The 106,780-nt window shown below is 36.1% G+C and overlaps 2 pseudogenes; one reads left to right on the top strand and one right to left on the bottom strand.

Annotated features, from left to right (window-relative positions):
- Positions 1 to 36,600: 36,600 nt before the first annotated feature.
- LOC122213189 lies at positions 36,601 to 104,481 on the bottom strand (annotated as a pseudogene).
- On the top strand, positions 104,480 to 105,345 carry LOC122213188 (annotated as a pseudogene).
- Positions 105,346 to 106,780: the final 1,435 nt, after the last annotated feature.

The raw sequence follows: 106,780 nt of genomic DNA, 5'->3' as shown, positions 1-106,780 counted from the left end.
CTGCTCAAATTGGCTTAATTTCTTAAGGATCTCAGGAAAAGATAGGTTGTATTAGTTTCTTTTTTTTTCATCTCTTTTTAAAACAAAATATTTGCAGAATTTTTTACTTGAGTTACAGCTTTTTTTTTTTAGTGGTACATTTTATTTTTTTAATTTTTATTTTGTTAATATAATTTATTGTCAAATTAGCTAACATACAGTGTATACAGTGTGCTCTTGGCTTCGGGAGTAGATTCCCATGATTCATCTCTTACATACAACACCCATTGCTCATCCCAACAAGTGCCCTCCTCAATGCTCATTACCCATTTCCCTTCTCCCCCAGCCAACCCCATCAACCCTCAGTTTGTTTTCTGTATTTAAGAGTCTCTCATGGTTTGCCTCCCTCTCTGAAACTATTTTTTCTCCTTCCCTTCCCTGATGGTCTTCTGTTTAGTTTCTCAAATTCCACATGTGAGTGAAAACATATGATATCTGTCTTTCTCTGACTTATGGAAAGAGCCCAAATGTCCATCAACTGATAAATGCATAACGAAGATGTGGTTTATATATACAATGGAATACTACTTGGCAATGAGAAAGAATGAAATCTTGCCATTTGCAACAACGTGGATGGAACTGGAGGGTATTACACTAAGTAAATGCTGTATTCTTAATAAAATAAAACCTCGGTAATTTAACTGGTGTTTGGATATTGTTTAAACCAAACTTAAAATCTTATTATTAATTTTTTCCAGAATCATGGAGTCTTGGAAACCTTATATTACCTTTTCAAGTAATTGTTAAAAATATTCACTGCATTAAAAAAAGCAAATACTATTCTTACATATTTAATTATATTAACCTTATGGCAAACTACTGACATTAAGATTTTTTTTTAGTTAATTGCCAGGGTGCCTGGGTGGCTCAGTAGGTTAAGCATCTGACTCCGGCTCAGGTCCTGATCTCAACGTTTGTGAGTTCGAGCCCTGCATTGGGCTCTGTACTGACAGCTTAGAGCCTGGAGCCTGCTTTGGATTCTGTGTCTGTCTCTCTCTCTTCCCCCCAGCACCTGCCTCCCCAGCTCATGCTCTGTCTCTCTCTCAAAAATAAACGTTAAAAAAATTTTTTTTAAGAAAACAACAAAAAAAACCAAAAAACAAAAAAATTTATTGCCAAATATTAGCACTTCGTATATATCTAGCAAGTTTTGCAAAATTATGAGAAAAGGAAATGAGCATATGAAAATATAAAATTATAAAAAATGAGCAAAAACATACCTAAGGTTTCACAAATGTTACAAAAAGAATAAAAACGTTCTAACTTATTACCTAAAACTCTATTCTGGACTACAAAACTTTTAATAAAATAATATATAAAACAATTAAATAAAGGAGGTAAAATACCTAACAGCAGATAGTTCAAATCTAATTCTGTCATTAATAGGTATGTACTTTGGACAAATTCATTAACATCACTGAATTTCCAGTCACTTCATCTGAAACACAATGAAATAATAATTCTTATCTGTCATCATGATGGGAATTAAATGTGAAAGTATATATGAAGTATATAGAACAGTAAACTGATGCACATGAATCACTGGTATTTTTATTGTCAATAAGATCAATGAGATTTTGAAACAAAATGACCTAGAACTGGGGTTGACTTCTAACACTTCAGATTTCCCTGTAGGATATTTTTACATACTTTCTTAAACTCATTGTTCAGCTCTGTATGCTTATACTGTACCCTACAAGAATCATGAGTACTATTTTTTTTTTTTAATTTTTTTTTTCAACGTTTTTTTTTATTTATTTTTGGGACAGAGAGAGACAGAGCATGAACGGGGGAGGGGCAGAGAGAGAGGGAGACACAGAATCGGAAACAGGCTCCAGGCTCCGAGCCATCAGCCCAGAGCCTGACGCGGGGCTCGAACTCACGGACCGCGAGATCGTGACCTGGCTGAAGTCGGACGCTTAACCGACTGCGCCACCCAGGCGCCCCAAGTACTATTTTTTTTAAGTTCATTTATTTTGAGAGAGAGGGAGAGCACCCGTGCAAGCAGGGGAGGAGGAGACAGAGAGGAGGAGAGAGAGAATCCCAAGCAGGTTCCATCTGGCAGTGTGGAGCCTGATATGGAGCTCTAACTCTCCAACCTTGAAATCATGACCTGAGCCAAAACCAAGAGGCAGACACTTAACCAACTGAGACATGCAGGAGCCCCTCAGGAGTATTATTTCTATGTGGCAAGAACATGGCCTCTATTTCCAGGCTATTCTTCACTTGCCTAAGTAGACCTCCTTGCTTATTAGTATGGTTTCCTCACCCACTATGTCCTTATCAGGTTCTGGGTTCCTCAGTCCTCAGTACTTAACTCTCCTGTATCCTCAAACTGCTTGTCTGCATTTGTTTTCTCACCAGTATGATAACGCATCTTTCAGGAACCCCACTTGGGACCATTAGAATAGGAAGCCAACTTGACCTTTACCCATACAATGCTACCAGGTGCATATTATTATTATATGCACCACAATTTAACTCCTTTTAAATGACCAATCAAATATAATTTAAAACTCCTTTCCTCTTATCTTCCATGGCATGGCTGCAGAGATTAACAGGCAAAAGAAGAGTAACCAGAAAGTTATCTGTAGGTATCCAGAAAGTTATTCATCTCTGAGACATATGATCATTCTGATCTCTGTGCTACTTAAAACAAAACCAATAATCACTTCTATAAGAAACATTGTTTTAATGACAAAAAAATAGATAAAATAACCTAAGCAATATCACACCTAGGAAGATTTATAAAATGTATCTACTTGATCCCAGCCCAAAACAGTTAAATAAAAATCATTTGGGGGCACCCGGGTGGCTCAGTCGGTGAGTGCCCAACTCTTGATTTCAGCTCAGGTCGTGATCCAAGGGTCAGGAGATTGTGTCCCACATCTGGCTCTGTGCTGATGGTAGAACCTGCTTAACATTCTCTCCCTCTCTCTCCGTCTCCCTCTCTCTCTGTCTCTTTCTCTCTCTCCCCCTCTGCCCCTCTCTCCTACTCATGTGCTCTCTCTCTCTTAAATTAAAAAAAAAAAAAAAAAAAAAAAAAAAAACTCATTTGAAAACCAGTGCCCTGAAAGAAGGTAAACATGTGCATAACTGCTTACCGAGGCTTTCAAGCATTCTTCCTGACGTGGCCACCAGCCTGGCTTCCATCTGAGCAGACAAAGGTTTCAGGTTCTTCATATCCAAACAGACTTCACAGTTCCTGGGCAATGCCATCATGAATGTGTGTTTTCTGGGCTCTGAGGGGGAACTCCTTGGCGGTGGCTGTGGCAGATGCTAAGACAACAGGTAATATAAAACTCTGCAAGGTTGATTGACTTTTATTTTAAGACAAAGTGACTCAAGAAAATGCATTTTGGAAGATTAATTTAATCCACGTTTTGTTCTTTGTGATAATAAAACTTTATCTGAGAGTTGCTGTGAAACTTTTGTGAGTCCCTTTGACCAATGTGAAACTTCAGTCAAGTAGAAACGAAACCATTTATTTACCAGAGTGATAAAACATGCAAGCGTCACATGTAGTCTCTATATAGTTTTTCTTTAAAGAGCCTAATGGTTTCTTTAAGGTACAATTTAAGGACATGATATCAATTCATGTTACTTGAGCTGTGTTTACATTAAGACTTAGTTTCCTTTAAGTACTGTAAACATAGTAGCTTCAATGGTGCTTAGCGCATCCAGACACTCAATAAATGTTTTTTGATGATGATAATGACGAAGATGATTTTAACTCGTGCGTTCTTTCTCTTTACTTCCACTGAATGTCTTACTGAAGATCAGACCACGGGTTGTCTTATCAGTTTTATTTTTTCTCAAAATTATATAGTGGGGCTGTTATATAAGTCTATTTCTTTGTTGTCTTCATTTTCACAAAGTCAAATTTTAAAAAGGAGGGAGCAGTACATTTTCTTAATCCAAGCTGCAATCTTCTATCAGTAAGCAGGTAATATGCCCTTTTATGCTCTGTGTCTTGTTTTTCTTTTCCTCACTCCCCTGATCTTCCTCAATAGCCGCTCTTCTGGTTACAGGCAATGTTCCCACAGGTAGTGCCATGAAGGGAGGGCAGGGGTCAGAGGTCAGTGGACTTGCTTTCATGTATGTAGCGCTTACTGTAACCCAATGCATCCCCCTCCCCTGAGCAAAGCATTTGTCTTCTCAGCATGAATTGTCTACATGCAGAACAGAGTAGGACCCCACATAATGCTTGAAGATCCACATTTGGAAAGTCAAAACCCACACTTGAGACTTAACTGCATTCCAGTCGATGAGAAAACAAGTATCAAACCACGCCAGCACCTCATTATACTTTGAAAATTTGAAAATATTAATTGCCTGGAGTTCCAAAGAGTAGTTCTCAAACATCTTACTCGACTACAGAGTACATGCAAAGCGAGTTATGCACAGTTAGTTGTTGCAGTGGCTTCCCTATAAAACAAAGAATAGCCAAAAACACTACACAGACCCCTTCCAATCAAAGAGCCTGAGCTTTAAAAGTTAACTTTACTGCCTGATTCTGAAGTTTTCATTTTCTTTGCCAGACAGGTTCAAAAAGAATGTCTGTTTTCATTTCATCAAGCTTAATCCATACATAACATCCTTTCCCACTATTTACTAGACTACAGCTATCAAATGAAGATATGATGTCTGTGTTTGGGTTAGTTGCTTTAAATTCTAATGACCATGATGTAATCACTGTAATCAAGAAAAGCTTGTCTGTCTTTAGATTTAGGTCCTTTGCTATTGGCCTGGCACACTTTTGAGACTTTTCATTAAGCTAACCACAATTTTGCCTGATTTGTAATTATCAGTGAGCCTGCTTTACACAGTCTTGTAGCCCCAAATTAAAGCTTGTTCCATTGGTTTTTGTTGTGGTGGTTGTTGTTCTGACAAAACAATTTACAAATATTTGGATAAGAAAACTTTATCAGCAGTACATTTTTTACTATACTGATGTGTTTGTGCAATTTAGCATTTTTTTTTCAAATTATGTGATTTTTTTTTTTACAATCACATCACAAGTAGAGGTTCTCCTCTTCCCTAGTAAATGTTTAGAGAAACTTGTACGTTTAGAAAGAATTAAGTTGAAAAAAAAAGATGAAAATCATCTTTTGTGTATATTCATGAGTGTATATTGTGAGTGTATATTCATGAGAATATATTTGTGTATATTCATGAGTATATACATGAATGTAAAATGTTCTCAAAATCTTCATTTGTTTCATAATCATCTTCATAAATAAAATGGAAATCATATACATTTTCCTAGTGTAAGGTAAGTTAATTTTTGTAAAGAAAACCCCATGATGTCCCTCTTCTAGGCACCAACCTTAAGAGTTACAAGATAATTCTTTTGGTTATTCACTAAAAAGGAAACTTAAGACCCTCTTTCTCTTTTTTCCAGGGAAAAATACTTGCTAATGAATTTGGAAATCAAGGGCCATTAAATGATTTTGGTAAAAATAACTACGCCAGTTGATAAAATTTTGCTACTCAAATCCACTTAAAACACCTTTCATCAGAGATGCCCTAGAAAACATTTGCATTTAGCTACTTTCCTGACATGTCCGTAAACCTACAAAAATCTGAATGTAGATGTCCCTGTATTTATTTTGCACATATGGGATAGATTTTTTCAGTCTTTTAGGTTGCAAGGTGAGTTGACCAAAAGGGGAAGGAGAGAATGATCTAGTTGCTAAGCAACAGATTGGCAAGGACCAGGGATTTTTCAAGGAAGGCCTGATAAGCTTTCAGTAGTGTCCTGGGAATGTGATAGAGAGAGGGAGTATTCTCAAACTCCCTTGTTCCTTTTTTGCCACTTCTTTTAAACTGAAGGCTGTGGGGCTATTCAAATAGGAACATGAACAGTTGTTGGGTTTTTTTTCACAGTACGTAAATATGACTGTGGAAGACTTTAAACCTTCTGTGATGCCTTTACTCCTTTGCCTCATCAATGGCAGAATTATAGATGGATGGTCATCACTTAACCCCCACGGGATACCATCCAGCAAGGTTAATTAATTAACCCACATTAATTAATCACTAGGTTGGTTGAAATAAATGGATTGTCATGTACACTCTAGTACAATAACACTTTGGTAGATGCTGCTTCATTTTCCCCAATTAAAGTAATTCATGAAAGCCAAGAAAAAGAAAGAGACAGCAGCATTAATTCAGCTTATTTAAACTAAGCTCTCTTTAGAACTTATTTCATACTGGTTTTAATAAAGTAATACTTTAAATGCCTGATGTGAATGTCACCAATAGAAAGAACTAATTTCAGAATGGCAATAGTGACTTAGTTCCAGGAATGTAAGGGGAACAAAAATTTTCCTAGGTGGGAATGGTGGAAACTGTAATAAAATACAACCCAATATGACAAATATAATAGGGTGTTTAGGTTAATAGGTGTGGTACATGTATATTATAAAAAGTTGTTGTTGAAGCCATGCCTATTAACCTTTAACCCTAGAGCCTTATTTAGCAGTCAACTTGCTTACCAGCAGGATAGCTTTGTGATTTCTTAACTAGGTCTAAGCATAAGTAAGTCCTGACAGTGTGACAGGAAAGAGAAAAAAACAATTTCTCATGTTTCCTAGAACATAGTCTAGGAAACAAAAACTAAAACTAGAACTAAAATTTTTCTAGGAGAATTTTAGTAAACTGAAAAAAAATAGGTTTTTAATTTGTATTATGTGATAAGAAAACAACTATATCTATTTCAACATTATCAAGTTTTAAAATGCAAAATTTTGAAGAACCACTGACCAAGAAATTCAAAGAACCATGCAATTTCAGTGTGTGCTTTTAATCTGTATTAACTTCTAGTAAATGTTCATTGCGTGTTTTTATGTGTGTATATATGCATGAAATTGAGGTGTAAATTGATATAAATTGCATTTGTGCTTAGATTTTGTTTTCAATTTAAATGAATAAATTTTTTTAATTGACATTTTAGCGATACCCTTGAAAGAAACGGAGCTACTCTTGCACAGCACAAAACCAGGATTCTGATTCTCTAGCCTAAGGAGATGCAGATGATGCACAGATCTCTGTGGCGCCACTGGTTACACTGCTTCATCATATCTTCTCCATCATTCTAGTGATGTCATTTAATGCCCCATATGTTTAATTTAATTTTTATGTGTTTACTCCTCCAGATACTCTTATATCCTTATGGGAATGGATCCCAGAAGCATCAAACACAATGCCTCCTGAATAGTGGCATCTTAAGGGAGTATCTGTGGTCTTGGTTTGACTTAACTCTTATACGCTAAGGGTTTTGTGAGGCTAAGAAAATACTAGTAGAGTATGCGTGTGTTGTTTGCAGGGAAAGGACATCAAACATCATGAGGAAAGGAATGGGGTCAAACAAACACAAGTGAAGAAAGTGGAGCTGTGTTTGAAGAGGGGGAAACTCATAAGGAGATAATGAAAGGCAAAGCAGAAAACATAGATTCAGTGGTCACTGGTGGGGGGGAGGGGCGTGGGTATAGGATTGAAGCATTTATTTATCCTTTGGATGCAGAAGTCACAAATCCAATGCTAAAGAGTACCAGGGAGCTGAAGGTTATGAATGAAGCCAGTCAGGGGGAGACAGCAGTATTGCAGTGTCAAAGTGGAGTACATCATCCATGAAATGGGCACCAATACTCAGCTCTAGCCATCAGTGACATTCAGGAATTCAGGCACCATACTGCCAGACCTTCAAATCTTTTCAAGAGTAGCCAGACTCTATTATTTTGTAAAATATTCTAATTTTTAAAGATAACCTTTATTTAAAAACAACCACAGTGTACAGGTCAAATAAAACATATCTATAAGCTTGATACGATTCATGGACTATCAGTTTGTGACTTCTAGTGTCTATAAAGAAGAGTTGTGGAAATATTTTATCATTTTGTTTTCTAAAAGCATAAGGAATGAATTTTTTACTGCCATATAGGAAAGGACACAATATGACATCACATGACACATTTGGACACTCTCATATAGTGATGCTGCTCAAGAGACAACCAGCAATTTCAGCAACCGGTCCAGAGCATTGCTCAAAGTATAGGTGGGTCAGTAGTCCCGAAATATGCTGAGAAAATGGAGCTCCTTTATGCAGCTACTCTTCCACCTACTGGTTGGGGGCAACTGTGGGGAACTAACCTCTGGCTTTTTCCAGTCTAAAACTCAATTTGATGCACAGATATAACTCACAGTCTCTTTGAGTAGTAGTTGCTATCTTAGATGATTCCTGGGCACCTCCCCTCCCAAACCCTATACACGGGCTTCATCCACTTGTGCCCAGCAGAATTTTCTCTGTCCATCTGGTTTCTGGGCACTCTGTTTCTAAACTGTTCCTAAACTTCACAGCTGACTATTCTTGTGCATTCTTTGGGACAAAGGAAATCCCCCTGGGAACAGGGGCCACTTGACCTTTGCTAAGTTTTCTCCTCAGTTAAAACAGGTTCTCTTCTCAGGTGTCTACAGTCTCCAGCTGGACCTTGGACTGATGGCCCATTTCGGCCTCTGCCATGGCTCACCACACCCCTCCTAAAAGGCCCAGTGGATCCCACTTCATCAACCACACCCATCTCCTTCCTTCTCAAATTTCCCTGAAGCCAGAGAGAGGAGGTATTCTTTATATCTGTTTTCTACAATGAAAGTGCTTTGTTGGCAAGCAGAAGGGGCATCCTATCTATACTAAAGTCCAACTCTAAGTATGGATCTTCCATGGTGGATTTTTGATATCTAAATGTGAGCTAAAGAAGTATGGACAATTCTTTCTCTAATCCCCAAACCTCGTTTCAAGCCTACTACCATCTTGCAAAAACATAGTTAAATATTGTCTAAGCCTCTCTCTCTCTAGAAGTGGGGTGGTTCAGTCAGTTGAGCACCTAACTCTTGATTTCAGCTCAGGTTACGATCCCAACTTTGTGGGATCGAGCCCCGCGGAGGGCTCTGCACTGGGTGTGGAGCCTGCTTGGGATTCTCTCTTTCTCTTCCCCTCTGTCCCTTTCTCCTGCTCACTCTCTCTCTCTCTCTTAAAAAAAGAAAGAAAAAAAAGAAATGTATCTAATCCACACATCACCCCTCACACCAAGCCCAACCTCCAGAGACAGGGAAATGTGCAAGCAGCATAAGCACGAAAGTCATGCATTTAGAAATGCAAAAGGGGAAATCATACCACAAATTCCAAAAATTTACCTGTGTTACCTAAGTTTTGCAGGGAGCTACAGAAATCAAAATCAAATGAAGCCATATTCCCTTCATCCCAAATTTGCCAAACTCCTTTTGCAAATCCTGTTTCTCCAGTTCCAACGCAAGGCAACTTTTAAACACTCAAGGCTTGTGCATCGCAGGTCTGATATAAATATGCCATGAACTTTTTCTGATAACAGGAACATGGATTCTGAGGCTTTTAGACATATTGAATGACTTATCTTTTTACTCCAACTAATTTCTACTCTCTGACTCTAGAAGGCACTCAAAACACAAAATGATTTAATACAAATGATGTAATGCCATGGATATAGTTTAGGCTTTTCCTTGCCAAAGTTCCATTAAAAAAAAAAAAGGAGAAGGAGAAGAAAGAAAGAAAAAGAAATTATTCTCAGAAGACACTGCACGCGATGAAACCTATTTTTATCTCTCCACCACTCCCCCTTCGCTCAAAACGAAAACCTCCTCTTAAAAGCTTGTCAACGAATGTTTCAGAGTGGTACAGTAAAGAATCCTTGTTTTTAATGTGTCACAGTTAATAACAATGCTTGCATTTATTGCCTCCATAAAAAGCAAATATTCTGATTATATAAACAAAATCAACATTTGAAACCCCAGTGTTTTTATGTTGTTTCAGGAATATGCCAGCAAATCAGGATTATGTGTTGAAGGATTTGAAGTTAATGTAGCTAATTCAAGTCCAGTCACCTACAGTTGTAATTAGGTGGAGAAATTAGTGTATAATCTATACTAACTTAAGGATAGGGATACATCTTCACAGCAGTGTGTGACATTAGTTTTATTTTAAAGGAAAAAAAGAAAACCTACACAATTTGTTTCAATATTCATCCTCCCCCCCCCCAAAATTAACAGACTGTTACTGAAATGAAAACTGTGATATTACGAAGAATTGTAACTAATGAATGAGCGTAAAAATAGCAAACAGCAAGGTTTAAGACGTTTGCTGTTCTTATTTTAGAAGATGACTACACAAAGCCAGCCTAAAGAGGAGGATAAGATTTCACATTTTATTGGCGTTTAGGGAAACTTTATACCCTGTCTCTGGAAAATCAGAAAGGGAAGTGGTTATAAGGAATCCACATAATAATGTATGGGAAAGCCAACTAGAATTTACAAGGGAGGGGATTCTGCTGGTGAATCAAAGAGCTGCCAAGTCACATGTTGCACAATTTATTAATCGTGGGCTGCTCCACCAGCCAGCAGTTTCTCCATTTTCTCCTCATTTATGACTCTATTCCCACTAAGCCAGTAAATTATTTTTGGTGCAAAATATGTGTTATGAGTAAAAACACAACACAGAACAAAATGAGAAGAAAGTAAACATTTGGCAGCTTTCAAAAGCAGGTGGAACAGGTCCAGCTTGTACACTGTCTACATTTTGAGATTGCGATTTTGGCCGGGGAATGGCATTTTGTTGTTAAATGCTACACAAGTCTCAGTTTGGTCTTCAAGGAACAGAGACACAGCATCGTTTTGAAGCCCAATTATTGGGGATCCACTGGCACTAAGAAATGGTATGTGCCCTTGACCTGCTCTAGCTTCCCACTGTGACTGCAAGTAAAAGACGTTTATAGACAACTACTGACAGAAAAGATTTTTCCAGCAGTTCTCTTGAAAGATTCTCTTTAATCACTAATATATATTGCCACTATTATCTTCTAACTGTGCATGAATATCTATATAATCTCTTTCTTTGAGAAAAAAAAAGATATTTATACTTGGCCAAAATTTTAAGGTAGTGCGTGCCTAAATGCATGAGATTTCTTTCTTTTCTTTTCTTTTCTTTCTTTCTTTCTTTCTTTCTTTCTTTCTTTCTTTCTTTCTTTCTTCCTTTTTTTCATGCACAAAATTTTCTAAACCTGGATAATATCCGACAGAGGTTTGCCTCAGGGCTTCTCACTCTGCATGCTTCTTCACCCTCAATCCAAAGCTAAGACACTTCCGACTATGGTAATTTGGGCTAAGCGAATGGAAAAGAGGAAAATCCTAAGAATTTTGTAAGCCTCTTCCTCTAAATGAAATGCAATGGCTCAAAGAAACAGTATCTCCCTTCCAAACGATATCAGATGCCTTTTCCCCAGACCAGCCTGTGTGCCACTGAGCTTCACAGCCTCAATTAATCTCACTGAAACAGGACGATAGAAAAAGGTATGTCCATCTATCCCTACATTTCCCAGAAAAACAGTATTTTTTAAACATTCTGAATGATCACTGTCTGCCTAAACAAATAATACAGAGTTTGAGCAGGCAGAGCCACAAAGCAGCACAGAGCCTCACAGGTGTTTGGTAATTTTCGTTGCATCCCCTCTTCTCTGTTGCGCTCTTTGTAGCAAGTATTCGCAGATGTTCCCAGGACTCCTCCCACTCCCCAAAGAGGAGGAGTTTGATACACCTTCTCAAATCCCTTCTATATCCCTCCTCTATCTTTATCCACCTTCTCTGTCCTCGTGGCCGCTGTGGACTCGTGCCAACTTGCCACAGTGACTGTCCTCCTCTTCGCCTTAGCTCTCATCCCTTCCTCCTCGAGGACTCTGCCTCACCACTTCTCTTGTGCTTCTTCACTATCTCTACTCCTGTGGACCGCTGCCTTTTATTTACAAATGTAATCAAACCATCCTTACACACAATACCTCTATTTACCCACTTCCCAATCTCTCCAAAATTTCTAATATTCGCAGAATCTTTGACTTCCAGAATATTACAGCAAGAAAGAAACTTGCAAATCTTTAATCTAATTAAATAATGTTGCAAATAAAGGGAAAATTCCATGCCTTTGTTAGTCTTTCCTCTATGCCCACAATTTTAAGAAATCCATTCAAAGGTAAGGAATGACATATTTATTTTTTCTTAGTCTTTATCTTTTCTGGCTTTGCTATTTTTGGTAATTGTTTCTTCTCAGAGAATTATTTCCTCCAGTTACCCAGAACCCTACATTTATTCCAACATATAGTCATCTGGGATCATCCCAGATCCACACAGCTATCACCAGCCTTCCCATCAGATCTTTGCCCCCAATTCTTAGAACCATCCATGATTCCCTCTTTTCATTTTTACTTTAAAAATAATAAGAAATTGGGGCACCTGGGTGGTTCAGTCTTGTAAGTGTCCAACTTTGATTTCAGCTCAGGTCATGATCTTGCAGTTCATGGGATCAAGCCCTGCATCAGGTTCTGTGCTGAAACTGTGGAGCCTGCTTGGGATCCTCTCTCTCTCTCTGTCCCTTCCCTGCTCATGCTCTCTCTCTCTCTCTCAAAATAAATAAACGTTAATAAAATAGTAAAAAGAAATTGCATCCACATTCTCTCTTTTCTATTGCCCTTTATGGTTCTTACTTTTTCTTTATGAGCCCTTATAACAAGCTCCTAAACAGGATCCTCACATTCTCTATCCTCCCCAGTAAAATTGCATGTTGGTCACTCTACCCTTAAAACCATTCTTAAGCTTAAAGCTCCAACCCCAAATGCAGTTGCCAGCTAAATAAACTACAACATCTAGCACTCAAAGCCATTCTGAATCTGGTCCCAATTTTTATTTCAAGCTCATCATTCACTAGTGCTTTTTGAACCTTAAATTATAGTCAAATTGAGGGACTGGATGCTCTATAAATTTATTCCATGATTCGCACCTGTATACCATGCCACTCTCTGTTACATTCATTTCCAGTTTCCTATACTTCTTTCCTTCACCACCACTTCTATTAACTAAAAGACTCATGCAAGGTAAACCTCAAGGAACATCTCACTCATGTAGCCCATCCTGATCATTCAAAGAGAATAGAGCTTTCTCTCTTTGGGAAATCACAGCACCACACATTCCATTTGATGCCACCTAGGATATTCTGTCTTATCTTTGAAACACTTGGGTCCTTATATCATTCCTTGCCTGAGAGTATAACTGAGAGGCTTGAAATTGTTTGATTTTGTTCCTTCCAGAAATCTTTGCACATTGTCTTGCGTTTAGATAATCAGCTATCAGCTATAAGTTTAGGTCTTGTCTTACAGATTTTAGAAAACTCAACATCATTTAGACTAAACACTCTACCCACACCCCAACTTGATCCCTTACTAAAATTTCTCTTTACAGAAAAGCCCTAGACTGGGCTAAGGGTCCACCAGTGATTTGGTACTCCAGTCCAAAAAGCTCAAAGTCTTCTTAAATTTCTCATCTTTCAGCATAATTCCCACCAATCATTCACACTGGTAAATAAGTCTTGTTGATGTGCTATTCAAACTCCTTATTAATCTCTCACTCTTTTCCATCAACACTCCTCCATCTTAGATCAATTCCTCAATATTTCTTACTTTGACCATTGCCATAGTCTGGAAACCATATCTGACTTCTCCTTGTGACCTGCCTTCCACACTGCAACTAGGGTGATTTCTCTCAATAAGATAACTGATCATTTTAACCTTCTTTAAATCTTTCCAGGCTCCCTATAACTTAGAGGTGTGTCCAAACTCTTTGTATGGCTTGCAAAGTCTTTCACAATTTGTCCTCTGCCTTCCTTTCCAGACTCATTTTATGTTACCAGTTTACATAAATCATGCAAACATAGAAAAATTTTATAATGCCACTCTCCCTTAAGTAAATTCTATTTATTCTTCAAGACCCAACTTGATCTTCCTTCTGGTACACAACATAAAGGTATATAGCATATCTTTTGTCTGTCAAATCACGTAGTAACTGTAAATTTACTTACCTATTTTCACCAGAAACAGAGAATCTCTCCAGAATGGAACAGTGTAAAATTTTAGTTCATATTCATAGGGTTTAACAAAATACCTCGAATATATCTGTAGAATTTTAAAAAATGTATAAATTAATTACAAACACACAGTAATTCACCTCTGATTTATATCAAACTACATGTACTTATAGTAGCCTTTTCATAAGTTCAAAAACAAAGAAAACTAAGTAAGGTTTTGTTTAGACATGCATATTTAAGTTAAAAGTAAAAAAATAAACAAGAATACAATAAAAACAAATTTTAAAATAATTGTTTATTCTGGTGGGAAGGTGAGGAAAGACAGGATAGTGGAACACAGAAGTAGATACAAAATACTGTTAACCTACTTCTTTAACTGGACAGTAAATTCACTGTTGCTCATTCTATGTTGATTAATTATGTTTTTAAAAATGTGGCCATTCATGTACCAACAATAATAAAGTGTCATGAACCAAAGGATGCACTTAATCTAATTTAAGGGGGTGTTTGGAAACCACATTGGGCATCAGATTTCTTTGGCTACTAATTAACAAAAACTGCAATATTTTATTACTTACATCATAATAATCAAATGTTTATTAAAAAGTGATGTTTTTATAAGAGGATGTGCCTTTTGAGAGAGAGAGAGAGTGCAAGCAAGGGAGAGAGGTAAAGGGAGGGAGGGAGGGAGAAAGAGATAGAGACAGAGAGAAAGAGAGAGGGAAAGAGACATCTTAAGCAGGCTCCACACTTAGCACAGAGCCCAACACAAAGCTCAATCCCACGACCCTGGAATTGCGACCTGAGCTGAATCAAGAATCAGGCACTTAACCAACTGAGCCACCCAGGTGTCCCTCACTATACTCTTTCTGATCTGTTGTGTCATTGGGAAAAATATGAAAATATGACAGAACAGATAGGACTCCACAAATGTGAACGTGCAGACAAATATATCTACACTAATGTTCAGATTTGTATGTGGAAATTTACTTACAAAACGGATCTCTTCTCTGAGGAAAATTAACTACAATAAAAATAATACTCACAATTGAGTGTTCTCTTGAATACACTAATTAGATTAATTCAGTCTGTCATCAAGCATTTATTGAGGAATGGCTATATTCCAGAATACAACAGATACCGGGGGCACAAAAATAAATACAACAGGATTTCTGACAACAAAGAGCACACACAAACCAAAGCTTCCTCTTATGTCACATTTGTATCTTGGAAAATAGGCTTAGCAGCAACTTGATAGAGTGCAATTCATAGAAATGATTTCTCCTCTGTCTAATTCAAGTGAAATTCTGAAAATTTTGTGAAAGGTTTCTTTATATAAATGTAACAGAATGAACTGTTTATGGTACCTTAATTCCCACTATACACGAGTGCTTTTTTTATTTCTCTAACAAATTCTCTAGCAAAAATCTCTAACAAGATGAATGTGACATTTTAAAAGTATCATTATAGGCTGGTTTCTCGGAAAATTAATATTAAATGCAGTAATAGTTATCAAATCTTCATATTATACTTTTAAAGCCTTATTATTCAGTAATTTATAAAGGGAGTTTTATATAATTTTATTTAAAATGGAATAATAGCTTCGGCCCATTTCATAGTGACTTTGGAAACACTGTTTAAAATAATGTGAATCAAATTATAAATTCTCACTTCTTGCCTTTGGAATTTTATAGTAATTATTTATAGACCTTTTTGATATATACACAGTATCTACCCACTTATTGGTGATATCATACGTAAGAAACAAAAGTGATACAAAACTTCATTCAAATGAGAATGGAATAAGATATATGTACATCAGAAGACCACAAATGTGAAAAAGTATAAATAAAACTCACTACAGACTTTATACAGAGTAACATTACCTGTGAGTAACAGGCATGGGGGAAATGTTATAAGTTGTGTGTAGTATTGTGAATAGCATACATGAGTTAAAGATTCAGCTCAACACTGTTTTATGGTAAGTAAAGAAAGTGAAGGATACAGTGACAAAGTAGAAAGGTGAGATTAAGGTAAATGATAATCGTCTGATTCTTTTTACTTTTATTTTACTGTTATTTAACATGCATTTCACAATTACCATATGATTCACAGGTGATATGCTTGGAGGGGGAATCCATACTTGAAGAAAAGTATTTGTACAACACTCTTAGAAGTGGCATGTGTAGTCTAAGTCATCTAAGTCATCAAAACTTCATAAAAGGAAAAGAAAAAGAAAAAGAGGGAAGAAAGGAATGATAGTTTTGTTGTAGGGATAAGCCTATGAGATTTCAGTGATTTATCATAATGGAAAGGCAGTAAGTAAAGAGAGAAAAATGAGAGCTTTAGCAGAAAGTACTTAGCATAAAACTTCAAAGAGACTTTCCATAATGTCTGTGATCCTAGTTATAAAGAAAAAAGAAAAGAAAATATCCATCTACTTAAATCTAAAACAAATGGTCATTTATATGGCATAAGTACCCTTGGTCCAGACAGGAGGGTCAAACCTGAGAAAAGAAAGAAGGTAACAATTCCTTCTTTGGAACACAAAGAGAACTCAATTTCATGGCTACACTTTCTAATGTTAGGAATGGAAAATCTGAGCTTCCTTATTCTAAATTCTCTGCATTCTCAATTTTGAGAACTGAATAAGCCAAATCTAAACACATCTTTATGATTTACATGTATACATTTGTTTCTATTCCCAATCATAATCTATCACTAAATCTTAAGACATCGGGAAGTAAGAGAGAATAGTTTTGTTTTTTCTCAATATCTTGATGGGTTTATAGCCACAAAAAATGACATCTGATGATTTATAAGGAGTTGAATATTATTTTAAATGTGAACTGGTAATTTCATGAATTGTTATTGCACTTTATTTTTTCAAAACACATGTATCAACTCATTTGATCATCTTGGCAGTGTGGTGACATACTTTGTCATGTTACAAATAAAAACACAATGACAAAAACATTAAACAGCTGACCTAAGAACTCAAACATGTCAAAGATAGATGTGCGAAGGAAGCCAGGCTCCATATGACCCAAGAGTACATTCTGAAAAGACAAAAAAAAACTCCTCCTATTACAATCAGGAGGAATTCAGATGACCATTCAGACTCTCAACACTATTTTAGGAGACCTGTCTTGGGAGGTGATCACCTGTACCTTCACCTTGTGAGTCAGTGTCATGTAACATTCAGGTGTACCTCTTAGTATTTGTGTTCTCCCTCATGCCAGCATCAGATGATCACACAACTACGAAAATTACACAAATAGTACACGTTGACTATGGAAAGATGAAAGGCAGAACAGATTGAGTCATGATTCCTAAAATATACCTTGAAATACCTCAACATAAGCAATGTGATATAATGTATACCACATTATATGTATAGTATGCATGTACATATTGTATACATATACATATAAGTAATAATACATATTACTTAAGTTAAGGCAACACCCAAGTGCCCACCAAGAAAGCATATTTGCAAAGTGGTCAACTGACATGCGAATCAAGAATACCAAGTTTTAACGCAGAAAGATACAGCATAATTTGAGAATGGGCCACACTTGAGAGGTGGCTACCTATTCCTACTAAAATTTCTGCCTTTGATCAACAGCCAACATTTTGTTAATTAGGTTACTGGATATCCAAAATGGGTTTTTATTGGTGAAACTAGTGACATATCTTGTTAATTTGAGTGATGAAATGAGCATTCATTAGCAAAATTAGAGGTAATTAAGATATATGGATTGCCTAAGATAATTTACAACTTTGCTACTGAAAGCAGGTCCAGTGTCCAACAGCATAAACATCACGTGGGAGCTTATCATAAATGTAAAAAATCTCAGGCTCCACTCCCACTGGCTATATCAGAACGTGCATTTTAACATCATCCCCAAGTGATTCACAGATACTAGTTTAAAAGGATTCCTAGGCAGGTTAAAAATGAACTCTAGCAAGACCTGTAACTTATACCCTAAGGATACTGCCTTGGGCTCAACCCTAGAGTGACTCTTCAATCATAACTTGGCTTCTGTTGACCAAAAGAATAACATAAAGCTGCTCTGGAATTCCGCGCCTGCTTAAGTAAATCTTTTATTCACAGTGCTAAACAGGGTAGATGATAGGACAAAGAGCTTTGATTCATCAAATCTACAGATGAGGTAACTATACATCCAGGACAGACTTACTTTATGCCTACTGTCTCAGTGTAATTACATCTAACACTTGAACAACAAGAGCTTGAACTGTACTGGGTTCACTCATACATGGATTCTTTTAATAAATATAGTAGAATGCTATAAATATATTTTCTTTACTTGGGATTTCCTTAATAACATTTTCTTTTCTCTAGATTAGATTATTGAAAGAATATAGTATATAATACACTTAATATGCAAAATGTGTGTTAATTGACTATTTAGGTTATTGGTAACGCTTCCAGTCAATACTAGGTTATTAGTAGTTAAGTTTTCTGAGAGAGTCAAAGTTATATGTGGATTTTTAACTGTGCCCTTAACCCTGTGTTGTTCAAGAGTCAAGTGTACTAATAATGACCCATTTCACTTTCAAAAGTTTGAGTTTACATTATAAATTATGTGATCAATCTAATTATCAAGTCATATGAATTTTCACTTTTGGGCTTGCTTATTAATAGTAGTCTCCCACATTGATAGTTTTTACGGGGATAAGAGATGCAGAGCTTTTCCTTTTGGACCTCTAGCATTTATGAGGTCTTAAGATTATCAGTTTATTCTGCCATCCCTACAGTTCATCCTATCTAAAAGAATTACCAACTATGATGAAGGAGGTCTCGGTGGATTGAGAATTACAAAAGAAATCAAATGTACTTTCAAACTTATAGTCTGCTACCCATAACTCTGTAAGTCAGCTCTTCTACAAAACGTTTTATAATTTTAACAATAAGATGGGCTGGAAGATGCTCCAGTTCTAAAATAAACATATTGATGTGGAAGTAAATCAAGATTAAAATTTAAAATGTCTTAATCCAGGGGCGACTGGGTGGCTCTGTCTGTTGAGCGTCCAACTTCGGCTCAAGTCATGATCTCGCAGTTCATGAGTTTGAGCTCTGTGTCGGTCTCTGTGCTGACAGTTCAGAGCCTGCTTCGGATTCTGGGTCTCCCTCTGTCTCTGCCCCTCCCTCCTCTGCTCACTCTCTGTCTGTCCGTCTGTCTGTCTCTTTCTCAAAAATAAACATTAAAAAAATAAAAAATAAATAAAATGTCTGAATCCAAAAACTTAGTCCAAAAAAAAAATCTAAAATGTTTATTATTTATCCAGCCACATCTTTGCTAGCATTAATACAACCACTAAAATCATATGCATTTTAGCCAGTATTAAATCTTAATCAATGTTTTGAATCCCTATCATAATATCTTACAATTAATAGGTAAATTGATGGAATTTTCAGGCTTTTTAAGTTCAAAAATCGAAGCACATCATCTAAACCAAACCACATTTGTAACAATGCAATTCAAGGCCATCATTCTAAGTTTTTGTTTTCTGAAAGTAAATAAAATGGTTTGGAGCTCTCATTTAAATAGATTCTAGATCTGTGGTATAGTTTTGGCAACGATAAGTTTTCTTGGTACATCAATGTTACCATAATGGTTAAGGAACTTACGAACATAGCATTTGTGGTAGTCAGTTTACAATTGAGAATCGAAAGATGCATTTTGGGGATCATAAATAAAACTAAATACCCTCTTATTCAAGAGAAGGAATATCCAAAACCTGACCAATTGTACAAGGATCCCAATTAACGAAGACATTTCTTTCTAGCGTGCAGGCCAGTATGTGATTACCGTACAATTGTGGAAGAAGATCTCTGTGGACTTACTGTCTTAGACAATTCCCTTTTAATCTCAGCGACTTTCAACTATTCTTACATTAAACGTGGCAAATTAACTTGAACGTTAAGAAATAACAATAAATGCATTTATCAGACAGATTTATCAAGAACAAAATGGTAAATTGAAATACTGTATTGATTGGTCATAGAATTTTGTCAAAAAGATAGTTTTTGAGAGTACTGATAAATCAGGAGGAAAAGCTCGCAACACACTCAGTTACAATGTTGCGACTGAATGAAATGCCAATAACCATTAATTTTTCATTCCAACTCATGTCATACTCCTCTCTCAATGGTTCTATATTAGTTTCTATTGGAAATTTATAAAGCACTGCTTTCAGAATTTGACAGAATACAGATAATTGTTTATAACTGACGAAAAATGGCCATTCAACACCACAAAACAAATCCATCCAGACAACTTAGCAGTCACACCAAAATATAGAAAGATAGGAGTATGTACACAGAACTGAAACACATAATCACTTAAACTAAATTTTTTGCCTTATCAGCAATCAATGCAATTTAAGAGTTAAAGAAATCGATGACAGTTAAATTCTCAACATTCCCATCATAACTGACATGTCAAATGTGTTGAAGACTAAGTTGCTAGAGATGTCTTTCAAATTGCAAATCTGTGAATATAAATTATTTTACCCTTGAACTTAGCAAAAGGAAACTAATGGACATCAATAACCTATATTTATTACCTACTATAAATTGGATACCCTATAGAAAGCACTAAATCAGAAGTTAGGAGATATCATAGGAGTTTCACTTCTACTCAACTACTCTTGTTTTATTCCTAACCACTGAGAGCATAGGATCTAACTAGGTTCATATCTTAATTGAGCCACTTACTGGTCATGTGACCTTGGGCAAGTTACCCTCCCTTTGCCTCAGATTGATCATTTGTTATATGGGCGTGAATATAATAGTTTTTCTTTGAATAGTAAGTGTGTTCATTCATACAAAAAGATTTAAAACAATGCCTGGCATAGAGAGTATTTAATAAATATTATCAGTACTCTGTAATGTGCTTGGTTTCACAAAAATTTAAGACGAGTGTTTCATAACAAGTATAGACTAAGTTTCTCCTTCCCCCTACATGCTCACTTGAGTAGATCTGACTTCAAGGCAGTCATCTTCAAACCTTTTATCTTACTCAGTACTGCATAGCTGAGGCAATCATAAGATAATCTTATTTAAACATATTTAAACTGTATTTTCAAACAGGATATGTATCTACAAGGAAATACCAAGGGAATATATGATGTCACAAAATAGTGTGACACATCCATATACAAATATAATCATATAAAAATTGAGGGGCTATAAAAAAGCAAATAATTAAACAATTAAACAGAACTATGAAGTAGAAAAGAGGTCACTACATTTTAAAGTAAAGCATAACAGAGATACTTCAATAGAATAATTTGAGAATCAGTACTCAAAACAATAAAGAAATGTGCCTTTTTTAACATTTATATCTCCGTGATTTGTGTAAGTAAACTTAGACCATGGATTCTACTACTGACGTGGCTGTTGACCTGATTTAAGTCAACTCTGGCACTAGAGGCTGAGAAATTCCAGCTGTCATTCTTGACAAACTGCTTCTTTTGTTGAAAGGTTCTTCTCCAAGGTTGTCTTTATGATAGCTGAGACATAACAATTTTATTATAACCAAAGACTCAAGTTCACAGGTTTTTGTAAAACCATCTTAAAGTTGCATGCATCAGTTTTATCTTTGTAAAAAAAAAATTACTACTAACACTATGTACTTAAGAAAGCTCACAGTGGTTTTACCCAAAAGGAAAACATTGCTTTTGTCACCACACTGAAAACAAAAATACCTTTTAAAAACCTTGAAACAAAAAGTCATCCATCAAATACATCTTACTTATATAGAAACTAGTCATAGTTGTCTGGCAATGTGAATGTTTGAACTGACACACATGAGATTTTCTCATATCATAATAACAAGAATTTTGTACAAAATATAGTCATACTAAAACAAACAAAGACCTTAAAAGAAAGGGAAATCCTGGTTTCCAGAATTATGGAGATATATCAAACTAGAAGTGGTAAGCAGAAGTGAGAGCTCAGGGGAGTTTAGACCCACCTGTGGGTTCAAGAGTCTGATGACTGGAATTCTACTGCTGGTATGGGTACAGGAGATGAGAAACATGGTTAAGCACAACATCTTTAATAGCGCCTGAAAATCTACTTCCTCCTTGAAAAAGGAACACAGTCCGTCACTGACCCAGATCTAGAGACCAAAATAAAATAAGATGAAAAGAGGAGAGAAATCAAAATTTCAGGAAGGGATCAAGCATGAGAATGCAAACTGAATTTATACTATTTTGCCTTGATTGTTCTCGTATAGTTTTCTTTTTGTAAAACACAAATCCTTTGGGGGCGCCTGGGTGGCTCAGTTGGTTAAGCATCTGACTCTTGATTTCAGCTCAGGTCGTGATCTCAGGGTCATGACATGGAGCCGCACCTTGAGCCACATCTCATGCTGGGCATGGAGCCTGCTTAAGATTCTCTCACTCCCTTTCTACCCATCCCCTGTTTACACTCACTCTCTCAAATAAATAAACAAACAAACAAACAAATAAATAAATAAAATTACAAATCTTTTTTACCTCAAATTGTTAAATCTACTTTTTTCTAAAATGGTAACTAAAAATTAACTGAATTTTATATTTTATTTAACATTTTACTCCTCATCACTATATTTCCCAACAGAACTATTTGGTAAGAACAAAATTAAACTCAGAAGGAAGAAGTGGTATGCAATGATGAAGAAATAAAATATTAAAATGCTAGTAAATCTAAATAAGTATTTGCCAATAATAAGTAATAGTAGTACCTAATTTGGATAGTTTAAATATAAGATAAAAGGCACAGAAAGATGTAAATAAACAACTTTTTAATTCCCATGGTTGCCTTCAAGTAGAACTTGAACCAAAGCTTACTGGTGAGCTTGCTCCTTACTTGTACTCTCAACATATATATAACAAAATCACCCAAAACCCGAGCAACTATGACCATACTTCATTACAGCAATTATGAATGAAATGGAAGATAATATGGATAAATACTAAACCACTGAGTAGCAAAGGCTCTAGAATACATGCATTTAATTTAAAAGGCAGAAGAGTTCTGTGTGACTCAAAAAGAACACTAAAGTCAAGTTAATTTGTAATTTTCTACAAGGTTATTGAAATGATGCAGAACAAACAAAGGTTTTCAGTATGATGATCATTTGCATCATTTCGCTAATACAAGAAAAAAAACCTCTATATAAACCTACTTGACATTTATATACATATACATATATACATACATATATACATATACATATATACATGTATATATTTGAGACAATTTGTTTTGATCACCCTTGTAAACTTAGAGCAGATGTCTATGATTTGCCTATATTTACACATGAATATTTGTTGAATGAAAGAATGTAAATATTTGCCATATTTTTAAAATAAATAATAAATAAATGTAAGGAAACTAATACACTTGACAAAAATAATAGAAAAAAAATAGGATAGAGGAAAGTAGAGTTAAGGCATTCTTGAGTTCTTTTATTATTCCAGTGAAGGACTCAAATGCCCCTAGCGGCACCTGGATGGTCCAATCTGATGACCATCAGACTCTTGATTTCACCTCAGGTCTTGGTCCCAGGGTGATGTGATGAAGCCCCAGCAGCAGGAAGCCTGCTGGAGAGTCTCCCTCTCTCCCTCTGTCCCTCTCCAACTCATGTGCACTCTCTCTCTCTAAAATTAAAAAAAAAAATTATAATGCCATCTAAATTCAGGCTTTTTTAGTCAAATATGAATATTTAGTTCCCATAAAACTAAAGAAATAAAAGGTAGGGAAACATGATGAGGGAGAGAAAAATAGAAACTGCAAAATAGTTGAAATTATTACAAATATCTGAGAAATTATAAGAAGCAAAAAAAGCCACTTATCTTTTAAAAGACATGTAATTTCATCCTATATAATACAAGAGAAAATCCATGTATATCCTGTTGACAAGAATTTTGCAAAAATGAATAGCAAACACTCATAAATAAACTAGGACAAGGAAATAAAATAGAAACTACAAAATGGAAAGGAAAAACTAAAGTGTTACTTCTTGCATAAATATGATTTTCTGCATAATATATGGATAAACATCTATAGAAAAATTATTATACCTAAAAAGAAAGTTCAGCAAGCTTTCTGAATTAAAGGTTAACATGTAAAAATCAACTGTACTTCTTTTTTTTAAATTTCTTTAAGTTTATTTTTTGAGATAGAGACAGTGCAAGTGGGGGAGGTGCAAAGAGAGAGGGAAAGAGAGAATCCCAAGTAGGCTGCTGCTGCCAGCACACAGCCTGATGTGGGGCTTGAACTCACGAAACTGGGAGATCATGACCTGTGCCAAAACCAAGAGTCAGATACTTAACCACCTGACCCACCCAGGCACCCCTCAACTACACTTCTGTATAGTAGCAACAAATAAACAGAAAAAGATACTTTAAAAATGTGTAAGGTCCCCCCCTGAAAAACTTAATCTGAGATTTCTCCATTAAAATATAATAAAAGCAAGAATAAAAATATTATTTAAATAACTGAAAAGTTATACCATTTTCTTTGATGGAACAATTCAGAGATTCAGTATGTTGAAGATATCAATTCTACCCAAAATAATCTACAATTCCAGTGAATTTCAATTATAATCACAGAAAGGTGTGTGTGTATGTGTGTGTGTGTGTGTGAGATCAACGTAACAAGCTTATTCTTAAATTCATATGGAAGGGTAAAGGGCAAAAATAATCAAGAAAAGTTTAAAGAAGTAAAAGAAGAGTGACTTGCCCTACTAGATAACACTGTAAAGCTAAAATAAAATTTAAAAACCTGGTAATAATTCATGTTTTATATAAATCAGTCAGAACAGAGAATACAGAAAGATACTTTTGCATACATAAGAACATACCGAATCACAGAGGGTAGCATTATTATAAATGAACAAGGTAATACTAGGATAGATAAGTAAGTAATGGTGGAAAAATGTTAGCCATAGAAAAAAAAGTTAGATTCCCACTGTATACCATCCATAAAAGTAAACTCCAGATGATCTAAATACAAATCTAAATATGAAAAACAGAACAATAAAATTTTTAAGAAAATATACAAGGATATATTTATGACCTCAATATCAGAAGCATTTCTTTAAAGCCATAAACACTAAAATCCATAAAGAAATATTTTGAAAGTTATGAAATCTAACATGTAGTAGGTACCTTCTCTGTACTGTTGTACTAGGAACCTGTGAAGTAGTATTATTGTTATTCCCATTATACAAATGAGTCTCAGAGAGGTTAAGTAGCCCAAGGTCTTAGGACTTACATGCAACCAAGACTTGATCCAAAGTCCATGTTCTTCATTATCATTTTATTTTGCATATTTGATTCAATTAAAATGAAAATCTTCAGTACACCACAAACCCAATTTAAACATAAGCCAGAAACTGAAAGACAACTGTCAACCTCTAGCCCATAAGTGATTACTATTGAAAAGATACTAACAACTCCCAAAATTAATTAAGGGCAATGCTTCTGTAAAGATAGGTAAAACAGTAACCACAGATATCAAATTAAAGCTACAGTAATACACTGGACTGGTAAAAATTTTAAAGTGTGCCAAACCAAGTATTTGAATACGTGAAGAGACAATTTCATAGGCTGCTGATGATGGTAAAACCAAAGGAACCCTCTTCAAGTAAACTGGCATATGCTAACAATGCAGATCCAGTGATTTACGGTCTTAAGGAATTCAGGATATTCCTTATACAAGGAGGTGTATACAAAAATTTTTACTAGATCACTCATAATATCCGAACTGTTTGAAAATTAAAAGCCTATCAACACAAGAAAATATGAAATATTTGTTTTATCATATGTGGAATTCTATGTAAGAGTTAAAAAGAATGCATAATTTGTCAACACATTCATCTAAAGTATATAATGCTGACTGAAAGACTGCAGGAAAAAAAGTACAGTATATCTGCATTAGTTTCTCATAAAAATTAGAAAACACTAAATATACTCTACATTTGTGAAACACATGGTTACGATAAAAATACAAAAGCTAAAAACACGGTTGGTTAGGAGGAAGACAAACAACTTCAAGATGTTCATTACATCTGGAAAGAAAGGGCAAAGAATGGGCTCAGAAGACATAGAAAGGGGACGTCTACTATATCTCTGATCGTATGCCTTTAAGCATAGAAAGTTTGAAACAGGGGCACCTGGGTGGCTCAGCCGGTTAAGCACGTGACTTCTGCTCAGGTCATGATCTTATGGTTGGTGAGTTCAAGCTCCACATTGGGCTCCATGCTGACAGCTCAGAGCCTGGAGCCTGCTTTGGATTCTGTGTCTTCCTCTCTCTCTACCCCTCCCCTGCTCATGCTCTGTCTCTCAAACGTAAATAAACATTTTAAAAAATTAAAAAGGGGTGCCTGGGTGGCTCAGTTGGTTGAGCTTCCGACTTCGACTCAGGTCATGATCTCAAGGTCTGTGAGTTCTAGCCCCACGTCAGGCTCTGTGCTGACAGCTCAGAGCCTGGAGCCTGCTTCGGATTCTGTGTTTCCCTCTCCCTCTAACCCTCCCCTGTTCACGCTCTTTGTCTCAAAAATAAACATTAAAAAAATTAAAAACAAAAAAAGAATTACTGGCAATTGTTCTATACAAACTCAGAAAGTTTAGTGTTTCTCAAAGTGTCCCTGGACCACTAGCACCAGAATTACCTGGGGAGACTGTCAGAAATGCTTATTCTTGGACATAACACCACACATTTTGAATAGAAATCTCTAAAGAACTTGGGGTAATCTTCCTATTTAACATGTTTTCCAAATGAGTTTTTATTTTAAAAAATGAATTTAAGAACAACTGATCTGTAATTGGTATCTAATTAGTAACTAATCTGTAATTAGTATTTGAAAAACAAAATGACATTCACTACATTAAACCAAAGTCTTGAAAGCAAAGTAAAGACACATACATAATGTATGTTAGGAGGACAGAGATTTTTCAACTTAAGAAACTTCTAATTTATTAAAGTACTGTTGCTTCCACCTGAGTAACGGAAGTACATAGCAATAAATGCTATGTATAAAAATATGCATTTTTTCAAAAGTAAAATTCTTTAGATTTGCAATTATTAGACCATTACCCTAGGACTCTATAAGATGATTATTTTGTAATCATGAAGAGTATTTTCTATAACCACTTTTGTAATAATACAACATAATTATTTTTATATTATGTATCCTCATATAATATAAATGTTAGGGTCGCAGCCTTCAGAGAGAAAAAAAAAGAATAAGTCAATTAGTAATTAAGGTCTAGGCCATTTTACCATTATTAATTGGTAAGAGCATGAGAATAATAAAAGATAAAACTACAGGTTTCATCTGATCCCCTAACTTTGAGCAATGTTACAACAATATACTTTTTTTTATATTTATTGCAGCATTATTTACAATAGCCAAGATAAGGAAGCAACCTAAGTGTCCACTATTAGATGAATGGATAAAGAAGATGTGGTACATTTTATACATTATGCTAAATGAAATACTTAGAGAAAAACAGAGAAATTCCATAGGCTTTACTCATATGTGGAATCTAAAAAAAAAAAAAAAAAAAAAAAAGGGACAAACAAAAAAATAGAAACAGACCCATAAATACAGAGAACAAACTGGTGGTCATGAGAGGGGAGAAATGATGCTTTACTTATTATTTACATTACCATATTTTGTGTTTTCCATTTAACAAACAGTGGAAATGCATTAATAAGCACAGTACCTTCAAATATGGGCAGGAAATAGAAACTGGGGAGTTACTTTTATTAAAAGAAAAATTCTCATGGAACATTTCCTAACCTCATTATAAGAAGAGTGCATCAATAAAACATGGGAAATATGGAAGGAAATATATGAAAATAAAACAAAGAAGATAATAATATATCAAAGTAAGGGGTAACAAAAAATAGATATATGTAATATATTTAAATATACAGTAGTAGGTCCTTTTTCTAACAATTTACTTTATATTTAAAGAAGGGTCTCTGGGAAGAGCATATAGTTGTGTCTTGTTTTTTGTCCAATTTGGGAATCCCTGCTTTTTAAATGGAGTGTATAGAACATTTACATTTAGTGTGTTTACTGATATGGTTGAAATATTACTAGTTGTTTTATATTTGTTCCATCTATTTGTTCTTCCTGTCTCTCTTTTCTTATCGTCTTTTGGATTAACTGAAAAAAAGTTTATGTGTGATTCCATTTTATCGTTACTATTTGCTTTTCATGTGAACTCTTTGTTTCTTTATTGATTGCTCTATGGATTACATCATACACATTTAATTTATTATGGTCTACCATTAAATATCATACTACTTCATATATATTGAAAGACTCTTAAAACAATATAGTTCCAATTACTTCCTCCCATCCTTTCTATTTTTGTCATATATTTCACATTTTTGAGCAAAAAAATCAAGTATATAATAAAGACCATGATTTAAAGTTCTTTTTTTCTTTTTAATTCATTCTCTCTTAAGACCTATAAGAGAGCAATCTATCATTCCACAATCTGTACTTCTTTATTGAAGTTTAATTATCACACAGTGTTATATTAGTGTCAGGTGTATAATGATTCAATGATTCTATACATTACTTGGTGCTCATCAAGATAAATATACTCTTGATCCTCTTTACCTATTTCATCCCTTCCCATACCCACCTCCTCCTCTGATATCCACAAGTTTGTTCTCTGTATTTAAGAGTTTGGTATTTTGTTTGTCTCCTTTTTTCTTGGTTTACTCATTTGTTTCTTAAATTTCACATAAGTGAAATCATATGGTGTTTGTCCTCTCTGTCTGATTTATTTCACTTAACAACATACCCTCTAGGTCCATCCTTGTTATTGAAAATATCAAGATCTCACCTGTGTTTTTGGGCTGAGTAATATTCCATTGTAAATACATACCACACCTTCTTTATCCATTCATCTATCAGTCGACACTCAGATAGCTTCCATATCTTGGGTACTGTAAATAATGCTTCAATAAACACAGGAGTGCATATATCTTTTTGAATAAGTGTTCTCATTTTCTTTGGGTAAATACCCAATAGTGGAATTCGATTATGTGGTAATTCACTTGTACATGTTATAATTTTTAAATATTTTATTATTTTTCTTTTAGTTGTCAGTAATATATCAAGGATTTTTTAAATATGTATTTCCAGTGATCTTTAGTCCTATACAAAGATATAAACTTTAACCTGCTATAATATTTTGCCTGACAAATTACCTGTAACTTTTCTTATAGCACAGGTCTGCTGACAATGAGTTCTCTCTAGTTTGTCTGGAACAGTCTTTATTTTTCTTTAATTTTTGGAGGGTATTTTGCTACATATAATTCTAGAATAGAAATTTTTTGTTTGTTTGTTTTTTCTTTCAGTTAAGATGTTACTCTAGTGTCTCCTCACCTGCAAAGTTCATGACAAAAATTCTGCTGTCATATTTATACTTGTTCCATGTGTGTACTGTCTTTTTTCCTCTGCCTACCTGTAAACTGTCTCTTCATTACTTCTTTATCAGATATTTGGATATGATACGATTGTGTGGTTTTCTCCATATATCTTCTTGGAGTTCACTGAGTTTTTGGATCTATGGTTTTACAATTTTCAACAAATTTGGAAGATTTTTTACCATTATTTCTTTTATTATCATTTTTATTCTGCTACCTCTTCCTCCTGAATCTTCAATAACACATGTTAGAATACTTAATGTTGTCCCACAGTTCAATTTTCCACTACTTTTTTACAGATTTTTTTTTCTCTTTGGACTTTGGTTTGTATGTTTTTCATTGCTGTATGTTCAAACTGAAAGAACTTTTCTGCAATGTTGAACCTGGTATTCATTAAGGCATTTGGTTGTATTTTTCGTTTCAAATGTTACGTTTTTCATCTCTAGAAATTCATCTGAGTCTTTTCTATATATGTTTCTCTCTTATTAATATTCATTTTTCTTTACCTTCTGGAACATATAATAGCTGTTTTCCATCTTTTTCTGCAAATTCTGTCATCTGTGTCATTTCTGGGTCTTTTCCTACTGATTGACTCATAGTTCTCATGGGCCAAATTTCCCAGCTTATCTGCATGCCTAGTAATTTTTAACATGATTCCAGGCAGTATGAATTCTATTTGTTGTATTACTTTAAATATTTTTTGAGAGAGAGAGAGACAGAGACAGAGTGTGACCAGGGGAGGAGAAGACAGAGACAGGGAGACACAGAATCAGAAGCAGACTCTGAGCTGTCAGCACAGAGCCCAACACAGGCTCAAACCCACAAACCATGAGATCACGACCTGAGACAAAGTTGGACACTTAACCAACTGAGCCACCCAGGCGCACCAAATATTGTTTGATTTTAACTTAGGGATGCAGCTAATTTCAACGGAATCATTTTATACTTTGAGACCTGCTTTTTATCTTTTAAGAACAATTTCAGAAAAGCCTCTAATTGAGTATAATTTTGTTTTGCCACTAGGGCAATACACTTCTGAGGATTCCACCCAATGCCCTATATATTAGAAAATATTTCCACTTTGGCTGGTGGCAATGTAGATTATTTCCAGCCTCATGTGAGCTCCAGAGATTGCTTTGTCTACTCCTTCCTGTTGGTTACTTAGTTTCGTGTATTCTCCTCACATGTATGTGCACTGCAGGGCTCAGCTAAAACCTCAAAAGGATACCATGCAGATATTTGGAATTCTGTGTATGTGTTGCTCCCTCATATTGCTATTTTGCTCCACAAATTCTAGGTGACCTGGTCTCTCCAAACTCTCTCTCACCAACTTCACAAGGCTTCTAAGTATTGTTTAGATTTCTCTTAATAACACCACCTCCTGGAAACTTAAGGCCATGAGTTGAGGCAGTTATGAGATTCACATACTTTGTTCTCCTTCTCTCAAGGATCAATATTCTGTGCTACCTTTTGGCCACTTCCTGAAAATGAAATGTTCCACTTACTTTGTTCGGATTTACAGTTGTTTAATGTGAGAGAGTAAATTTGATCCAACTATTCCATCAGAGTGAAAAAAGGAAGTCTATACTGTTTCTTTTTCTGTGTAAGTTATTGAATGTTTTAAACAAGAGAACCTTCTAATAAAAGGAATAAAAGGTACAGCATAGGGAATATAGACAATGGTACTGTAATAATTTTGTATGGTGACAGGTGGTAGCTACACTTGTGAGCATAAATAGTATAACATATAAACTTGTTGAATCACTGAGTTGCACACCTAAAACTAATGTAACATTGTGTGCCAACTATATTTCAATATTTTTAAAGTATAACATTAAATTTGAATTCTTTTATTTCTATTCTAAGTTCTTCTCAATATACAATAAATTTTCAAATAAGATATGCTAGAAAATAAGTGCATTATGAAGCTTATTGTCATTATATATTTAAATCATGTCTGAATATGTTATCAAATTGCTACATAAGATTGGCTTTCTTTTAGAGTCAAAAGTGTTAAGTTCAATTGTATTTTCCATTTCCAGTAAATATTGGGTTGCTAAATTCTAAAGACATTTTCAATGATTTCCTTTTCCTAAAAAGCAATCAGAATCAGAAATAATGCCAACTTTTAAAAAAGAGCTCCTCCTTGTAGAATTACATTTCAAAAATTCTGTATTTACTGTGGACTCTTCAAAGTTTTCATCTTTGCTTTTTCATTAATTATAGGACTAAAAGTAGAAGAGCCATAGCGTTGGGTCTCTCTATTGTTGGTTCTTCATAAGTAAGGGATAAAAGAATTTTTAATTCATCTCGGGGCTTAGACGGAAAGAAGTTAAATGTTATCAAACATCATAGCTGAAAAGGAGATGTCTTTGTGAAGATAGGTTTATTGCCAATAAAACTATGTATCTGCTTTGGCTTCTCAGTTAATCTCCACTGAAAATACGGAGACAGCAATACAATTTCCAGTTTCTCTCAACTGAATATAAAACAGAGCTACTTGTGGTATCCTATTCAAAAGAGGATCATCTAATCATCCTTGCTTATTTCACCATGTTTGTTTGTTTTCATTTTTGAGGCTTTTTTTAAAGCAAGAATGAAAGATTGTCTTTGTCCAGAAAACTGGAATGAATCCACTGAGTCATCCAAAAAATTGAAAAAAGGAATTGAACTGAGGTAGACCCAAAATGATTGATCCCTGGATTTTAAATCCCCACAGCTCAATCTAGGTCAGCTAAGCCTTAATCTTTCATTTACAGAGTAAGTGCTTTTGAAACACATGTACTAAGAAAAGATTGTTTGGCAAAGAGTGCCGTGTTCAGTGGTTGGGTAATATGCTATAATGACATTTTGATTGTGTACTACACAAAACTGTTATGTCGTTATGAAAACACTAGGCAACATTTGTCAAATCTAAGAGAAGGAGAAATTTCAAAGTTGCACCTAAAATTAGTGCAGTGTGAAATTTAAAATACTTTCATTTTTACTCCCAGACCAGATCTTGAAAGTGGTTAGAGTGACTCTTCCAAGATTTTGGATTAAATTAGAGGGGACAAACAATTTTTTTTCTTCCTCTTTAAATGACAGGAAATAGAAACAACTTCTCAATTAGGACAGACCTTAGACATTGCCTATGGAGAATGGTCACAAAACTGTTAGCTGCTACTCCCAGTTATTGTCAAGTCCTCTGATATGAGTCTTAACTAAAATTATAAGAGACCCATGGCATTTAAGCAATTGACATCTCCAATTTAAAATACTGTAAAAAAAAAAAAAAGCAAAAGAAAATAAAAGAAAAAAGAAAACATGAAAAATACAATTTCAAAAAATTTCAAAATGCTATGAAATTAAAGTATATTTTTCTGAGTTACAATTTGAATCAAGTGGACTTAGAGGCTGGTGTAGTAGTGAGCCTTGGTGTCCACCCAAAGTATCTATACCTCATTTCAATGTTCTGATTTCATGGTTTCATTTATCTCCCTTCCCAATGTTTTTAATAAGTCTCGTGAAATGAATAAAGCATTGTCTCTATAGAAAATCCCCCAAAATATCAAGAGCTAGCCTTGTTGATAGAAACAAAAAGAAAATGGAGTGGTCTAAAAAAGTAAGAGTTCCTTAGCCAGTAAACAGAAGTTATAGATAAATTAGAATAAACAATTCAAATGTGATGGTTGCATGAATAAGTTCACCACACACTATGTGCATTAAGTACAAAAAAGAAAAAAAAAGAAAATATAACTAAGGAAACTACTTTAGCAATTACTTCTTACAGTACAAGAAGTGATCATTAAATGAGATAAAACTTTAAAAGAAAACTTGTGGTGTGAGGTTACACATAGGCCACACATAATTCTAAATGGAAATGTAATTGAGGAAAAAGCCAGAAGCCTATATAAGTACCCCATAAAGTAACAGGTGGCATAAGGCTTGTTTGTTTTAGAGATGTAAAGAATTAGAGGCTGTTCCTTAAAGTCAAGATTAGCTGATATAGAAATAAAATGTTTTTGCTCACATGAATCTCTCCAGTGCTTAACCCATGAACTATCAACACCATCCAGAGTTACTATTTTAATTATGCATATTCAGGTAAGTCCATGGTTCATGTTTCCTTAGAAATGGTGTAGTGTGGAGTGTATTTTATTGGCATTTATTGTAAAAGCATTTATAAATGACTTCAGTGGTTTTTTTATACTATCATTACACATCTGGGGAGGTTCCTTATATTTTTCAGTTTTATGTTGCTGATTTTTTATGGAGGTAATTATAAGGTAGAGTGATATTTTCAGATTTTTATTTACTAAAGATGATGGGATAAATTTTGTAGAAATAGCTAGGTTTTATGGCACACTTAAGGTGTAAAAACAATTGTTAAATAAAATTGGTGATTAAGATTTGAATATTTGTAGCTATGTTACACATTATGTATTCAAGTGCTAGACTTCATATGTAGAATTTTAAAAATGTGTATCAAGATTTCATTCCTACAATTAAATTCAGTTTTGAAGGAATATAATAACAACCAAAATAAAGACAATTCCATTCAAATATGATGTTTTACATAAAGTTGGTGGAAAAACTGCTCAGTCTCAATATCTAAGATGGATTAACACCTAGACAGCCATCCAGCATGATGTTAAAGAATAGCTTGTTGATGAACATCAGTTGTAGAACACATGTAGCCCAGATGTCAACTGGCGTCTGCTTATGTCTTAAGATCTCAACTAGATTATTTGACTGCTCATTCATTCCATGTCCTTTAGATGAGTAATACCTTCCCAAACCTCTGGTCTTTCTGAGCAGCTGCTTCCACTGAATGAACTCAGTTTTGGATTATCTGAATATTCAGAGTGCTCTGTACCTGCCTACAATGCTTCAACCCAGATGGAGAATCAAGAACATTCTGTAATTTCTAACAAGTCAAAACAAAAGCCACTCATTCAAAATATGGGTCTGTCCTGTAAACTTTCCTGAAGATAATGAAGCAGTTTGCCTCAAGGGAGGGAAGATTTTCTATTACAACCATGTAGATGACTTCAAAGAGAAAATTAGACACAAACTTTTTTTAAAGGCTCCATCTGCCTATTTCTCAGAAATCACCCCATTAAATGCATGTCTCTTTTCCCAACCATAGGAAATTGGGAGATTTGGGAAGAGTTCAGCAGAGTGATTCTGACTTGGGCTGTGGTTTCAAGTAGACAGTAACGAGGGCTGCAACAGGTGGGGACTGGCTATACATTTCTCTCTTCATGTAGTCTCAGGGTTTCCCCATGTGACCTCTCCACACAGGCCAGTTTGTACTTCCTCACAGCATGGCAGCCTCTGAGAAACTGAACTGCTTACATAGTAGCTCAGGCTTTCACAGCGAACATTCAAGACATCAAGGCAGAACCTGAACTGCCTTTTAAGACCAGTCTCAGAAGTCACAGAGGGTCACTTCCATGTAGTCACAAGTCCATCTAAGCTCAAGATCAAGTAAAAGACTCCCTTCTCAAAATCACATATAAAATCAAAGCATGGGATAGGACATACTGTGGCCATGTTTAGAAAACACAAATCTGCCACATATGTTTAATTATTTATCCTCAATTCTTACCCAGTTCTTTTTAACATACAGTACGAAAAGTTAAGTTACATATAAATGCATTAATCTAACGTTTTCTTACTATTATGAGTACTGTTCTTTCAGTCACTAATGGAATGTTTAAAGATCTGTAAAACAAACAAAAATGCATGTATTTTACAAAATTAATAGTATCTAATTAATTAGATACTAAGACTAATTCAGCTGCTACAGCTTTAATTAAAAGCATGTCAATGCCACTAAGCGTATAGAATCTAGAATTAGATTCTACTATAAGAGGATAATGGTCTAAATCCCCCTGTAAACTCTGTGCCCTGAGGAAGGTGTTTAAACTTTCTGGCCCTTTTGGTTTGAGCCTCAATAAAATGTTTTTTTTTAAATAAATTTATAATGTTTTCTCTTTCCTTGACTGCATAGAAGTATCATTATATCTTTTATAGATGATCCAATAAAGCTCTAAGAGATAAAGTATCTGTCCAAAATTGAAAATCACTGTCAAAGTTAAGACCAAAACTGAGTTCTAAGTTCACTACTCTCAACCATGCAACCTACTTGATCAATACAACAAAATACCAACAGGTGAATGCATTATTATATCTAGAATAAAATTAGAGTGGCTACAAAATTGAATGCAATTTTCCATCTGCTTTATTGATAAAGTCACTAATTACTACATTTCAACCATACTGAAAATACAGTCAACTCAGGCCAATTTTTCTCATCTGAATTTGCCAAGATTTGTGTCTAAAGAATGCCAGCAGACACATCTGTCTTTGTATATGCCAAACTAGACTGACACAATCCACCCTATTGTATTTTGGGCATACTCCAATGGCTGCTCAACCTGTACATTTAATCTGTTCATACCCATAGTCTGAGAGTAAATGCACATTTGTTTACAGAGTGTACTAATTGCAGTTATTATGTTAACATATTTAGATGATGTACTAATACACAATGTAAAAATATGCTCAAATGCCAAAAAGGTAACAAGTTTGCATGCATCTGGCAACTTCTGATACATTGGCTTTCTTAAATCAAGAATGAGAAGGGAAATCCTTTGGATATGATTTAACAATTGCATTGCACACTATTTCTTTCCTTCTTATTTAAAAAAAAAAAAGTTTGTTTATTGGTTTTTTAGTGCCAGGTGTTTATTTTCCCCACACAGTGAGATTGCTCACATATACAACACACACAGGCGCTGGCACCATGGGAGAGAAGAGCACCCCTGGCCTCTGTGGGGAGAACAGGACTTTCTCTCAGCTCTTTGTCTCATGGCACAAGATGGGGGAGGAGAATGGCTTCTCTCCCCTACCCTCACTGGGGACTGAGGAGACCCATGAACAAATTCCACACCTTCCACCTCTCAGCCAAGGAGGAGCCACCTTGGTGACATGTTTAGTTCCAAACATGACAGTAGGTGGAAAAGGGACTGGCCTGGTCCCAACCATTATAGGGTAAGATGTAAATGATAAGGAAGGGGTATAGTTTGGCCACGAAGGGGACAGGTGACACCATCAGAAGCATGTGCGGGGTGGAGATGTGTGGGAGGTAGGAGCACAGTCACTGGGCTTCTGAGCTACCTACTCCCTGGCTTATCAGGAAAAGGAGGGGAGATGGATGGGCTTGTTTGGCATTGATGATATCCACAAACTTGGGCTTGAGGAAAGCCCCACCCACGAGGAAGCCATCCACATCAGGCTGGCTTGCTAGCTCCTTGCAGGTTGCCCCAGTCACAGAACCTCTATAGATGCTACGGGTACTCTAAGCCACTGCGTCAGAGACATTAGACGTCAGCCATCCCTGGAGCTTTTCTTGTACTTCCTGAGCTTGTTGGGGCGTTGCAGTCTTGCCAATACCAATGACACATACAGGCTCATAGGCTCCAGTCAGTCCTTCACATTATCTGTGATGATCTTGGTTTGCTCAAAAACGACCTTCTCAGTGATGCCAGCTTCCCTCTCATCTAGTTTCTCCCCCATGCAGGGGTTTACTCCAAGTCCCTCTGCCAGGGCAGGGGCCACTTTCTGTCCAATCAGCTCATCTGACTTCCCAAAGACACGCCTTCTTTCCTCCCCCCCCCCCCCCCCAGACTACCCACGTGGCTCCACAGTCTTTGATCATGGCAGGGCTGATCTCCCCAGTAAAGGCTGCGTTAGGCACTTTGTAGCAGTCCTGCACAGCCACAGCAATCTTGGGATCTAGCTTCTGTCGGACAAAGTCGATTAGGCAGCTGGGGGGGTGGGGTGCAGAAACCACTTGGATGTCATGTCAGCCAGCACCATGGTCATGTTCGGAGTGGTGATGAGTTCCTCCAGGTTCTTCTTCCACCCATACATCTTCCTGTCCCCCTCCACATGCCCCCCTCCCCACGAAGAACTTCCTCGAGGGGGCCGTGGCGCTGGAATTGACACATGGAAGGTGTATCACCCTAAAAAAATAACTTTTGAGATCTGTCACCTATGCACTTCACTCCAAGGGCACAGCTATGTACATTAAAGCTCTTTCTTGCAACAAAATTTGCATGGACTACTCCATGTAATTATGAAATTCTTAATTATACTGAGAATTTTCTAGGAAGAAAAAAAGTAGCTATCAACACTAACCCGGAGAAAAACAGAAAACTTGAATAGACCATCAACCATGGAGAAATTTGCAAAAAGTATTGACTAATCATTTTTACAAAAGACTTCAAAGACAGGTAGTTTTACTAGTGACCTCTTCAGAAATGCAAGAAACCTTTCATGTTTTGTCATAAAATTCTCTTAGGCTTTCTCAGTATATAAGCATACCTTCAAATATTAAATTGGATTTTCCTTTTTAAAAAAGGTAGTCTAGGGGCGCCTGGGTGGCGCAGTCGGTTAAGCGTCCGACTTCAGCCAGGTCACGATCTCGCGGTCCGTGAGTTCGAGCCCCGCGTCGGGCTCTGGGCTGATGGCTTGGAGCCTGGAGCCTGTTTCCGATTCTGTGTCTCCCTCTCTCTCTGCCCCTCCCCCGTTCATGCTCTGTCTCTCTCTGTCCCAAAAATAAATAAAAAACGTTGGAAAAAAAAAAATTTAAAAAAAAGAAAAAAAAAATAAAAAAGGTAGTCTAGATAATCATTAAAACTAGGGTTACTGGAGTCAGATAGACCTGTTTTTGCATGCCAGCTCTACCGTGTATAAGATGTGTAACTTTGGTCAATTTAATTGACCTCTCCAAGTCACAGTCTCTTCATCAGCAAAATTAGAATAATAGCAATAATGGATTTCTAATAGCACCTGACGTATGGTAAATGTCATTAGATATCAAACAATATTATTGCTCATAACAATACTCATAAACATAATTATTGCTTTATTGGATATTCTGAACAATTCTAAAAGACACAGAATGGAAATAAAAGGTATAAGTAGAAAAGATTAAGTGACTATTATTATTAACCAGTGCACAATTTACATAACTGGAATTCCAAGAGAACTGCAAATTTCTTAGAATTATCATAGATTAGAAAAGTAGCCAGGTATAAGACAAATAAATAAAAACAATAGCTTTCCTTAATAAGTCAGAATAATTATTATAAAAGTATTTCATTTGTGGGGTACCTGGGTGGCTCAGTTGGTTAAGACTCTGAATCTTGATTTCAGCTCAGGTCATGATCTCATTGTTTGTGAGTATGAGCCCCCCATGGGGCCCTGCACAGAGCCTGCTTGGGATTCTCTCTCTCTCCCTCTCTCTCCCTCTACCTCTCTCTCTCTCTCTCTCTCTCTCTCTCTCTCTCCTTCTCTCTCCCTCTCTCTCCCTCTCTCTCCCTCTACCTACCTCTCTCTCCCTCTCTTTTTCCCTCCCTCTCTGCCCTGCCTCTGCTCATGCACTCTCTCTCTCTCTCAAAAAATAAACAAACATTAAAAAATATATTTCACTTGTATATGCAACAAAATTTTCCTGGAAGAATAAATGGAAGAGTATATATACAACAAATTTGGAAAGAAGAAGAAAGGGAAATTGATAAAGTTGTCATGAGAACTGACAGAAACCAATATGTCAGAAAATCTTTGTCTGGAAATACACACATTCAAACACACTTATGAGTTTAATATATGACAAAGAAAACATTGTAAATCAGTAGTGAAAGGATAGAACACCAATACTTGTTAGGAAAGCTATTTGGGAAATAATCAAGTTAGGTCTTCATCTATGTAATGACCACATGCCTACTGGTTGTGTCTGCAGCTCAAAATATTACCCCTTCCCCGGTAACTACCCTTCCCCTGATTCTTTGATAATGAATTTGATCCAGAGAATGGACTCTTAAAAGCCAGGGTTCATCCAATGTGACCTCATTTCAGGGCAACATTAAGCACCATATCCAAACTAGAAACACAGGGCCGTTTTAGTGGAATTTGGACTGGAAGTGAAGATTTAGTCTTTCTCTGTATTGTTGGATGGTTCCCACTGGGACAAGGAAGTAGAGAAAACAAATGGGAAGGATGAGGAAATGGAATGAGGGCATAGGCCAGGGATGAAAAAGAATGGAATCCCAACAGCATGCCCATCCTGGTTCCCTGTCTCTCCCCAAAGTGTCACTGCATCCCAAACATGGTTCCGTGAAATATCCCTGTATTCATTAGAAGCAATCTAACCTTTGAAAGCTTCACAATTCTTGTGACTTGCATCCAAACTATTCCTAAATAAAATTACTTTATCTACCAAAATAAATCCCAAATGAAATATACACTAAATTTTAAAATGAAGCATAAGGCAACTATAAAAGTATTCATCTTTAGAAGGTAAAGAACATTCTAAACATAAAAGCTCCATAACAACAAAAAAAACTACATACTTAGTATTTCATACATATGTAGCATTAGTATGATTACAATCAAATAACGAAAACGTCTGCAACATATATGGCACAAATATACAAATGATTTATTAATATTTTCATGTAAAAAGCACTTTAAAATATGAAGAAATATACTAACACCCTAAATTAAAAGCAGGCAAATCAGAGAACACACAAATCACAGGAGAAATATAAAAGATCATTAAACACGTGAAAAATATTCTAGAAGTGAAAAGGAATGTTTTCACACTTAAAATGCGTATTACTTGTGTCAATATTGATACACAGAAATAAGTACTCCATGGCTCACAGTGCTGTCAGAAAGTAAATCGCAAGATGTATTAAAGACCTTTACATATGAAGCCAGTGTACTAAATCATAAATCAGCACGTCTGCTTACAAGGGCAGAAACCCAACTCAAAATGCTGTCATGAGAAAACGGATGGATTGGCTCACATAGGTAAAAATCCCAGCAGTGCTCATATGGAATCCCCCTGCTCAAACATGCATTATGAATCTCTTTCCATGTCCAGTCTGCTTTCAACTGTTATGGCTTTTCTTTTTGTTTCCTGAGGCAGGCCTTCCCTCAAGGTGAAAGATGGCAACCTGCCCTTGAGACTCCATGTTGTGCTGCCTCACTGAGCCGGCAGAAAGAGGACCTGAACTTCCCAATAGTTTACTGTAAAATCCCAAGATTACACCTCACTATATTTTACTGGCATGACTTGGGCCACATGCTCCCCCTGTGACACAATTACTTTGATGAGGAAACAAGTTCAACTTCTTGGGACAAGGGCTGGGTATGGGATTCACCCTGTGTGAATCAGGGCTTGACTGGCAGGGACAGAGATTAGGAAAGGTAGTTTACAAAGGAAAATCCAGATGCTATTTCTAAGAGAAGCAAGATGGATGTTGTAGACACATGATAACAGATGTCAATCCATACCCCATACATACAATTTTAACTTCTACTTATCTAGTCTAAAAACATAATGAGAAAGAAAGAGAAGATTGTGTTAAGCATTTTTAAATAACAGCTGTATTTCTTATAGTAGAAAAATGAAAACTTATAGAAAAATGACTACATAAATTACAGTATAAGTATGTTATCATACAAAAGAGATAAAGTTACATATAGCTATCACATTCAATAGGGAGGGAAGGAAGGAACGCCAAGGGTTTTGAGACATTTGGGCTTAAGATAGATATTTTGGAGCAATTCGTGTATAAACCCAAGACATGAAGACAAGACAATACAATAGATGTATCATTTAAATATATAACTCTATCTAGTTTTATAAAAAATACATTTTTTTTATTTTATTTACTTTATGTACTTTATGTATTTATTTACTTTATGTATGTATTGATTTTATGTAAAGTATAATGTAGACAGTGCAACCATGGGGCAAACACAATAGTATAAAAAAGTAGAATAAAAATCTATATACAGAATATAATACCAGTTTTGTACATATTTGTATTTTCCCAGGGGAAGAAAAACTGAAAGGAAACAGACCATAATGACAATCTAGTGTGGTAGAATTTGGGGAATTTTCTATAGACACATATACTAGCTTTTATCAGTTAAAAACTCTGTTAAACAGTTACAAAATGCCAAAACTTGTTAGCTAATTATTTAGGTGCTCAGTACCTACTGTGCCTAGGCAGCCTGAAGTCATTAAATGCCTACATGCTAGTTAACCTCTGTACTACCTGAGCATTGCTTGAAGACTTTGAACTTTAGTATCTACATCAGCAAAAGTGGGAATAAATTACATCTGCTTCGCAAACTTCACATATTATTATGAAAAGCAAACAGCATAAGTCAAAGCACTTTTTAAATTATAAAGTGCTAAAAATACTGATAGCTACTAGTGCCTGATACATACAAGGCACTTAAATGTAAATTCTCTGTCCACTTTTCTTCTTATGCCCTACCTATTCCCTCATTTGTAAAATGTGCATGGCATAACTATTCAGAGTAGAGAGTCGAGTCGAATCCCTCCTTCCTTCCAGTTTTCATTTTTCCATGAAAGCCAAATCTCTTTCACAGAGCAAGGCAGTAGATTATGCAGTACAAAGAGCCAAACCAGTAGCTTCACAGATCCAGTGCTTACTACCTGGGGCAAGCTGGGCAGGTGTGACAGCACACAGTACTGCTCCACCTGTGGCTCAGAAGGTAGTTAGGCATACATAAAGGACCAGTGGGAGTTTAGAGCCTCCAACATACCTCTTTCCAACTGGCTCCCCTAAGAAAATTGGGAAACTTAAACACAATGGATTTCATATGGAGTCATAGTGAGCGTATACACTACCTGCACACATTGCCAAATATTCAAGTTTAACTCGGTAAGAAGTGGGTCAAGGAATGATAAAAGAAACTACTTGAGAAAGCCATAGGACCTTCTAAATTTAAAAACTGTGACATTCCCTCTTTTGTCATAAAATTCAGCCTATCCCTATGACTCTGCCCCACTCCTGACCACCTAAATTCGGCCCCTCCCTTTTTCTGCAGCCTCTAGGGAAGTATATGCAGAATGCAAGTTCACCAGCGCCCACACTTCCCTTGCTCTGGCCTTGACCCTGTGGCAATTCTTCAAGACTTAAGACAAGAGCCTGTTTCTTTACCCAAATTACTACAGCCTGCTTAAAATGTTGGGCAGCTGAGAATGTAGCCTGTCCCCACAGGGTAGGAATGTATTAACCACCCTATAAAAGTTATTTTTAAAGTTTTATTTAAGGAACAGCAGCTGGAGAATAAAGAAAAGAAAGGCAAAACACAATTCCTTTATACCCAGGCTGCAATCCCTCCTACACCAATCTCCCATGGTTCTCTGTGGGAATTGCATCCATGAAAATGCTTTAAGCCTGACCTCCAAAACTGGAAATCAGAGAATCTAAAAATAAAACAAACAGGAAATGCAAAACAACCCTGTTTGATCAGACCCTTGTGGGTGCCTTGCTTAATTATATTAGGTAAGTTTGACAACAGGCTTGGAATTCTTTCATTGGATTTGGAGGGAATTACCAAAAAATTAAAAAGATATTAAAATACTATCATATATAATGAGCTCACTGCCATTTGGAAATTGTTTCTAATCAACAAGCTGTAGATGTTAACAATGAATATTTTCCAGGAGTTCATATCCTATCGATGAGAGAATAATCATTTGAGTAAAAGGGAAAAGAAATTTAGCAAACTACAAAGCCATGAAATAAATAAATACTAATGCAGTCTATATTTCATAAATCTCTAAATTGTGATAAAAATAATTCTGCCTCTCATTGCCTTTTTACTAATACTGCATTTGCAATATATGGTTGCTGTATTTGTTTGTTTAAAAAAAATGCACTGCCAGTTTGCAATTCACCTCAATACAATAAGATTTATTGAAAGCACCTACTGTGCCTAAAAGACAGTTTCTACCTTAAGGAACTTACACAATCACAGAAGGAAAATATATATGTGCACACAGGAAAATAAATACACAAGATGGAAAGTGCTATGAGCTGAGAATGGGAAAAAAATCACATCCAATCAAGGGTTCCAGAAAAGATCCACTGGAGATCACCGTGAAGAATGGGTAGAATTCTAACAGAATAGGAGAGAATAGTATAAGCAAGGGCAACAGTAGGAAAGGAGTGTGCATGTCTAGAAAACAATAAGTAATCTCTCAGCAGCATGAGACAGTGAACAAAGATTTCAGAGGAAAATGGGGTCCCAGCCTGATTCTACACTTGCTAGCTGTTTGACCTCTGGCAAGTTGCATAACTTCTCTAAATCTCTGTTTCCTCCTATTTAAAACTGAGCTACCAGTATGTGTGCCTTGTGAGGAAGACCATGCATGTGAAACACTTATCATTTGAACATATAGCGAATACTCAAAAAATGTTTAAAACAAATAAGGAAAGAGATGGAAGGAGGGAGAGTGGGAAGAAAGGAAGAAGAGTAGGAAAGAGATAAAAAGGAAGGAGGGAAAGAAGGAACGCCGAGGGTTTTGAGACATTTGGGCTTAAGATAGAGACTTTGGAGCAATTTGTATATAAACCCAAGACATGAAGACAAATGTCACAAACTAAACAAGGCAGAGGACAGAAGTACAGGGATACTTACCTTTTGTGGGTGGAAAGACAAAATGACATATGAGGTCACCATGCAATGGAATAAGGATAGAACAAAGGTCCAGATTTTGGTTCTACCAAAGTCTGTGTAACTTTGAAAAAATTGCTAGAACTTTTTGAGTGGAAAAATATCTTCCCCACAGAATTGTCCTGAAGAATGAAAGAGATAGGATGTATATAAAAATCACATAACACCATGCCTTGTACATAGCTAACCATCTATAACTATTAGACCCCTCCTCACTTTCTTACTTGCCTCCCTTACAGAAAGGAAAAAGAACAACAAATTTAAAGAAAAAAAAAACTGAAATAAGGGCATGACAGTGGCTCTAATGGAATAGAAGAGGAGAGAGAATAAGAAATGCTGTGAGGGTTATTGCATAGGCTTACCATTTATCCTAAGATTTCAGTTTCAGTAGAGGGTTTAGGTGGGAAAAATAGATTATAAATTGAAAATATTAAATCGGTGGTAAGGTCCATTTAGTGTGTTCCTACCTCATGTCAGGGTATTAAAGCAAAGATTTAAAAATAGTTTAACATGCATGGGAGTTAAGGTTAAGTGAATCCTATTAAATTTATTTAGGTATTTATTTTTATGGAATGGACAAAATGAAACCAAAAAGAAAATAGAAAGAAGAGGTACAGGATGAAGGCAAAATAAAAGGCATGTTTCATGGTGGCAAATTGAATCTAGTACATTGTTAGTCTTCAGAAGGAGATACATCTCCTCTTGAGTCACAGGTGTTGTGTTTGGTGGAGACACAAATTTCTTTTTTTTGTTGTTGTTAATGTTTGTTTATTTCAAGGAAGAGAGAATGACAGGGGATGAGCAATGGAGGGGCAGAGAGAGAGGGAGACACAGAATCCAAAGCAGGCTCCAGGCTCTGAGCTGTCAGCACAGAGCCCAATGCAGGCTTCGAATCCACGAGCTGTGAGATCATGACCTGAGCCGAAGTCGGACACTCAACCAACTGAGCCACCCAGGCACCCTGAGACACACAAATTTCTTGAGAGGGAGAGGATGACAGCCAAGAAAGGTCATACTAAAAGTGTCCACCTTCTGAGTAGGATTCCAGGAGTGACTCTTATGAATGCCTGATACCCTGGAAGTAGGATGTTATCAATAGCTAAGAGTCCCCAAGTACTAGTGAAAGGCCTGTGAAAATGACAGATTATGGGGTGTCAACAAAACACATGGAGACAGAACAAAGGTGATAGACCAAAAGGATTCTGAGTTGGTGGAATGACGTCTTAAAATATCCATGGGAAAAGATGATTTAGAGTTCAAAGACTGGATCTAAGAGTTTTCAATTTTGGTTGGGCCCTCCCTTGCTGGAGGGGTCGGAGCATTAACACAATTGGAAGATCTACAGTTGATGGTGACATTCTTCTCAGCTGAGGCCTCAGGAAGATGCTAACATCAAGTGATTGGAGAGAATACCAACTAACAAACTGGATGTAGGGTGAAAGAGATGGCCCAAACTGAGGATACCAAAAGCAAGTAGTGAATGCAAAGGAATGAGCCAGCATTCAGCGAGCCAGTGAAGTAAAACCCTAATGGGTAAGAAGCATTCCTGGGGACACGCTTGGAGGAAGAGTCAGTTGCACCACAGCAGGAAGGGAGGCCTACCAAAGAGGCAAAGTAGACTCAACAAAAACTTTTCTGTGCTCTAAAGGGGCTGAAGTGGAATGAAGGAAAAGGGTTCAGGTAGGCAAAAAACTGTAAGATCAGAATGCTAGAAAGCTCACTGATAGACTTTATGAAGTCTCCAAAGATGGTAACTGATGCACAGTGGAGAAATTGTTTAACAGACTTAACAAAAAATAGATGTAAAATTCCTGTGCACCTGGCTGCCTCAGTCAGAGGAGCATGTGACTCTTGATTTCTAGATCATGAGTTTGAGTCCCAAGTTGGGTGTGACGCCTACTTAGAAAACAAACAAAATTAAAATTAAAAAATAAAAGTAGTGCTTCAATAAACATTCTGATGTAAAAAAAAAAAAAGAGCTAGCTTCCAGAATTTGAAAAAAGAAAAAAAATGATCACAGAATAAAAATTATGTATGTATCTTTAATTATAATAGCATATTATATAATTATATACTATACAATATGAAAGGGCGGGCCTACGCCAGCCGACTCCATCTTGTTCTGTGTCCTCCACCTTGACCACGCCTCCTCCCCTTGAGTAACTTCCCGCTCACCTGTTCAAACTTCCCGATCAAAACACACACAGCGACCTGCGTAACAGGGCTCTACCCTTCCCCAGCCAATCGGCTAAGGCCACAGCCATTACCTCACCAACTGCCCCTAGACCCCAATAAAACCTTTGTGCTTTTGAAACTCACTCTCTCTCCAATATCTCACCACTGCATCGGTGCAGGTAGAAGATTGAGCTCGAGCTAGCTTGAATAAAGGCTCTTTGCTTTTGCATCAGATTCGGCTCCCTGGTGGTCTTTGGGGGATCACGAATTCTGGGCATAACATAATATAGTTTATATAATAGTGTTTCCCTATAGTTACTACTATATATCTATAAAATAATTAAGAAATAATGTTACTCTAAATTGCATAAATGAATGTAGTCCTGTTTGAAGATGCTAATAGAAAATTAAATCTGGGGCACCTGATGGCTCAGTTGGTTGAGCGTCTGACCCGACTTTGGCTCAGGTCATAATCTCATGGTTTATGAGTTCAAGCCCCGCATCAGTCTCTGCGCTGACAGCTCGGGCCAGCTAGAGCCTGGATCGGATTCTCTGTCTCCCTATCTCTTTGCCCCTCCCCCACTCACATTCTCTCTCTCTCTCTCTCTCTCTCTCTCTCTCTCTCTCAAAAATAAATAAACATTAATTTTTTTAAAAAAAAGAAAGAAAATTAAATGCTATAATTCCAAGGAAAACATTAATTTCAAATTTTTTTTAAAATCTGAGTGAATTATTTTGATTAAAATTTATAAAGCAATTATTTAGATTTTCTAGAAACTAAAGAATGATTGCATCTATTTATTTATTTAAAGAAAGTAATTTGTTTTCCTGAATATATAATGTCCACATGATATAGGCTGGAATTATTTTAAAAAATTGGACAGTCTTACATTTGATAAGTTGTACCAGGCAAAATGTGGATTATATAAATTATATAGCACACATACATTCAAAAATTAAGCTAGAACAATCAAAATGTTGTAAGATAATAACACTTGGAACACTGGCACATGATAAACTCATCTTATTTCCAATGTAGTTAATATTGAAGTGCTTACATTATTTTGTACATGTTTCTCTTCTTCAACAAAGCAGCCACAGAACTGCAAATGGCATGTTATAGGCATGTTGCACTATCATCCAAAACTTAATAAATTCTTATAATTACTGAATCAAACACATACTTCTACATATTTACTCTTCACATCTAAGTGCTACTATTTATATACTAGAAACAACTTGCACGTTTCTATTAAGAATAGGCTCAATGTATTTTTTTAATTATTTTAAATTCTGCTGTTTAGATATGATCAATGGAAAAGAAATGTTACAAAACATCATAACAGAATATGTGCATTGGAATTAGCAGGAAAGAACTAACGAGGGTAAAACCATTTGTTCAGTTTAAAAAGTAGAGTTGGTAAATAATACACATACTGATAGGCTCCAATAATTATCAAACACCAAATCTACACAGGAGAGGTAGACTGATAATTCAATGGGTCCAGAAGGTAAGAGATTCCATAAGAATACTACTAAAAAAAACAAAGTCAATGATTTCTAATCCAGTGACAGGAAATAATTCCTTCTTGATCTGTTTTATCTTACTCTAACAAGGTGGTGAAAGAGCCACAAAGATACCAGAATACATAAGCAAAACCTGTCTCAGCTTTGGACATATTTCCACATGATATGAAGATCTTCACTGGAACCAAAAGAATTCTAACATACAATTATTAGGAGGCCTTTTATCATGCCTCTTTCAACTCAACATTAGATATTAGCAATCACTCCCTAATTATGCAAACACTCTTTACTTCAGGGCACCATTCTTTTCTGTATTTATTTTTTTTTTAATAACTTGTTTTTTTTTATTTTTTTAAACTTACATCCAAATTAGTTAGCATATAGTGCAACAGTGATTTCAGTAGATTCCTTACTGCCCCTTACCCATTTAGTCCATCCCCCCTCCCACAACCCCTCCAGTAACCCTCAGTTTGTTCTCCATATTTGTGAGTCTCCTGTTTTGTCCCCCTCCCTGTTTTTATATTATTTTTGTTTCCCTTCCCTTAGGTTCATCTTTTTTGTCTCTTACAGTCCTCATATGAGTGAAGTCATATGATTTTTGTTTTTCTCTGGCTGACTAATTTCACTTAGCATAATACCCTCCAGTTCCATCCACGTAGTTACAAATGGCAAGATTTCATTCTTTTTGATTGCCCAGTAACGCATCTCTGGAGGCAAGGGAAACAAAAGCAAAAATGAACTACTGGGACCTCATCAAAATAAAAAGCTTCTGCACAGCGAAGGAAACAATCAGCAAAACTAAAAGGCAACTGACAGAATGGGAGAAGATATTTGCTAATGACATGTCAGATAAAGGGTTAGTATCCAAAATCTATAAAGAACTTATCAAACTCAACACCCAAAAAACAAATAATCCAGTGAAGAAATGGGCAGAAGACATGAATAAACACTTGTGTATTTCTTCACACAAGTCTGACCCAATTTCCAAATTCTCTTTCCCTAGTTTTTCTTTTGACTCCAATTATAACTCCTATATCTTGTCCAGTTTCCCCTTTTATTCATTCAACATACTGTATATTTATTCAGCTCCACTGTATGCCAGAAATTGCTCAAGGCACTAATATAAACAAAACATATTTAATCCTTGTTCTCATGGTCTTGACATTCTAATGGGAGGGGGAGTGAAAATGAGCACAAACAAATAAACTAATATTAAGTCAAGGTAGTGAGTTGATATGTAGTGAGTTGACTGGCACCACCATTGCCAATAAAAAAGAATATGTCCAAGTCTTAATCCCCAATATGTATGAGTATGACCTTATTACTTATTAGAAAAAGGATCTTTGCAGATATAATTAAAAATCTCAAGATCAGGTCATGATAGATTGCGGGGGGGGGGGGGCCTCAATCATATGACAGGTGTCTTTATAGGAAGAGTTTATATAATGAGTTAAGTATGCACTGACCTGTTTTAACAATGACATGATGGAAACAGAAACTTTCTGCAACACAATAAACGTAATTATAAGATAAATAAAAGAAAGTTTTTTGTTCAGCAAATAGCAGTATGCGAGGTCCATTACTGTAAGATGTGACAGAGTCTGATGATGCTCAGACTTAGCTCACTAGATTGTTTAGAGGAAAAGAAAGTTAAAACATGACATTTCATGGCATGGCTATTAAAAATGTGGATACCTGAATACTTACCACTCTTTCAGGTTATTTTAGTACTTTTGCCACAAAGATAAGATCTGTGAAGGAGACATATTAAGAAAATCTCATGCTCTCTCTTTTGAAAAGAGAATAAAAGGATGAAATTCTCCAAATACTTTGTTTCCCCCCATATTTACTAAATGAATGGGCCACAGCCTACAAAGGCAGGGCAATCAAGATCACTACAGAATCATGTGAAAGTAATTACTGCCACCTTGAGAAAAGAATAATGACTTACAATCTGTGCCATGGTCTAGTTGGGAACACATCTAGATGTGGAAATAATAACAGTCATTATTTCCACAAGCAACAATCTTTAAAACTGCACCACAGGTTCTGGTAAATTTATGGTATAGTTAGATTTGTGGTCCCCATTTATTTGTAATTGGTCAAAAACAGCAAGAGATTTTAATTATAAAAATCATCTCAAAGTGAAATGAAAATTACATTAGTGATATGGATAATTTGGCCACAACTTAGACTCTCTATTGGTGTTTTGTTTTGTTTTGTTTTTAGTGAATGGGAGAAAATAAATGTTTGAAAAAGAGATAGCTATCACCACACAATCTTACCATTGGCTCTAAAGCCACCAGGACAGAGACAGAAAATTTGGGACTTCATCTTTTATTTCAAGGGCTCTATCTTATATCTTAGGATTCCAGGAATTCAATTTAGTTTTACTCACAATCTCATATGTTATTTTAAAAATTGCTGAAATTAAAAATAGTGGAAAGCTGATGGAAAATCTTTGTGGATGAAACATGTATTTTTATGAAGCTACTTTATTCCTGGCACCTATTTTCGTGGTATGGTGGTGATAGCATTCTTTAAATGCCAACATTCTGCTGGTACTCAACATTGGCACTTTTCACAAATAACTGAGAACTCTGAGGGCTAATCCATGTGAATTTCCCACCTCATGCTTGGTAGACTGCATCTCAGGGTAGACTGAACAGAAAGACAGAACCTCATAATGAATATTCAGATTTAGAGGTAGATTATCACTGTATATTCCCACTCATGCCTAATAAAATTTTAGGGGGGAAATGTGTTTAAACATTGAATCAATGGTTTCTTCCTGACTTCTGGTTTAGTTAGCTGGCTCACTAGTTATTTATTCTCTTTCATGTGAACATCCTAGTCTTTCTAATTTCTCTCCTTTCCTACCTTTCTTCCTGATGCAACTGGGAATCAAGGGACTGTACACGACCCTCTAGCGTCAGCCTCCTCAATGGTTCCTTTTTCTCCCCAACAAGCAACCAGAAATTTGTGGATCTTCCACATGGCATGAACAGGCCATGACCAGGAGTATAGTTTTTGGTTCATCTGTCTAATTAACCTATTCTAACTGTGGCCAAGGCTTGCGCAGAAAGCTATGTTTCTGCTGGAGTCTCAAGCTTCTCTGGACTATGCCTAAATGAGCAGACTTCTAATGCCAATGCATAATCTCCAAACAATGTACATGTTTGCCCATGCCCTTTAAGGTTTCACCCTAGTACAAGAACTTTTGCATCTGACTGTCTCCCAACTGTTCTGTTCTATGATATTTAGCAACCTGGATGTGTTGATAAAATTTTAAGGGATTTTGAAAACTCTTCAACTCTCTTAATAGTATTTTCCACTATAGACTCAAAAAAAAAAAAAAAAAGCATCAGTACCTTCCCTCACCATCTCTTCAGTCAAGGTAACATCTGCTTTATTTCTGAACAGAAGAAAACCACTCAATGAGAAAGAAGTCAAAAGAAAACAGGATTTAATAACATTAAAATGCATCTGAAAAAATATCTAATTGCACCCCAGGAAACAAAGCAATGGTTTGTACTATCTACTTTCTCAGTACTGATAAACTTCCCAAATTCAAAGATAAGAATAGCCTTAAAAATGGTCTTCCAGAGATGATCTTTCTATCACTTCTGGGGGTACAAATGGGATAAGTGGCTCCAGAATGTCACAGCACATCTCTTAAAGCTGTTTGAAGGAAAACACTACATATTTAATGCTAAGTGTTGACAGCATAGTTAATGATGGTACAAAGCATGAAAGAGAATGTGCACAGTCCCTACAGATCTTCTCAAGAATCACTTTCATTAGTAACATATGCGGAGCCTGTTACTAAGACTGATTCCATAGCCACAGTCCAGATTTACTGAATCAGAATATTTTAGAATGGAAGCTGATATTATCTATTTTAACAAGTTGCAGGGATAATTGTGATATACATCTTTTGGTATCCCATGAAGGGCTACAGACATTCTCCCTTCTCTAGAAAATCTGTGAAGACTGTACTCCACTCCACTGGATCTATGCTGATCCAACCTTTGGTAGTTGGCTTAGCAGAGATTAGAGAAAAGGGATACATGTATTGGATTCTAAATAATAATACAAATAACATTACAATGCAAAACTTACTATATGATGTCCAAAAATCCCCAATTCATTATCTCCTGGCATGTAGCAAACCTCAGTCATCACTAATGATTCATCACCTATTGAATTATATTTCATTAATCATGAAGACTCTTCTTGAAGCTACTGATAATTTAAGGTTTTATGAACACAAAATTTATCAAATTCATATACTGATTGGCAAACGTATCTGCTTTCATGTTAACGGGCAACAGAAGGCCTCAGCAACTTTACCTTATTTTTAAGGTATTTTAAATTATTGTTTTTTAATTATTTTTTAACGTTTATTTATTTTTGAGAGAGAAACAGAGGGAGAGAAAGAGAGAGAGAGGGACACAAAGAATCTGAAGCAGGCTCCAGGCTCTGAGCTGTCAGCACAGAGCCTGACATGGGGCTCGAACTCACAAACTGTGAGAGCATGACCTGAGCCAAAGTCAGACACTTAATTGACTGAACCATCCAGGTGCCCCAGTTGTTTAAATTATTTTTTAATTGAGGTATAGTGGACAATGTTATATTACTTTTACATATACAACATAGTGTTTGACAATTCTACACATTATGCAAAGCTCGCCATGATGAATATAGTTATCATCTGTCACCAGACAACATTATCACAATATTATTGACTGTATTCTCTATGCTGTACTTTTCTAAAAGTTTCTTAATTTTTGATGCATCTGCCCACACTCCACACACAACTTACCTTATACATTTCTTGTCCTTATTTTCCATATTCCTCCAACATCATTTTTAAGTTTAATTAGCTTTAATTATTTATTTTTGTGAATTTACTTTTTGTTTTAATTATTTTATTTATTTTAATTTTGAAAAGCCACACATCAGCATATCTCCCCAGAATTTAGTTTTAAGTTATGTACCATTAGAAAGAAATATTTATTCCTCACTATTCAAATTTCCCTAAAGTGAGATTTCTGCTGAACACTTCTAGTCTCTCCCCATCCTCTGGGAGAGAAGGACAGGATGGAGAGCTGTACCTGACTAACAGGATGTGCAACAAGAAATTGACCCTCAGTCCCCTCACTCTTCTTCCTTTTGAAAACCTTCCTGTCTACATTGAGAATCCATTCTGGTTTGCTCTTCCAAGGCATACATTTTACAAGACAAGAACGCCCATGTAGGGAAGTCTGTGGCTGGTTAAGTCTGTCTGTAACTTGGTGGGTAAACCTAATTCTGAGGATCAACATGTCATCATTGCCACATCCTGCGACGTATCACTCATCTGCGTTAAGCTCATATTTTGATAGCCATCTGTCTAAATGGTTTGTGTCTATCTCCAAATTGGTATTAAACTCAGAAGGAAAACAAAAGTAACATTTATTGTATGCCTTCAAACCCCAAACCCATTATATAATTTAAGTAAATATATGTCTAATTTGTAACATACAACCACTCTTCTTGGGATTTCCTATTCCTCTTTGTCAACCTTCCAAGTAGACTCCATATTTACATTTAAGAAAAGCTATGTGGGAGTCTGCAAATAGTAGCCAATATATTCCAAAATAAAAGTCACCCAATAAATTGGAAGGTTAAGTGAGGCAGCATTATAAGATCTTTTTTACTTTAAATCTTAGCCGAAGATGATTAGTAATATCATTAAGGGAGAATTTCCATTCCCCAGTCCTTTGGTTTCTCTGTGAAGAAGCTTCTATTAGAGTAAAATACTTGACTCTGTCTGAAGGATGAAGTTATGAGGGAAAACCTGAGAATATCTGGCCCAGCCCTTCTGAATCCTTTCTTTGGGACAAGCCTACCTCAGAGAATATCTGTACTGGGTGTTCCCGAATAAGGAGCATTGGGGGGTGGCCTCTGCCTTTCCACAATTTCTTGTGTCTTTGCAGGGAATTCTGCTGAAGATCAGGTACAGTGATCTGAAGCCCATTATTTCCACCAACCTGAGCTATATTCTCCAAATAGTTTTGTCAGTAATTTAGGACACAGTTTAATCTCTGGTTTTCCCAACTCCTGTGCCTACTGGTTGTTTTCAAATCAATTGGGGTAGGAGGTGGGGGGGGGTGTTATTTATTAGGTGTCCCTAGACATCAACAATAATATACTTCCCATTTGAGCAGGCATTTTATTTTTTTCACTCCCATAGTGTCAGCACCTAGAATTGTGCTTATTGTACATTGGGCACTCAATAAATATTTGCTATATTTGTTGAAATAACTGGAATTTTATCATTTTCATACTTTACCTGAGGCAGTAACAATGATATATGCCTTCAGTTTTTCGAGGAAAGACTCAAAAAATATGAGGAACTGAAATTCTACTTTAGATATTTATATATCCTTTGGGATTAAAAGCTTTTTAAGGTTCATTTTATCTTCATAAGCCTAGAGATCTTAGACTCTTAGAATAAAGAATACTCAAAGCAACATCTTAAAACACAATGAACAGCTATCAAAATTCCTATAAAATAACAAGCACATCAAACGCTGATGAAGATGCAAAGGAAGTAGATTGTTCATACATTGCTGGTAAGAATGTAAACTGGTGCAACCTATCTGGAAAACGGTCTGGCAGTTTTCTTTAAAAAAACTCAATATGCAACTAACATACAACCTAGCAATTGCACTCCTAGGCATTTATCACAGAGAAGTGAAGATATGTATTTATACAAAAACTCGTACATGAAAGTTTATAGCCACTTTACTCATAATAGGCAAAAACTGGAAACAACCCACATGTCCTTCAGTGGGTGAATGGTTTAACACACTGGCATACCCATACCACAGAATATGACTCATCAATAAAAAGGGGGGGGGAACTATTGATATAATCTATAACTTGGATGAACCTCAAGGGAATAATGCTGAATAAAAAAAGATCAATTCCAAAAGGTTGCTCAATGTATTATTCCATTTATATAATATTCCTGAAATGACAAAACCAGAGAAATAAAGAAGAGAGTAGTTGTTGCCATGGGTTAGGGATGGGGTGGAGGAGGAAGACAGATACAGATATAAAAAAATCATAATAAGGATCTTCACGGTGTTGGAACTGTTCTATGTCTTGATTGCAGGAGTGGATACACGAACCTACATAAATGATAACACTGTGTAGAATTAAATACACCCACACACATATGAGTACACATAAAGGTGGGAAATTTAAATAAGACCTGTGATCTTAGTATCTTGGTGCGATACTGTATCACAGTTTTTCTAGTATGTTATCAAGGGAGGAAATTGGGTAAAGACTTCACAGGATCTCTGAATAATATCTATAACTTCAGGTGAATCTGCATTTATCTCAAAATAAAAATTCAATTAAAAAATCTAATTATTGGTGGTAGGGGTAGTTAACAGCAACAATCAGAAAGAAAGCATTTGTTTTTTCCTAAATTACATGATTTATGTTAACTCATTTATTTCCTTCTTTCTTTTTTATTTCTTTAAATATGTTTCAAAGTTTTTTTTTCTAATTACAAGAACAATCATACACACAGATAACAAGTCAATAAAGAAATGTGTAAAGCAATGTTCATAATCTTTTCCTCCCTCTCTCCCAACCCACTGTCCCCAAATAATAAACAGGTGTTCATACTTTTTAAAAACACTTTTAGATATATCCTTCTTACACCTTCTCCATGAAGCATAGACATATGTACTTATATGTAGCCTTTTTTTTAGAGAGAGAGAGAGAGAGTGTGCATGAGCAGGGGAGAGGGAAAGAGGAAGAGAAGGAGAGAGGGAGAGGGAGAGAGAGAGAAACAGAGAGACAGAGAGAGAGAGAGAGAGAGAGAGAGATTCTTAAGTAGGCTGTATGCTCAGCGTGGAGTCCCATGGGAGGTTCAATCCCACCAACCCAGGATCATGACCTGAGCTGAAATCCAGTCGGACGCTCAACCAACTGAGCCACCCAGGCACCCCTATATGTAGTTTTTATATAGCAACATCATATTCCATATGGAGATATATCATAATTGAATCAATCAGTAATAGAAATTCATACATTGCCCATTTTCATGAGGATACTTGGTACCAAAATTAAGTTTTAATAAATATTCTTTTAGGTTTATCCTTATATTGTAGTGCCTTTATTTTTAGAAAACAGATTTTTCTAAATAAGTTATTCAGCCACTATTCACATTTTATCAAATAATGTCTAGATTTTAAAAAGCTCAACACTGAACATTACTTAAAATCTTCCATTTGAGGTCTTTATGAGTATCTAAGGAAATATGGGATAACCAATGACAGTCTGGTAATTATAAGTGTAATTTTTCTCCACTCAGAGGAAAAAGTCCAGAATTTCAGCATTTTAACGCAATATTTCATAAAAAAATTCTTCCCCTTTTTATACTTTGCAAGATTGTAATTTTTTTTAAATTATTGGTTGTCTAGCTTGCATCTTATATTTGGGGCTTTAACTTAAAAAATCTTATATTTAATATTTTAATAAAATTTAATTTTAATCTATAAATACTCTAAAAAGCTAAGAAATTTGTGTATGGTGCACTATTTGCACTATTATTATGCTTTCCAGTATATGTATCATTAACTTGCACCCAATTTTGTAATTTAGGTAGTTGACAGAGGACATTGATAGAAAACAGTAAAGAACGAAATCTATCATGATCCAAGCAACATTCCAACACATATAGTCTTTACAGCCAACTTCCTAGTAAACAGTCCCCTGTTGGGTTTTAATTCAATTGGGTACCGGTTTTGGCTGGTTCCCAGCGGAGGTCACACAGCCAGAAGCAGCTAGACCAGGGATGTGGAAGGCATCACGTTAGACCAATGAGGAGGAAACCTCACACAGGAGTCTTAAGGTTGGCAGCCGTGCTGGTCACTTAGGTGGCTGTCCCTTGCCCAAGAAAGACAACTTTGTATAAGAACAGGAATAAAGAGAGGGCATCAAGTTTCTGGGTCTTATTACCATTCTAGCCAGGGTACAAACTTCCAGCCAAAAGGCAGGCTTTCTCCTCCCATAGAGTAGTCATGGGCTAGAGGACTGCAACCTAAGCGACGGACATGAAAGTGTTCCAATAAGACTGTACTCCTTGAAAAGCCCCTGAAATAAAAGTAATGGAAGAAAAGAGAGAGTATTTGGGGTGCCTGGGTGGCTCAGTCGGTTGTGCGTCCAACTTCAGCTCAGGTCATGATCTCGCAGTTCATGAGTTCAAGCCCCGCATCGGGCTCTATGCTGACAGCTCAGAGCCTGGAGCCTGCTTCAGATTCTGTCTCTCCCTCTCTCTCTGCCCCTTCCCCGCTCATGCTCTGTCTCTCTCTGTCTCTCAAAAATGAATAAACGTTAAAAAAGAAAAAAAAAAAAAGAAAAGAGAGAGTATTCACCAAGTTTGTACCAGCTCAGAGTCCAGATGAAAAGCACTGGAAGCCCTGTAGTATATCTACTCTTATCGGGATACCCAAATCTCGATTATGAATTGCCTGTGTGGCACAACCCTCTTGATTTCTAAAGTCCACACAGCATGCTGAGCAGGGGGACGTATGATTTTTGTTAATGCCTTCCAATCCCAATGGGTCATTTCATATCCATTTCCTATTGCTTCAATTATCTCCTTAGTAAAGGAGCTTTGGACACTGTTCTCAGCAACACTTCATTTCAATTCCCTACAGACAGTAAAAGGGAGGGAATCATTCCTAGGTTGATGTCCAGCAGTAGTAATGACGGGGAATGTATGAAACTCCCCAGTAGCATATCCCTCTGGTAAACATTGCTGCATAACCCATGGTTTATGTCCCTCCCATACAGGTATTGGTTTTAAGCAATCGGGAGGAATAGGGACAGGAGGAGACGGTGGAGGAAGGTCATCCGTTGTAGGAGGTGCCAGAGGAAAGGCAGATGTTAGGTTTTCTTTCTTAATTTGTTCCTTCTCTAGAGATACATGTAACATACAATATGCTGTAGGGACTAAACTCCAGGTCACTAAAATGGGAGCAGGAACCTTTTCTCCCTTTTTGTTTTCTTTTTAAATTTCTTCCTTCTTGTTCTTGTAGATCTAAATCAATTGTACCATCGTTGGGAAACTAGAGGTAGATGTCTCATATTGTTGCTAACAATTTAATTAATTGATCTTCTGTAACAATACAATGAACCACCTTTAAAAGCTGCTGCAAAGTTTTTAAATACAATAGCTGTTTTGTTATCATTTGTTGACCCATAGTAAAGAAGGAGAAAAGAAATAGTCTCACTGAATACTAGACACGTTGGCAGCTATCCCAAGCAGGCACTGCTGTCCCTTACCGAGATGAGGTCTGTTTGAAGTCTAGATGGTTTCACTTTTGTCTCCTGAACATGTTGATTCTGCTGCCTGAAAATCTTCCTCTCAAAGCTATCACTATCACATTGGGGTCACCAAGTGTCTGTTTTGCTCTTGGCTTTGTCCAGCAAAGCCAAGGGTGGCAGAAAGTATTACTCAAGACTCTATGCAAGTCAAAAGAGGTGAAAGGGATACTAAGGGAAGTTCTCCAAGCTGCTGTCAAGCTTGCCTATTTATTAAGTGTCCATTTAGAAAAAGAGTACACAATGCATCAGTGGGCTACGTGCCAGTAAGAAGGTATTGAAAGCCTGCAGAAAAACAAGTTAAGACATTCCCAAGACTACAAAAGTGGAGATGTAGAAAACAGGGTGGAAAACAAGATAAGATATTCTATATGATAACATGGTCTAAGGAATTTATGAGCACAGGCAGGACCCAACCCCTAGATATACATTAGATAACAGGCAAGGCATGCCCCTTAGGTATACATTAACTAGACAAGTGAAAGCTGTTTTCAGCAAGGCCAGAAAGCAGAGTTCTGCTTTGCAATGTGTTCCCTATGATCTCCTAACCCAGGACATGGCTATTTGATTTCCCACAAAGTTGAAAATGTCAATTTAAAATATTTGTTACTAATAATACCCAGTACTGGTAAAAGTACAAGAGAATTCACTGATTCATAGCTCCTTCTAGGAATTAGTAAATATTGACAAACAGCTGTGTATATATGCATACTCTTTAACGGAATACCTACACTTCTGGGAGTTTGGACGAGCAAATAATCACAAAGTAAAAATAAATTTTTAGAAAAAATATTCAATAAGATTGAGAAATGTCCACAATATGTTGCTAAATAAAATAGTTTATAGAAACATTATGTTAGTTAAGGTTATTCTGCTATTAAAATAAATAAAACCCACTCCAGCTCAGTTAAGCAAAAAAGAAACGTATCAAAAAAAAAAAAAAAAAAAAAAAAAAAAAGACAGGAATTTATTGGAGCCTTGGAAACATTAACCATGGCCTCCATGGTATTTAGAACCCCCTCCCTGTTTCTGAATTCTGTTCTTTTCCACTGGTTTGCCTTACCTCCATCCCCTGCTGCAACCTGACTTTCTCTGACTTCCGGTCTACATGTCAGAAAATGTTTGGTTTCCTTGTGTCCAACAGACTAAGGAGTGTTAGGCTGGAATCTATTAATTCCAGTTCCAAATCCCCTAGATAAAGGTTTCATTGGCCCTGGTTAGGCCACTTACCCCCCTAATCAGCTGTTTGAGTATGGAGCTGGGGGAAAGGAGAGAAAGAGAGAAAAGCCATGTAATATGGCTATAGACACAGGGAGTCTTGCCTCACATGAGTAGGAAAGATACATGTATATATTTGTGGTTAGCCACCCAGCAATTTCATTTCCATAATATATTTAGGTGAATAGACATATAAAGCCATGGATATTAATAAAGATTATACTATTTAGGAATACATGTAAAACACATCTAAATGCTAACCAAATATTATCTGGTTATTACAGTGATAAGTTGTCATTTTTTATTTTTCTATATATTTTTTTAAATTTTCTCAATAAATATGAATTACTTTTATAATAAACACAAATATATTAAAATAAATATGTCAAATAAAGTTGAATAATAAATTATCAAAGACTTGCATTAATTTTCATTTATTGTTTCATCAATAGATGTTCCGAAGATGTACATGCAAGTTTTAAACTAAATCAGCCTAAAATATAGAAGGAGATTTGAAAAGTAAGTACACACTCAGTACAATATTAAATTTAGTACACACAAATTACTGATATAGATTATAGACTTAGAATGTTAATCTATAGTGGCACCTGGGTGGCTCAGTCGGTTAAGCGTCTGACTTCAGCTCAGGTCATGATCTTATGGTTTGTGGGTTCGAGCCCTACATTGGGCTCTGTGTTGACAGCTTGCTCAGAACCTGGAGCCTGCTTCAGATTCTGTGTCTCCTTCTCTCTCTGCCCCTCCCCTGCTCATGCTCTACCCTTCTCGTTCTCTCAAAAATAAATAAATTATTGTCAATGTTATTGAGAATAATTACTAAAGCATGCCAAAAGAGAAATTTGGTTAATGAAGCATTTTACAGATGTAAGTACTGAATGTTTTTCTAGGATTATAATAATTACTATGCCTAAAAAATTAATGCGATAATTATTTAAGTTATTTTTATCTATATTTTTTAAACAAAACATAATATTCCTTTGAATATCATTGAAAGGGTCTTAAAAGCCAGTAAACAGACAGTAAATATAAACGATTATCTGGAAAATTTTTGCATGCCACTGTAGCTAGGTTTGTGCATTTTTAATGAATTTCCATTAAAGCTTGAATTAATTGTTCTGTAACTAAATATCAGTACACAGATTGAAGCCAGAAGTCAGCTAAAATAAGAAGACTGATTCAGGGAATAGGCAACTAGTCGGGATCTCTAGCTCCAGATCATTTCAGTGGTTTAACATTATTTTTATAATCTTTGTTCATTGATTTCAAAAATATAAAACATTATTCCATATATTCATACCAACAAATTGCAAGAAATATGAATGTAAACTCAATTTCTTGATCAAGAGAATCATAACTGAACTGTATTCAGTGAATCTGCCATTTTGATACTCTTATAATTATTGTGGTTTCCCTCTTGATACAATGCTGCTTCTTAACATCCATGTAACTCTGACATTAAGTTGTCCCTAGAGCCTGCGATTGCATCCAGAATGCCTGTGCCACTCAGATTTGATAAGTCTGCCACTATAAAGGGGCACATTAAATTCTGCCAGGTGTAACTTGCATCCACAAGAACGGCACAGTTAGGTCTTGGAGTTAGCAGGGATCATACAAATGTTTGAACAGTTTTTAGATTATCTAAGGGCTGTGACTGTCTTAGAAAAACACTTCAGTTGTTTTGGCTGAAGTCAACCTAATAAAACCTCTCCCTAGGACAGTTGGAGTTAGTAATAGGAGGAAAGAAAGCAGGCTCTGAAAACACAATTCCCCTGATGATGTAGAATGTAGAAAACACAGGGAAATTGCCCACTCAGTCTTTGGTCCTCATCACAGGGTGTACCTACCCTAGTGTTCAAATATAGCATCCCCAATAAATGGGATAGGGCCTGGAGCTGGATGAAATCATCTGTGTACCTTCCGAAATATCCGTTCTATCCGTTATGCCCGTGCTATGCTGCTAGTTTTCCTTCAAATTAGAAGCCAAAGTAAAATTATGAACTCATCTAATGGAAAGACATATTCAGTTGTGTTTTTCAAACTCAGCTGCAACTATTTTTTTCATGCTATATTCTGCCTTTTCCCCAGAAAATTCCTTTTTTGCTGATGCTGGAGAGCAGGAGCCAGGAGTGTGGTGGTCCTTACACCTTTACACCCCATTAGTTGAGGGACCGCTACCTAGAAGTGCCAAAACCTGTCACTTTGATATCTAGATGACAAGAAAAACTAAAAAGTTACATAGGGACACATGAAGCTAGAGGAAGGGATTACATAGATGTTGAATTCAGATTTCTATTCCCTACTCTAAAAGACAGAATGATGGCAGAGGCCCAGGAATCACTGGCCTTAAGCCCAGAGCTAGGCTTGTTAAAGGGTCCAACAGTGACCTTGAACACAGATCTAAAATCATGTGGGTTTGGGAATGGGAAAACACCAAGGCCTTATTTTCGTTCACAAACTCCTAGCAGCAGTTTGAGCTTCTCTCTCCCTGTGAGCTGCAAGATCTTAGGCAGATGTGATCCTAGACCATTTCTTTCAAGGAGTCTATCAGAGAGATAGCATATTTGACATGTCAATTTTGAAAAAAAAAAAAACAGAGCAAAAATATGCTACTGCCTGAACATCAGTTGTAAAGATTAAAAAATAATAAGTTGGAAATGCTAGAAATATAAAACCCTTCTATAAAGTTTTATGCCCGCCGTGCTTAAAATTACACATTAATCCAATTTGCAGAGTTGGTAATCTGATAAAAATAAACAAAGCTCATATTTAGATATGAACTAAATTCCTCCATCTGTCAGAAAGCAACTACCATTTAAGCTGCTTTTTCACTAAAATGTGTCTATTTTGGGTCTTGCAACCACTAATGTGCTTGAATCATAAAATGAAAAAGCCTAAAATTTCATGTAAGATAACCTTTCCTCAGCATTCAAAATACTTTGCAATGTGATCCTCTTCTTAGTTTAAAAATCAAACTTTGGTTTACATCAAAAGCACTATGAATAATGAAATTGCTGTATGGTAAGCTTGGAAATAGATCAGAGCAGAAGTGGGGGAGGTGGATGGAAGGGTGCCCTAACTAGAAGACTTCAGTCTTGTTTCCCCAGTCAGGCTGTATTAGTTCAGGTCACCAAGAGCACAGAAGGCCTCCTTCCCTCCCCTAAGCCTAATCTTTATGTCTCTCTTTTTCACCCAGAGGCAATGTAAATAACTGAAGTTCATTAGGTAATTATTTCACACAAATCATTATGTTAAATTCTCACAAAACCCCCCCAGGAGGTAGGCCTTATTGTTATCTTCACTTTAAAGATAAGCAAATGGTTCACCCAGGGTTCCAGCAGCCTTATTCACAACAGCTCAAAGGTAGAAGCAACCAGGGTGCCTTGACAGATGAGGGGATAAACAAAATGTAGTGTGTGTGTGTGTGTACACGAATATCTATATCTATCTGTATCTGTACAGATAGATGGATGGATATAGATAAATAGATAGATAGAGATATAATCCAGCTTAAAAATGAAGAAAATTCTGACATGTGCTACAATGTGGATGAAACTTACAATATTATGATATGGGAAATAAGCCAATGACAAAAAAATAATAACAATAATACTGCATGATTCCACTTACATAAGGTACCTAGAACAGTCGAATTCATAGAAACAGAAAGTAGAACAAGTGTTGCCAGAGGCTGGGGGGAGGAGAGAGGGAGCTGCTGTTTAAGGAGTACAGAGGTTTAGTTTTACAAGATGAAAAGAGTTGTGGAGACTGGTTGAAAAGCAACTTGAAGGTCATTAGCAAACTGTACATTTAAAAATAGTTAAGATGGTAAATTTTATGCAATGTGTATTTTACCACATTTTTAAAAAGATAAGCAAAGTGAGATACAAAGTCACAACACATTAACTTCACTTATACTAAATTACATATTAACTTCACTTAGAAGTTTTGTGTTACTACCATGGAACACCTGAGTGGTTCAGGAGCCTCCTACTTTGGCTCAGGGCGTGATCTCACCGTCCATGAGTTCGAGCCCCATCTCTGGCTCTGTGCCAACAGCTCAGGGCCTGGAGCCTGCCTCAGATTCTGTATCTCCTTTTCTCTCTGCCCCTACCCCACTTGTGCTCTCTCTCAAAATATATTAAGAACATAAAAAAAAAGAAAAAAACTATTTTAAAAAACGTTTTGTCTTACTGCAATGCTATATTGAAATGGCTTTAATATTTTTAAAAATAACTTCAAAATTTTTAAAGGAAATAAATTCATGACCAACATCCAGTCAACCCCTAATTCTTATTGATTAAACCAATAAAATATCCTTTCTTTTTTTTTTAATTTTTTATTTTTGAGGTGGGGAGGGACAGAGAGAGACAGAGGATCTGAAGCCAGGTCTGTGCTGACAGCAGAGAGCCCTATGTGGGGCTCAAACTCATGAACCATGAGATATGACCCGAGCCAAAGTCAGACATGTAACCAAATGAGCCACCCAGGCACCCAAATACCCTTTATTTCTATCTGTTCCTCCTTACCACAACTTCTCCTGCTTTATCCCAGGCTGTCATCACAGGAACCTCTGTATTCACTTCCTGTCTTATCTCCCTGTTTCCAACAAGATTCTTCATCCTGTGATCATGAGTCCCTAGACTGAAATCCGTCAAAATCAAACCCTGTCAAATGAAGCTTAATGTCCTTCAAGTGACAAACAAGGTCCTTCCTGCCAAAGAAATGTTTCATCCCCTATCTCATCTCATACCACTATCTCTGTTCCATAAGCTCCAGACAAAACCTGCACTCTGGAGGACCCAACTATGTCATGTCACTATTCAACTCTGCTGCCTCTGAATATGCTGTTCCCTCCATCTGCAAATCCTCCTTTCCCTTCTCACTAAAAAATATTTCCACTTATCCTTAAAGACTTATTTCACAGGTATCTAGTCTGGGAAGCCATTCTTAGTACCCAAGGCTGCAAAGGACTCCCTCACAATGATGTAATAGTTTTATCGACTATAGAAAGTAGATGAGTTAAAAATGCTTCTATATTCTCCATTTCATTATGGAGACTGAAGATTTGCTAGAGAGCACAGAAGAATTATTCAGACAGAGGCGCCTGGGTGGCTCAGTTAAGCGTCCGACTTTGGCTCAGGTCATGATCTCGCGGTCCGTGAGTTCGAGCCCCGTGTCAGGCTCTGTGCTGACAGCTCAGAGCCTGGAGCCTGTTTCAGATTCTGTGTCCCCTCTCTCTCTGACCCTCCCCCGTTCATCCTCTGTCTCTCCCTGTCTCAAAAATAAATAAACGTTAAAAAAAATTTTTTTTAATTAAAAAATAAAAATTAAAAAAAAGAATTATTCAGACAAAAGAAACAGTTTCTAGAAAGAAGATAATTCAAAGCCAGTCTCAAGGGGTGGTCAACAGAAAAAAGTAATACTTTGACATAGACTAGGAAAAGAGAAGAAATTCTATTCCATACTATTGCAACACTCGATCAATACATATGAGGCTTTCCACAGAGGCTACAGCTAGAATTTTTGCAAGAGAACAGATGACACCTTTTTCTTCAAGAAATGGTTAAAAAAAATGCTGAGTCCTTGAAAAACCTGAAGACAATTATTAATCCCAAAATGAAAAGATGTACATTAGCAGTTGACAGCTTCCTGATTAAAAAAAAAAAAAAAAATACAAGGACCAGCATAATGAAGAAGTGCTGTGTCTCATTAAGAGGGGAGCTTATACTTCTGGAGCAAGTATATGAGATGTGAATACAAGTTAATCATTAGTTAATCAAACCCACCAACTGCTATCAGTTGATGACTGACTCACCTGGGAGGACACCTGCCTCACTCACACAGGAGAATTTAATACAAAAGAAATGGAGGGTGCATTTCTAATGACTTTAAAATCCTTATTGAAAAAAAACTGGAGGACTTGAGGGCTTAAGTATTATTTTTTTCCCCAGTTGAAGGTCTTGAATTTAAAAGGAAAGTAATAATGAGGTTGAGAAGTAGCTTAAGTCAGATCATGGAGCAAAGAATTTGGAGTTTACCCAACAAGTAATTAGGAGCCATTGAAGTTCTTTGCAGAGGGAAGTAAATTTGCATTCTACCTTATAAATTAGACTCGCATAAATTGAATTTATGGAATCAATTAAGTGTGACATAAATGTCTCTAGAATCTATTAAAACTAAATAATTTCACGAGACTTGAAAGACAAAGTATTAAATCCTGAGTGGCAATAACTCTACTAAGCTTTATTGGACCCTGAAATCATTGGCCAAATATTCTTCAGTCCTCTATACATCACTTCTTATTTTTTTAATCTGAAATGTGTAAGGGTACTTACGAATACTACATGTACATCAACTCATATGTGTCTTGCGGGAATGTGAGAACAGTGCCCACCCCGAGTCCATTCTTCCTACTAACAAGGGTAATAAAACAGCAGCAATAATAGTATAATGACACATATACATGCACATCTATCTTTCCTGAATTACATCCCCGAAAATGGATAGGTATGATCTCTCATTCTTAGAGGGTTTATTGGGGGAATGTCCATTAAAATACAGATTTATACCAGACATAAATTTTCTTATGGAGCCTCAAGTACCAAGGTACAGCAAGATGTTTATGTGTCTGCCAACTGGAAAGAATATGCCATATTTTAAAAGGTACATTGGACATAAATAAATATGAATTCATATTTAAAACTGAAAAAGTCTCGGCAGTATACTCTTAGTTGCAAACATGGTATTTAATTAAACTGCTTGTGATTTGTACAACTCTACATAGTTTGCCCAGGATTGTGAGAACAGTATTATTTTTAACTATGTTCAATGATTCTCCAAAGCAACCCAAATGAGATTAGAATGTATATGTATTCAACACACTGTTGCTAAAAGGATGTTCATTATGGGACCCATGGAGTCTTATACAGTTCCAATGAAGCCAAGAAAGCAGAAGGCCCAGCACTTCGTGTTAACTAAACTGTTTGACAGTACAAGTATTACTGGCCCAAATTTTATCACAACAATAGCTCATGTATGTATGTATGTATGTATGTGTGTGTGTGTGTATACACACACACACACACATATATATATACATATATATATATATATATATATATGTATATATATATATATATATATATATATATATATATATATATACATACATGGCACTTGCTATATGCCAGGTACTATTCTAATACAGAAGATGATAGATTGATAGATATATTCATTTCATCTCCATCTATAATAAATGCAATCTTCATAACATCCTATAAACTAGATATTTACTATTCACATTTACATAAGAGGAAACAGAGACACATAGACCCTAAATAACATAACCAACATCACAAAGGGAGGAAATGGCAAAGCTGAGATTTAAATCTAGGTAGCTGGGCTCCAGAGTCCATTCTCAATCACCAAGTTTCAATGGTGCTTCTATAAGTGTTGACTCCATTTCACCCTTGTCTGTGCTTGTACAGCACCCTATAAATGCCTCCACGGTGGTGCTTTTCAAACTATGGTAAAATAACAGTATATGTGTGTGTATACAGTAATATTTTATTTATAGATATACACTATATGTTTATAGAAATATAGTAATATAACATATTAACAAATAATGATATATTGTTAGGGATATATAAATAATAATATATTATTATTAACATGTAACAATATATTATATTAATATTATATTATATAACTATGTAATTTTTAGTAATATAGTCCAAAATCCACTGTGAGCCCATTTGGGGCAGAAAGGATAATTGTTCCACATCTCTTTGTGCCCATATTCCTAACATAGTGATCAATATACCATAAACACCTAATGAATATCTGCTAATGAAAACCCATGTAAACATCACAGCTGCTTGCTACTATGGGGTTTTCTTACCTGCTCAGCTAGCATTTGCACTGTCTTTATGACACCTGACTTTCACTTTCAACTTCTGAACCCTGATCCCCTTTCAAATTCCCGCCCCTAGAACTAAAGCAGCAACAATATAACACCTATTATTAATGAAAATAATACCCACAATAAGGATAGGAGTTAATATTTATTGAGCATCAACTATGATTTCAGTCTTTGTTACCCATCACTGTCACAGTGACTGGGCTCTATGTGATACAAAAAGGAGTCTTCTCGAAGGCTGGTCTGCATGGGCCATGCAACTGTCATCCCAAGAGTACTCTAGAATAGAATACTTATTCTAAAAAAAAAAATACTTATTCTAAAAAAAAAAAATAATCAAGAAACAACAGAGAGAACACTGTACTTCCCTGCTCTGTGAGAGAATCTATACCTTTTCTTTTTAAAATCAAACAATAGTTTTTTTCTTGTGGGTCACAGAGTATCATCTCTAGCCAGGGAGTGCACTTAATTGAATACAAAACCCTACTGCTTAGAATATTAGCTAATGTTTCAACCTACCTCTGGAATGCAATTAGAGGCAGTAACACTAAGTCACAGTTTATCTCACTGTAACGATTTCTGGCTTATATATATAAGCATATATATATATATGCATACACACACATACACACACACATGCTATTAAAGAATGAGACCAAGAGCTTTCTTCTTCACAATTAATATTTACTAAGTCTCCAGGGCTGAAATTACCTCAGTCTTTTTCTTCAAGTCTACAATCACAGCTGTAGTTTTTTTTTTCCATTACTATAGCAACCACAGGAATGCAAGCATTGTGTTTCCTTCTCTATCCAAAACATATAAAAGGGGCCAAAGTAGCAACAACCACCAAGAGACAGATAAATACCCTAAAAAATGGTCATAATTAAGAATTTACATTTATGGGGGTATTTTGAAAGCACATCTGACTTCAGAGTACTTAGATCATTCAACTATGACAAAATACATATTCATTCAAGTTTATTGAATCAAGATTCATTAGTTTCATTTACAGAGACTTCCCACAGAAGAATCCTAAATTTACCAGTTTTGTCTTTTTGTATAAACAAATGATAGGAAAAAATCTCCTCCATTAAAGTTATAGAGAACTTTCCAAATTACATAAAACAATGTCTTATTTATACCCAAAAGGGAGCTAGAAAAAGACCAAAGTGTAAGAAGTTAATAGGTTGATCCCCGATTTTGTTGTTTATACTTCAAAATCATAGTAATAGTAAGGACATTCCTTCATGCCTACAGTTGTATCTTTAGTCTAAATTCATTATAAAGTAACACAAGCACAGTATTTTAAAAAGAACTCAATGGAACTTTCAAACATCTGACTTCCATTCTGTGTATCTATGGTTGTGACTTAGAAGTCCTCTGCCCCATTCTGCTATAATAAAACAAATTTTAAGGTGAAAGACCCATGGCATAAATAACATTATTCTTCAATGTAAATCAGTAATTTGAGGTTTTGGACACAGGCACATCTGGAGATTTGGTTCATATATATATTTGGGGAGAAACACAGGGATCATCTATTCTGATCTCTTTTTTCAGAAAAAAGAACTGATGAAGAGATAAAATGATAGATAGGTAGACAGATATCCCAGTTCTCACAAAGAAGGTTTCCATCATTGAGTAATTGTTGTTGTTGTTGTTGTTGAATTTCCAAGGAAGATGGCTACCCTAATTATTTTCTAAGGACAATATGTGCACTAGCTCCGCCAGACTATGTAGGGCTCTTCCTTGGGAGATAGACCCCGACTTCAATATGTATAATTTACTGAGGTAAGTGCTATAATAGATACATTTACAAAGCACAATGGAATCACATAGGATGGGCCCAACTCTTCTTGGAGCAGCTTCAAAGAGGGAGGATTGCTTTCTGTTGGGTGTTAAACACCGTGTTCACCAGAGGAAGGCATGAATTTTGGCACAGGGAGCCATGGGGAGGAAGTGTGCCAGAAGCAGAAGATGAAGCAGAAAGTGAGCAGGAAACGGGAGAACTAGCAAATAGGTGATAATTTTAAAAGGATAACTGGGGAGATGGATTGCAGTGAAGAGAGACTGTAGAACAGTAAACCAAGGAAGAAGTTAAAGAAGTTATGGTAAAATAGAGGAGATTAATTAGAAAGATATTTAGGAGGGAGACTTTACAGGAGTTAATTGCCTTGGATATATCTAAGAGTCAGTGAAATAAACTAGTTGCAAATAACCATGATAACTTCTTTTTGTTGGTATATAATTGACATATAATATTATATTGGTTTCAGGTGTACAACATGATTCGATATTTGGATATATTGAGTAATGATCACCACAGTAAGTATAATTAACATCCATCACCTCACACAGTTACAACTTTCTTTTCTTTAAGATCTACTCTCAGTAACTTTCAAATATACGACAACAATATTATTAACTACAGTCACCATGCTGTATATAACATCCCCATGGCTTATATATTTTATAACTGGAAGTTTGTACCTTTTGACCATCTTCACCTGTGATAACTTCTAATTGGAAAAACATAAAAAGCCTAAACAGTGAGTCATATATAAAATTCTAGATTTGTCCTCAAAATTATGTGTCAACTTCTCTATTTTGTAGTATTCTCCACTCTATGCACTCTATCTTTGTTCTCCAGTTTACCATTATAGTTAAAATTAGTTAGTTTAACACCTTCTCTGACATTTAACTGAAAATGGAAAACACGTACCAAAATAGTCTATGCAAAAAAATACCACAAAAAAAAATAAACAAGTGATCTCTTCAGTTCTCAAATAAACCAAGAGATTTAAATATGTTATAATTATTTTTCCTTCATCCTTTGACTGCCATTCCTTTTGAGAGAGAAGAAAAACTCTTTAAAAATGTAACAATCTGGACTGCCTGGGTGGGCCAGTTAGTTGAGCATCTGACTCTTGATTTCAGCTCAGGCCATGATCCAGGGTCGTGGGATTGAGCCCTGAGTCAGGCTCCGGGCTAAGCATGGAGCCTACTTGGGATTCTCTCTCTCTCCCTCTGCCCCTCTCCCCTGCTTGTGCTCTCTCTTGCAAATAAAAAAGAAAATGTAGCAATCCAACAAATATAGTTTTAAATATGAAGGAAAGAATAGCAACTCACAATCATATTATCGGGAAAAAAATCTACCTCAGTTTTTTTCTAATAAATTCATCTTATTAGGTAGTGTGTTAAGAAATAACTATAGCTTGGGTCACCTGGGTGACTCAGTCGGTTGAGCGTCCAACTTCGTTTGGCTCAGGTCATGACCTCACAGTCATGAGTTTGAGCCCCATGTCAGGCTCTATGCTGACAGAATCCTACTTCAGATTCTGTGTCTCCCTCTCTCTCTGCCTCTCTCCCACTCATGCTCTATCCCTCTCTCTCAAAAATAAATAAATATTAAAAAATAAAAAATTTAGAAATAACTATAGCTTTGGAACATGTTACATAACTATGTAATATTACTATAAAAACTGCTGCCTTGCTAATAGGACAACATAAGACAAAACTATAATCATATTTCTTCATTACTATTAAAGCATAAGAAAGAAAACAGCATATTAGAAAGCGTAAGTATCACATTCTCTATATTTCCTTCTTTATTCAATATTACATTGTCATGACTTATATCGTATGTCATCCAGTTCCTTCGTTTCTAACTGCTGCATTGTAATAGGTCACATCTATTTCATTTCTTGTGCAATCTGCTTGCATTAGATATCTAGGCTTCCTTCACCTCCCTGCTACCACAAATAATACTGTAAGAAATAGACTTAATTTTGCTATGTACTGTAAGATTGCTTTCCAGAATGACCACTTAGGTCTGCACTTTCATTAGCAGTGCAAAAAAAAATTATGTCTTCCCACACCTTTGCCTGCATTTGCTAATAACCCCCTTTCTTAATTTCTGCCATTCTGAGTGAATTGAATGATGATTGATATATGAATTTTCACCTCTTGCATTACTAGTAAGTTTGAGCATCTCTTCATATACTTGAAAGCCATTCATAGCTCCCCTTCTATGAATTGCCTAGTCATGCTAGTTACCCATTTTGCAACTTTGTTTCCTGTTTTATATACTCATTAAAGTCACAGGTGCACATAAACTCCTCACATTTTACATAGATAACTGAGTATTTTAAGTATGTGACTAAGTATACAAAGCACCTGCCTGTGAATAGGTTTGCAAAGTACTTTTCTTTCCTTTCTAATTTAACCTAACAATTGTAAGGCATTATTTATCAGAAACTTTATTCTTCAATATTCACATCACCTGAGAATTTACACTAAGTGAAAAATTCAATTGAAATGAGAATCTATAGGCAGAGCATCAGGAATCTCTAAAATTTCCACAGTAGCAGAAATGTGAAGTAAATTCTACTAGAACAGTATGGTAGAACATACTGTTACCAATAAAATTACAGTTACAAAGGTTGTATAATAATTCACTTCAGAAATACCTATTGAGTGCTTATGGAGGACCAAGTGCCACATTAGATGCAAGGAATACAGACATTACATTTTGGCTCCACACAAAGAGCTCATCATCTAGTTAAGAGAAAATACATGCAATTATTAAAGATTCCTTGCATCCTGTATAGACATGCTTACGCACAATGTGCTATAAGATATAAGAACTCAGATGACAAGAAACCTGCGCCAGGTGAAAGGGAAGTGCTTTGAAGGGGAGTCTAAAGGTAGGCTGAGTTGTAAGGGACATATGTTTGTCAAGTGCTCCAGCAGAGGAGAGAGACTGCCCTCTGGGAAGAAAAAGAAAACATATGCAAAGGCACTGAGGTGTGAAGGGAACATCTTGGGAATTCCCCACTGTTCCTTACTACTACAATCCTAGATATGTAACCAAGTCTTGCTGGAGTGAGATTCGAGGCTAGGGAGATATGCAAGAGGCATGTGATGAAAGATTTTTATGTCCTTCTGTGGAGGCCTCCAGATGCTGGACACATAAGTAACAGAGGCTTATAAACTCAGATATCAGGCATTGGCCTGGGGGTTGGGGATGTGGTGGTGTACAGGACAGACAAGCCTCTGTCGAAGGGTGTAAAGTGAAGAACTGACAATCCTATCTTATATTTTCAATGGTTGGTCTAGGTGCAGTGTGGAATTAAGATTAGGAACTGAAGCATAGAGGCTAGTTACATTACTACTACAATACACCAGACCAAAACTAAAGCAAAAAAAGTATTTATGATATAATTATGGGAAGTAAAATATGCAGATACAAAGTTGTGGTAATTAGCACAACCACCTTTTGAAGAGTATTTCCCAGTATAAAAACTTTCAAGTGAATGGTCTAACTAATTCTTCCAGTAGTCTCTGAGAATAATATTATGATTGCCTCCATTTTTTAGGCGGATACTGAGCACCGTATCCAAGGCAAACAGCCAGGGGATGGAAGAAAAGGGATGCTATCGTAATTTACTTGGTTTGACATCCATCAAACGTTTAATGAATAACCTGTGCTATGTGTCCGACACTAAGAGAAGGGGCAGAGTGGGGGATTCCACCAAAGTAAACCCTTCTTCCCACAAGAGTCTGCAGTCTAGAGAAAGAAACCAGTAAGTGAATAGCCAAATACAATGCAGTACAATTGGTGTGCTGATCAGGGCTAAGCCAGAACTGCCTGTCCACTCAGAAATGTGTGAAGTATAATAAAGACATAAAGCCAAATAAGGAAGGAAAATCCATTGCACGAAGGGTGGCAGTGCTGGAATTTGTGTGTTTTCTTAAAAGTCACTTAATGTTGTTACGATGACACTCTACAAGGCTAAGGTCAGACAAAGGAAAGAGAATAATCATCAAACCCAGAGCAAAGATGACTTCATGGCAGTCATTTCTTTCCTTTCTATTAACAGAGCTCACAGAAACTGTGTGGTAACTCACAGGTAAATATTTGAAACAAAGGAGATAGCTATGTAGAATTTCCCTCAGCTTAAAGCTAAGTGTTTAATAATCAATACCAGGAAACAGACTAAAGAGGTGAAACATAGTAAAATATCAAGAACTAAAGAAACTGGATCAGATGACACTGTTTACAGTAAAGGATAAACATGTCAAATTGGACTTAATTACCAATGATGCCTACAGTTTTGCCAGCTGCATCATAATTCAAATCACTCCTCCACTTCTTCACCAAAATATGTTTGAGAATTTGTTTTGTGATACATGAGAACCTCATGTAACAAGTGCCAACTCTAGACTGAGTTTAAAAAAAAAAACAACACAAATTCATTTTTCATATTGCATGAAGACATATTATCCACAATATGCTCAAGTAAATTAAGAATTAGGGTATTTGCCTGTTACATATAAATTGTTAGTTTGGGTGTGGGGGGAACTATGGGTAAGGGTGGTTGGGGCGACGGCCTGGAAGATCAAACCATTATTTTATCATTACATTACTATGTAGGTTTTGTCTTAGTACATACTACATATTGATCAGAATGTTCATCAGGTACAAGTCTGAGGGACAATATCTTTTTTGTCTTTGATGAGGCCGTGGTGGATTTTGGACAGAATGCTGGATTTGAATCTGGAAAGTCTATGTTTTGGTCTACTTCTTGCCAGCTGTGTATCCTTGGGCAAGCCACTTAATAGCTCTGAAATCCAAATTCCTCGGGCAATTTCACATAAAGTTGTTGTGATGTTTAAGTGAGATAACATGTGCCAGCATTTGCAAAACAATAAAATGCCACATAAATATCAGTTATTTATTACCCTATGTGTAATTGTAAATGGCATTACTAAACTCTAATCAAAACCAAAACAGAGTTAAGTTTAAAAAAAAATTCTTGACTAGAAGCAGGCTTTATCTGCTTTCATTACCTTGTCACCTCATAATATTCGTGTTGAAGCTTTTTTTTGGTTGTTGTTGTTGAAGATGTAGGGTCATAATTGATGGGCTCCAACAGAACACAATCCAGAACTTTGGAGAACAAGGAAAAGATTAACATTTTTCAAGTGCTGCAGGGAAACTCTAGTAATTAAAGAGTGTACTTTCTGAGAATTTTGATACTCAAAATCCCTACATAATTAACTATTCCTCTGTCCATTTTTGGTTCGGGTTAGTAATTTTATCCTCTTCTTAAGGGAGAGAAACAAAGGTTAAGTGACTTATACAAAGTTCACGCTAGAAACAATCTTTAGATCTTCAGACTCTGAATCCAGGCCTTTATTAGCTATGTCACAATAAACCTTTCAAGTTGCCACTGACTCAGATAAAACCTTCACATCAGCCCATTTGTGCCATTGTTCCTTTATCTGTTGTGCCTACTTGAAATATTACCTTGTTTCATAACAGATCAAGATAGTGACCTAAAGCAGGCACATATTCCTTCCACTAACACTTCTGTTACCTTGAGAGATTCAAGCCACATCTAAAAAGCCTCAATGAGAAAACTTTCTGTGAAGCAAAATGGCAAATAAAGCATTTCTAAGCATTACATAGAGGAAAAAATTTAGGTAAAGGTTCTTTTCTCATTAGCCTTATAATTAGCAAGTTGAAGTTCTGACAGGGGTAACACTAATTGTTCCCTTGAGTTCTATGATATGCCTATTTAGGGTAAAATACATTTTCTCTGGTTACTACATAAGTATTTCCATTATAGTCTGAGATAAAAACAGCAACAACAGTAATAATACCTGTAATTACACAGCATATACTGTGTGTCATACACTGTCCTATGTATTATATTACCTCATTGTCCCTACATATCACCAACACTATCTGTAAAAGTAGCCCATTGTTACCCTTCAGGTAACCACAATAATCTTTAGGAAACTCTGAAGCAGCTCCTAAAAGAGATACAAGTTCCACCCTCCTAGCAAAACCACCTTCTAGAAAACAAGCAGAACAATTTTAATCCCCTCTAGTGTCGTCAGGGGATTTAGTACCAAGAGGGAGGAGACATTCTGAGAAACAAAATTTTGTGAGCAACATAAGAAAGAAATTTCCTTCCAGATAATATACAAATGAAAACCGAACTTTTCCTGCCCAAATTGAGGGAGGTCAATGAAATCCTGCTTACCCCAAGCGCAAAAGGCCTTTTGCAGCAGATAGATTTTTGCTAAGTGTTAGCAGAATCATTCACATTGAAAAAACATCTGCTTCCCAAAAATTGCACTTATTTGTGCCATAGAAAATAGGAAGAGAAATAACCAGGGCCAGTAGAAATACAGGCACAATAGCTCGATGCTTCACAGATGGCATCTGAGCAAATGCAGACATAAACAAAGCACTTTGCAATGAGGATATGGGCTCAGGTTCAAGGAAGTGATCAGTATGTGGGTCTGGAAGATGTGCAGGGCAGTACAGATCATGGGAGTGAAGACCCAAAGCCAAGGAAACGGCGGGAGGGGGTCTTGTATGATCATGTTCTCCAACACTATTCCAGCGTGAGCAGGTCAACGGCAGGCTGTTTGCTGTTTTGTTTTGATTTGTTTTAACTTAAAAGCTAAATTTGGTTGTTTAAAAAATGGTCTACTATGAATTCAATTCATCTTTAAGCAGTCTTTTGTTGAACTCATGAATCTGCTGTCAGAGGCTGCCTCTCTCTTTGTCTTGTCAGGAAGAATTCCCCAGCCTGTTGTGAGCAACCAAAGTTGTGGCCACCATTTTGAGAGGTCCATACGGGGGCAGAGCAGGCAGCAGCTCTTTTGACAAAAGTACTTTTCTTGAATCCGCACACCCTTCTTGTGTATATCCTGAGCACAGAGCATGAAGAGGCAGCAAGAGGGATTACTTGTACTAACCCCATAACCCTTCACAGAGCAAAAGGCAGCAATTACGGCACAAAAGCAAATGCACAAGAGCCTGACCTAATTCCAAAGCAGTTTTAATTAACTTATAAACTAAACTTGAAATCACACCCAATCTCAACAGAATTATAACAATACTTTTCTTAATTCCAGACCACTGTGTTGAATCTAGAAATTAAGGGAAAGGGCACAGTTTGTCTTTTGAACTGGCCAAATACTGCTGATATGAAAGTAAAATAATTCCAAAATAGGAATCACAAAACTTTTTCTATAATTATTAAAGGCTGTATCAGAGCATAAAGCTCCAGTTACTTAATTCCATTAAGTATCTATTTGACAAGGCTAAATGCAGGCGAAGTACATTATTGTTGCTATTTAAAATAAGATGAAATGTTAAGCTCTTTAGACATTACAAAGCAGTGGAGCCTGATTTTCATACTTATAACTCGATATGACTATTTCCACAGAATAAGAACCCGGCTTAAGTTGTGTAATCATTTCAAAGGTCCCTATGTCTACTTCCTGGCTCTCTTCTCACCTCTCAAATGTCAAAAACACATTTCCTGACACAGCTGAGATGCATGCCAGCTCCCTGTCAATGAAAAGTAAGAATGAGAACTTTGACACGATGGCCATCAACAGCCCTCTGTGGACGCCACTGTTTGGAACCTGTTTCTCTCTCTGGTGATGAAACATCTTGGTCTGGTGCCTCTACTCTCAGTTCTACATCCTTTTCAAGCAATCGTGTCTTTGTGGGACTTTTCAAGATTCCAAACAAGCCATGTAATTTGTCTCTACTCTCAGCCACTACTTGGTTTTGGAACACAAAACCATTTCTTAAGATGATCAGGCACCAAAATAATCAAACCCTTAATTGTCTAGCATTCCTGTAATTCTGCAGTGACTGGAAACCCAAAAGAAAATACATACCCGGGGAAATAATACAATATGTAAATTTTAAGCTTACTGGAAGTTTAGGAATCAAATGATAAATAATGGAAAATTGAATTAGGACAAAAGTAATGTCAGGGATAAGTAGGGTTGTACCATTTTGCCTTGTCATTTTATTTAGTGAACTCAGTGTTTATTCACAAAAACTAGCATATAAGTATTCAATAAATATTTGCTGTTAGCATTTATAGTAGTGATTGAGGATCCAGGTATCTCTAAACAGGAATGAAAACAAAAGCAGAAAGAGAAATATATACTACTACATATAATATGAATTTAAAAATATTTAGGCAGAGAGTTCTTCTGAGGAGATATTCCTTGGAAAAAATACTGTGCACATGGTGAAAGGCAGCAGCTACACTTGTGGTCAGCACAGCATAAGATATAAAGATACTGGGTCACTATGTTATACAACTGAAACTAATGTAACAGTGTATATCAACTCCACTCAAATTCAAAAATGTTTTAAATAATAATAATGAAAAAAATACTGTTATCAGTGGAAAACTCCATGGAGAAGAGATCCTGTCTTCTTGTTCTCTGTTTAAGTCTGAATAAATGGGAATAACGTCTGCCACATTTAAGACACTAAAAATATACTGAATGAATGAAAGAATGAATGAATGCAATCACTCATACTAAAACTTCCCTGTGAGATTCACAACACACATGTGCTAATCAAAGGCCCTAAGAAGTCCTGCTGTAAAAGAAGTCTATTTACTTTCTTTTTTAACCTACAATTTTTAAAATTTATTTGGCACAGAACACTTTTTCTTTTTTGGATGGGGGACTACTCATATTTCAGGGAGCTGATATATAAAGAAATGTATCTAAGGACTAGAAATTAAGGGACTACCCAGTAAGTGCAGCATACTGACCCCAAACATAAAGATACAATTTGTATCCTCAGAGCTCAGAGTCACACAGTAAAGACTGATATATTATCTATGATATATATATATATATATATATATATATATATATATATATATATATATCATTATGATAAAAGACCAAGATGAAACATGCTATATTTATTATAAATATTTAAATATATTTTATATACATATTTTGTATACTACTATAAATGTTATATTAGTATAAACATATTAGTATAATATGTTAATAACTACTGTACTTTACTGTTACAATCTATCATAAAATATTAATATTGTGATCATATAATAGTATTAGACTAATATAATGTAAATGTTATTGAAGGTTAGAGGCTCTTGTGGTAAAACCAACTCACAGAGAGAAACAGGAGCAAACAATTTTTTTTAATGTTCATTTATTTTTGAGCACGCACGCGCACATGAGAGAGAGAGAGAGAGAGAAAGAGCAGGGGGTGAGGGGCAGAGAGAGAAGGGGACAGAGGATCCGAAGGGGGCTCTGTACCGACAGCAGACAGCCCGATGCAGGGTTCGAACTCACAAACTGTGAGATCATGACCTGAGCCAAAGTTGGATGCTTAACCAACTGAGCCACCCAGGTGCCCCAGAGCAAACAATTTTTTTTTAAATGAACTCTCAGTTTAATGTAAGATTTTAGTAAATTGAATATGTAAAAATTAAAGAGAATTCTCATTTCCCTTCTAAATCTTCCCACTTTTCCATTATGTACAAAATCACCTTGACATCAGATCATTCCAATGAATCTTTTATCATATATGAGTCATAGCATCTTATCTCAGTAGGGTTAGCTAGCCATCAGTTAGTATAAATTTTCATTCACAAGATGACAAAAGAAACACCTAGTAAATTATTCTTTTCTTCTTTGCTCATATTATACATAATATTGTTCCAAAAAATTTCAAAAAAGCTTACACAAACATATTTTCCAACATTACTCAGGTAAAGCTGAAACTAAAAGTTGGAGACATTCCGAAAGTGTCAAGCACTTTTCTGATGCTCAAAAAAGATAGCGTGCCTCAATCATATGCTATCTCTAAAAGTGTTACTCTGTTATTTTGTTTTTAATCACTGTTGAAAATCCTAATGTAACAACACCTTTATAAAAAGGAATTAGGGCTTGGACGTAACCAAAAGTGAAAAGCAGAATTCTGGTCCTGGTAGAAGTAGACACATGTACAGGTAATAATAACAAATACCAATAATAAAGTCCACACAGCTTACAACACATGTCCTGAGAAAGCCCCCACGAGATAGAAGAAAACAAATCTTTGTTCATCCAATGAGCAATTATATTCTAGATGGAGTATTTGAACGTTTACATCCATGACACCATGTAGTCCAACAATATTTACAAGTTGACATGATACCTCGATTAAAAGTACGAACACTGGGGTTTAGAGAACAAGACTGACCATTTCCAAATATTCTCCTCACCCTCTCCAAAACAACCAAATCGACAAGCATTAAGAATTAATCCACACTAGAACTATGGCTTCAGCATTAGATAGACCACACTCCAAGTTCAAATCATACCTAAGTTAGAAGAAAGATAAAACACATTCCAGCAGGGTTTGCACCACCTGTCCACCCCTGAAACCAGCCTGTGGATACAGAAAACAGTGACGGGGAAACTGAAAAGGATCTGTGAAAGGGCAGAGGATATACTTAGAGGAAACACAGGCAAAATATCCACAGAAAAAGAAAGTGAAACAATAAATGCAAAAATGATGTCAACAGGTACAGACTTGGTAGTTCATGAGCCTGGCAAAAGGGAAGGAGGTTGGAAAGTCAGGGGATCAGAAGTGGTGAAACCCGTGTGTAGAAACTTCTGAAATTCCAGAGGTGGGGGATGGCGATGTGGGAGGAAACAGAGTTTGGGCTTGTTTCACTGAATTACATAGTTTGTGTCATGAGGCCACCCACAGTAGGATGCATTTTCAACTATGGCCCCAGTCAGGAATCGGGAGAAGTAAAACATTCCCATACCTCACTCTTTCCAATCACAGCAGAGGTATATGATCACAGAACAGACTCTCCAGTTAGAAGTTGACCTGCAGTATTGAACAAATGAGGGAAGTCAAAGCTTGAGTAATAATAATTCATAAGATTATGAATCTTATGCAGGGCTTATGAAGGGGAAAAATAAAAACTTCCATAGTAATGGTATTGATCCATATTGAGAGATCTTAGACCAGTTGCAGTAGCAGAGATAAAGTATCTTCTGCAAGTAGAAACAGGGTCACTGAAACAAAGGAAAAAGGCACACAAGCACATGAGATAAGCAAAATTGGGAACACACAGAAGAAGATCATAACTACCTGTGTAAGACCAGAACTGAACAATTCTCTTATCCATACTCTCTTACCCATATCCATTTTCACCAAGTCCCTGAATAAAATGACTTGAGGTTTACAGTATTTCTCCTGTAAGTTGTTATATAATAATATTTAGATTAACTGAATAGAAATCTGTATTGTTCTTACTATAATTCAGTCATCCTCAAAGATTATGCATATCACCTTCATGAAGTTCTTGATTAAAGAATGTTTCTAAGTACTTATATTCAGATGTGTGGGGCTGTGTGAATTCTACCTCATTACTACAATCATATTTTGGGGCCCAAGGTCAGGAAAACCAGTTAAGTTACACCCTTTAAAAAATATACCTTAGCCACATTTGTTTGTTTCCATGTGTTACATGTGACACCTTGACTCATTAAGAATTTTAACTGAAATGGAGGGCAGCTAGTTTTGCAGAAAACAGGTAATGATGTGAACAAATTTATTTCCATGTATTTGTTATGTATCCAATTACAGACACCTATTTTAAGTTCGTAAGATAAAGATATTTCTTTGTTTTCGTGCAGTAACATTTCATGCAAGGGATTGAATGAAGGGTCTATTTCCAGGAGACTGTTTTTGCCATTGAAAACTCTGTCTTCTTCAGGCATCTGCTGAATGATGCATTAGCAGGAGCTACAAGGATCACATTGTTTCACACCAAATAGCCTCTACACTTTGATTCATATATCACACATGTTCTGTTTCTTACATTTCTGTTTTCACACCCACTACCTAAGTGCAAAGGGATTTGAAGACAAGTACCACAGTTTTCTAACTTTCAGCTGCTTTGGTTGTATTGATGGAGGAAGTTATGGAACATGTAGAAAATAGAATCAAGATTAAGGAGATCATATTTCTGTTTTATGCCCTGTGATACAGTGAAGTTCACCAAGTAACAATTACTCAAAACATTCATTTTAGATCATTTAGCTTCACTGAAAATCCCTTAAGTTGGCAAACACAACTTTTAAAAAAGATATTTATTTTAGAGAAGAGAGAGCCAGAGGTGTGACTTCATGGAATGTGAAGAAGGCTATCAATAACAATAAATGATTGTCATATAAGAGAAATTGATACATAAGTCTCCATATCTTTTAAGAAAGTCAAAATATGGAAGTAAGCTTAATTCACTCCAGGAAAGTTCATTTCTTATAGATACTGAGATATAATAATGAGGATGGTTACACACTTTTCTTAATGGTGTTCAAAAATACATGTGCGTTCTACTAATGAGTCCTGAAATCTTCAGTAGTTATACTGCCCAGTGATTCCCAGATTCTAAAAAAATTAATTAAACAGATAACCTTAGGGAGTCTTGTCTAATACTATTAATTCACCTTTTATAAATTACTTTAGGTAAGTTCCTGATCCACCAAGTGAATAGGTAACCCATGTTCAACTCCCTAATAGAACAGAAATAATAGAACTAATTTTATAATGGAAGGGACCCAAGTAACCAAATAACTAAACCCTTTCATTCTACAGAGGATGGAAATAAGGCTAGAAAATATTACAGACCTTTTCAATACCACATAGTGGTAGTAACGAATTCTGTATAGCCCAGGAACCTGGTTTCCAAGTCGATGGCTTTTGCCACTATATCTCATTTGCCACTTTATCTGAAACTACAAATTTGTTATTTTTGTCAGATCTACCTTGAAGGCAAGCTTCCTAACCTCCAAAGTGCCTGTAAAGAGACTTGAGTATCTGTTCTCACGCCACTACACAAAGTTTTCTGCATAATTTTTTAATGACCACCGTGGAGCACGTAGAGTGAAACTATAAAAGCAGTACTGTATTGATGTTAACAAAGTGAGGATGAGAAAAATCAAATAGAAAGGCAAGGGGTGACTTAGGCACAAATTAAATCAAGTTTATGAAGGAACAAGTGAGACGGTGACCAGAGAACAGAGAGAACAATGCCTAAAACATAGAAAGCACTAAATCAATATTTGTAAATCAATCAGGAGAGGGATAGAGAGTAAACAGTATCTACAAAGGATAAACATGTGGAGTCTTGTCCACCTCCTTTTATCTTTCTATCCTAATTCACAATTCCTACTTTTAGCAACAGTTTGCCATCCACTGAACACCTACCTACCACGTTACTCTGCTCTACCAGATTCTACTTTTCATTTGTCCTTAGCAAAAGTACTCCTGGAACACACAGCTTAGCACTCTTATCTTTATTCAACTACATTCTAGTTTTCAACTTAATCAGAAACCTGAACAACCTATCAGAAGCATTGTCTAGCGGACCCAAAGACATTTAGACTGTTCAATGAAAAAAAAAATGCTTTGAAAACATATTTTTGACTAAGTAGGAAAAGATTCCATATGTATATTTGTTATATATATATGCACATGCATATACAAATCTGGCCACACCAAGTAGATGGAGAATAAAATACTAAATATCATTTAGCATTCAATGGCACTTACCCACGTTATCACCATTCCAAATGATTCTAAACAAAGATTGACATAAAACAAAAACAAAAATCTAATGTTTCCAAGCAAGGGCTTAATTAAAATAAAAAGCTGGCCTTCAAAAATCATTGACAGTAAGCACTAGGGCTTTTGATGGATAGAACATTTGACTTTAAAGAAATATAAATTCTACACAGAAACTCTTCACTATGTCAAAGAATAAAGTCAAAATTCCACTGTTCTGATTCATGAAATCCTTAGAGCATTTTCTAGGCATTACACATGCAGATACCCATGATGCTTTCCTCAAGTAATCACTGACCACTAAGGCACCTGGAAAAGAAGGAAGACAATAACTCTTAAAAAGGAGAAGATCTTATCGCAAAGGGAGGCCAGATGAAAGTTCAAAAAGAAGGGAAAAGACTATCAACATCAGCAAAGCTGTGCTTAAAGGCAACTCCATCAGTATTGACTTGTCTAAGATCATCTAAGAAGCTACACTGTTAGCATCTTTCTTAGACCCCTTGCATTATTAAAACAAAATTTGAAGTTGATTTTTAATGTTTCTTTTTGTTTTTAATAAAGTTTTCTGGTGATTCAGAAAAAAAGAGTACAGTGCAGTGTCCCTTGCCTTCTCCCCCAAAACAAGCACAGGATCCAGACCAGTCTCTGCCATTTCCCAACACAAGACAAGAACCCAGACATCAGTAACTAACTACAAAGGAAAGGTCTTCGATGTTAGGTCATCTTGGATAGCACATGTCTGTGGAGGGAACTGATATACCAATACCTGTATTTTCTTTTGTGAACAGTGACTGGGGAGTCTAAGCATACCTAAAGTTATCTAGCCTCTTTAGATTTGTTTATTTTATTTAAAGAGAGATTTTCTAGCTTCCGAGTCATTTGTATTAAGCCATATATATCTCTCCATATTTATGTTTAACCAAAAAAGTTACATAGGTACAAAGAAATTTCATTCCTGCCACTTGAAAAACCTAAAACCATCTGGTTAGAGCTATACATTTACTTTATAATTAGTATTTGATGAAGAATTACAGAGACCTATCTAGTCTGAAAGGTAATTCTTTGCTATGGTCTTTCCACATTTCACATGTCACCATAGTTTTTCCTAATGCATAAAATACTTTTATTTATTTGAAAAATAGCACAATTCTCAATCATAAAAAGTAGCCTTACACGTAATTCATAGGGTCCAACAAATACACATACCAACTGAATACCTGAAAAACAGCTGACATTACCTAGGTCCTTTATCAAAAGGCTCCTGATTGATTTTTAAAAGGTATGCCTCAAAGCATCTTGCAAGTAATAAGGCTACAGCAATCTCCTGCATAATAGACACAGCAAATCCTGCTAAATCCTACCTTTAAATCAAATATTTGCATTTAGCACACATGTTCTTGTCAGTGAATGTTCAGTTCTCAGAAACATAATCTAAATGGAATTCAGACAACTGATGACATATGCCTATGGGGAACCTGTATAAGTGCAGAGGACTTATAGCAGTGCCTTCAAAACCACTTTAATGTAATCATTGGAATTATTTTTTTCTATTTTTTTTTTGCTTTAACAACATATATGAGATGTTTTTAAAAAATAGACAGTGGAAGACAGAATGGTTCATATACAACCTGTGCTCTAATGTCCCTCAGTTTTGCATGAGAGCCATTCTTAAGGAGAAAAAACTGACAAAGCGAGAACTGACAGAATAAAGAAAATACAAAGCCTTGATTCTTCCCCTCTGGATATCTAGGATCTCATATGATACCACATCCTCCTCAGTTCTTGATTTTCAAAGAAAGGAATGTGTATCTTATCATGTGGTCTCTATATCCAGGCACAAAATTATGTTACTATGTGATTTAATTTAATTCCCTTGTTTGAAGATACCTAAAATGAATTACTTATTAAAATTTTATATTTGCTTTTGACTATTTCTACTGCAATTTTTTTAGTAGTAGGAAAACAGAATTTTTGTTTTCTTATTAACCTGGTGAGGAGTTAGCTACACCTAGAGAGACCTCACAGCAGTGAGTGGATAGCAATGAGGTACTATTGAACCTTTTAAAAAGGAAGAGCCTTTCCAAATCCAAGAATTCCAAAATCTTGTTTAAAAATATATAATCCCATGGGGCACCTGGGTGGCTTAGTTGGTTGAGCGTCCGACTTCAGCTCAGGTCATGATCTCACAGTTCGTGAGTTCGAGCCCCGCCTCGGGCTCTGTGCTGGCAGCTTGGAGCCTGGAACCTGATTCAGATTCTGTGTCTCCCTCTCTCTGCCCCTTCCCCACTTATGCTCTGTCTCTCAAAAATGAATAAATGTTAAATATATATATATACATATATATATATATATATACATACATAGACTATGGTTTCAATACATTAAATACATATATATATATATATATATATATATATATATATATATATATATATATATATATATATATATATAAAATCCCAAATAGGACACATTTACCTCTTTCTCTACCTGCTTGGTCCCCATTGACCACTAGTGTGTGACCTCAACAGAGAGGAAAATGGATTTTTTAAATAATACTAAATAATCCAGATCCTGGCAGATACATTAAAAATGACGGCAGGATTGTCAATCTAAAGGCAAAAGGATACCACTGTATCATTCACGAACTCCCTGAAATCACATGCAGTTTAAATGTACTCTTCTTTTCTATCCACCATTATTTATTACCCCAATTTTAATGTTTTTAGGCAAAGCATAGCACATAGCTCCAAGCATAGCTCAGTAGCCATCTCTGCCGCACTGAGTCTTTTAACCCTATTTTGATATTTTGTGTGTCTCTACACTGCTTTGTAATCATATTTGTGCTTTTATCCTTTACCTACTCCCTCTTTATCAACTTTCATTTATCTTTAAAATGAAGATAGACAGGGGTCCCTGGGTGGCTCCGACGGTAAAGTGTCCGACTTCGGCACAGGTCATGATCTCACAGTCATGAGTTCACGCCCCGCATCGGGCTCTGTGCTGACAGCTCGGAGCCTGGAGCCTGCTTCGGATTCTGTGTCTCCCTCTCTCTCTGCCCCTCCCCTGCTCACACTCTGTCTCTCCCTCTCTCTCTCTCAAAAATAAATAAACAGTTAAAAAAAATTTTAAATGAGGATAGACAAATATTATGCAATGAATGTGTAAAGTGATACTGACATAACGGTCATGGCTACTGAAATTTTGAATGTGCTGCTATGGTTTCCTTTATTTTAGACATATTACACACAAAGAAATCCTAAGTAACTACCTAGCAGAATCCAAGAAAGAAAATGGCTGCAAAAATATGACATCAAGGAATTTGTGCAAGACTTTACGCTTAAGAAAATAGAGAGTTTTGTTCTTCACAATGGAGTAACCACATTCTGATAGAATACATTATTAAATTTAGAATGTGAAGCGCAAATAAAATACACTGGGAAGATCAACACATGTTAGGAACAGTATAAAATGCAGCTTGAACTAATAAGGGTTTGGATCTACTTAGTTATGCTAAATTGAAATATATCTACAAAGTGAACTCTGGTTTCCTAAGACTATGGTTTCAATACATTAAATGCTTAAGCAGATCTCGCACTTAAATCATACTCTTGTGGCTTAAGGGTACTGATGATCTTGTGCACATGGACAAAACAGTGAAGTTAGGAATCACAGGTATACATTTATATTTTGAAGACCAACTTAAGATTGTGAAAAGTAATTTGTCTATAAATATTGTTCTCTAATTTCTATCTTTTCTGTTGTTGCTTCCCTCTCCCAATCATGAAAACTTCAGTTCATTTTGTTTGTACAATTTGTTGCCAAGGCATAGGAACAAACCTACTATCAGGCCAACAGGGTAGTCCAAGGTGCCAAAATCTTGTTTAAAAATACATTATCCTGAAAGTGATTGAGCTTGCTTTTATGCACATCACAGTGTACCACACGCTCATCTTTCTGGCAGCATGTGTGTGTTTGGGATGGAAAAGTCCTTTGTAACAGGTCATTTCCTGTAACAATCACTTATATTTTGGTTTAGTCAGAGAACTAACATTTGTTTCACAGACCTTCTCCTCTACCAGCTCAACTTCAAGCTGAATGCGGTTCTTTTGGAACATGCTAAATTTCCTCAGAGAGACCTAGTGGTTACGTACAGGATTGTTCCTACAGCCGGAATGATGTGTGGTGTGATTCTGGCCTGCCTCATCGTGGCACTACACAAGCAACCGGCAGTCACTGCTGTCCCTAGAAAACCACAGTGACTGGAAACACTGTCTTTGTGGCTGTGCCAGAATGAATTCCTATTATCAGTTCCTGCCTCAGATATCCATTCATGATTCATAATTTCACTCCTTGAACCTAAGCTCCATTGCAATGTGACAACTCAACAAAGAAGAAAGTAAGTGTCGCCACATGAATGTCATCCCAAGCTTACACACAAACATGTCTTTGGTTATTAGAGCTTCATATTCACACTGGGGTAACTTCTCATACCTCTAACATTTCACAAGCACTCACTGAAAGGTTGATAAATTGAAAAGATGGCATCTCCTTCTTTGTACAGTCTTTTGCCAGCCTCCCCAAAATTGCCATGCAGTATTATATAATACTTCCTTAGCTAGATTCCAAGAATTCTATAAGCTGTAATTTAATCCTAGGGAAACCAGAGGATATTAAATGATCTAAACTGTCTTAGCCAGAAATCTCTGATTTGGCTGCCCTTTGAAGTTTCTATCTGAAACTTTTTGATGTCTTAATATTGTTTTAGAAATTAGGGGGGAGAGTTGACTTTGTAAATCATTTTAGGATTGCAAAAATGACATTATGATGATGAATGGCATAAAGCTTTAAAAAAAAGTTTCTCTGAATATTAAATTAATCACAAACCAAGGCTGTCTAACATTAGCTCCTGATAACGTAGAGATCTTGTGGCATTCCAGATGCTCTATGAAACAGAAATATTCTGTCTCTATTATGAGCACCTTTCCACATCTGCAATTCTGTTATACAATAAAGTCTTGTTCTTTTGTTGCAAGATTGCCCTGGTTCATTTTTTTATTATTAATTTAAACCATGTGGGTAAAGGGTAATCCAGTAAGCCATAGGATTTCAGATCAGAGCTTTCATACAATCACATGTAACACCAAACATCTGGATATTTAGATGGATAGGATAGGAAAAAAAAATTAAAAGAACGAAAGCATTGTCTGAATGAATAGATATTAATTGTATTTAATTTTATACACTTTGAATACAACATATTCTGAGCATACCTTCTATGAACAATGGCCAGGTTACAGAAATTAAAAACCATAACCCAATTGCATCAGCCACATATAAATATATAATAACCAAATTGCTTTCAGTAAAAAGACCTTAAAATTATTATAAATTGCTTAAGTAACCTAGAATCACTTTTACTATATCTAAAAGCAAGTTTAACAATCCACTTAAAGAGAACATAATATACAAGTTTTCTTGGAGCACTAAGTCACATGGCTGTCTATTTAACATAAAACCTGTCCCAGAAACATTTCCCCTCTAAGGCATATTACTCAATTATACACAATAATTAATGTTTGCCTTCCTCTATTTTTTGCCAATCCCTACACATTTCCTATCCCTGCTTCCATAAAAGTTTTGATAAAAAGGAAGTCATGATGATGTACAATTGGAAAAAAATCTTGTTTGAAATTTTTACATTCTTCCAAGCTACCTAAAACTTAAAGACAATAAATAATATAAAGGAAATTTCTAAGAATCTTGCCAGTGAATGATTCTCTCCTGCATTTCAGAAGTCTGTCTAAAGCAAAGCAAAAAGGTACACTTAAGAAGCAAAACTTGTCCTTCTTAGTAAAATACTAGATTAATATCATTTGTATTAAAATGAGATTGAGAATAGTAAAAAGACCTATTCAGTACCAAAGAGGGAGGCATAATAGGTCTATCCCCCCAAAAAAGTTAAAGTTGAAAATCATATAAAATTATATAAAGTTCCTACTGCAGTCCAAATCAATTTATTTCCAAAGCATGATGCAGATACCAAGGCAGCTATTCTTAAAGGTTTGCCTGAATGGATGTTATTTGCATTCTGTAATCCAGATGCTGTGTATTTTACTGCATTTGCCAGGTGTGGACATTCAAAAGTAAAAACCTAAAGATCAAAGAAACAAAGGCTGATCCTGTTGAAATGTTTAGCCACAAGTCATTCATATGACTAGAGATTTTTTGTTTCATGAGGTGTTTACATCCTTTGTTGTTAAAGCTATTTATTACCTTTGAAAACAGTTCACCTCCCTTTTTGGAATACTATAGAGTGTGATAAGGTCTTAATGTGTGTTAAGGGAACATCCACATTTGCAAAGGTGATCCAAATGCCACCACTATTACTGCAAAAATAAATTCAATCTTTGGGGTTAGAAAATAAAAACAGGTCAATGTTTTAACAAAGAGGGGGCTCAGGCCCATAAGTAAAATATGATATAAACTAGATATATATGGAAACACAAAAGCAAAGTAAATGGGAAGAAAAATTTTTGAAAACTCAACTAGCCTCCAAAAGGTGGTTAAACAAGACAGGGCTGAAGCCACAAGTTATAATTTCTGTGGCACCATGCTCTTTTTCTCCTGATCAGCCTCAAGAGTTGACCCTCTGACTTTAGCATCTTCTTATTCATTAACTCAACAAATATTTACTGAGCACTTTCTTTCTTTATGCCATACAATGTACACACCAGCGAAAACAAGCTCCCTTAAGGAGCTTACCATCTATTGGAAGAGACAAAGGCGTTGCATTTTTCAGTAGAGTAGGACAGGGGTTAGATTGAGCAAAATTCATGCAGTCACACAAACATTAAGAAAGGAGACATCTAACTTTTTAGTGCATCTGAGCAGACTTTCCAAAGTGATTTCTATTCTCAGATTAGAAAAATACATGTTGCTCATTAGTCAGAGAAAGGGTTAGGGGTGAGGGACCCTGGCAGGAGGAAGGGACGTGCAGCTTCCCAGAGATGAGGCAGCCCAACAAATATACATAACCACACACAGAAAATGAGGACTCTAAGGCAAGCAATGGGGAGACTTAATGAATAAGAGGTAAAAAAAAAAATCTCCAGATCATGACGAATTTTATATCTTATTTCATCTTTTTTTCCCCAGGAAGGGAGTCATCTCAACTCAGCTTGTACTGTTCCATACTCAGTTCAACCTTAGGCAATAAATTCTTTAAGTATCATCTGAGGACTTACAGTCTTTCACTACCTGGCCCAAACTGCAAGGCATACATTCTTCCAAAATACAAAAGTATTCTATTTAAAATGAAAGAAATACACAGAGAACATTTCACACTGGCATCCAAATATTTACTACTTACTCAAGAAAATATTTTTTTAATCATCTGCAAATAGCAGTGGGAAGGACTGGGATTCTACTGGACCCTTTGCTCAAAAATAGAGAAAATATAGACTTAATCTGTTTGTAAACAATCTTTCTTGCTGCTACCTTTTATTTCCATTCTTATGATTTATATGGTGATAATTAAATTAATATTAATAAATTGGGCATCAGGCATCTAATATCTTCCAGACATTCCCATGGGTTTTTCATGAGTTCTCTATTTGTTCTTCACAATACAGACTTATAAACTCATTACAGTCATTATCTTCATTTTACAGAGTAAGATACTGAGTGTCAGCTATCTAGGTAGATCACAGGTCTGTTCAATACAGATTCAGGACACAAAGGTAGGACATATGAAAGTACACAAATATGCATGGTAAGTTTTCATACATTGTGATAATATATACACAGTCCCAGATGGAGAAATGAATAAAGATTCATCTCACAAAACAAAAATTTCCCAGGTCTATATGGTCCCACAGAGAAATGCTAACTGTTTTCTGGGGAATGATGAAAGAATTCCTAAGAGATACACTCTCCAGCATTATAACAACAGAATCATTTTCAGGTTCATCAGATTCATCCACAGTTGCAAATACATTTGTCTCTATTTCTTTCTGGAATTTTTTGGCCAATAGGTCCCTGCAATGATTAGTTTCAAACTCAGTCCAATCCCTAAACATTTAGCAACTACTTATTATTTCCTGCTTTTTGCCCCTGTTATCATAGATAGAAATAAACTATTTTAGTAAGAAGAGAGTCCACATGGTCCCATTGACACATTTTGTTTTAATACAATTACCCATAACATCCCATAAGCCTGAGCAACTATTTGGAGATCAAGTGTTCCTATTATCCAGTACTGAATATGAGTCATCTCCAAAACTTAATGGCTTCAAACAATTATTTCTCTCACATTGTTCTGTGAGTTGACTGAGTTCAATTAAAGTAGCTCTTCTTTGGGGTCTCTCATTTGATTATAGGGAAAGAGGAGCTGAGGTTATCTCAAGGTTTCTTCACTCACATGTCTGACACCTGTACTGAAATGGCTAGGATAGCCAGAGGCTAACCAGACATCCATACGGTTCTCCAGGTGGCCCAATGAGTTTCTTCATAGCATGACTCTCCAGCAAAGTCTTCTTACATGGAAGCTTTTTGCACTCACAATGAGCATTCCTCGACATTATCATTGGAAACTACCAGTTTCTTAAAAGCTAGGCTTGGAAAGAGACACAGGTCACATTGTCATACTGTACCGATCAGAAAAGTCACCAAGCTCACTTAGATTCCAGAAGTGGGGATAAGACCCTAAACCTCAATGAAAAAAAAAGCTCAAGTAATTTGTGATGACTTTTAATCTATGATACTAAACTCTTGGCTTGAAATAAGGCCTTAACTTTATTATTATTATTGTTATTATTATTATTTCAAAATTAATCTTAAAAATCTTAAAATTGATTTCAAAGAATTTTAAGTTCCTAAATGTCTAAAAGGAGAAAAAGTATTTAAATTCAATATGTTTAATCATTGTTCATAGGAAGAAAGTGACTTATATTGTATTAGATATTTAAGTGTGAATTAGCCTAAAACTAGTACAAAACGTTGACCAGTAGTTCAAGTGTACATATTCATGTTAGCCACTAGTCTGAAAATTTGATGGATGGTGTTATTTGGGGATTATAACCTCGATTCAGTTCAGAAGAATTGGCAAAGATGCCAAGATTCAAGATTAGAGGGAAGAAAATGGCAATTCTTTCATAGTACTTAAAATTATTTGGAAAAGTCAGAATTTATGATAGACTGCATAGCAAATAATATGCTCCTTTTGAATGACTTTATAATGATAGCAACAATTTTCATACACTTCCATGGGAGAATTTTTCTTTCCATAAGTATTTTTTAATGACTATTTAAACAATACTTGATATTCACACAGAATTTAAACCACACTATAATGGCTTGATTCACTTCATTAGTAAGTCTGTGGGAAAATCAGTGCCCCTTAATTTGGGACTAAAAGGTTTCTTCCTCTGGCCTTTAATTTAAATTCCCAGGGAGAAGCATAGGATGTGAGTCTTTAAAGTTACATATATGAAGTTAGATTATCTCAAATCCAGTTTTAACAGCACTGTTTTATGCTAAATAAAATTTATGATCCAATCCACAAGAGAAGGTATGCAAAGACTGTTCGCAACGATAAGGAATAGGAGATCTGTGAGTCCACCACTGGGAAGAGGACAGATAAAGTGTACATATGCCTATTATAAACCACTGTCTGGCAACAGGGGAAATATTGAATAGGCATTTAAAAAGTAACATAGATCTTAAAATGTAATGCTAAATAGAAGAAAATAAGAAAATTAGACATATATAATGATACAATTTATGTAAGCTAAAAATCCCCACAACAATACACATAATTTTTAAAAGAATAAATAAAAACAGTAGGATGTTCTCAAACAGGGTGAGAACATAGGATGGAAATTGAAGATAAAATGGGGTAAATGATTTTTTTAAACAGAGGAAATTTTCCCTGACCAATGACATGATTTGCTACAAAGTGAGAAGTTATGCTTGATTTAGACCTTGTCACCAAATAAGCAAATTATGAACCAATTACTATCATCTATTTTTAGGTTTAAATGACTAGATATTATAGATTCTATTCTGCAGATTGATAAATACAACTACTTATTGGTTAAATGTCATATCGGACAAAGGAAACTATTATAACATCATTACACATAAAAGTCAGCCATATCAAAATAATTTTTAATATCGAACCAAAAGGGAACTTGCTAAAATCTCCCAAGATCTATTCACACTTTTCTAGCCCATGTTAACAGTCTCTGTTAACATGCATATTTTAAGGTTGGCCTATGTCCAAACAACTGCTTTAGGAGATTGATCATAAAGGCATATTAATTCCAAGAGGATTCTGGGAGTATAGTGGAATAGGAAGCACCAGGAACCTGTGTCCCCACCTAGACTACAATAGCACTAGCAAAATATGTCTGATGCAACTATTTTGGGACCCTAGAGACCAGGAGGGTTTGCAATCTACAAAAAGGCTTAGAAGGTCAACTGTGGTTAATTTTGGTCAATTTCAGCTCTTGGCACAATAACAGGAACCTGGTGCCTATTCCCCAGCCACATAACAGGCACCCATGCAGGCATTCCAGGAACAGCTAATACACAGTTTCCAAAAACCACAGTGGGTAAAAAGGCCCCTGTCTTCCAAATATCAGGGATCTGTGCTCTGATTGCTGACTGCGGCTTCTAATCACAAAGATGTAGACAAAGAGGCAGGTGGCCATTTTTGCTGTACCACCCCCCTGTTGCAAGCCCTTGCCCTATAAAACTCTTAGAAGAAAACACAGGGGAAAAACTTCACAGCATTGGATTTGGCAATGATTTCTTGAATATGACACCAAAGGTACAGGCAACAAAATAAAAAACAGAAAATTAGACTTCATGAAAATTTAAAAATTATGTACATTTAAAGACACTATCAGCAGATTACAAAAGAAGCCCACAGAATGGGATATAATATTTGCAAACCATATATCTGATAATTTATTAATATCCAGAATATATAGATAACTCCCAAAACTCAACAACAACAAAAACCCAATTTGGAAACAGGCAAAGAACTTGAATAGACATTTCTCTAAAGAAAATACACAAAGAACTATAAGACATGAAAAGATGATTAACATCGCTAATCATTAGGGAAATACAAATGAAAATTACAATGAGATACTACCACCTCATACACTTTAGCATAGGTACTATTAAAAACAAACAAAAAAAAACTCAAAAAAATAACAAGTGTTGACAAGGATGTAGAGAAACTGGCCTTGTGCACTGTTGGTGAAAATGTATAGCTGCTGTGGAAAACAGTATGATGGTTCCTCAAAAAGTTTAAAATAGAATTACTATATGATCTAGTAATTCCACTTCCAAGTATATACCAAAAAGAATACAAAGCAAGGTCTTTAAGAGATATGTGTACATCCATGTTCATAGCAGCATTAGTTACAGTAGCTTAAACATGAAAGCAACTCAGGTACTCATCAATGGATGAATAGAGAAAATATAATATATAAATACAATGGAATATTATTTAGACTCAAACAGGAAGGAGATTCTGACATGCTACAACATGGATGAACCTTGAGAACACTGTACTAAGTGAAATATGCCAGTTACAAAAGACAAATATTTTATTCTTCCAATTAAGTGAAGTACTCAGAATAGTCAAAAATCATAGAGACACAAAGTAGAATGGAGGCTGCCATGCGCTGAGGGAAGGGAGATTAAAGAGTTATTGTTTAATGGGTATAGTGTTTCAGTTTTACAAGACAAGACAAGTTCTAAAGCTGGATGGTGGTGATAGTTGCACAATATGAATGTATTTAATACCGTTAAACTGTACAGTTAAAATGGGTGAGATGGTAAATTTTATGTGAGATATATTTTACCTCTAAAAAAAGGGAGAAAAGGGAAGGAAGGGGTAAGGAAGGCTCATAGCAATCGAGGATCTATTACAACTCAGAAATACAGCTAAACACTCATCAATTCCTTGATTAAAGCCAGATCAGTTGCCTGAGAGTGATTTACCATGGCTATTGGCTTTGCCTTCTGGCCTGTGTTTAGAGCTGAATAACTTTCTCTGTCTGCTTCATGTCTATGAAAGATAGAAGACCCAGAGATCTCTTATCATCATAAGATGACTCTCTGCTTGTTATGTTCAAGTTAGTATATTTTCTTTAAAAGCCAGGTGGGTTTCTTGCTTATCAAATTATAATCCATACCACCCTGCATATGAATGAAGTAAAGCTGACTCAACAAGGAAAGGAAAAACTTATTTATGACGTTAGACAGTTGTGAGAATTTATGTTAAAATTCAAACTTCATAATATAGTCAACAATAATGCTTTTATATATTTTTCTAGCATGGATTTATACGCAGAACATTTTAATTGTTTTTGATAGCATTATGTAAATTGGCTGTAAATGTCTAAGAAATTTTGAATAACATTTGTTGATATTGATAAATTCAGAGTTAATTTTAAATTTTATAATTCTTGAATTCAATATTATCACAAGAGTTAGAGAATTTAATTAACTTAAACACAAGTTTAAATCTGATGTTCTTCCAGGGCGTCTTGGTAGCTCAGTCAGTTAAGCATTCAATTCTTGATTTCAGCTCAGGTTATGATCTCATGGTTCATGGATCAAGCCCTGACAGTGCAGAGCCTGCTTGGGATTCTCTCTCTCCCTCTCTCTCTCTCTCTCTCTCTCTGCCCCTTCCCCAGTCATGTTCTTTCCCTTTCAGAATAAACATTTTTTAAAAACTGATGTTTTTCCCTTAAGTTCATATCAATTCCTCTAAAAAATATGAATCAGTTTTGTCAAAATGAATGTAAATGCTAAAGGAAAATGATTTGTGGTTCTTAATTACATTTTTTGAAAACTTTTAAGTATATTTCAAACAATTTGGGTATATAAATCTTCTTTTTCAATTGTAAGTTTTATGAAATTTAAATACAGATCAAGTATACCCAATGAAAATTTAGTGTCCAATTTGAGATGTGCTGTAAGTACAAAATATACTTTGGATTTTAAATAGTACTAAAAGACTGGAACATATCTCATTAATAATGCTTATTTTAATTAACTGTTAAAATGATATTATTTTGACATACTGCATTAAATACAATATATTATTAAAATTAATTTCACGCATTTTATATATGGTTATGTGTCAATTATCAATTTATTGCCTCTGAGCTCAAAATTCACTCTCCAGTACTTGTTCTTAACAATGGATGGGATTCTTTTTTTTTTTTTTTAACGTTTTATTTTATTTTTTAAAAGATAGACAGGGACAGAGCATGAGCAAGGGAGGGGCAGAGAGGGAGTCACAAAATCCAAAGCAGGCTCCAACACTCTGAGCTGTCAGCAAAGAGCCTGATGCAGGGCTCGAACCCACAAAAGCGAGATCATGACCTGAGTCAAAGTTGGATACTCAACCAACTGAGCCACCCAGGCACCCTGCAAGGGACTGAATTCTTAAAGCATTTGGCCTTTACAGTCCACATACTTTCAAACTTTGTCTGAGGGTGTTAGATGCTGCGGGATGAAGAGGACTCCTCTACTTGATTCTGAATGCTGAGCTCTTGGTTTTTATCTTGCTCTTGCTGCACAGTCATCAGTAGTATGGATATTTAGGATATCTGGTGGTACTCTGCCCTAGCCAAATTTCTAGAGAACACAATCCCTCAGCAACCTCAACTTTGGAGTAATGCCCCCTTTCCAAGATTATCCTTCCTTGAGTACTCTTCCTCAGGTCTAGGGTATCTTCTACAGTTTTCCTTATATCTTCATAGTTACTCTTCTTTCTCAGTAATTCTTCATATTAAACTATATGTGATTTATGTCTCTTGATTAGACTCAAATTGTTATAGGGTACAGGTACAGAAAATTTGTAATAACCTATGTGGCTTGCATTGTGTTTATTTCAGGTAGTGTTGCTGTCAAGCATTTAATTAGAGAAGGCAGAGAGATGGGAAGAAGCAGAAAGTGTTGAAAACAGTAATTTAAAATTTTTAATTATAGGAGTGCCTGGGTGGCTCAGTCAGTTAAGCATCCAACTTCAGCTCAGGTCATGATCTCACAGTTCATGGGTTCAAGATCCATGTGTGGGCTGACAGCTCAGAGCCTGGAACCTGCTTTGGATTCTGTGTCTCCCTCTCTCTATGCCTCTTCCTCTGTCATGCTCTATTTCTCTGTCTCTGTCTCTGTCTCTCTCTCTCTCTCAAAAATAAACATTTTTTAATTAAAAATTTTAATTATATTTAAATAAAATTAAGAACTGAAAAATCATTTCAGACTTCAAGAGACAAATGAACTGTTTCAACTGAAACTTCAAAATGATATGGAAATAAGACTCTACCTATTAAGATTCAAAGATTTTGATGGAGAAAGTCTGGAAGTCTTACCTGAGAGGTCACAGTATTTATTCCACTGAAAAGTAGTTTAAGCCACACCTCAACTGAAGAAAATAGAGAAGATGCAGAAATGATTTTTTTAAAAAAAGGTAAATCTTTATACAAAATAGCTATGTTTGGAAAAGGTCAATGCAATATCAAAAATGACAGTTTGTACAATTAAGCCATGATCAAAATATGAATATCTGAAAAAAATAGTCTGTTTACTCCTTACAAACTACTAGTCCAAGCCTCAATTAGCGTAAGTGAGCACAAATTAAACCATAAAATAAAACCACATCTTAACCTTATAATGTGAATTGAGATGAGCAACAAACATTCAGATATAAACAATCCACTTAGAAATGTATGATACTCCTTAGAAAAAGGACTAATCGTTATTGTCTATTCAGAATGGCCCCACCAAATCATTTAAAGTTAGGTGAATCTCATTGATTAAGAAGACAATAACTAATACTGTCTATATGAGCAATGTTATAATCATATTGATTTCATGTTTATGGGAGACATATTTAATACTACTCCTTGGTCCAAAAATTCTAATTAATTTTTCTCTATGTGGTCTAAAAATGCATTTGGATATTTTAACATAATAACTAAATGTCTTCCTAACATGAGATATAGACCATCATATTAATCAATAACAACAGTCAGGAAAAGAAGGGAGGGGAATTTTACAGCAATGTAAATTCCAGTGCACTCTAACTATAATTTCAGTCATGCAAGGGCCAGAATATTAAGCCATCAAGAAAATAATCCATGAGAAAACTGCTGATTCCATGTTTTCTTGTACTGAGTATAGCCCTAAAAATATGTTTCAGAAAGTTTGTTTAGTATTATATAACTACTGGGGTTATGTGGTTTTCATATTTTGTAGTCTATTTACCAAAACCATTGGTCCTACATTTAATTGCTCATCACACAGAAAGGCTTTCTAAGCTTCCAATAATAGAATCGCACTAAATTTCATCAAAGTTTAAGATGAGAATTGCATCAGGTTACATAGAGATGATAAATATAATCAAGACATTTTTACAAGCATGCTCAGTACATGCGATCCATTAAAAAATACTAATTTAAAATTATGATATGAAGGCCTTGTCCAGAGTTACCAAAATCAATTAAAGCAATTACAAATTCGACTTCACAATACTCTACCCACCTTAAATGCTATATACATAATCTGAACAACAGGGTACAGAGCAATCTCACTGAATTGCTGGCGGCACAAAACCAGGAGACTGATTTCAAGAAATGCGTAACTGGACACCATGGGCCAGAATCCTAAGCCGATAAAACAACTTTTAAGGTTTTGGGAATTCCCAGTTTACACCTCAAGAACCCAGATCTATTCCCAAGCCACTGGCACCCACATTCTTCACACCCACTGGTTTGTGACTCTCACTTTTTTTGGTGTGTACCACTCAGTCTGCTGAGTAATCGCACCTCTCATCAACTCTGGAAAGCTAAAAAGGAGCTCAAGGGAAGTTCTATTAGGGATACTCTATTTTGTGTATATGTGTGGGTTTTTCTTTTGGGGTTTTTGTTTGTTTGGTTTTGGGGTGTTTTTGGTAAAAGCAACCTTATTAAAGTGTAACTGATATATAGTAAATGTCACCTATTTAAACACAAGTTGGTAAGTTTTCACATGGGTATACGTCTGTAAAATTACCACTGCAATCAAAATAATAAGCATATCCATCACCACCAAGTTTCATGTCCTTTTCTAAGTCCTCCCTCCCAACCATATACCCTCATTCACTGGCCAACACTGATTTGCTTGCAGTTATTATAGGTCAGTTCACATTTTCTAAAAATTTACATAAGTGGAATCATAACATGTACTCTCTTCTGTCTTCACTAACTCAGCATAATTATTTTAAGATCCATCTGTGTTGTAGTATGTATCAATAATGCATCCCTTTTTATTACTGAGTAGTATTCCAATTGTTTAGATATACCATTGTTTGTTTACCCATTTATCTGTTGATGTGGACTGTTCCCAGTTTGAGGCTATTAAAGTAAAGCTGTTATGAATATTCATGTGCAATACCTATGCTTTCATTTCTCTTGGATAAATACCTAAGACTGAATAGTTGGACCATATGGTAAGTGTATGTTTAAATTTCTAAGAAACTGCTAAATTGTCTTACAAAGTAGTCATATCATTTTACATTACAACTAGCAGAATATAAGAGTTCTAGTTTCTCCAAACTTTAGTCTTTTTAATTTATCCTTTCTGATAGGTATACAGTGGTATCTTATTGTGGTTTTAATTTGTATTTATTGACTAATAACGTTGAACCTCTTTTTTTGTGCTTCTCATCATGAATATATTTGCTTCATTAAAGTGTCCAAAATTTTCCCTAGTTTTTTGTGTAGCTTGTTTTCTTATAACTGAGTTCTGAAAGTATTTTTAATATATTCTAAATATACTTCCTATGTATTCAAATATACAAATTTGTAAATAGTTTCTCCTAGCTTGTGGCTGGTCTTTTCTGTCTCTTAAGAATATCACTTGAAAATCAAAAGTTTTAATTTTGATGAAGTTCAAGTCATCAATTTAGTATTTTTATGAATCATGTTTTTGGAGTCAAATCTCAGAAATTTTTGCCTAACTCAAGATCACAAGGATTTTCTCCTGTTTTTTTCTGAAGTCTTGTAGTTTTAGGCTTTACATAAGCCCAAGATCCATTTTGAAAATTTGATTTATCTCAATATACAAAAAATGAAATTTATTGATGTGGTATCACTGAAGAAATACATGTAGATAGTTAGGTGGCCAAAGTTACAATCATAAGTTTTGTGATAGAGATTTTTAGGATTGTTTGAAAATCCTACCACCTGAGATGTTTTATTTTGTCTATTTTTTTTCTGTTTTAAGCAGCAGAGTAAATTCAGTTCCTATTTTTCCACCTTGCCCAAAGGTCCTCTATTCTTTTTTTTTTTTTCATGTTTATTTATTTTGAGACAGAGGGAGAGGGAGAAAGAGAGAGAGAGAGAGAGAGAGAGAGAGAGAGAGAACAAACACATGCAGAAGGGGCAGGGAAAGGGAGAAAGAGAATCCCAAGCAGGCCCCATGCTCAGCATGGAGCCCAATGTGGGGTTTGATCCCACAACCATGAGATTATGATCTGAGTCAAAATCAAAAGTTGGACACTCAGCCAACTGAGCCTCCCAGGTGCCCCTCTGTTATTTATTTTTTAAAAGCACTAACTATACAATCTCTGTAATTACTTCCTACCTGGAGAAATGGAAGCAAAACAAAACAAAACAAAAAACCAGAAGGATGTGGTACCAAGGGTGTGGAGAAAATACCAGGCCAAAGGAGTTGGAGAATAACTATGTCCTATCACAGGAATTCAAAGAGGCCAAAAATGTGTAGAATAAAGTAAAAAGGTAAGAGATGAGTCTAGAGAGGATGAGAGAAATGAGATTACTGAAGACCTTCTAAGGCATATAATGGATTTCTAATTATATCCTAAGAATAACTGAAGTCACTGAGAGGCTGTAAACAGGATAGTTGTGATCAGATTTGCAATTTTTAAAGAGTTACTTTTAGTGACAGAGTAAAAAAAAAAAACAAAAACATTATAGTGGGGTAAGATATTCAGAAACCAGTAAGGAAATGTGAAACATTTTGAACAGATATATGAATAAAGTCAGGGCTGTGGATGAGAGGTTAAGAGTGTACTGTAACCAAAGGCAAATAATCAGGAACAAAGGAAGCATATTTCTGACATGGTTAAGAGAGAGCATGTGAGATTTAGTGGTACATTAGAAAACAGAGAGTCTGGGGAGTCTTTAATGATAATGAATGGAGTTCATATTATATGAATCACAAAATTAAATATTGAGCAAATTGAAGGTTTTTTGTGGAGGAGTGTCAGAGAAGTTCTTTAGGTTGGTAATAAGACAGCCCATGTATTAAAAGAGATGAGGATGAATTTCAAGGACATTTGAAGACAGCTACAGATATTGAATCAAACCAATATAGGATTTAGATTGATTTGCTAAAATGGGAATGAAATCAGAACAAAAATCTCTTTAGTCTTAAAGCCTCACAATTTATTCACAGTCACTCATTAAAGCAATCTCATTTCTCAATTCTGCCATATTTATAAATGATTATCTTATACACCTAAAATACTGCTTAGCCCCCAAAATTTTTTATGTATTTTAAGTATCTTTACCATACCACTTTGTAATATTTTCTATATTATGCAAAGCATTTCTGACTATATTTAGCATTATTTCCAACCACATAATTCTGATTAAGCTTAGCATCTTAATTATAAAAATCCTATCCATCCATTGATTTATACCCTAATCTGCTTTAGCATTTATAGATTAATGGTAATAAAATGATTAATAGTCAAATAAAACAAATTAACATCTTAATGACTCTCATTATTTATCAATGAAGGCAAACGATAATAGACTGATGCATGTCCATTTCCCCTTTCCTTTGGGGCAAATATCCTTAAGAAACCGATCTCTTTTGTGAAGAAAATATGTTGTGTACTAAAATTTGAGGTTTGGGGACCACCCAGGAGGCTCAGTCATTTAAGTGTCCAACTCTTGATTTTGACTCAGGTGGTGGTCTCATGGGTTCATGAGTTCAAGCCCCACATCTGGCTCTGGGCTGACAGTGAGGAGCCTGCTTGGGACTCTCTCCCTCTCTCTCTATCTTTCTGTCTCTCCCTCTCTCCCTGCCCCTCCCCTACTTGTGTTCTCTCTCTCTCTCAAAATAAATAAGCTTAAAAAAATAAAATAAAATTTGAGATTTGACTATTTGATTCAAAAATCGCCATTATAAAACAACTACTGATTTTTTTCCCTCAGTCTAAATTATAATTACTATTTTCAAAACCAAAATACTACATCACATCAATGAAACAAATGCTCAGGTTCAATAAAATTATTATCACCACAGACTTCAAATTAAAAATGACAATTCAGTAACTGTACAGGTAAATATACATCCTTTATCACACTATGTCTGATGGTTGAGCTAGATTCCATTAATATATGACTCACCATACCCCAGGAAGTCATTTAGGAGATGTCCTGATACACAAACAGCACATTAATCTGAGTTTTGAGTATGTCTTAGCAATATAAAAGTGATAACACTCAGCATCAGGTGTGGTAACCAGGCCTTTAAGCATCAGATTTCCATCACTTTCAAAATAGATAAGATGGATGTAAAGAATTTTTCTTTTCAATTTAAGTGCTACTTTTATCATGATCTTTCAAAACTCAGGGGATTTTTGATGTTCACAGACAGATAAATGGATAAAGAAGATGTGGTAAATATATACAATGGAATGTTACTCAGGCATAAAAAATAACGGTATCTTGCCACTTGTGACAATATGAATGAACCAGAGGGTACTATGCTAAGTGAATAAGTCAGACAGAGAAAGATAGATACCATATGATTTCTTACATATGGAATCTAAAACACAAAGCAAACAAAAACAGAAATGGAATCATAATTACAAAAAACAAACTGGTGATTGCCAGAGGGAAGGGGTTGAGGGAATGGGCAAAATAGGTGAAGGGTATTAAGAGGTACAAACTCCGTTATAAAATAAGTCACATGGAATGAAAAATACAGCATAGGGAATACAGACAATAATATTGTGATAAAATTGTATGGTGATGGATGGTAACTACACTCATCATGGTGAGCAAAGCTTAATGTATAGAATTGTCAAAGAATTATGTTGTACACCTGAAACTAATACAACATTGTATTTCAACTATACTTCAATTGAAAAATAAAAAATATTAAATGTTAGTTGTTGTTACTACTAAAAAACCTATTCCATTTTTTAGTACAAAATTTAACTTGACTTCAAGATGATCACATTTTTATTCATAGGCTAATAACACAACACAAATATTCCAGTTGTTATTATTGATTCTAAATGCATCTCATCTTCCTTCTTGTTGGAAGTGCTGACTGAACTGAGTCTATAGGAATCTAACTCTGATTAAGCCCACATAACATGAGGTCAGAAAGAAGACAAAATCAACGTAAGACTTCACTATTTAGGCAATATTGCTTTCCCAACCCATGAATTCAACTGTAAGTGCTTTAGAGTCACTTGGGGAATTCACTTTAAGTGCTCATTTCTCTTGAATATTATCACACTATCAATAGTTTTCAATTCATAGCAATTCCAATATGCAGACAGGATTGAGAACAGCTATTAGACTTAACCCAGGAATGAAAATCTTTAGCATACATAGCAATATGCTGGGTGGGGAAACCTCTGTCTACCACCAGATACTGTGATTCCGTAACTCAAGAGTGGGTCCAGAAATCTGTCTTTTAGCAAGCAGGTCACTTTGAGATAGGAGGTGTATAGATCCAGCAAGAATCATTGTCCTTAACACAAAACAAGCTTTGTATTTTTCTGATCTCTGTTTATTAAGGCCTGTCTAAAGTACACATCCCCAGTTTCAGAGGAAAATAAGACCCAGAGAGTCAGAAAGGAGAGTGAAATCAGAGGCAGGGTGACATGTGAGCACTCCAGCACTTTCACCACATCCACACAATGTAATGAAGAGCAGTTAAACAAAGAATAAAATACCCAGATGAGAAGTTCCTTCTGTGCAAGCCCTAACCACTATGACTATGATCCAATAAAATGTCCTAGAATCTGCACCGGAAATTACTTCTCCTTGTGAGGTAAGATGAGGACTAGAGAGAGGCCTTGTGCTAAATGCTAGTGTTTTCTTTGTAATTACTGTTACTATAAAGAGTCTCAGTTGATTTCTTCAAGACTCTAATAGCACTCTATGAACTTTAATTTTTCATAACTTTAAATAAATTAAGAACCCGAAGATGGCATATTTTAGCATGTAAATGTACAACTTCATGCCACGATGATTCCAACATTCATCAAAACCAACTTTCTCTCCTTAGAAAACCCTGAATTGTAACATTCCAGGCCAATATTTTACTGAGGTAAAATAACTAATCCACTGTTTTACTTGGGTATTATTCATTGCCATATCCTATCAGAAAAAGAACTGCTCCCCCTGGGTATTCATGATGAAAACTAAAACTGATTGTTTAAATGCAACAAAATGTCTTAGGAGACACACGAAGAGAAATACTTAATCTGGAATGAATTCATACCTTGGATGAGGAGAAACGACAAGAGGTAAACAGCACATGCACAGAGCCTGAGATATAGTTAAGTGCTCAACAGCCCTGTATCATAGGGTGACCACTCCCTCACTGCCCGCCCAGGCGGGCTACCCAGACTCCACCGAGGTGGACAAGTCCTTGTCCAATTCCTTCCGGGAGGTGCTGCCGCCACCACCCACCACCATGCCTAAGGCCGGCGGATTCTCCTGTTACCCGGCCCTAGGCTGGGGCGGCGCTCAGCCCCTTTCGCCCAGCGAGTTTGATCACAGCAAGCAAGGCCCTGCCCTTGAGGCTAGCACCTGCGTCTCCCGGAAGCTCCACCGCCTAGTCCCTGGAGCGAGGCCCCGGACCGATGCCCCAGGACCGAGGAAGCACCGCCCACGCCCATCAGCGAGTCCCCGCCCACCCGGCTCCTCTCTGGCCCCGTGCCCGCTGCCCCCGGCGCCGCAGACTCGGCCGACCACACGGAGGGCTTTGGGGTCCCTCGCCGCGACCCGCTGACAACTCAAGTTTCCCCCCCACCCCACTGCCCACCCCTCCCCCATTTGTTGGGTGGACCCCCAGGTGATGATGGCGGCGCTGCCGCCGCCACCGCCGCCGGAGCAGGCTCGGCTAACAGAAGGCCTCAGTCGTAACCGGAAGTCCCTGGCCCGCCTCAACCCCGGCACTTCCGCCCCCAGTGCCAAAATCAGGGCTGGCGGGTACCTACCGAGCCAGTAGACCGCTCAGCGTCCGAAGCAAGCACAATGACAAGGGAGGTCGGGCACCCCTGTCCAGAAAGTCCTCAGTCCCAGAACGGCCACTCGAAACCCAAGTGGGTCGGCAGCCCTGCCCAGCTTCCCATCTGCCTCAACTTGGCCTACCTACCCAGTGCGAACAGCGTCTTCCTGGTGGACGAGGAGCTCTTCCCACCCGCGCGCGCTCTGCTCCTTTCCGCTAGCAGCGCCAAGACCAGAGCAAGAAAGAGGGCATGCGCGGGCGTCCTGGCCGTGCTGCCCACGGGCAAGTGGGATCGCGACTTCCAAAGATTTAAAGTGGGCCCTTTTTAATTTAATATTATAGTGTCAGTGATGATAGAGCCTATGGCCTAATGGAAAAGCATGAGATCTAAAAGTCAGTTAGTAGAAATACGGCAAGAAGACCAGAGCAACATGAGTAGAAAGAAAAAGGCACAATATGGAACCCTGAAAAAGTCTAAGGCCCCGTCCATTGTAATACTGTGTGTGTTTGTGATGTTTCTTCTCGGATAAGAAAAAACGAATCGACAGTGGCTAACAACATATGGTATTGCTTGCTATGTCGTTTTCTTTATTCCAAGGGCAACACTGAACCAGCTCATATTTTCCATACTACCCATAGCATGCCAAGTTCAAACCTGATACCCAAACAAGGTCAAAGTCACCACACTGTGAACTACAGTTGGAACAAAACAAATCATGCGAATTTTTTTTACCTATAAAGTACAGATAAATTGTCAGAAACTTTAAAAACCACTTGATCTTTTTTCTCTAACATCTTAATTTAACCATAGTATCTGATCTTCCCTGCGATTTTCAATTGTCTCCCATATTATAACTGTACCTTGTAATGAATTGAAAGAAGTGTATCATCTACTTCCTGGTGGATTCCAACTGGAATCTATGCACAAATCTATGGAACTATGCACAAATCATGGTGCATAATCATAAATCCAAGTAGGAGTAACAGAGACTAAATTTTAAAGCCTTGAGAAATAGATAAACTGGGACTGCATACATTTGTGAGATAAATTTTAAGGAGACTTGAGAATAGAGCTATCCATATGGCCACAGGTGTGGCAACTTAATTTTTAACGTCCTTTACGTTAGGGCACCTGGGTAGCTCAGTCCATTAAGCCTCCCACTTTGGTTCAGATCATGATCTCCCAGTTGGTAAGTTCCAGCCCTGTGATGTGCTGACAGCTCCGAGCCTGGACCCTACTTTGGATTCTGGTTCTCCCTTTCTCTACTCTTTACCCATTCATATTTTCTCTCTCTCTCTCTCTCTCTCTCTCTCTCTCTCTCTCTCTCTCTCTCTCTCTCTCTCTCTCTCTCCCCGCCCCCCTCGCACGCACACTCTCTCTCTCAAAAGGAAAAACCATTAAAAAAATTTAAAACTAACAAAGTTATTTGCATTAATAGTATGTGAGTGAGCCCGTGTGGCTCTAAAAGACAGAGGTGGGATAGACTCAAATTTGGATCTGAGAACTGTGTGAAATCCTGAGGGAATGTATTCAAAGAGGTCTAGAAAGTGGGTAACAAAAGTGTGTAACAAGCCATTTTGCCAAATAAGATGACTGATGTGATATTATTGCCACTGGGATAGGATTAAAGATAAATTTGTTTTAAAAGGATTTTTCTCTTGATATAGAGCAACACTTGTAAGACTGCTCTGGAGGCTCATCATCTTTCAGGACCCACAGAGATAATCACAGTAATGGCTTCCACCATGATGATGGTTTTCTCC

The sequence above is a fragment of the Panthera leo genome, chromosome A2 (assembly GCF_018350215.1).
Source record: "Panthera leo isolate Ple1 chromosome A2, P.leo_Ple1_pat1.1, whole genome shotgun sequence".
In the NCBI taxonomy this organism is placed as follows: Eukaryota; Metazoa; Chordata; class Mammalia; order Carnivora; family Felidae; genus Panthera; species Panthera leo.
Note: the sequence above shows the minus strand (reverse complement) of the source record. Positions and strands in the feature narration are given on the sequence as shown.